At 45.6% G+C, this 143,055-nt stretch overlaps 2 protein-coding genes across 3 annotated transcripts; both read left to right on the top strand.

Moving 5' to 3' along the window:
• Positions 1–477: 477 nt before the first annotated feature.
• Fam83d (family with sequence similarity 83 member D) lies at positions 478–21,952 on the top strand. Its single transcript, XM_005329838.4, has 4 exons — positions 478–1,061; positions 13,393–13,560; positions 18,270–18,394; positions 20,524–21,952. Exons 1-4 carry the CDS (start codon positions 585–587, stop codon positions 21,509–21,511), a joined length of 1,758 nt encoding a protein of 585 aa, XP_005329895.2. The 5' UTR covers positions 478–584; the 3' UTR covers positions 21,512–21,952.
• Positions 21,953–29,189: 7,237 nt separating this feature from the next.
• Positions 29,190–100,014, top strand: Dhx35 (DEAH-box helicase 35). 2 transcript variants are annotated; one of them, XM_005329835.5, is made up of 22 exons: positions 29,190–29,345; positions 35,727–35,860; positions 40,150–40,242; positions 47,479–47,556; positions 54,385–54,489; positions 56,882–56,943; positions 57,878–57,947; positions 58,347–58,406; positions 63,870–63,982; positions 64,817–64,913; positions 65,958–66,116; positions 67,940–68,150; positions 72,258–72,382; positions 75,898–75,952; positions 79,624–79,719; positions 82,100–82,194; positions 83,810–83,887; positions 85,299–85,428; positions 88,905–88,986; positions 90,847–90,918; positions 93,023–93,134; positions 98,883–100,014. In XM_005329835.5, exons 1-22 carry the CDS (start codon positions 29,306–29,308, stop codon positions 98,925–98,927), a joined length of 2,112 nt encoding a protein of 703 aa, XP_005329892.2. In that variant the 5' UTR covers positions 29,190–29,305; the 3' UTR covers positions 98,928–100,014. The 2 variants fall into 2 exon arrangements, with proteins under 2 accessions (XP_005329892.2, XP_021585170.2); XM_021729495.3 differs by lacking the exon at positions 47,479–47,556.
• The last annotated feature ends 43,041 nt before the right edge of the window (positions 100,015–143,055 follow it).

The raw sequence follows: 143,055 nt of genomic DNA on the forward strand, positions 1-143,055 counted from the left end.
CAGCAATAGTGCGGTCACAGTGCCCAGAAGCAAGCACCAACTCGCCCTCCTTGGATAGATCTGGCTGTCCCAGGCCTTATAGGGCCACTTTGTGGGGCGGCCAGCAGGGGGCGCGCGGGGAATGGTCCGGGCCTCTCGGGTCTCCCAGCTTCGCTGATTCGGCCGCCCCCCGGGGCTGCACAGCACTTCAGGCCCGCCGGTTCCCTCTAGCAGATCGCGCAGAGCTCGGTCTCTAGAAGGGCCGGAGCTGGAACGGCTAAGTCGCGGCGGGCACAGAGTAGCTAAATTTAAGTTCCGCTCAGCAATCCTGCAGAGAGAGCCGGAGCCTGCTATCGCAGCCAGCCACCTGGGCAGCACAGTCTGTGGGTCGGGCTGAGCGGACCGCTGGGCAGCCAATAGCAACAGGCAGGCGTGGCCGTGCGGCGTTAGCTCCTCCCCTCCCCGCCGTTAGGAGGGTGGCAGCCAATGGGACACCCGGGGCGGGGCGGGGCGGCCAATGGCGCGGGCCTGTTTGATTCAAAGATGCTTATAAAGTGCGTCCGCATCGCCTCCCAGCCCGAGCGTGGTCGGGTCTCCTCGCCGCCATGGCCCTGCGTCCCGACATCTTGGACGAGCTGCCCACCGCCTGCCTGTCGCCGTGCGGGCCGCCCAACCCCGCCGAGCTCTTCAGCGAGGCGCGGCGCTTGGCGCTCGAGGAGCTGGTGGCGGGCGGCCCGGATGCCTTCGCGGCCTTCCTGCGCCGCGAGCGCCTGGGCCGCTTCCTGAACCCCGACGAGGTGCGCGCAGTCCTGGGCGCTGCGGAGCGGCCCGGCGAGGAGGGCGCGGCAGCGGCGGCCGAGGATTCGTTCGGCTCATCTCACGACTGCTCGTCCGGTACCTACTTCCCCGAGGAGTCGGATTTGGAGCCGCCGCTGCTGGAGCTCGGCTGGCCCGCCTTCTACCAGGGCGCCTACCGCGGCGCCACGCGCGTCGAGGCGCACTTCCAGCCCCGCGGCACGGACGCCCGCGGCCCCTACGGCTGCAAGGACGCGCTGCGCCAGCAACTCCGCTCTGCACGGGAGGTGAGCCGGTCCTCGGGGTCACCTCTGCGCAAGGTCGGACCGAGACCCTCCTCAGGAGTGGGAAATTGAGAGCTGCTGGGAGCGCGGGCCGGGGTCCTTGATTGAACCCACTCTGCAAGTCTCCGTAGGATTCTCTGGTTCCCCCCAGCAGCTCTTTGTGGAAGGGGAAAGTGAGAGGAGCTTTGGTCTCCAAGAACGTGGATTGTGCCACAGTTCCAACTTCCAAAATTCATATCCTTGGTGGAGGGACCAGAAGTACTCTCCGTTCCTAATGTTAGTTAAAAACCAAACCGTATTGCAAATTTTCCTGGCCGTCAGCCAACACTGGATCCCATTTTCTAGAGCTTGTTAGGGCACGTCTTACTGAGGAATTGCTTTACCTAGGAAAAAGTTCCTGAAAGATGGGCCCCAGAGACAACTGTGGAGCTTTGGGAATCAATTTTGCTAATTACTTCCATGTGTCTTATGTTGTAGAAAGTGGATGAACGCGAAGTGGCAAAGTGATACCCCTGCTCCTTTGTCTCCTGCCTGAGAGGAAGGGAAGGTTTTGTCCTTTCTGTGAATGATTGAGGCAAGGGGTGTGCATTTCCATGAGTAGGGACTATTTAAGATATCTTAAAGGGCACATACCTCTGCATTAGATCTGCCTCTAGCCATGGTGGGCTTCTGTCCTAGTGTCTGACTCATTCATTGTGTGGCAAGGTATTGGGGTGCAGTGGGAGGTCTTGCCTGCCAGCTAGAATGAAATGGCAGCAAGGTTCTGGGAATAAGGGAGGGTGTGGCAACAGGCACTTTAGTCCAGAGCCATGGTCTGTTTGCTCACTGGCAGTGCTCAGCTTCCTGACCTTCTGGCTGCATCAGGGAAGTGGCTGGTAAAGCCCCAGACCATGGAAACACTTGGTAGGACTCATGTCTGAGCATGACTTTGGGTGACAATATTTGTGCATCAGTCCAAGTCTACGAAAAAACCTGTGTTTCTGATGTTGGTTCTTCTTTACTTAACTGGGAGGGTGCTTTGCCTTTGGGGGAAAGGATGTGGGCTGCAGCTAGGCTGGTGTCGCACCCCCCCCACCCCATAGTGGTTTGGGGGGGACTGAGAGCACTAGGTGCTGAAGACATTGTAGGTTCAGTAAGAGTAAACAGTTGGAAAAGGCAGAATTTTGGGGTAGCAGTGCATTCCCAGGGCTCCCCTCCAAGAGAATTGAGCACTTGGAATGTGTAACATGTAAAGAATGGGTTTCTTGGGCTGAGGTTGAAGCTCAGTGGTAGAGCACTTGCCTGGTATCTGTGAGGCATTGGGTTCTATTCTTAGCACCGCATATAAATAAGTAAAACAAAGGTTGATTGTCAACCAATAAAATAAAATCGGTCTCCATGAAAGAGAGAGATATGGATTGACTTTGCCTTTGGCTCAGGCCCAAATTTTAGTAGTAGTGGGGGGCACTGGAGCTAAAGGCTAGAGGGAAAACTATAAATGCAGTTTTGCAGTCCCTTAAAAGGATCAAAGCTAGAGCTCAGGCCCTGGCCTACAGGCATTTCATAATACATTCCTGGATAGCTCCTGCCTATTCTGCACCCTAGTATCTGCCATCTGCCAAATTACTTACTCATTGCCTATTGTAAATCACCCTGCCAGGACTAGGGTCACAGGGGAAAGCATGATCCTTGCATGCATTTGAGGATGGACAGTTTGCTGGTGGGAAGGGGTGAGGACATTGCTGCAAGTAGTGGAGGAGCTGAAAGAAAGTCTCAAGAGCCCAGGAGGAGGGGTGGGGTTTGCCTACTGGAGAGGATAGGGGCTGGCCAAAGGTGCGAAAGGACCTGGCATATTTTGAGGCAGCCATATCCCCCCGTAGCTGGAGCAGGAAGTGCATTGGAGCCAGACTGTGGAGGGCTGTGCATCCTAGTGAAGGAGCAATGGGAAGCCATTAGAGGTTTAGAGGGAGGCAGGGTGTGGTCAGATTGGAGTCCTGAGCACTTACTTCTGGTAGGAGCATGAAAGGAGGATGTTAAGAGGGCTGAGAATGGTGTTGGCAGGGCTATAAGGAGGAGGCCAGAGGGATCTATGTAAGAGAAGAGGGTCTGCGCTCAGGTGGTGTGGGCAGGAAAAGAGTTATAGGAAGAATTGATGGATCTTGGTAGTTAGGCTGGGGAGAGAGCAGGCAGGGGAGGAAGCTATAGGAAGAGTAGGGAGGATTAAGTTTTGTTTTTGTTTTTAAGTTGGATTGGATAATTGAAATTTAGGAAGGAAAATAAGGTTGAGGGCAAAGGATATAGATTTGAGGCATGCAAAATTTGAGGTCCCAAAGATCTTTTCTTTTGTTAAAAAGTAAAAACTGCTTCATCTGCCAAATGCTAATCTAAGTAATCCCCAAAGTATGTTCGAATATTTTCTTCATTTTACAGATGGAACCGAGACACAGAGAAGCATAAATTGCTGCAAAGTTATGTGGCTAGGGAATGATGGAAACAGGACAGCTTGAGGCAGGAAGTTGACCACTGTCAGCTACTGTGCCCTGCTCATGTCCTGTATGCAGAGGAGAAAACTGTCCACAAGGAGTTCATCCTCAGGTGGACAGAGGCTTTTGGGTGGAGAGGTCATAGAGGTCCACTGTGGTGACCCTCAGGTGCTGCCACCCTGTAAAGCTGTGCACTGTATACATCAGAGGGGCTGTGTCACTCTGACCACATCCACACCAGGTGCATGGACCACAAAGGTGCATGTCTCAGGCTGTTTTCAGATGTCTGCATCTGTATTTCGAGGGCAAAGGTACTTAATGGTGGTGTGAATGTTTTCAGTGCGTCTATTTCCATGCTAGGAAATATCTCACTAACCTTTCCATCCTTGGGAAAAGACCACAGTTCAAAGACCAGGCACAAAAAGGTTAAGTAGCTCGCCCCAAATCAAACAGTGTGAGACAGCAGGACTCAAGCCCAAGTCTTGCTCCAGGGCCCACACCTTTCTTCCCTGCTGAGAGAAGGGATTAATACTTTGGTAGTTTCAACAGGCTGAAAGTTTTGAACAGCTTCTTAAAGACTTGGACTTTTAATTTCCATGTTGCAAGTTCTGTAAACAAGAAAATGCGATGAGCAGATATTTTGTCTCTCCTGGGGAAGGTATAGCCAGACAGCTATTTATAGTCCAAGGAGCAGAGGAGTATGTGGGAATCTTTTGGGGGCAAATGAAGGAACTTTGAATTCCACACGAAGGGTCCCGTGAAATGACCTCCGAGGTTGGGACTGGGTTGCATCAGAGCAGGTTCAGACCTTAGTGTTTGCCCTGTGCAGAATTATTTATCCTCACTGAGGAGGTCTGCGTACCAACTTCCATCCTCAGGTGTGGCTCTGGAAGGAACTTGGATGTGAAGCTCCATGACAGAGGTAGGGGCAGAGGAAGCCAGAGACATTTGGTAAAGGGTGGGACCTAATGCTGACATCACAGCCTGAATGGATGAGATAGGTTGTATGGAGCAGCTCACTGACCACACAGAATCACCCAGGGTATCTAACACATAATAGGTGCTCAGTAAATACTGTGGAGGTCTGTCGTAAGAGCCCTTACTCTTTGAGCCTCATACTTTTGGAGGGGGGAGAAGGAAAAAGTAGGAAAACTAAGTAGTCATGTGATTCTGTCTGCCTTTCCACTTAACTAGTATTCATCCCTGGATAGGTAGGATGGGACTCTGAATTTGCATTGGCTCAGTTTCTGTGCATCTTTCCAAATACAGGCATTCTGCCAATAGTAGATCTTGAGTTCAAGCTGCCATTTCTGTGTTGCTCACTTGAACTTCATCAAAGTTGGAGGGAATATTGCACCTGCCCTGTTGGGAGCTCATATGTTTGTTTCCTAAGGGATTTTTTTAGGATGGTTTTGAACTAACACAGGATTTTTTTCTTCATATTTGCTATAGAATCTACCCCTATCTTACTGTATCTGTTGATGAATGGCTCAGTCCCTGTTCGCCATGTGAATCGGTGGTTGGCTGCCTGGAAGTCCTAGTCTCCTTTGGAGATGTTTTTCTCATGTGGTTGCCTGGCTATTGCTGGCTTCTGAGTGGGAGTCCACTGGCCATGCTCACAGTACCGGGAGATTCTGCGCTCCTCACAGCCGTGCTTCTTACCATTCCCTAGACACTTTTGTTCCAGAGAGGCTGCTTTTGTTGTGACCTCACCCTTGGGCGTCCTTTCGATGACCTGTGTATTAGTGGTGAGGATCTTTGTGTAGCCAGAGCCCTGCCAGGAGGAATGACAGCTGAGGAATCTGTCAGAGGCCCCTGGTGTGTGTGAGGTTGTACTGGACGAAGGCTCTCCTCTTGCTCAACCCTGCATTGCAGCAGCTCCTGTGCAATGTGGTCAGTTCCTGTCCCAGATGCCTGGATCCATCCAGAGGTTTCTCAACCTTGCCAACTGTTGGCTTTGGGCAAGATGATTGTTTGTCCGGGGGCCTGTCCTGAGGTTTGTACGATGCTGAGCAACATCCCTGGCCCTGCTCACTAGATACCAGTAGCAGGTCTTCCCCCTAGGAAGTCCCGACATTGAGAGTTAGTGCTTAATTGGGCATGGTTTCTGTTTGGGGTGATGGAAAGTTTTGGAAACCGTGGAGATGGTTGTACAACATGAATGTACTTAATGTTGCCACCAAATCATATGCATTGAGATGGCAAATTTAGGTTATATATATTTTACCACTAATTTTTACAGAGTTGCCAAATGCCCTAGGTGAAAAACCACTGCCCTGGGAGTTCTCAGTAAGGCATCATCATAGGATGTCACCCCAGCACCCCGTGTGGCTGCCCTTTATCTCTTCCTTTTGATCATGTGTTAGGGTAAGGATTTTAGAATCTTCAGCCTTTTTGTATTTATTTTTTAAATACATGAAAATAGTGGAATGTATTACACTCATTATTACCCATATACAGCACAAATTATGCCATTATGCATATACTTTTTTTTACATCACAATTCTTAATACACATATATACCACAATTTTCATATCTCTGTATATAAGGTATGTGGACACCAAATTCAAATCTCTGTACATGTATAATGATGACCATCACATTCCACCATCCTTGCCAATCCTCTTCCCCCTCCCTTTCCCTCCCACCCCCAGACTTTTTATTTTTTGAATCATAAAACATACAAAATAAAATGTGCTATTTTAACAGTTCTAAGTGCACAATTCAGTGGTCTTAAGGACCTTCCCAGTGTTGTGGCGTCCATCTCCTCTCTGTTCAGAGCTCTTCACTCCACACAGGGGTTCTGACCACTAAGCAGTACCTCCCCTCCCTCCTCCAGGCTCTGGCAGCTCCGTTCTTTGGTCGGCTGCTTTATCTCCTTATTCTTCAAGTCTTCATCAGGAAGCTGTAGGATTAGTCTCTGGCTCCTGTATAGGTATGGAATCTGCTCTCACAGAAGAAACAAAAACCAAAAAAACAAAATGTAGTGTGTATAGTGACTTTTAAAAACAAAATTTTTGCCAGGCACAGTGACGCACACCTGTAATCCCAGTGGCTCAGGAGGCTGAGACAGGAGGATCTCAAGTTTAAAGCCAGATTCAGCAACAGCAAGGCGCTAAGCAACTCAGTGAGACCTTGTCTCTAAAACAAAAAATACAAAATAGGGCTGGGGACATGGCTCAGTAGTTTGAGTGGCCCGGAGTTCAATCCCCAGTATCCCAAAAGAAGATTTTTTTAGGGGTGCTGGGGTTCAAACCCAAGACCTTGTGCATGTTAAGTAAGCACTTTCCTACTAAACTATACCAATAAGAATTTTTTAAAATCTTGCTGCAAATGATATAACCTCTGGATGGGAGTTTGGCAATATCAGCAAATTTCAGTTGTGTTTGCGTGTTGACCTAATAATTCTATTTATATGTTTCTAACCCAAAGATACACTGGCAAAAACATAGACACATGCAATAGGCTATTTGTCTCAGCATAATTCTAGTAGCAAAATCCTGGAAAGGGCTTCCATGTCCGCCAGTAGAATATTAGTAAACAAATTACTGCATCTTTGCAGTGGAGTCCCCTGCAGCTGGGTGAGAACCAGCTCTCTGTTGTCATTCAAAGTGCCTAGGGCAGGAGCATTAGCCACCTGTGCCCACTGAAGTTTACACCAGTTAAAACTAAATAACAAATTCAGTTCCTCTGGGATCTCAGAAGGTTCTGTTGGACTGCAGTAGTTTAGAATGATGTGATCATATTCTCCTTTTACCTGGGGGGGAGTATGAACATTTATATACACACATATATTCATAATACCTGCATATACTTGTTTACATTAAAAAATGGAAGACTAAGTGAAAAGTGAATAATTGAGATAGTTATTTTAATGGGAAGGGCAGGAAGGAAAAAGAAAAATAGGAGGGAAGGGATAAGGATGGAAACTAGGGGTCCCTGAGTGTACCTTGTTTTGTGCATTGGATTTTGGATTTTTATACCATTATAAAAACTAAAAATGATGAGCCTCCTTTATGCTCATGACCCGCCACTCAGAAAGACCTCTCTGGATGCTTTTCTGGCTTTTGAAAAGTCCAGCCCACCTGGACAGTGAAGAGGAAGTGCCCCCATGTGGTCTGGCCCTTGGAGGGTATGAAAGCTTGCCTCCCACCAGCCGCTGTCCCTTGCCTAGAGAGGCACCCGGCCACTCCACGGGCAGAGGCCTGTCACACTGTAACCTCGTGCTTAAATTGTTAATTTATACTAACAGCCCATGAAATCTAGGGAGAACAACATCCACCCACAAGTTTAGGTTTTGCTGTGGAAATTTCCATTCTTTCTTGTTTTTAAACCTTGAAGATGATGTCAAGGCAATCATTTAAAGATCTTTAAGAAAATCCCCAGGAGATAATTTCAGTTGCATTAAAACATATAACAAATGGTGCTCTTTTAGGCACCAGGGCCTCCAGGACATAGATGGCAAGAAGGGGATTGGTGGTGTCATGGGTCAGTGCCGGGAGCTTAGTGGCCAGGCTGCTGTTGGCTGCTGCCCGTGCTGACACATCTTTGAGTGTGTGCAAACCTTTGTTGAATTCCAAGCACGCTGCACACCTGCCTTTATTCTGTGAGTCTGAATGGGAAGGGAGGGAAACTGGGGAGCACAGGGAAGGGGTGATCCACATGTGCTTCCTGCTTCATGTAGAAGAGCTGGAACGAGAACTGGAATGACTGGCCCCCAGCGGCCACGGGAGCCTCACAGGAGCTGCTGGTCAGAGCCGGACCAGCCTAGCAGGAGGGCGCATGATTCACTAGACAGAGACCTTGTTTTGAAGATACTGAGTCTCAGTGGAATGAGCTTCCAGGGATAGAGCAGAATCAGGACTAAGAACCTGAGCAAGTAGCTTCATTTGAGGGCTTTCTATATGCCAGAAACTGCCCATGCAGTCTCTCATTGACTGAATCACCAAGCGGTAGAGGGTAGTACAGAGGTCAGTGCAGCTTAATGTGCTGTGGCATTATGTACCTGGGTCTCAAGAGCGGGGAGCCAGAGGAAGCCCAGGTCTGACTACAGCCTGTTCACAGAACAGCTGCGCTTCCTCAGGTTTCCTGGTGGGCAGTACTGCCGCAGAGGGAAGGTACCCTGCTGGCCAGGGAGTTCCAAGTTCCTTGATGTCTGTTAAGTATTTCGTGTTATTGTAAATTGTCCTCTTAGTCTATACTCTGCTGATCCTTTCAGGATTCATTCTAAGCTCTTGGTCATTCGAAGATGGGGCCATAGACTTGTCTGGAATAATATTTAGCCTAACACTTTTCTTGTAGATGGCTCTGGAGTTGCACAGACCTGGGTTGAAATTCCAGCTCCTACACTTGCTTACTTGTGTCTCTTAACAAGTTACCTAGCCTCTCCAAGCTTTAGTTTCCTCATTTGTAAACTGAAGATAATAGTGGGGTTTTGAAATCTCTAGACATCTTGTCTGGTTTTTTTGTGCAAGAAAGCAAATGGGAAAGATTCCAGTTCTACATGACAAGTAATGTGACCAGGCTCTGACACTCTCTGTCCCCGCACCCTCCACCAAAGACATGCCAGCGATCTCTGCTTTTCAAACACATGGGTCCTCAAGTCCTTTGGTGCAAACCGGCAAAGGAAAATTAGAGGGACTGAGGGGTCCAGCAAGGATCTGAGAGGGTTTGTTGCCTGAGATGAAGACATAAGGTTTGGCCCAGGTGTGGGTGCTCTGGATGTGGCTGGAGAAGCTCAGGTGTGGTGTGGGGTTCAGGCAGCTTCTAACTAGCTGGGTGTTTTTCTCTGTAGTAACTATCTTGGGACTGATTTGCAGATGGGTGTTGGTCCTGGAATAGACTCTAAAAAATCACTGTTTGCCCAGCTCTGTAGCCTTAGAGAGTGGGCAGGCCCTGTGTGCAGCTCAAGCTGAGAGAAGGTAATGCCCAGGTGACCAGGCACTTACTGGGCATGGGCTGCCATCCTCTGGAGGTGTCTCCTTTGCCTTACTCACCTTATGTCTCTGGAAGCATATGGAATGGCCGATGTCTGTGCCATCCTTCAAGTTCAGGTGCACATCTGGGGCTCAGCAGTCTGCAGCACGAACACCTCCACCTTGCAGATGTGTCCACCCTGGAACATGGGGCTTAGTTGTGTGAATAAGACTAGTTCATTGCCCAACTCAGTGAAGAGTCTGTGTCTTCAGGGAAGTGAAAAGCCCCAGGGCTCCTTCAGCGATGCAGGGCTTGGTTCATGAAGGCAGGAGGTGGGGAGAGGTCGTAAAAGAAAGCCTTCCTGATGAAAGCCACTGGGAGGAGGACTGGCCCTCTCCAGAAGAGGTCTTCTCTCAAGAAGAGTCCTGCTTTAATAAGAAAGGAGGGCACATTGGGCACCGGGGGAGCAGGGAAGGAAAATCTGCTCCAGGCCACTGAAGTCCTGAGGGGATCAGGGACCAGCTTATAAGTCCAACACTGGAAAGGTCCAGCCTTAAAACTGAACAATAATCCCAGCTACTTCGGAAGCCAAGGCAGGAGGATTGCAAGTTCAAGGCCAACCTGGGCAACTTAGCAAGACCCCACCTAAAAATAAAAAGGACGGGAGGTGCAGCTCACTGGTGGAGCGCCCCGAGTTCCATCTCCAGTACCGCAAAACAAAGCAAAAAACCAATGAAGGAATAGCAAATCAGCTACCAAATAACAAAGGTGTTATACAATGGTTTTATTAAGTGATGAATCAAAATTCAGTTTGGCAGGCTGTGGTGCGCTGGGCCCTGCTCCAGGTTTCCGACTCCTGCAGTCCTAAGGCGGCTGCTGGGCTGCTGGCTGGGCTGTGTTCCTCGGGTCCCTGTTTCCGTAGCCCCCTGGGTGTGTCCACTGGCCCATCACACCATGTCACCCCAGCTCATCTGCTGTCTTGTTAGCCTGGGTTCTTGCAGACAGATTGACTTATGTCCCCAGTGCCTGACACTGCCTGGCTCCAGTGGGCTCCCACCAAGTATTGGAAAGAGGAGTGCGAGATGAGGGAGGCAGGCGGGTCTTGTCCTCTGTGCTGTCTCTGCGAGTGTGCTCTCACCCGTGTACCCACAACTCCTTCTGGAAGGTTTTACTGCCACCTCCAGATCCGTCTCAAAGCCCGTCTCAAGCTTGTTTCTTTTTCTGTGGACTTGTGTCCCCTCTCCCTCCTCCAACCCCTCTGCGGCCTCTGCGACCCTCATTGCTTCTTGCCTGGCCTGTCCTCACAATCCGCCACTGGGGTTTCCTCTTTCAGTCTGTCGACCTAAACATTTGCGGGTGTCACGTGGCCGCAGTGCCGTGGGCCTTGGGTGGCATGGCCCTGTGTTGGAGGAGGTGGAGCCAGGTCTCCAACCCACACCAGCCTCTCTTCGGCATCAGTTTCTTTTGTCCTGTTGCTGTCACTCTGAACTCTTTGCTCACGCGGGCAGCGTGTGAGGAGGGAGGATTGTATTGACTCCTTGGTTGGCATTCAGGGCCCGATGCCATCTTGCTCATCCATCCATCTTTCCCAGTCACGTCCGTGGCTCTTCCACACATGCTGTACATTCCAGCCAAACTGGTATGCGCCCTTCGTTTCCACCTCTTCTCCGTCACCATGGCCTCACTTCTCCTTGCCCGCATGTCTGCATCCTATTTGTGATTTAGCCCAGACGCCCTCTCCTCCAGGAAGCCTTCCCTGCTGGAGTGTCTGGTGTGACTGCCACTCACTGCAAGGAAGAAAATTTGTATGTCCTCCCTCAAAAAAAAAAAAAAAAAAAAAGAAAAAGTTTTGCCCAGATTTACTGACTTCTCACAGTACATGTCATTTTACTTCCCTGCCTCTGACATCCAGTCAGATTCTTTACAGCCATCTTTGTGCCTAGTACATGAGATAGACTTAAAAAGGTGCTGGCTGCATGATCCAATGCTTATTTCACTCCAGTGTGTGTCTCCCTTAATCTCCACGCAGCCCTTTAACACGAGGACTGTTAATATCTACATCTTCCAGAGGGGAAGCCAAGACTAAGGCAGACTAAACACCTTGCCCAGGGTCACACAGCTAGCAAGGCGCAGGTCCCAGTTCTGTGCTCAGGCTTTTGGCCTTTTAACTAACTGTTATGTGACCCAAATGAATGGGATGGATACAGCTCTCAAAGAGGATGTATAAAACTGAAGCTGCCACCATTTAAATCCCATGCCCAGTGGGTTTAGCTGTGTCCTTTCCCAAGAATAATAGCTCACAGTTGGGGCACCATAAAGGTCAGGCAGGGAGGGGAGGGAGAGGCAGCAAGGGGACTAACTGGTCTTCCCAGGCTTCCTCATGGCAGTGACATCCCAGGACCTGGCATGTCAAGGTCCCTCGTCCAAGTAGTCCCTGGGGACCCTGGAGTGTTGTAGAAAGACAGCAAAATTGTCCCTTTGTCTCTGCATTTTCATGTAGCCCCTGTGTCCTTAAGCCGTAATGAATGTCCTTAGTCCTCTGGGACCAGAGATGAATCCATCCCCATTCAAGAGCATCTGCTGCAGTGGATGGGGCGAGACTTACAGATAACTGTAACCTTCAGAAAAAAGGGTTAATGTGATTCCAAAAGACACGGTATTTTACTGTTGAAGTGGGAGAAGCCCTGACAGCTCCTGATTGCAAAAGAATCCCGAACCTTGGCTTCTGACTTGGTTTGTAGGAGCTTGTTTCTAAGCTGTTTTGACACCCAACTACCTGGCCAGAAGTTAGCTGAGGGCTGTGGTTTTTCCCCATAAAGGGGTGATTAAAGGCTTTGAGGCCTCAGCAGCCTGTCTTTAAATTAATAAGCAGAGATAGGAACCAGCGGCTCCCTCCCTGCTGGAACTGTCTGGCCAGCTGCAGCTCTGGACTGGAAAGGGAATAGCTAAGCAGGTCCTGAGGGGTCCTTTGTACCTTGCACTTTATGCAGAGTCATTTAATTTTGCTGCAGACCTGTTCTTTGGCGAAGGAATCAACCATTCAAAACAACTATAATTTGCCCAAGGATTGCATGGCTGAGAGTCAGCTCTTAACTGCAGTGTGATACTGGGTGTGGAAAATCAATTAGCAGGCACAAGTGGAGCCAGGCTACTGGGGGACAGAAAAGAACTGGTGTGAGTGTAAGGGCAGAATCATTAGGAAATTTCTGTGTTCTTGTTGTGGCCATCTTTTAGTGAGGAGAGGCTGTTTGGTTAGAAAGGCCTGGCTGGTGGACAGAGCCAAGCTTAAGATGGGTGTTCAGCGATAGGGAAGCAGAAGATGGGAGAATCTGTGGGTCTCCTTTGATCATTTCAAGCCATGTGTCGCTGGTGGATGGGGTGGCCTTTCTAAATCAGAGTAACAAGTAAAAACAGAAAGCATGACTCAAAATCAGACAAAAATCCAAATCACAGAGTTGGAGGATGCTCTACCCAGAGGAGACCTCAGAGAGAATATAAGGTTTGTTTGCTTTACAGACACAGAAAGCTGCAGCCTGGCGGGGAAAGCATCATGTCTGTTGACAGTGTGGTAGCCCAGAACCTGGGCAGCTTGCTCGTCCAGATGGAGCCTGGAAGACGAGGTTTAGTGAAGGAGCAAGAGTTGAACGGAGCAGGCTCACAGGAAGGCGAGGCGGCAGCTTAGTCCACATTACTAGGAAATTTGCCAGTGAGGAGGAGGGTGACTGGAAGGCAGCAGGGCCAGGTCAAGGTTTGCAGGCTACGGGGGCCTGGGTAACCTTAGAGAAGGAAAATAGTCCAGGGTGGGGGAAGCCATGCTGTGGAAGGAGGAGGGCAGGAAGGCATTGTGGGGTGGGCATCCTTTTGCAGCTCTGAGATGGCTCCAGGGTTCAGGCAGCATGCTGTAAGGTGGTGTCCGGGTGAGCTGACGGCTTCTCTTCCTTCTGCCTCCCTGTAGGTGATTGCCGTGGTAATGGATGTTTTCACAGACATTGACATCTTCCGAGACCTTCAGGAAATATGCAGGGAGCGGGGAGTGGCTGTGTACATCCTTCTGGACCAGTCTCTCCTTTCCCACTTTTTGGACATGTGCATGGATCTGAAAGTTCATCCCGAACAGGAAAAGGTTTGTAGTCTGCTATTTCCAGTTTCGCCACAATCAATAAACATGATCGACAAAATGGTTGTTGGTGGTGTCCCCATTTTCAAGTGAGGGAACTGAGGCTGTAGGCAAAGTCATTTGCTCAGAATCTCGCAGAAAATGAACAGTGCCTATGACCTCATGATTCCACTCCTAGGTGTTCACCCAAGAGCAATGAAGACAGGGCCACACAGAGACCGGGGTATAAATGTTTACAGAAGTGTTACTCATAAGGGCCTAGGATGGAAACAGTCCAACGTCCCTCAGCTGATAGATGGATAAACATATATTCATACAGTAGACTATTGTTCAGCCTTCAAAGGAAGCAAGTATTGACATATGCTATGACATGGGTGAACCCGAAAATGTAATGCTGACAAAAGACCACATATTCTATGATTCTATTTATGTGAAAGACTGTAATGGAGAAATCTATTCAGACAGAAGACAGATGATCATCAGGACTGAGGAGGCAGGTGGGGGTGGGTAGGTGGTAGCTTAGACTGGCTGACTGCTGCATATCTCCATGAATGCACAGGAAAACCACAGAAGTGTACAGCAAGTGGGTAAGCTGAATGGTATGAGAATTCTATCTCAAGCTGTTGAAAAGCCAAGAAACAGTGGCAGTCTAGCTTCAAACCTTGGCCTCTCCTAACACAGAGCGCAGATCAGCACCACGGTGAGGGCCTGCAGGCACCTTGGATGCTGCTGTTTGTGACAGTAGCCCCAGGAGTCCCCGCTTTTCATCCTGTCACCCACCATTGTTCACTTGGGCTCTGTCCTGGGCACCGCTCAGTGCTCTTGACAAATGTCGCATGACTTGCTCCTCTCAGCAGCCTTGTCAGGTAAGTGGCAGGGTCCTGATACTCTAGACTGGGAAATGGTGACACAGAGAGCCCGTGTGTCCACAGGTCACAAGTAGTGGCCCTGGGGCCCGACTGTCTGCCTCCTATCCTGTATGCATAATCACTGTCCTGTGCTGCTCATTTCTCATTATTATAAATTAGACCGCATGTCCTTTTCTCAGGTCATGAAAATATTCAAGTATTTAAATGTACGGATGCACGACTTAGCTGGCTTGGTCTCTTTGGTAGAGAAAGGCAAGACAATTAATTATATGTATTTATTTTAGAATTCATTTTCTAAAAATTAAGCAGCCTAGACTTTGACCTTCAGAAATTGATTTATTCACCACTTATTTGAATACCTACAGCTCCATGCCACATGCTTTTGTGAGTACTAGAAATAAAGCATTCAGCAAAGCAAGCAGAATTCGGGCTTTGCTACGCCAGGTTTCCGCATGGGAGACACTAACTGAACACCTTGTTATTATCAAGCAGTTTGGCTTGAAAAATTTTGGCTGTTTAACTTCTCCCATAGAGTTCTTGTTGGCTGTTTCCTCTAATGACAAAGTGGAGGATTGGGCTTAATTAGGTAGTTACTAACCTGTCACTAGTGCCACAGGCAAATAGATGATGGAAGTAGGATTGGGACTTAGAGACCAAATGAAATGGGACAGCCACGTGACTGTCGCCTTAAAAGGGAGATCAGGAGGAAAACACAAGTCAGGCCTGAGAAAAGCAGTCATCTACTGAGCATTTAGTCCTTGACTGGTCATCTAGCACCAGGAGAAGAAATAGAAGGTGTCCGTGTGTAATTTTAAGGCGCTCTTTCTATAATTAAGGCTGTGTGTTAGCAGCAGAAAAATCACAGAATCGCTCTAGCCACAGCTTTAACCCTGCGATCGGCTCCCTTCATCATCTTGGCAGGAGCCCAGGAAAAAGGTGCTGATGTAGTTGCCCACTATTGATTGCTCCCTCCATGGTCATCCAGATTCTCCAGGAGGGTTGAAGGAGGTCTCTATCTCTGGATGCTCCAGTTTTTGTTCTGTCTCAACTCCTTCCTAGGGAGGTACCATCTCCGCGGCTTGCCCTTCCTACCGGGGTATGTCTGCTAGTGATTCTGTGCCCTTATGAAGTCAGGGCTGACTCCCACCTGCCCTGGGCTCTGTGGCTGGCTTAGAACTTTGGATTGCCCTGTCTGCAGGAACGTGTGTAGGTGTTTAGAAGTGCTTTGGCCACAATCACAGAGGCCTGTACAACATTCAGATGTGTGTCCAAGGGAAAGATAGGTAAAACCACACCTAACTCTTTCAATAGTGGTATTTTTATGCTGTTCTTGTATGTTGATCCTTTATAACACCTTCTGAGTCACTGCCTCCTCCAGGAAGTCCTCCTCCAGCCAATTACACATGTACTTCTGTGAACTTTTCTAATTTTCTAAAACCTAAAAAAACTTTACCTTGAACTAAGATTTATAAAGAAGTTACAAAAATAATATATGAAATTCCTGAATACTCTGCCCAAATTTTCCAAATGTTGACATCTTATAAACCTCACCACAAATAACAAAATCGGGAAATATCTGCTGACCTCATGAATTTTGCCAGGCGTTCCACTAACGCCCTTGTCCTGGCCCTGGAGCCAGTCCAGCACTCCACCTTGCATTTAGGCCTCAGGTCTCCTTGGCTCCTGTCCTCTGGAACTGTTCCTCTATTTTTCTTTGTCTTTCAGGGTCTAATGCTTTTGAAGAATATGGACCAGCTGTCTGTAGAATTTGGGTTTGCCTGATGTTTACTTGTGACTCAATTCATAACATTTTGATAAGAATGCCACAGCAGTGTTAGTGTATCTAGCCATAGTTTTTTGTTTGTTTTGGCTTTTGTTTTTAACTTCTTTTAAAACAATGATGGATTCATACAGTTATACTGATAACACTGAGAAGCTCCAAGTTACCTTCAGCTAGTTTCCCCAGTGGTGATTTCTTTTGTGATTTATAGTTCAATTTTGGAACCTGGAAATGGACATTGGAGCAGTGTGTACATATGTAGTTCTTTCCCATTTTATCTCATGTGGACATCAAGACAGAACTATTCCATCACTGCAAAGATCTCCCTGAGACAGTTACATAGCTCCTCTCCCAGGACCCCACCACTACCACTTTCAACCCCTGGCACCCACTAATCTGTTCTCCATCTGATCATTTTGCCCTCTAGAGTCCGTTATATAAATAGAATCATGCAGAATGTGACCTATTTAGATTGGCCATTGACACTTGGCAGTATTCACCCATCAAAGGACATTTAGGTAATTTCCAGGTTTTGACTTTATAAGTAAATTGCTATAAATATTCATGTAGAGGTTTTGGGTAGCCATAGGTTTTCTTTGGTTCATGCAAGTCTTGCCATAGGCTTTTAATCATTCATTTTCTTCCTTATTTTAGTTCTTGAGGGCAAGAAGCATGCCTAGTATCTGTTGTTTCAGGGCTTGGCACATAGTAGGGGTTCTGTCAGTTTGTGGAATGGATGAGAGTCAAACAATAATCTTAAACATTTAACTTGAATGTGTAAGATTTATAACAACATGTAGTTTCTGGTCTGCTCTAAAGAATGCAGACTGCAGGAACTCAGGAGGCTGAGGCGGGAGGATGCAAGTTCAAGGCCAGCCTGTCTCCAAAAAAAAATTTTTTTTTAAAGAAAAGAACTGGGGTTGTAACTTAATGGGATGATGCCCCTGGACTCAATCCCCAGTATCAATCAAAGGGAATGCAGACTGTCTTATTTTTCATACCATTGTATATGCATCTCAAATGTCACTTTACAGGAATAGAAATCTGCGTGCATGTGTATGCAGTGTACTGCCAGTGCACCTTTTTTGTTACACATGCACTGGTAGGAGATGTGACCTTGCCAATTGAACCCCACGTGATTTGAGTGTTTCTGCTGCAGTTTAGTCCTGTGTCAGAGAAGGCTTGTCCTCTGCTCCTGTCTTCAAACTCCTTACTGTGTGGGGGACAGAGAAATAGGCTACAATTCCATAGTGATGTCATTAAACAAAAGATTAGAAGTATCAACTTATCTTAGCCTTGTCAAAATGTATTTATTATTGGCATGTTTTCTTTTGTGATTTTATTTCCCACATTTTGTTTCAAAATCATTTCTTGGGCTGTGTGTGGTGGCACATGCCTGTGATCCCAGCAACTAAGGAGGTGGAGGCAGGAGATTCATAAATTCAAGACCAGCCTTGGGCAATTTAGTCTTATAAGCAATAAAAAGTAAAAAGGGCTAGGGAGCTCAAGGTATAGTTCTCATGGGTTCAATCCCCAGTACTAGGGGAAAAAAAACATTTCTTGGTTCTGTTATTTACTCTCCCAAAAGGTGAATGCTCTTTTACAGCACACACACATGTGAACTAAGGGTCTCAAAAGTAAATACAAGCTGGGCGTGGTGGTGCACACCTGTAATCCCAGCGACTTGGGAAGTTGAGGCAGGAGGATCACGAACTCAAAGCCAGACTCAGCAACTTAGTAAGGCTCTAAGCAACTCAGTGAGACCCCTGCCTCTAAATAAAATACAAAAAAGGGCTGGGGATGTGGCTCAGTGGTTAGGTGCCCCTGAGTTCAATCCCTAGTACCAAAAAAAGAAAAGAAAAGTAAATATAAGAAAAGAACATACGCAAAGACAGACTAAATGTAGAAGTAATGTTACTCAAGAAACATCAGGCTCGTGTGCCACGTGTGGTATTAGAGTGGTGACCCCAAGCCCTCTGGTCCTGCTCATTTGCTTACTGGATGAGTATCATTGAAGTGTTCTTGATTGGTTTTTTTTTTTTTATTCCCTGCTCCCTCCCTGACAGCTGATGACGGTGCGGACTATCACGGGAAACATCTACTACGCAAGGTCAGGAACTAAAATTGTCGGGAAGGTTCACGAAAAGTTCACACTGATTGATGGCATTCGAGTGGTGACAGGCTCCTACAGGTACGTTTCCAACAGGTGCCTCGCTTATTAATCCACATTCTTCACGTAAAGATATGACATTGTTCCTCTCAGCGAGAGCCTTTGCAGCTACGCATTCCCACATGTGCACACCTACGTGTGCAAGTGGTTGATCAAAGTCTCCTCCTGTCGGAGGTAATGAGATGGGGTCACTTCCCCTGTGCCCCACAAAACAAAAATGCAAAAGTTAAACTAGCTTGGAGACCACGCAGTCTCCAGTCCTAGGGTGAAGTCTTGGCCCAGGCCTGGGGTTATCAGTGACACAGCCTCAAGTCCCAGTTCCTTGGGGATTTGGACCATGTTGTCACTGGAAGGTAAGGGCAGTTACAGGGGTTGGCATCAGTGTTGCAGGCAGACCTGAAGCTCTCCCCTTCCTTCCTTTTGCTTCAAGCCGTATCAGTTAGTGCTGTAGTCTAGAAAATACTGATCAAGTTCCCAATTCACCTTTGAAGTCTCACTTTGATGATGGTGTGTGTCTTCGGTGGGTAGCGGGTGTTCAATGGAGGGTGGAGATAACAAGTGGCTAAGATTCATCTCAGGAAGTTGTGCCATTTTTACTCATGTGGCTCCTTGGCTGCACGTTTTGCTCCCTCTACATAGATGGTCCAATGATGTGCAAGATGTGTGTCTGTACAGTTTAGAAAAGAAAAGCCTTCTTGAAAAAATGTGCATCATTGAGTGATAAATATGGATGGGCCCAGGGTCTGGCAGAGAGACAGTAAGATAAAGAAGCTCTTGACACTTTTCCTTTCATATAGCACCATTTTCGATCAGAACAGAATTAGAATTGTTTCTTGACTTCTTTTTGCAAAATCTTATGAATACAGAAGAAAACTAGTTTCCCCCCTGCAAAGAAGAATTTCTCCATGCTAACAAAACTTAGCTTCAAATGGTTTTTGGCTGTTCTAAAAATCTCAAAATATAAAAACTGCCCTCTTCCAATGAAATATAGTACCACCAATGATGATGACAGCTCCATTTGTTAGGTCATACTGTCATCCTGGTGTTGGGTAGACACTTGGTTTACATTATCTCATTGAGGGTTTTCAAAATAATCTTCCTTCTTAGGCTTTGAAGGAAGTTCTCTGCAGTGTGTGCATTAAGCAATGTTCTTGGTTGCAAGAGGCAAGGCTGATAGGATGTTTTATGATCTCATTAAAGCACCCGACTTCTGGTACAAGTCTCTATCAGTGGGGTGACTAAAATGTCAGAAGCTAACTCAAGCTGCTTTATGCAGAATGAAACTTCTCAGCTCACACAGCAGGAGGTATGGAAAGGGGCAGTGGCTCTCAGCTCCTCCTGACCTGGCTGGACACTTATCAGAACATTGTCTCCTGGTTGTGCTTTTCCCTGGTTGATCTCTATTCCCAAGCAGGCTCTCCCGTTGAAGGCAAAGATCCCAGCTTATTTCCATGGTCTTCCGTAGCTGACTTCCTCTCTCAGCACTCTGAAACTCACTGCACTGGTAGGGTCACGTGCCCACCCTGGATGAATCCAAGGGGACCGTACAATCGGCCAGCCTGGAACACCCACCCCCACTGAGAATGTAGTGGACACATGCTCAAAGCCTTTTGAGACAGGGCTGGGCATGGGCTCTTTTTCCAGAGGAATAGGAAGGGGTGCTGGACAGGCAGGGGCACGTGGTCACCAATAGCTCTAAACGTGTTTGGAGTACTAGAATTCCAGTTAAACTAACAAATTATTTCCCTTTGTGAAAGGGAAAGGTAGTACGGAACCGGCATGGGTGACTGATTCCTTAGGGCTGAGCCCAATCTAGAATCTGCCACCACCTCTCCACTATGTCGTCTCTAGCAGGTTTCTTTGCCTCTAAAATGAGGGTACTGGCCCAAATATTTCAGAATCCTTTCTAGTTTTTAAAACTTAGAGGCTAAGGATTGTGTAGGTTAACCGTTGGCTTTCTTAGTTTTTGGTGACACATGTATCTATTATATGGAAATGTGAAGGCTGGTGAATTCACAGTAAATGGTATGTGTGTTACCACCACAGCTGTGACTTACATGGCAGGATTCCTGGGCTTTATCAGGTTGATAGTAAGTGAACTGAAATTCCACATTCTTACCCGCTTCCGTTGTTGGTTTTCATCCCTTCAGCTTCACATGGACAGATGGCAAATTAAACAGCAGCAACTTGGTCATTCTGTCTGGCCAAGTGGTTGAATGCTTTGATCTGGAGTTCCGCATCCTGTACGCGCAATCAAAGCCCATCAGCCCCAAGCTCCTGTCCCACTTCCGGATCAGTGGCAAGTTTGACCACCTTGCTGACCGCAAACCACAGTCCAAAGAGCTCACGCTGGGCAACCTGCTGCGCCTGCGGCTGGCCAGGCTGTCAAGTTCACCCAGGAAGACAGACCTGGGCTTGGGGGCGCCCCTGGAGAGTGAGGTAGAGACCAAGCGACAGGACTCCAAGTCCTCCACTGTCAGCGAGGAGGGTCACTTCCATAGCCACAGGGACATTCTGGGGGACAGAAAGGCTGTTGATGTCGCCACCCAGACAGAGCCAGAAGAGGAGACGCCCTCGGTTAGCATGAGGGAGGTGGGGACACAAACCAGCAGCAGCACCCTGTGTGCCGGGACCCAAACCACTGTGGCCACCAGGGTTGCGACCTCCCAGACGGTGGTGTGGACCAAGTCGACCACCACACAGACTGACGCGGATGAGAGCGGGATCTTTTCTCAGGGAACTCAGTCTGAAGAAGGGTCCCCAGTATCAAAAATGTCTGTGTCGAGGTCTTCCAGTTTGAAGTCTTCCTCCTCCACGTCTTCCCAGGGCTCGGTGGCCAGCTCCATCGGCTCCCATGCTTCCCTCAGAGCCACCGACCCCCTCAGTACTGGACACACCAAGTACCTGGGCACCCCTCACCTGGAGCTGTGCCTGCGGGACTCCTTCAGAAACCTGAATAAAGAGCGGCAGTTGCACTTGGCTGGCGTGAGGTCCCGGCTCAACCACATGCTGGCCATGCTGTCGAGGAGAACGGTCCTCTCTGAGAACTACCTTAGCATCAGTCCTGGGAATTTCACCAGAGCATCAGTTAATTTGGTTGCTGTTAGAGATTTAGCGCTTTATCCCTCTTATCAGTGACTTCAGTATGACTCCAGCTGGGTGTGGCCAGAGCTTCCTGCTTTAAAATCATCACACGCCCCTGACTGTCTCTCTTTCACTTGACTTTAGCACCTTGACCACCTTTGAATTTCTGTTCTGTGCATTATTTTATGTGGTTTTTGTTTTATCTTTGTCATGTAGCAACTGGGTATTGATGGTATGATTTTAAACACTATGGGTACAGGTTTTTTTGCACTGTTTTAATATTGGTAACTCTTAAAGAGAATGCTGAGGTTCATTAGTAAGACATAAAATGTTCCACACTTTTCTTGACTTGTGTGCTATTCTTAAACGTCTGAGTCACTGCTGTTTTTATGATCAAAATCCTATTTAGAAAAACAAGACTGTTTCTTAATTGTTTATCTCTATAAAATATCTATCTATTATCTTAGCATTAAATAAACAATTTGTTTGCTTGAATTTTTTAACTTTCTGGCATTTTTCTGACTCTCTAACTTTTGCATTTAAATACACCTAACAGGTATCTGAATGATTTTTTTTTTAGTATTGGGGTGGGGAAAAAGTAAATGATCTAGATTATAAAATGGAAAACATGTATTTGCTTAATAGTTAGAAGACATAAAGCTATCATTGGGGATCATACCACCCTTACCATGATGGAGACCAATGTTGCTCTGAGTTTGGGGGAACTTGCAGCAGTCCAGCCTCTACATGTGCACTAGCTTTTCTGTTTTCAAAGAAAAAGCCTGAACTGTTTCAGTGAGGGCCTTGGTCCTCTGCTTTTCTGCCAAAGGAGGCCTTTGGGTGCATTTCTGGATTCATGCCCAACGTAAGCCCTAGTGGCCCCATGGGCCCAATTTCATCAGATGGGTGTATTGACAGTGTTTAGCAATCTTATATCCCAGGGAAGGGGCAAGAGAGGACACTGACAATTATACAGATTCTTGGTCCAGTAGCAGCCACTGTGACTGGTTTCTACATCCTGCTAATCAGGATTGGTGTGGCTCTGGAATCCAGTTTTTGTCCAGTCTTATGCACATGGACAGATCAAAGGGAGAGAGTTAAGCAGTGGCTTCCTCCTGGCTTGCTCGAGCAAACAGCTCTGTAATAGGGAGGGTGTTGTCTGCCAAGCAGAATGCTGCTGCACCTGGGTCAAGAGCACTCCTGCAGGTTTTCATGCATGATCCAGGACTCCCTTGCCATGGATGGGTCATATGCTGGTTTAGTGAATTATCTGTGGCTATGAACCAAATTTACGGAACTGGTTCATGTCTGTTGCAAACGACTCTGGGCTAAGCCCCGAATAAACATGGTTATCTGAAACCATTTTACAGATTTGGGTCACTTTGTATGTGCTATTGTTTGTGACAATTTGGTAGAGAGGTACGTAGGTTAGATAGCTGTTTTCAATTTTCTTTAGGTCCAGGTTAAGTAGTATGACACAGCTGGTAAATGGTGACATGAGAGTGTAAACACAGGTTTCCAGATTCTGCGTTCAGGACTTTTATGTTTTTCTACTTATAGGATCAGAGGTACTGGATCATGTACACTGAGCGATGGCAGTTAATGAGATTGTGAATGAAAGCAGAAACAGCCTCATGAACAGATAGATATAGGTGCAAAGCCCTTTTTTTTTTTTTTTTTTGTATCAGGGATCTAGGGGCACTCTAGCACTGAGCCACATCCCTAGACTTTTTTATGTTTTATTTTGAGATAGGGTCTCACTAAGTTGTTTATGGCCTTGGTGAATTTCTGAGGCTGGCTTTGAATTTGTAATCCTCCTGCCTCACTCTCCTGAGCTGCTGGGATTACAGGCATGTGCTGCCATGCCTGTCCAAAGCCCTATTTTTCTTTTTTTTAAGAGTGTGTGTGTGTGTGTGTGTGTGTGTGTGTGAGAGAGAGAGAGAGAGAGAGAGTTTTAATATTTTTTAGTTCTCGGCGGACACAGCATCTGTTTGTATGTGGTGCTGAGGATTGAACCCAGGCTGCACGCATGCCAGGCGAGCGCGCTACTGCTTGAGCCACATCCCCAGCCCAAAAGCCCTAATTTTTGACAATGTTTTAAAATACTATTTAAAATTTTAACTTGGTGTTCTATGGAACTGTTAATAGGATTACATAAAGTTCCATGTGTAGTTGGGAAATGCTAGATCAAATAAATTGAAGCAGGGTTCTTATATGAAGTAAGGGGCAGTAAGTTGCTCTCAGTAGGGCAAGTAGTTGGCCTGTCACAGACTTAGCCTGACCATGTAATCCTCTTTTTTCGAGCAGGACTCAAAAAGTTTATTCTCCAAAAGTACTGTAAATAATTAGAGATTAGAGCAAGAGATATATTGGATCCTAAGAAAATGGCCCAGTTTCTTAAAACAAGAAAAGCTTTTCTGGAACAAAGTCTGGGATATATCACTATAGCTGCAGTTTTCAAAGGGAGGTCTGAGGACCACCTGCATGGAGTCTGCTGGAGTACTTGTTTAAAATGTCAATTACTACCCAGGTGTGGCGGCACACACCTGTAATCCCAGCTGAGGCAGGAGGATCCAAAGTTTGAGGCCAGCCTGGGCAACTTGGCAAGACTCTGTTCCAAAATTAAAAACAAAAACATTAAACAAGAGCTAGGGGTGTATCTTGGTGATAGACGACCCCAAAGTTCAATTAAAGTGGTGCAAATAAAAGAAAAAAGAAGAAAGTGAATTATTAGGAGCTGGGGTGTGGCTCAGTAGTATAGTGTGTGTTTAGCATGTGTAAGGTCCTGGGTTCAGCTCTAGCACTGTTAAAAAAAAAAAAAAAACAGGGCTGGGGATGTGGCTCAAGCGGTAGCGCGCTCGCCTGGCATGCAGTGCGGCCCGGGTTCGATCCTCAGCACCACATACCAACAAAGATGTTGTGTCCGCCGAGAACTAAAAAATAAATATTAAAAAAAAAAAAAACAAAGGTTGATGATTGACTCCACTCCCAGGGGAGGTGTGTGTGTGAGTGTGGCAAACTGTATGGTTCAAAAACATTTGTTATCCCACCTTGGGAAAGAATTATATGACTATATCTATCTACTGACTTGGCCACTACCGATCTGTCTGCAAATATTTCAGTGATAATTCACTTTTTTTTTTTTTTTTAGAATTTTAATATTTATTTCTTAGTTATCGGCGGACACAACATCTTTGTATGTGGTGCTGAGGATCGAACTGGGCCGCTACCGCTTGAGCCACATCCCAGCCCGATAATTCACTTTTTAAAACAACATAACAACAAAGTCTGGGATATATCACTATAGCTGCTGGGATTATAGGCATGTGACGCTATGCCTATCCAAAGCTACAATACCACCATCATACCTGAACAACTTTGACAATATTGTTTGTTTTTTCTTTTTCTTTTCTCTCCCTAAAGGTTTGTTTGAATTCGAGATCCTCCTGCAGGACTGACATTCTCTTGTAAACTTTAGGAATCTGCCGAGCATGATGGTATGCTCTGGGAATTCAAGATACTTGGGAGATTGAGGCCAGCCTGAGCAACTTACTGGGACCCTGTCGCAAAATTAAAAATGAGTGCTGGGGATGTACTCAGGGATGGAGCACTCCTGGGTTCATTCGGTACCCGTCCCCACACACATACACACAAAGAAAAAATTAAAAATCAGAAAAGATGGCTACCACATCTCTGTAGACAGGCTGGGCAGTAACTCCCCCTTATTTAAAGAACTTAAAGTAATTAACAAGGAACCTAAAGGCATGAGGCCATGTAAACTAAGTTACAGAAAGGAAACCCAAGGGGTGAGGGTGCAAATGAGTCAGGCATGAAGCTAAAAATGTGCATGCCCTGACAGTCACACTTACTTCACTAGGGCCACATGTATAACTTTAAAGTTTCCAGTAGCCCAGATAGAAGGAGAAGCCTGGTTGGATACACCCCTCACAATGTCCATAAATTGAAGTAAATCCAGAAATAGGTTGGACAATTATCCCTGGTTCTATAAGAAGATAAAAATGTCTTACAAGGATCTTATCAAAATGGTAGGTGAACCATTCTGGCAATCACATCCTGGTAATAAACGATGATAGAGTGCTGGGGTGTGCCCAGACTCAAACTCCATGAGTGCAACTGTTTGAAGCTGTAAATGAGATGAATGTGTTCAGAAGTATTTTGTGAGCATAGTATTATGGTTTGGATCTAGAATGTCCCCCAAATCTCGTGTGTTTAGAGGTGGTGCTTTTGATAAGTGATTAAATCATGGGGGCTCTGACCTCATGGGTGGATTAATCCATTGATTGCTGAATGAACTACTGGAAGGAGGAACCTAGTTGGAGAAAGGAGGTCACTGGGTATATGCCCTGGAAAGGTTTAGCTTTTCTCAGTCTCCTTCCCTTCTCTCTGCTTCCTGGTTGCCATAAGCTGAGTGGCCTTTTTCTACCAGGTACTTCTCCCATGATGTTTCTGCCTTGGAGCCTGCTGACCACAGAATCCTCTGAGCCCATGGGCTTAAATAAATCATTCCTCCTATAAGTTGTTCTTGTCACATATTTTGGTTATAGTGACAAAAGACCAACACATGTGGGCTATGTACCTTGTATCCCAACACATTCAGATAAGCATTGTTAACACTAGGTTTCACCAGTGCCACACACCTAGATAGGTGCCCCAGTTTGCCTGGCAGAATTCCAGTTTTTCTCTTATCCCCATGTCCCATCGGTGTTACACTCCCTTTTATTCTGAGAAGTGTCCCAGTTTTGAGACTTATCCAGAAAGCATCTCACAGACCTAAGGAGTCTTTCCCCAACCCAACCAGCTCTGGGCAATCGCATGCTCCTCTGGCCAATGTGACAGACTCCTCTGGTTGCTGTCTTTCCAGTGGATCTCTCCGCCTCTCTGCATTCAGGTTCTTGGAGCCAAGTAAATACTTTTACTTATGCTAATACATGTGAATGTGATCACTGGTGTACAAGCCAACAAACCACATGGGGTTTACATATGTTAAAACAGTTGCAGAGGACTGCACCTTAGATCCTTATTGGCTGGTATAGTACAATCCCATAAAGTAATTCTGCAGAAGACCTCTCTTCAGCCTGGGGTCAGCTGTAGTTAACAATTCTAGCACATGGACACATGGGTGTTTGTGGTGGACATATTATTCTTTGCTTTTTTCATTCATCCTTTGATAATATCACCCTCTAAGGAACCATTCTGTTCCCAACTCTCAGTTTGGCTCTATTACAGCTGACCACAATTGACCCTGGGGGTGGAACATGTACTTGGGCCTGAGCCAATCATATTCCCTGGCCCTAGTGATTGATCAGGAATGGATACATGGATCAGCTAGAGATATTTGTGCCTGGGAATTTTGGAAAGAGGTTTGATGCTTAAGGGGATGTGGCAGTTGGAAGCTGGTTTGGCCATCTTGTTGCCAAACACCTGAGTCAGAAGGTACAGAACATCATCAGAAAGAGTCCTGACTATAACATGTCTTGAGGTAGCTGTGTCTCAAGTCAGATTACTCGTGGACTTTCTGGGTTGGGTTTTTTATCATTTGCATCTGTTAGTCTTTAACTGTTTGGAATAGGGATGAAACCCCTTTTAAATTCTACATCTCCTAAACATAGTCAATATTTTTTTTTAAAGAGAGAGAGAATTTTTTTTAATATTTATTTTTTAGTTTTCGGTGGACACAACATCTTTGTTTGTATGTGGTACTGAGGATTGAACCCAGGCCGCATGCATGCCAGGCGAGCGCACTACCGCTTGAGCCACATCCCCAGCCTACGTCAATATTCTTGATCTGGAAATATTTCAAAGCAGAGTGTTAACACAGCCACAGATTATAATGTAGCCAAGAAACATGATTTTGGGGGACATTATCTTTCTGGAAAAATGTATCATCATTTGGAAGTTGCAAAATGTACCTCTGTATAACAAAATGATGAAATTTTTGTGGAAGTGTTGGCAATGAACTACATAAATTCTTGATACAATTTAAGAAACAATGGCTTTAATTTTAGAGTAGTTATTTTTAGACCATTCTTCCTAAGAATAGTTGATTAGGAAGACTGAAGAGTCTATTGAAATCATTCCTTATTTGTGATAATTAAATCGCACCATCAACATGTAGGTTATTACTTAGGTGTTTTCTCTAATTGGGCTGTGTAAGCAAAACAACCCATTGGGGACAGTTGGACTTGGAGAACTTTCTGAGGCAAATGGACTGATTCTCATGTAGAAGAGCTTAGCTCTAGTGGTTTTAAATGGTCTATGTTGTTAAGAAACACCAGCTTGGGAATTAGAAAGCCTAAGTTCTAGTTTCAGTTTAGCTCTGGTACTGAATCAGCTCATTGATTCTGATCAAGTCCTTTTAACCTCTGTGGACCTCAATTTTCTATAAGACAAAGAATTTAGGCTAAAGGTTGACTAAAATCTCTTCCAGCTTTAAGACTGCAATCCAATAATTTGGGCATGGCCAATTCATTGTCTCTTTGTAAACAGGAAGATTTCTTCATATTGTCATGAGTAATATCAAAATATAGAAATAAAGCTGTCTCCAGTGGCCCATATCTGTAGTCTCAGCTTCTTAGGGAAGCTAATGCAGGAGGATTGCTTCAGCCAAGGAGACTAGCCTGAGCAACATAGGGAGACTCAGTCTTTTAAAAAAAAAGTAATTTAAAAAGTGCCATTTATTTCACTTTCCCTGTATTCATATATAATCTTCTCTTCTGCTTTTAGAAGGATCAATGTCATGAAGAACTAAAAACTATAACATATGCAGATAAAAATCAGATTACACCCCACCCACACTTGATCTGAGCTGAAGTAATGAGAGGTACCTTGATTGCCTGAAAAGTCTTGCTTTCTGTTAGGTACATTACATGCTGTCATTTAATACTCCCCCCCGCCCCCCCCCCCCACCAGTAGTAGGGACTGAATCCAGAACCGACATCCCCTGTCCTTTGTTATTTTTAAGTAGGGTCTCACTGAATTAGACAAATTGACCAGGCTAGCCTCAAACTTGAGATCCTCTTGTTTTAGCCTAAGATTTCAGGCACATGCCACCACTCCTAGCTTGTTTAAAAATCTCATTTTACAAATAAGAGTAAAGTCAGATAGGAACCAGGAAAATTCATCAGCTAGGTGAATGCTTTTGATTTTATTTCCCTTCTTCCAAGGCAATTACTCCTCCTTCTCTGTTTTCCTATATTACTCTTGTCACCTCTATAACACTTCATATTGTTTTACTTGCGAATATTAATAAAACCTACTGTTCTCTAGCCTTAAAACTTGCAACACCCCATCCCTATCCCTGGCCTGGGATGCAAACTTCATGAACAGGTAGAAATCGTAACTGGCCACACAACGTTTACTGCATCGTCAAACCTGCGACGTAATCAGGATCATTATCTTTCGACTTGGAAACGAGGAGACTGAAACAGAAACTGGGCAGCAAGGATAGAGCGTAACGTCTTGGTTAATCTGGGACCTCAGCACCACGTCGCGAGCGAGGGCCCTCAAGCCAGCGCCTGTCTCAATGTCCGCGGGCCCATAAGTGTGCAGCTTCCAAGGAGCAAACTGGCCGCCCACGAAGCCGAACACAAACAGAGACACGCGTCCTCCGCTTCAATAAGGCAGGGCGGGAGGGTCACGTGGGCCCAGGGCGGGGCTGGAGCGAAGCCGAGGGTCACGTGGACGAAGGGGGCGGTGCCATAGGGGGCGTGGTCGACCTACCGTTCGATCCGCCTAGGCAGAGGTTCTTCGCGGGCCACGCCCCCTGGACCCTGCGGGACCCGCGCGCGACGGCGGGGTGGAGCCTTCTTCGTGACCTTTCACCCCAGCATGGCTGCGCCCTTGGGACCCGTGAAATTCTGGCGACCCGGTAAGGCCCTTGGAGGAACGCTGGGCAGGTGCGGCGGCCTGACTTCGGCCTCGGTACCGCGGCCGGCGCCCTGGGGCCTGCGGACCTGCTCGTAGGCCTGACCTGGCCGGGCTGGGCACCTTTGTGCGGGAGAACTCTGCGACTCTGGCGCCCACAGTGGACCCGTGGGAGTGGGGAGCCTGCTCCCAAGCTGTGTAGAGCTCTTCCTGTGACCTAGTTTGAGTCTCAGCCTCCTCGAGCCTCGTTTTCCTCGCTACTGCCCTGTCCTGCCCATCCCGCGGGATGGGGAGTCTTAAAGCGCCCACGCGTACCTTCCTACAGCCCTGGGGCTCCTTAGGGGCGGGACCGGCTGCTCTAGGGCTTAGGAGCCCGAGCTACGGAGTCAGACTGCCTGGGTTCAATTCTTTGGCTCTGCCTTATATAGCAGGGTAACTTTGAGCAAGGCGCTTAACCCCTCTGAGCTTTGGTCTCCTCACCCGTAAAATGGGCAGAATAATAACATCTATGTTGTAGGGCTGAATAACGAGCATGGCACATTGTTTGACTTAAAGTACTCGTAAAAAGGGAGAGTGTTATATTCTGTAGACATCACCCTGAATCTTTACCAGAAAGTGAACAACCTCCTCCTCCTTATTGACCACCACTCCCTTCCTCTTCTGTGCACTAACACAAATCACTATCACAAAATGCTTTATTTTGGCACTTACTAATCAGGTGAGTATATTGAATGTGTATGTATACCAGACCATGCTAGATGCATTATATTTATTTTCTTCCATCAGTTTCAGGTAAAAAAAAAAAAAATCCAAGCCTGCCTGTCTTTGTCTCTTTTGGTACTGGGTAGTGAAAACAGGGTCACTCTACGGCTGAAACTACATCCTATCCCTTTTTATTTTTGGAACAGCATCTTGCTAAATTGCCCAGGCTGGCCTCTAATTTAGGATCCTCCTGTTTCAGCCTTCCCCATTGATGAGATTATAGGCATGCCAGTTACCAGTTTATTACCCTTACTGGTCTGGATATGCTAAGTATTATGCAGCAAAAATGAAGTGAGACAGAAAAGATAATATATGGAAGGCTTTTCAAGGGTGTTTTATAATGTATCCCTGAAATTCCGACCATCTTGCTTAGGTTTATTTCCCATATAAGTGATAAACGTAAGCAAGAGATGGACTTAATTCTTTTGTAAAATCTGTAGTTTGCTTGTTATGACAGTTTTATGATTCAGCATTTCAGGGCATCAGCCATGTATTCATCCTGAGTTTTATTTGCAGCCAAAACTAAGATCCCATTAAGTAATGAATTACTTTTTATTTTGTTTATTCAAGACTTTAGTAATAGATCAAAATGTAAGTATAATAAAGACCTGAGTGAGTTGTTGAAAATCAAACCAGGGTACTGTTTTGGTTAAAGAACATGGAGTTAACTCTAAGAGTTCTCTTCTACTTAGTTCTTTGAGAGTGCATTTATTGAACCTCTAATCCCATGTATAAATGATCAGGGCTGTGCTCTCAAGGTGCACCTCTCTCTCAATTGAATGTGAAGTTAGAAGCCTGTTAAGAGATTTTAAATGAGGCAGAATAGGATGGTGTTAAAGAAAATGGGCTCAAGAGTCAAGACTGTAGTGGCCATCTCGACCAACTCTTACTAACTTGGTGGCTTGACAAAGTTAAGTGAGTGCTCCATCTGGTTTTCTCATCCATAATTTGGCATAAAGGAATTGTGAGGATTAAATGAGAATAATATATGAAAAGTTGAAAGGCTGTTAGCACTAAATATGTAGCTATTTATAATTATGTGGAAGTATAGAAGAGGGAGGGAAAGATTGAATGCGTGGATAAGAAATACTTCATAAAGATGGTAGTATTTTTGTAGTGAAATTGAAGGATGAATAAGGTTTTATTTCATGGAGAAATAGAACTAGAGGCAAAGGGTGCAGCGTGAAAAAGGCACAGTGGAATTTGTGTCATAAAAATGCCCCCCAAACCAAAATAACCGAGTGGTGTGATGGTGTTATGTGGCATGATGCTTTGGGGGATGTGGCAGAAGATAAAGCTACAAAGGTAGGGAGGAGTCTCATTGTCAAAGATCTCTCTGACAAGGTAAAAGAATATGGACTTCACTTTTTAAGTAGGGGAATTGTACAGTCTGGTTTACTTCAGAAAAGTAATGCTGGTGGTGGTGTAGCAAATGGATTGAGGAGCAAACTAGAGGCAGGGACACTTTTGTATTTTTTATTTTTTGGCAATACTGGAGATTGAATCTAGGGCTTTGCTTTTAGCACACTTGGAAAGTGCTGTACCACCGAGCTACATCCCCAGTCTTAAGGACAAAATCTTAAGAGAAGTACTACTAGCATCCAGGAGGATGTTGTAGACCTCAGTCTTGGCCTGGGAGTTCAGTTGAGGGATTTACTGGACAGACATTTTAGAGGCACTTAGGGGAGAAGGTGCAGTCATTAACAACTCAGATTTCTAGGCTGGTAAGTGGTTCTCAAATTCTGCCATAGAGTGGAATTTCTTGGGAAGCTTTAAAAAATCCTAGTGTCCTTTTGTACCCCATATCTCAGAAGTCCAGAGAACTAGGAACCAGGCAGCAGTATTTTTCAACCCTTAGGGGAACCCAGCATGCATCTAAACTTGGGAACACTTGTCTTGGTAAACTGTCATTAACTGAGATGGGAGTAGCTTTAATACACATTACTGGGCCCTTGCTTTGACTTCACTTACCGTATTGTATTAAGCAATCACAGTATCTTTGTAATGGAGTTAATACTCTTATTTTACAGATGATTAGACACAAGGGCAAGATATGAAATGGGTTGTGGAAATTGCAGGGAGGTGACTGAAGCTGGAAAAATGGCTAGATATTGGAATGAATCGTGAATATATCCTGTAGGCCAGGAGTCACAGGCTCAGCTACATGTCCTTCAGACTATCGGAATGAGTGAAGCTACTTAGTGGAATAATGAATGATGGGCACTGTGGCAAACTAGAGTGAACACACACTGCATAGATACAGACAGTGTAGATATACATTGGAGCTTGCATATGCTGAAGCAAGGAGCTGTACTATGCTCCACCTAATTGTTACCAGTTGGGCTCAGAGTTGCCAGATAGTTTTCTTTTTTTTTTTTTAAAGTAGCCTAATATCCAGATTCTAATGGGAATTCTAATTGAAAAATTTTGCCTCATCATTTAAATGGACCAAATTAAAACATTTTAACAAGAGCATGTTGGGGGACCTTAAGCTACCAGTTTGTGTTCTCTACCTTAGTAGTGTGACCTACCTAAAATTTTATAGAAAAAAAAATCACTGAATTTTTTAGCACACATGGATAGAAGGGCCTGTCCATTTCCATATGCTCACTCAACAGACATTAATGGTTGCTATTCAGGGGCTTTATAAAAACTTCATAACATCAGCTTTGAAACTTTTTGACCTGACTCACAGTGAGAAATGTATTGTATTGTGATGTAGCACACATACATACCTGAAAATATTGTACAAAAATAATATTGCTTTTTGAAATGTGCTCTGATAATTCCTGTTTGTTTTCTTCCATTTTTTTGTTCTGAGGATCAAACCAATCCTTGTGCTTACTAAACATGAGGTCTACTGAGCTTCACACTCTGCCTTTATTTCTATTTCATTATTTTAAAAAGGCTGATATGATCCCTGTATCAATTTCATAACCCATCAATCAAATTTTGAAAAGTTGGTTAAGTAAAGGGAATGCTGGATTGGGCCTTTTTTTTTTTTTTTTTTAATAGATGGAGAATGAAGGTGTTCATGGTTTGTGAAAATTGCAAAGCTGTTATTCCCTTAAACAAGTTTACATACCCAGTGAAAAAGTAACTTTAAGCAGCCAGAGTGGGTGTGGCATGTGTACAGAGGGAAGGGAGTCCTGATGTGCTGGTTTGACTGAACAAAGACTTTTGTAAGGAAATAAGCTTTTTCTTGATTGACAGCCACTATTCTTGAAAAGAGCTCATAACAGAATATCCTGAGATGGACTGGGCTGTGAATTAGAGTCAAGGAAGGGATGGCATAGTGAAGAAGACCCCTGCTGTATTAAGCCCTATGTGGGAGGAAGTAAGGCCTAAGTAGGAGCAAGGGTTAAAATATTCCAGACATGGGTGGGAAGGTTTAAAATGTTTTGAAAAAGTTTTTTTTTTTTTTTTTTTTTTTTTTTGATACTGGGGATTGAACTCAGGGGCTCTTAACCATTGAATCTTAACCCCAGCCCTTTTTGTATTTTATTTTGAGATAGGGTCTTGCTAAATTGTTTAGGGCCTCGCTAAGTTTCTGAGGCTGGCTTTGAACCTGTGATTCTCCTGCCTTAGCCTCCCAAGCTGCTGAGATTACAGGTGCGCACCACCAGACCCCGCCAAGGATAAGGTATTTTTTGGGATAGTTTTATTGGGTAAAGATTCCAAGGAGTTATTAAGATGTAGCAATAATGAGAGAGAAAAGGACAGGAAACCTGCTTCTCTGAGCACAGGCTTTGTTCCAGGTTCTGTTCTATCTTTTATCTTGTTGGAAAGAAGGTCAACATTTTGGCAAAAGCAATAGAGCAATGCCCCACTTATCTGATTTTTGGCAATCGTGAACCTCTGGAACATAAAAACCGTGTTCCTGGAAGTCCAATGGAAAGGAAATGGAGATCTCCAGCAGTGACTCTAAAGCTTTAGACCTATGGACCCCTGTGTTTTCTAGTCTGATAAATTATATTTGGTGTATTTTTTCAGGATAGGGAATCATAGCCTTTATTAAATTATTAAAGTGATCCAGGATCCCCCCAAAATGTAAAATTAAATCACTGGTTTCAACAGTGTTATCACTGTACTTTCTCATAGCATCACAGATTTTGAGTTCAGAAGACCTGGGAGATAGTAGTTTTTGGTAATTATCCCTTGGGTGCCCCAGTGGGAGACCACACAGCATGGGTCTGAACTTCTAGGGAGGGCTTTTATTGAGTCACAAGGCAACATGCTGCATTGCCGAACAGCTCTACTTTTAGAATTATTTCCTTATGTTGAGTGGAATTCTGAACCCTGTGTCATTTACTGACTATTCCTAGTTTGTCCTAAGGTCCCCAAACAAATCAGCATGAAAGATTATAGAAGATGATCATAAAATTTGAACCCATGTTTCTCCTGAGGCTTTTAACTTTTCAGGGTAATGGTCTATGGTACCTTCAATAGGTTTTTAGAGTGGGATTTGGTTCCCTGTTCTTCACCATGTTGAGCACCACTTTGTTATTGTTTTTAGCAAGGAGCTGTTGCTATCTGTTTAATCTGCTCTGCCCAGTGTTTCTGGGAATAGCACTTTCCCACGTAGCCATGAGTGCATCCTGCTCCGTTGGCTTTGAGTGAGTGGATGGGGTGGGTATTGGATGTAAGCTGGGAAGAGAGTGCCTGATGGTCCAGTATATAGTGCCTCCTTCACCCCATGTAGAGCACACGCCTGAGACTCTCAGGCCCTCTTATGGTGGCTTTCTTTCTTTCCATGGCACCTATTACTACTTCATGCACCAAGTTATTAGTTCTATTGGAAGGAAGCAAAAGAGAAGTAAGTTCCACACAGTGGGGCCTGTGCCTGCCTGAACTGCTGACTGTTGTGCTTCTCACATCAGAGCCTCCACCCTCACCGGGATGTGTGAGAATGATTGGCAGAGGAGCTGAGAGGGAGCTCAGGCACTGTCAGCAGTCTTTCCAGCTCCTGCAGAGAAGCCACCCCCAGGGGCTAAGAGGAACTTGTCAAGAGGTTGGAGATAAGAGAAGGAGAAAACCTTGGCAGCCTTCAAGTCCCTGGTTCCTATGTCCTGTCCGTCTCACAGTAATGGGCTTTGTCTGTGGCCTCGTGAATTCTCGTTGGCTTTTCTCGTTGGCTTTCATTCACTTCTGTTCAGTGTTTGATAGTACACAATTGTATGTGGCTATGGCAGCTCAGTGAGATTGTCATCTCTTATTCTTGACACTGCAGTGAAGCTTTTAAGGAAGATTTTTGTGTTCTGATAGGTACTTTCCTAGTTTTTTTTTTTAAACTTTCTGAACTTGGGCTGGGGTTGTGGCTCAGCAGTAGAGCGCTCGCCTAGCACATGCAGGGCCCTGGTTTTGATCCTCAGCACCACATAACAATAAATAAAATAAAGGTATTGTGTCCAATTACAATAAAAATAAATATTTTGTTAAAAAAACTTTCTGAAACTTAGTGTTTAATATTAGTTTGAGATAAAAAACATTGCATCTTGTCTAGATGGTCCTCTTCTATTCATATGTTATTTCTCCAAATGGATGTATTGGTCTTTGAAACTTGAAAATTACATCCTTTTTTGTTCACTGTATCAGAGAATCTGATAAAACATTTCTGCTACAGGTACAGAGGGGCCAGGTGTCAGCATCTCTGAAGAGAGACAAAGTGTCACCGAAAATTCTGGGACAACCATTGTTTACAATCCTTACGCCGCCCTTTCCATAGAGCAGCAGAGGCAGAAGCTGCCCGTGTTCAAGGTATGGCAAGTCTGGGCTGCTTCGGGGGTGTGCTGAAGCTTTGTAGTTGGCACCAAAAGACACTGTGCCCTAACTCTTAATGTTCTTTGAACACAGTGAGCTAGAGGAGCCCAAATCCTAAGGGAACACTTTAAAAAACTTGTGTGAATTAACTGTATAAATCCTAAATGTTCTTAAGATTGAAAGAATTGGAAAGTTGTTTCTTTTCGCTTTCATTGCTTTCAATCATGGATGATTTCAAACATACAAAAAAATAAACAGAATAACTCAGCAAATGTCTATACACTCAGCTTTAACATATCACAAATTGCTTTCTTTTTAAAGATATATTCCTTTAAATAAGATTAATTGGGGGCTAGGGTTGTAACTCAGTTGGTAGAGTGCTCGCCTCACATGCACAAGGCCCTGGGTTCAATCTCCAGCACAACAACAACAAAATGATTAATTGGGAGTTCAAGGTTGTTTCAGTTTACAAGGTTGGTCAGGACCCTAGCTTCAGCCAGGACAGTGATAGATTTCAGCTTGGTCACTGTGTGTGCATGTCCTAGCACTTGACCGAGTGCAAATAAAATCCACGCATGCTCAGCTCACAGGAGACCAAAGTATAAATAAGTATGAGTTCAGAATGTGTTCTAATGGTGAGCTGTAGTTCTCTAGTACACGGTTGATGGATACTCTTACTCCCTGTTGGCAAGTCCACATGGGAAGCCCAGTTGTAATCAGAAAGTAGGCTGAGTCAAAGGTGGGTTTGATACAATTGGAGAATATTTATTTCCTACAGTCTCTGATGAATGGTGAAGGATTGTCTCCTTGTAGGATGCTTCTGGAATGGCCCCTGAGCTGGCATGGCCAGCAGCACCCATGTCTCTCTCCTGAATAGAGCTGGATGAAAGATGCCAAGTTCTTACACTTAGGGAGTCCCTTTGTCTAGACTGTGCTGGTAATTCCTCTTCTGTTAATATGTTCTTTCTCCAAATGGATATGGAACCACAGCCTTCTAAATTTAGCAAAGTTGCCTGGATTGGAGTTTTCTGTGACCCCAAACATTTTAGTCAATTATGAACTGACAGTCTCTAGGTTTCTTCTCAGGTGACTAACTTGATCTATTACATGTGAACATTAATAATTTTGACCCTCAGGTGATGAGGTAGGTTCACTGTTGCTTCCTCACTGTGGAGGGTCACTTGTTTTTAGCCACAATGAAGTCTCTAGGCTCTTGAGTAGACTTCAGGGTTCCAACCCACATTCACCATTTGTGTGCTGTGTGACGTTGTTTCACCTTGTTGAGCTTTTGTTTTCTTACCTATGATGTGGGACTAATGGCCGCACCTATCTCATAGGGTTGTTTCGGGGACCATGAGATAACCCATGCAGAGTGTCTGGTAAGATGCTGCCTGACAAGTAATAAATGCTCCAGTTCAAGGAAATTACTGTTTATTAGGTACTCAAATTTTGGCTTTTTCTTGGCTGTTCTTCATTCTGTGTTACATGAGATAAAATAAATGTAAAAATGTTAAAACAATGAAAACAGGTTAGCTGTATTGATAGAATTAAAATGAACTTTCAATCCTCCTGCCTCAGCTTCCCAAGTTGCTGTGGTTACAGGGATGTGCCACCACAGCTGGCTTGCCTTAGCTGCCTTCTGTTGGCTGGTGTTCTCTTGGGGTCCCGGACACTGCTATGCAAAGTTGTTCTTGTTCTTTTATTCCTGTCAGCACTTCCTTTTTTTTTTGGTACCAGGGATTGAACCCAGGGACACTTAAGCACATCCCCAGCCCATTTTATATTTTATTCAGAGACAGGTCAGCCCTAAGTTGCTGAGGTTGGCTTTGAACTCAAAATCCTCCTCCCTCAGCCTCTGGAGCCGCTGGGATTATAGGTGTGCACCACTACACCCAGCCCAGCTCTCCCATTCTGAAGTTCAGTCCCGTCCTCCTTTCCAGCGCTCCTTGGTTTCACTAAGCCTGGTGGTGTTACTGATGTTCTATCAGTGTCTAGACCAGAAACCTTTTTGTTATCTCTCAAATGTCAGGGTTCTTTGTCTGCAGTGCTTCTGTGATCCCTTAAGCCTGTAGAATATGAAGCTGGAATTATAGCCTTTGGTTTCTTCACATCCAAATCAGCCTTGTTGCCAATTTTCTCAAAGTTCTTGAGCCCACACTGCCTCTTAGGTGAGCCCACACTGCCTCTTAGGTAGTCCAGACCCTTTAGCCCTAAGTACACCTCTCCCAGCTCATTTCCAAATCAAACCTGAGCTCTTCCTAGCCCCTCTAATAGAGTTTGCCTAGTTTGTTTCCATCTTTCCCTGGCTTTTGTCATTTGTTTTTTTTGTAGAATGCCTTGTCTGTTGCTCTATCTGTATTCAAATTGTCTTTCAAATTTCCTTTACTCTCATGCATCCATCTGTCCATAGGTTCATGTCAATTTGCCATTTACAAAATAACTGTAAAGAACTCAAAGCTTTCCTCTTCCCCACCCAACGTGAAAGGAAGCACAAAGTCTAGGCATTCAAGAAGAAAACATCTACTGAAAGTCATTAGACCACCTGCAGCTGACTCTCCTTTGGGTGTGTGCATAAATACAGATTCCTAGGGCCCACCCAGCCTTAGTGACACCCTGGTGATAGGACTAGGAATCTTCATGTTAAACAAATGTCCTTGAAGATTTTCACATGAAGACTTGAGGACTACATATCTAAATCCCAGATAATGCCAAATTCAAAAGCCCAGAATAGCCACCTCCTTATTTGCTAGTTAGAGACTGGCAGCATCCCAGCTCTTGTCCTTTCCAAACACCTTGTTGGTGTGGCAACAGATGAGCTGAGCAGTGATCAGAAGAAAGAACATGAGGCAGATTTTCCTTCATTCCCTTCATTAGCTTCTAGACCATCACTGTGTATCAGCTGTGTGCAGAAATACCTTCTGAGGTCAAATAGAAGATGTCAGAATGACTTGTGGCCTTTTTTTCCCCCCTGTGGTGCTGGGGATTGAACCCAGGGCCTTATTCAAGCGAGACAAGCACCTTACCAACTGAGCTATATCCCCAACCCGACTTGTGGCTTTTTCAATGGTAAAACGAGTGTTTCTGCTCACACTGACTAGGTAAAAGAAATCTATATGTTGAAAAAATAAATGTAACTTTTGGATGCTTTATTGTGAACTTGGACTTAGAGATAGACTTGAAAACATTTTACGTATTATTTTTTTCTGGAACTTTTTCTTTCTTTTCTTTTTCTTTTTTTTTTTTGGTGGTATAAGCCATACACGTTCTACACAAGCACTCTCCCACTGAGCCATGTCCCTAGTCCTTTTTCTGGGACTTTTTACAAATAAATAAATGAAAAACTTTTTTTTTTTTTTTTTTTTTGCTATCATAAGCAATGCACTTTATTTTTTAATTTTTTTGAAATCATAGATAAGAAATTGATCCCCACCCTCCCATATTTCTAAAACTTTTCAGTTGTGTAGCACATATGTGTTGTATAGAATTCTGAAATCTCCTTCACATCCTGTTCCTTATCTACCCTTTTTTCTCTCCTTAGAGACAGAACAGTTTAGTTTCTTGTTTTATTTTTTTTTCCAGAGAAAAACCTGTGTATAAATAAGTATATTTGAATTTATCCTTTATTTATTTAAAAAAATTTTTTTTGTAGTTATAGATGAACAGAAAGCCTTTATTTTATTTGTTTTTTTATTTTTATATAGTGCTGAGGATTGAACCTAGTGCCTCGTGCGTGCTAGGTAAGCACTCTGCCACTGAGCTACAGCCCCAGCTTCTATCTATTATTTAAAAATACAAGTACTAATATATTATTTACATTTTTCTATACGTTGCTTACTTTCCTTAATGTATTCTGCAGATTGTTCTGTATTTGTATAAATAGAGATTTAATCTTTTTAACAACTGAATTAATCCATCATTAGAGTGTTTCATAACTGATCAAATACCTATTGTTGAACATTAAACTGTTTGGATTTTTGGCTGTTATAAACAATTTTGCAGTGAGTTAGTTTGTACATGTATCTTTGTGTACATGCATTAGTATGTTCATAGGGAAAATCTTGAGTCAAAGAGTTGGTACATTTTCTATTTTGATAAGTATTACCCTTGGAGCTGTGTCAGCTCATATTGACACTAATGGTACCTGAGAATTGGAAATATGTTTTGATAGTTATTTTTAAAATTTACTTTCTTTTAGCAACAGCTTATTTCACAATGTTTAAATATTTTTGTTTAGGTCTTTTGAGATAACATATGGCTACTTACAATGTATAGTTTTTCTTTTCCAGCTTAGGAATCATATTTTATACTTGATAGAAAACTACCAGACAGTGGTGATTGTTGGAGAAACAGGATGTGGGAAAAGCACACAGATTCCTCAGGTGAGTACATACTTGGTACATCTTTCCACAGGTTTGCCTGGAAGCGACTTAAGAACTGTCTTTACTATCATTTGCGTTTTTAAGGTCTCTTGGGAAGTGCTCACCTCTCAATTAAGAAATACTCACTTCAAATATTTTTCATTGAACATTTAGAGCTTATCGTTTCTTTGGTTAATACCAGAGTTATTAGTTGTCTTTAATTTGTTATAATTCCAAAATAATAATGGAATAACCCTTTTCTGAAAAGATAAATGGGATTTATTTAAGCTGGTGTCAGCAAACCATAGCCCAGTGCTTGTTTTTGTAAATAAAGCTTCCTTGACAAGCAGCCACACTTGATGAGGTATTCCCATGGCTTCTCTCATGCTATAGTACAGAGTTGAGCAGTTGCTACAGAGGCCCTAAGACTGTCAAAGCCTAAAAATGTGTTATGTGGCCCTCGACAGAAAATGCTTGCTGATCCTGCAACATGGCAGTCTATCGTAGGTTGTTCTGTGGTTGACTTTTCCTTCCTACTGTTGATTTCAGTCAGGTTGTTTCCAGTTTCTAGTTGTAATGACCAATGTTCTGAGGAGCACTCTGTTTCTTATTTTTGTTAGACATGTGCATGTTTCTGTTGGTTTATACAGAGTAGCCATAATGGATCATATGTTCCACTTTAGTAAACAATGTCTACCAGTGTTTCAAAGTGATGTCCTTATAGGTTTTATGAAAATAACCAGCAGAGCTATAGGAACATTTTTAAAATTCAGACTTAACATGACTGAGAGGCCAGAGGAGGCAAGCCACAAAGGGCTATTGCACTGAGAAAGAGTGGTAATGAGATCCTCTGGGGATAGGAATGAGAGCAGTCTTAGAGTTGGGGGCTCTAGTCATTAGAAACTGGTAGATATGTGTGATGACAAAGGGAGGAATAGAGTTGGAGGTTGACTAGCCAAGCCTTTCTGCTTGGAGAACAGTGGTGGTGTTAAATGAGATAGAAAAACAAAGAGGAAATTGGTTTGGGGAAAACTGATGGTTGATTAAACAGACCCAGGTTTTCTTATGTCATTGATGATCTTTGATGACATTATTAGCAGGAAAGTTAGATTGGGAGTCTGAAGCCTGGCAGAGGTCAGACACAAAAGATGTGGACCTGCAGACCATCCACGTATTGATAAAACTTCCTGATACATGCAGGAACGAAAGAGAACAGAAAGAGTTGAGGAAAGAATCAAAGACAAAGCCTCGGGAGCACTAACATTTAGCGTCAGGAGCAGACAGGGGACAAGTGGCCTGAAGGAGGTGGCAAAGGAATCAGTAGAACCTCTGTAGTCAGAGAAAGCAGAGGAAGAGGAGGGAGTTTCAGGAGGTGAGTGGCCAGGGAACAGGAGCCCTGATTCAGTCCTGGGTTCTTAATATTGGGGGATCCAGTCCTGGGGAGTGGGGTGGGAGGAAGAGGAGGAGAAGGGTAGTTCACAGGGAAGGCAAGGAAGCAGAAGCAGCAGCTATGGTAGAGTTTTACAGGTGGGAGAGTTTTCGGGGAAGCCCATGGACATCCCTTTGCATTTTTGAATGTGCTGATGGTGTGTTACTGATCGCTTGGTTCAGACTTGTGGACTTGTTTGTATCTGAATGGTTCTTAATCTTTGTCTGCTCTCCTACCTACCTCATTCTGGTTAATGGGTTTGGGATGGGGTCCAGAACATAGGAGATATATATATATATATATATATATTTTAGTTGTAGGTGGACACAATGGCTTTATTTTTATTCACTTATTTTTATGTGGTCCTGAGGATTGAACCCAGTGCTAGGCTAACCTCTGCCACTGACCCACAACCCCAGCCCCAGATACAGGCTTTTTAAAAAGTTCCCTAGGAAATCTAATGTGCAGCTGGGGAAAGGTAGGCAAAGGAGAATGACTTAGTGGAGAAAGGACAGTTTGAGAAGCAGACAGCAGAGGGGATGGTAGCCTGGAGGCGGAGGGGTGTGCCTTCATAGAGCCCAGCTAGTTACTTGTAAGGGCCAGGTCAAATTTCTGAGAGGTCTTTTAATTTTTTTTTTTTTTTTGTAATTGTAGATGGACAGCATGCCTTTATTTTATTTTATTTTTTTATTTTTATGTGGTGCTGAGGATCGAATCCAGTGCCTCATGCATGCTAGGCAAGTGCTCTACCACTGAGCTATAGCACCCCCTCCCCCTGCCAGAGGTCTTTAGTTAGTAATAATAATAAGTAATTATAGTAATAGTGCTACATTACAAATGTGTGTGAGCAGTTTACAAATATTTGTCTATTTAATCCTTGATGATGTGGCAACTATTATTATCACCCTTTTATAGAAGAGAACATTGTAGAGAGGTTGGGGAATATAGACTAGAGCTAAAAGGCCACATGAGATCCAGTAATTTTAGTGTGTTTTGGAATTAGTCTGTATTATTATTTGTCAGCGTAAACTATGTTATGGTAACAAAGAACCTGAAAATCTCAGCAACTTAAAACACAAAGGTGTACTTCTTGCTCACACTATGTGATCATCTTGGCTTTGAGCTGTTGCATGTCATCCCGGGGACCCAGACTGATGGCATAGCTCTTAGGTAGGACTTGTTGGTCTTGTGGTACGAGGCACAGTCGTGAAATGGCTTCTAAAACCTCTGCCAGAAGTGGCCCTCCTGCTCACATTTCATGGGTCAAAGCAAGTTGCACAGCTAGGCCTGATAGCAGCAGGGTAGCTATGCACATAACCCTCCAAGGAATGGATAGCAGAGATTAGGATCAATACAGTACACACAGTGTTCTGGTCATTTCCCCCAGCAAGGCTTAGCTGCTAGGGATCAGAGAGGGCTTGCTGAGGGGCTGAGTCCAGGGAAAGAGGGCTGAGGATTCAGACTGGGCAATGTGACAGCAAACTCACAAGGCTTATTTTTTATATTTTCATTGTTTTTTGAATATTTAATAGTTTTATATGGTTTAAAAATCCAAAAAAGCCTGAAAGAATATAAAAAGAAAAGATTTCCCTACTGCCCTACTTTCTGATACTCTTTTCTTTTGTGCAGATGCAACCAATTTTATCAGTTTCTTGCCTTGGGATTTCATATGCATCTACAGAGAAATGAATATGAATATTCATTCATATAAATATATACATATTCCCTTTTAAAAAATATGAATAGTAGCATGTGTACATGTTTTGATGTACCTTGTCTTTTTTCAGTTAATGCATCATTTTTCAGTTTCATAGATTCTATTATGTGTACATAATTTATTTTACCAACACCCAGTTGGATCAATTTAGCACATATATCATTTTGCACGTTTGGGGTGTGTGTGTGTGTGTGTGTGTGTGTGTGTGTGTGTGTGTGTGTGTATGTATACACACATACATATATATATATGATAAATATAGTTGATACAGAGTTACTGGCCCCAAGTGCATGTGCATTAGAATTTAATCATTTTCAGGAATTTTATTTTATTGTAAATACTTTTTTTTGATAGGAAATACATGGTAAAAATTTGAAAAGTATAAAGTAATAAATGATGAAAAGTGAGTCTCCTAAGCTGTGTTGGTGATAGATTATATTATTGGTTCAAATGTCTGCCACTTCTGTGGATGGCTCTTTCCTTTTCTCCTAGCCACTTAGTTTCCCTTCTCTGAGGCAGTCACTGTCTTCAGCTTATCATGAACTAAGTTTGAGTTATGGCCTAGGAAAAATGAAAAGGCCAAGGAACCAGAGGTAAAGTGAGCATTTTTTTGTAAATAAACTGTTTTGCCAGATTTATGCAGTATCTTTCCTTGGGAAAGTGCAACATACTTAAGCACCAAACACCAGTTTTAAAGCCGCACAAACTATATTTGGAAGCTAGATGGTATTTTTTGCTAGAATCTGTCAAAAACAATGGACTATGAAAACATGCTTTTCTTAGCCCATTTTTGTTAATACTTTTTTTCTTTTGTTCCACATTTTTTTTATTGGTGCATTGTACTTGTACATTATGGTGGGATTTGTTATTACATAGTCATACATGTACACGATGTAATAATGTAATTTGGCCAATATCAGTCAGCTGTGTTTTTTTTTTTTCCTAATTTGTTCTTGATGGAGTTCTTCCTAATTCCGTTCTTAACTAGAAGACTAGATTTGGTGATCCTTAAACAGTTTGTAGGAGCAAGATGGAATTCAGCCTTTGGTTTAGAAATCTCCCTCCATGACACCCACTGCCTCTTGATATCAGTATTATATTTTGCAGTCTTCAGCCTCTTCCTCTCAGCCATCTTTTTTTAATTAAAACATTTTTTCAATTGTAGATGGAATAATAACTTTATTTTATTTTTTAATTTTTATTTGGTACTGAGATTCGAACCCAGTGCCTCCCACGTGATAGCCAAGCACTACCATTGAGCTACAACCCCAGGCTTCAGCAGTCCCAAGCATGCAGTAGAAGTCTGGATCACATGGTGTATTGAAGTGGCAGCTTTAAGAACAGAGTATTTATTTTTATGAAAATTTTGTTTCTTTTACTTAACCCCACTAAGAGATTAGCTGCATGCTTGTTTGAATTGATGTGGTAGAATGTGTCCTATTTATGTGTGAGGGCTTTGGTCTGCTGAGTTTCAGATTTGCTTCATGCATGTTTGAATTTGGGTGGTAGAATTGTATACTGGTTATGCGTCAGGGCTTTGGTCTGCTGAACTTGAATGTCAGCTCTTGAATTTTTATTTACTTCCTTGGACAAGTTATGTGACCTCTTTGTTCTCTCTCCTGTATGTTGTTGATGATAATGTCTTTTTTAAGGATTTGTTGTGAGGATTACACAGCAAGCTCCTGATAATTGGTAGGCTGTTCAGTGAATCTTAGCTATTATTATTATAGTTCTGATCTTGTATTTGTGTTGATTGGGGTGATTGGTAGTATTTTGTATATGTAATTAATATAAGAGAAAAACATTATTGGTTTTATGGCAGAACTCCCTCTCCCTACATTGTGTACAACATTTTATTTCTTACAGCCATTTTTTAAACTTTATTGTAACTAACTATAGACTAAGAGAAAAGTTACAAAAATAATATAGAATTCCCAGTGCCTTTCACCTCACTACTTGTACAGTAATCAAAAGCAGGACATAAACCTTGGCACAATACTAGTACTAGACTACAGAACTTACCCGAATCTCATTGGTTTTTCCCATTAGTGTTCTTTTGCAGTTCTGGGACCTCCCTTGCATTTGGTTGTTACTTTTCCCTTGTCTCCTCCAGTGTGTGATAGTTCTTCAGTTCCCTCATTGTCTTTTAAAGAATACTAGGAATTTATTTTTTAGAATGTCTCTTAGATTAGGTGTCTGTCCTGTTTTATCATGATGATTGGAAGAAACTTAGGCATTTTGGGCATGAATATCCCAGAAATGGTACTGTGTCCTTCTAGTGTATCATCAGGTTTTCAAGATGTTGATGAATCTCTTCACTGGTGATGTTAACCATGATCCTTTGTAAAGCTCCCATCTTTTCCTTTATAGTTGATAAATATCTTAGGGGAGATGGAAATATTCTGCTTCTCTTCAGACTTTAGCCTTCAGATTTTAGTGCCCCTCAGTGGATCTTTTTCTTTTTTTCTCTTTCCCTCTCCTTTTATTAAATGGGATCTTCTCTAAGAAAGAGCTGTCTCTTTCCATTCACTTGATATATATTAATGTGGATTCATGGATGTTTATTTTTTATCAGTTAAAATCCAATATGGTGATTATTTATTTTGTATTTTGTGGGTCAAATTGTTCAATGTTTGATCATTAAGAACTCCTTCAGTTTGGCTCCTGTTTTTCTTCTAAAAAAGGCTGCATCTTTTTTTCTTTCTTTCTTTCTTTTTTTTTTTTTTTTGTTACTAGTACCCAGGGGCACTGTACCTCTGAGCTAGTCAGTTTTTTTAAAAAAATATTTTTAGTTGTAGATGGACATAATACTTTTATTTTATTTTATTTATTTATTTATTTATTTTTATGTGGTGCTGAGGATTGAACCCAGTGCCTCCTACATGCTAGGCAAGTGCTCTACCACTGAGCTACAACTCCACCTCCTCCCCAGCCATTTTTATTTTTTATCTTGACACTGGGTCTTGCTAAGGATTTGTTGTGAGGATTACACAGCAAGCTCCTGATACTTAGTAGGCTGCTCATTATAATATACAAATAAAATAGTTTTGGATTGCTAACTCATACCTCTATTTGGTTATTTACCAACATTTAACTAGATTATACCATTTATGTCTAGTTCTTTTTGTCTTTAACATTTAAGTGTCCAGTGAAGATACCATACTTACTTAAGTTAGTTATTTTTTCTACACCTCCTTCAGTGTAGTTTTGTTACTCATTTGTAATGCAGAAAGGGTCATTGTTTGTCTCTTATTTCCCTGCGCATCCTTATTGGTTTTGTTTGTTTCTGGGTATTGGAAAACAATATGAAACGTGACTATGGTTCTATGAATCAGAGCTACACAAAGTGATCCGTCAGAGACTGTTGCTGCTTCTTCATCCCTGTTACCCTATTGCCATTTCCCCTCTTTCTGCCCCTTTGCCACCCAGCCCTATAGACAGCCATTCCCTTTAGTGTCTATATTATCTTTTTGTTATTTCTTTTGAACCAGTGAGCACATAATGCAATAGTAATCATATTGTTTTTTCTATTTTTGAAGGACTATATATTTGTTGTAAAACAGACATTATAAAAATATTAACTGGCAACCACAGTTATCCATATAGAATTTTAAGTGCTTATAATCCAATAAATTCATAAATAAATCATAAGTACATTTAAACAAATTTTATATATGCTAGTGTAATCTAATGGCATATATTTATGTATAATTGTAAATAACTAGTTTTATTTGATTAAAATTTGTTACATTGTTATTTATATTGAGCTGTCTCTGCATAGCTTAAAATTTTTTGTTCTACAGGTTTAGTACTATTTTGGGTGACTCAGGGATAGTTTTTTTTTTTTTCCCCTTGAGGCAGCTATAATATGTGGAAATTTTGCAGGACTGGGGCATCTGAATACTTAATTGGTTCTTTGGTTTATCAGCTTTGATGTGAACTTAAGCTATTGCTTAATATTATCAAGATCCATCATTTGTAAAATAATCCCCAAAGTTTTCCTGGTTATTCCTGTGCAGTGATTTTAACACAAAGCAGGGTCATCATCTTGGGGAGGTCCTGTCTGGAAAAGTGGTGTCAGATGTGTAGTGAGATGTTATTCTGCTTGCAGTACCTGGCGGAAGCTGGCTGGACAGCCGAAGGAAGAGTGGTTGGCATTACCCAGCCTCGGAGAGTGGCTGCTGTTACGGTGAGGTTCTTTCCGGCTGTGCTTTCTATTTCCCTATTAGTATTATTATTATTTACTTATTTCCTAAAAACTACAAATGAATACAAGTTGCTCCTTAAGAATTTAGGACTTAAAAAAGGACCATAACTTGGATATTTTTGTAAAATTGGTACTATACATTATGAGCAATTTAAGTAATAAAGTACTGAAAAAGTAAAAAAGAAAAATAATTTTTTTAGAGAATTTTTTAATATTTATTTTTCAGTTTTTATTTTTATTTTAATCTTTGTTTTATTTTTATGTGGTGCTGAGGATTGAACCCAGTGCCCTGCGCATGCCAGGTGAGCGCGTTACCGCTTGAGCCATCTCCCCAGCTCAGAAAAAGAATTTTTTATAAAAAAATTTTTAAAAAATTTTGGTACTGGTAGTTAGGCATGGTGGCGCATGCCTGTAATCCCAGTGGCTCAGGAGGCCGAGACACAGGAGAATCACAAGTTCAAAGCCAGCTTCAGCAACAGTGAGGTGAGGTGCTAAGCAACTCAGTGAGGCCCTGTCTCTAAGTAAAATACAAAATAGGGATTGAGATGTGGCTTAGTGGTCAAGTACCCCTGAGTTCAATTCCCGGTACCAAAAAAAAAAAAAAAAAAAAGTGTGGCTAGTACAATATAGGAATTTTTTTTAAAAAAAATTGTTACTGGGGATTGGACACAGGGGTGCTTTACCACTGAAGTATATCCCCAACCCTTTTTATTTATTTATTTATTTATTTTTGCTTAGGGCCTTGCTAGATTGTGGAGTTTGGCCTTGAACTTGGGATCCTCCTGCCTTAGCCTCCTGAGTATTAGGATTACAGTTTTGTGCTGTTGTGCCCAGCCATATATATATATTTTTTGAATGGCTACTATTTTATTTTAATGGGGGTTCATTGAGATACAATTTATATACCACAAAAGTGTTCCCTTCTCAGTTGAGCATGGTGGCAGATGCCTGTAATCTCAGTGACATGGGAGGCCAAGGAAGGAGGATCACTAAGTGTGAAGTCTGCCTGGGTAATTTAATAGTGAGACCCTTTCTCAAAATAAAATAAAAAGGGCCAGAGTGTGGCTTAGTGGCAGAAGTCCTTCTGAGTTCAGTCTCCAGTTATACACACACACAACATACAAATCTCTTGTCATATGTACAGTTTGATAAGTTGTGACAAATTCATAGTCCTGTAACCCTGCAGTAGTTGTGACTGAGAACATTTCTAATGTCCCCAAATAATGCCCTTTGAACTACCATAGTTTTAAGAACCCTTCAGAGGAACCATAAAACCTCTAAATATCATGAGTGTGTATTTATGATATTTAATAAGGATATTTATATAAATGATATAACATAGTATTGCATCTTAGACAATTGAATGCATTTCTCCAAAATGAAATTTACTTTCTTTCAGTCATGCCATCATTTCCAACCAAATAATTTTAAAAAACCAAACCAAACCAAAGAAAACAAACAAACCAAAATCTTAGCACCTAGCAAAAGTATTGTGAACGTTTGTCAATTCATTCTAAGATTCTGTTCAAGATAAAGATGAGTGGTAGTCTGTTTGGACAGAAATAATTTTTATAAAAATGGGATTATGAACATAAGACTTCTTGTGTTGAATTTAACAAAAAAGGAAACTAAAGTGAAATAGGAGCAGTTCCTGAACTGTAGGTACATGTTTATTCAGCATAAGAAAGTTTATTAAGACTTCAGTAGTTTAAAAAAGAATGATTAAGAACTTCATATTACTTATTTTTCAAGCTATACATTATAGTTTTTCTTTTATGAAAGAAGAGGAAATTAACACACATTCATCATCTGCCTTCTCTTCCCCCATTTGTAGATATAGCACTGTCATTTTCATTTCTTGATTTATAACTTATATTTTCTTAGTCATAATTCTTTCAGGTGTTTAATTCTAGTTTGAATGGATTGAATACTCATTGATAATTATTTTCCATGGTTTTGCCAACCCCAAATTGCTCATTTTTGCTGTATTTCTTGATTGGCTGAATTTTATCATTCAGTAATTATTTTTATATGCTTGATCTTGATGTAAAAAAAAAGTGTCCCCCCCCCCCCCCCGTGCTGGGGATGCTATGGGGCTCACGCACGCTAGGCAGGCTCTCTACCACGAAGCTACGGCCTCAGTCCCAGTAGAAAATTCTTGATTTGCACTCTACCTGGCAATTATGCAGACTTTGATCCACTGACTATCAGTGGGGAGGAACTCTGAAGAGAAATCTGAGATCTAGAGGGCTTTTTCAACCTACCTTCTTGGCTTGTCTTACCAAATGCTTGCAAGATTCCTTTTCCATGAGGATATGCCTTGATGTTCATCATTTGGGCTCATTGCTTTTTAAAAATTTTTTCCTTCCCAGTACTGGGGATTGAACCTAGGGGTGCTCTACCACTGAGTACATCTCCAGCCCTTTTTATTTTGAGACGGGTCTTACCTTGAACATGCCATCCTCTTGCCTCAGGCTCCCAAGTAGCTGGGATTATAGGTGTGCTGTCTCAAATTTTTTTTTTTAAATATGGAAAAGCTCTTAATTTTTAGATTCAAATCTCCTTGATATCTGGGTATACTTTTCTGTTCCAGTTACTTTATTCTCTTTCTGAAAGCATTAGAAGTGTACTCCATTGTCTGTTTTTAATATTGACTACCGTGTCTGGAATCTGCTGCTCCCCTCTAGTTTTGTGGGGTTCTCCAAGCCTGTCCACAATGTTCATGATTTTTTTTTTAGTCAAAAGTATTCATTTTGATTCCTTTACATTTCTACCTCAGTCTCATAACTATATCTTTAAATTTTTTCTTTTTAGTGAAGAAGTGAATGAAAGGAGATACAAAATGTATTATGAGTTTTAAAATCTATAATGCTGCAAACATTAAAAAATCCAGAAAATAATTTTTTGATTGTTTTTTGGTGGTACTGGGGATTGAACATGGGGTGTTCCAACACTAAGCTGCATCCCCCAGCCCTTTTTATTTTTCATTTTGAGACAGGTTCTTGCTAAGTTGCTGAGGCTGGCCTTGAACTTGTGATCCTCCTGCCTCAGCCTCCTGAGTTGCTGGGATCACAGGTGTACCTGACTCCTCACAGCTTGAAATTTCCTTTAAACTGCTTTTTTTTTTTTTTTTTTTTGCTTATGTTTTCTTCCCTTTATTCCTTCTTTCTTAGCTTTCATGCCCTAGGCTTGTGTTGGTACTTTTGTGATAAGTTCTTATCTTTGACTGTGGCCACTGGCTTCCTCAGCAGTGTGAGATTGTGCTAGGGTGGGTTTGGCCTCTCAGAGAGGCTTTTACCCTTTGCCGGGTGGGGATGAGAGATGAGGATCTGGAGCTGCACTCCTTCGTGACTTAAGAGGTCTTTATGGCTCAGGATGATATTCTAAGGGCTCTCTGATTTGGGATTTGATGCTTGTGTCCTGCCTGCCTGTCTTCTTCTCACCCTCTTCTTCCCTGTAATTCTTTAATGTCCACTTTGTGGACATTTCCTATATCTCCTGGGCCTGAGTGCTGCCACTTCTAGCAGGAGGATGTTCGGCCAGCCTTTTAAAGTGGTAAAAAAAGCTCTGTCATTAAGGAGGCTGGAAGTTCACTTTTGTGGTGAGGCCCAGGCCTTCCTTCTGGATGTGGATCTCACCGTGTTTGGCAGCTGTGTTTACTGTTTGGGCTTTTGGCTGGCTCCTTTCATTAAAGATGGGAGTTTTATCTTGTTTATGTGTTTATTCTTTTGTTGTTTTTTATTAACTTTAGGAGAGGACACTGGGACAAAAATACCTTTATTTTGGCATCCTTACCTGGATAAGAAATTCATTCTATTTCCCCAAGTTATTTTTACTATGTGTAGAATTTTAATTATTATTAATCCTTTCCTCCAAAGTCTGTTTTCTAATGCTCTTCTAGTTAAAAATTATAAAGATTTTGCTAGGAGTATGTGAATAAAATGGGAATAGGTTTGGAAACTCTACTGCAGTGACAGAGTTAAACTTTTATGTAACCAAAAGATGACTCAGTTACCTAAAAATCAGAGCAATTTTTCCTGTTTAGTGGTTTGGAATCCCAGCTCTTAATCACTTTGCATTTTGGCTCCAAATTTGTAGCCATGGATAACTTCCATGCAACCACATGCTTTCTCTTGAAAGAACAAAGAATGTATAAATTAACCATGTAGTATTAATAGAGCTGTCACATTTGTAATGCTGCATCTCAGAAAGTACTTTGTGTGCAGACTGAAATCTGAAAAGAAGCTCAGAGCCTGAGAACAGATTGCATAAGCCGGGCTTGGTCTCAGTGAGAGGCAATTAATGAACATGCTCACTGGCCTTACTTGTGCTAGGTTTGACTTGACTCCCTCATTTGTAGGTCTGAGGGTATCTACTTTACCTCCTGGGCTGTGTGAAAGCTCAGAGCCTGTCACTTGCCATGTAGAAGGTGCTCGGTGATTGGGTTTTCTTTTTCTTTTTTTTTTTTTTTCCCCTCTTTATCTGTTTGGGTTGTCAAGAATATGGTATTTGTCTATTCCAGTTGATGAAGTTATTGGGAGCAGAACATAAACAATGGGGGTAAAAATCTGTTAAAAAGCCAATAGATGGCTAGGCTTAGTGGCACATACCTGTAATCCCAGCGACTTGGGAGGCCGAGGCAGGAGGATCATAAGCTTGAGGCCAGCCTCAGCAATTTAGGCCCTAAGCAACTTAGTGAGACCCTATGAAAAGGGCTGGGGATGTGGTTCAGTGGTAAAGTACCCCTGGGTTAAATCCCCAGTAAATGCGACCACACTCCCCCCCCCCAAAAAAAAAGCCAATAGAATATAACCCTGTATGATTAATAAACGATGAAATTTAAAAGAAGTTTGAAAAGAAAAGCATTTTTTAAAAGGCAAATGTATACAAATAATGAAATAACAAGAATTAACAAGTTTGGCTTTGTTTTATAGGCCCATAAAATGATGTTTTAAAGAAGAAGATTGGTTTACTTCTTATTTTTATGAACCTGTTTCCTCTCAGGCCCCTAGTGACTCTATGCACACATTCTCTGTTCATTTTCTGGTATTTATAATAGGACAGTGTGCAGTGTTAAAGTGAAACATAACAGAAGTGTTTGGTGAAAAGCTGGTTCTGGGGAAACAGAACCTCCAGAGGTAGGGCAGTGCAGGGTGCATTTCTGGTTTCATAAGATGATTGGACAGCTACGTGGGGCAGACCAGCTGCTCGATGATTGATTGTGTATTGGCCTGCCAGAGCTGTAATTTCAAGTCACCAGACCAGGCAGAGCCACTTCTGATCCTCATTTGCTCTTCAGTTTCTTAAACAATGATGGGCAGATAATGCTGGGTGTGTGTGGTGCTGGGAGCGAGTGCAGGGAGCCTCTGCTCCTGAGCCTGGGGCTCCCGGGGGCCTAAAGGCTGAGTCAGTTCTGCCGCAGGACACCTCCTATGGCAGCCACATTCCACTCTAGGCCGCAGGAAGTACGGGGTGCGGGCACTTTACCTGTGGAGGCCAGCTGAATGCCTGCCTCACCTGGGTGGTGGTTGTGCCAGGTGCTGGGGCCTCTGTTCACATGCTTCCCTTTGGCTCTCAGGTAGCTTACGTAATAGGTTTTAATTTCTTTTAAATTAAGAAGCATTATTGATTTTTTAAAAAAATTTTTGTTTATTTTTGAGAAAAATTCTTCCTGAGTTGTCCAGGATGGCCTCAAACTTGTGATTCTCTTCACATTAGCCTCCTCAGTATCTGGTATTACAGGCAGGAGCCACTGGGCATGGCTTATGCTTATTTACTGTTTCAAATATTTTCTATTATTCAGTTAATAACCTTTGAGTAGCCTTCTTGGGGGATAATTCAGAGATTTTGCTTGTTGGATTTTTTATATTTTCCCCTATACTATTTTTTTAAATTATATATCAGTGGGTGAAATTCTTTCTATAGTTTGTGGTTTCATAATCTATTATTCTTTTTGCCTTCTTCTTTTACTTTATTGTGCTGACTTGGATCTTTCTTAACCATCTCATTCACTTGTTTGCCCTTTTTTAAAGACCTGCATTCTTCATTTCCCCTTTCAGAGGTCTTGGTAGTTGTGATACTATTGAGAATTGTTTAGGTGTCTGGCTTTTTTGGCCTCCAAAGAGAAAATGAACCTTACCCAGTATTGAAGCTGATCATTCTGGTTCTCCTGCTTTCACATTCAGGGGAAGGTGCTTTATTTTAAGGAATGGAGACATGAAAAGTTGTCTCTGATTGATGTGCTTTTTCTTAAGGAGCAGGGCAAATCTTATCATTTCTTTTGCTTCAAAATTTAGAAATGAATGTTCTTTAAATTTGGCCATAAAATTTAGAGATGAGTTTGTGGGTTAGCTTGTCTCAAATAACTATAGTGTATCTATGTATTTTTTTTCTCAGTGGCTTAAATCTTTTTAATTTTATTGGTAATTTCTTTGTAATCTATTTACTTATATGCAGTGCTGGGATTGAACCCAGGGTCTTACACGTGTTAGACAAGTGCTCTTCCACTGAACTACACACCCCCAGCCTTATTTCTTTGATTTTGATCTGTAACATCTTTATATGATTTCATTTTCAGTTTGTATGCTTTTATAAGTGGCCCCAAGACCATGGCAGGATGAAATGAGGTATATAAATATGTCAGTAAATTATAGAAGCTTTCATACTTGTTTTCTAACGTCCTGCCCCTTTACTTCTCATTTTCCATGGCATTCACATTCTGTTTAATAAATGACGTTTAGATTTCCAGCATATGTGCTCCGTGCAGTAATTTCTATGTCTCTATTTTCAGCATGATCTTTCTTCCCAAAGGTTGCAGGGCGAGTAGCTGAGGAGAGGGGAGCAGTGCTGGGCCACGAGGTGGGCTACTGCATCCGCTTTGACGACTGCACCGACCCGCTGGCCACAAGAATCAAGGTGAAGTGTGCAAGCTGCTTTTCCAGTATCACTGAGGAGGAAGAGTAACTGGGGGGAGTTAAAAGCCTGCAGCCCTGGCTGCTGTACAGGACGCAGAAGCCGGGCAGAAAGTATAGGAAATCATCCTGGCCCCAGGGACTTTAGTCTGCTGGGAATTACAGAGCTCTGATGAAATGTTCTCGAATCTTACTCAGAAAGGAACTCAGAAGTAAAGTTTAGCCCTTGGCCTCCAGATGAAGAGGTTGAGTGTGGGAGATCAACCTTGCACGTGACGGAGTCACACTCCCCACCTGGGTGCTGAGGCATTCAGTCACAGAAATGTGGCAGAGCTTTCCCCACCCTTTTTGGGTTCAAGGGACAGTGTCTTGTGCATGGGTGTGTCTTGCTACAGCCCCATGGGTGAAGCTATGCTCACCTGTTCCTTTGTAATATAATACCCCTTGCCCTGTTTAGGATAGAATCTTCCATGGAAGTGCCTTGTGTGTGTCCCCTTCTCTTACTGTGCCCTTGGGTGTGGCCTACCCAGATGTCAGTCAACCTGCTGACAGTGGACATCATGAAGCTAGACTCAGCCCCCTGAAACCTGACCCCTTGCCTCATTTGAATAGCTTCTTCTCAATAAAATGGGTCAGCACGTGTTCTCTCTCTTCCTGTGGACCCTTAAGGTCAGAGGAGCCGTCACAGCGGCCCCAATGAAAAAGGTATTTGTGTCTCTTGTGTGGTTATTTTGTGCAGCCCAGTTAGCCCAGTTCAACTGGAGTGAACCATGAGCCTTTTAGTCACAAGAATAGAAACCCAGCAGTTGAGGGCAGGGGAGACTAAATGACTTGCCTGTCGGTGACAGCACTGGGACTCAAAGTTATCTTATGTCTGTTTTATTTTTTTCCACTGACTTGCATTGCTATCTAAGTACAGAAACAGGTCTGTTTAAGAGTTAAAAATGGACAAGGTAGTATAAACTGATAAAGTGCAGAATTCATAGATGATGTTTGCACTAGTTAGATCTTTCCTATTTTGTATGATAATGGATTTTATCTGTGTGTTATTTGGCCTAGTTGTTAACATCAAAATAATTAATATCAGTAGTAAATATTGTATAATCAACTCAGCAGGGGTCTACTGTGTGCCATTATGCTGGAATCAAAGTCTAATCAGATAATGCAATAAAACAGTGAACAAATGCTTTGATGAGATGAAGATTGGTTATTAAAATTTTGGTTACCTCTCAGTTTGCAACAGAGAAAAATTGAAAATAATTAGATGAACTAAATGGACAATGCAGTGATTTATAAAAATATGGCTCTTGTTTTTCAAACTTCTGTATTTTGTCACCACTTACTCGTGTCTTTTGCTAGGTAAAGGGAATATTCTGTAGCATAAAATACATTTAAACTAGCTAATTTTCAGTGGATCACTAACCATATGATTCTTCTTGAATCCTTCATGAGAAGCTTTTCGTATTTCATTTGACCATCACTCCAGGGCACTTGATTCTGGTGCTTTTTCATTGGTGGCAAGTTCTTACTTCCATTCCTGTGAGTGTGTGAGGCATGTGGTTCAGATCATGCAGACCACGGTGGAAATGCGACCTGCTCTTAAACCAAAACAAGAAAAGCAAGCATACACAGCACACAGGGAGATAGATGCTTGGTCTTGTTAACATACCATATGTGTTTGGGATGAGACTAACAACATCCAGTTATTACTGCACATTTCAAAAGTATTTCATAAACACTTATAGGTAGTAGAACTGATGTTTTTAAGCACTGTGCGTTAGTCCTGTGCTAAACACTCTGCTTGTACCATCTCATTAGTTCATTACTTCATTTAAAAACGAGGAATCAGGCTCATAGGGAAAGAACCTGCCCAAGGTTTATACAGCAAGTAAGAGGGAGAAGCCAGTGGCATGACGCCGAAGCCCATGTTCTTTACTCGACCTCATCTGGCTCCTAAAGTAATCTCTGAAGAACCTGAGGTAAATAACCTCAAGGACGGCGATCCACAGTCTGTGAATTGTAAAAGCAGTTATCTCAGACTCCCCGCATTCCCCGGGCGGATGCAGGTTTGTCTTCATTGCCCATCATCAGCACTTCCAGGTGCAGGACCAGAGGAAGTGGGCCTTCACTACTGTGGAGGTTCTGCTGAAGACTCACAAGCCCAGCAGGGACCACGTGTTTGAGATCTATTTTGGTAACAGTTCTGTTGCTTACTGATTAAAAAAAAAAATGTTGGGCTATCTCTTCACAGTCCTTTATGGGAATTGTCCTATACAGGTGCTGACCAACAGGATATTTGAACTTTATGGAGTTCTGCTTGAACTTAAAAAAAATTATTAATATATGATATAAATGACTTATGTTTAAAATTTTGTATTTTTTTTTTTTTTTTTTAGTTTCTTACTGATGGAATGCTGGTCAGGGAAATGATGGTTGATCCATTGTTAACAAAATATAGGTAAATATGTTTTTCCTATGATAACTTCCCCACAGTTTCCAAAGTCCACAAATAGATTGACAAGCATTTCAATAGGTGAGATTCACATCTGTGTTCGGCTGCCTCAAAACTTTTCTCTTAACCCCAGCTATTTTGACCCTTGATGTTTTACTCAGAATTTAGATAGTGCAGCCCCTTATGTGCCCAAAGTGGACACATGAAACAACGAAACAGAAAGTAAATAAAAATGGGCACAGAAAAAGCTCTGTTCTTTCTTGTTTATTTATTTATTTAGTGTTGCTGGGGCTTGAGCCCAGGCCTCATGCATGCTAGGTAAATGCTATACCCCTGAGCTACATCATCAGTCCCCTTGTCACTAAACAGCCTGTAGAGTTGTCCTTTATATATTGCTTTGGTCACACCTAGGGTTGATAGTGACTGTAGAATCATAGCACTCCAGAGAACTAACTGGGTATTGTTTTACTGAACATAAGGCACATAAGAGTCCAAATAATTATTTATCACTTTCTCCTTCATGGTCTTTGTCCGTCACACACACACAAGGCTCTGTGGTGCATGTGTGTCACAACTGTGATCACCTGCCTGCTTGCCTGTTTCTGCCACTTTCCAGACTTATAGTGACTGGGCCTCGTCCTGTTTTTTTTTATGTGTCCTGTGGCACATAGATTGTGTTGTCATGGGAAATCGCATGATAAATCCTGTTGGAATCCATGTGTTGGTGAAGCTCTTTAAAGACAGCAGTACAGCACCACTTTCTGTACTCCAGGATGTGTTGAAGTGACTATGATTATTAGTGTAAGAATTATCGCATTGCCAGTAGGCTTCCTTTTGATCCAAAGTGATTGAAGGAGGGCTGAGTACCCACAGGGTCCCTTTGGTGGCCTGGATGGGGTGGTTGTTTCAATGTTTACTGACAGTGTCCCTTTGTCCTTAGTGTCATTATGCTGGATGAAGCCCACGAGAGGACCTTGTACACTGACATTGCCATTGGCTTGCTAAAAAAGGTATGGCTCTGCTGACAGAGTTTTGTTTTTATACTTTTATGTTTTTTTTTTTTTTTTTAGTACCAGGGATTGAACCCAGGGGCACTTAACCTTTTTTTAAATGTGTTATTTTGAGATAGGGTCTCTGAGTTGCTCAGGGCCTTGCTAAGTTGCTGAGGCTGGCTTTGAACCTGTGATCCTCCTGCCTCAGCCTCCTAAGCCACTGGGATTATAGGCATATGCCACTGCACCTGGCCGTTTTTGTTTTTGCTTTTGCTTTGTTACTGACTTGGAAAAGCATGTAGCAATTTGGAAAATTCAAAGAAAATCCAAAAGAAAAAAAAAAACTGTCATCCATCAGATTATTTCATTCATAAATATTGCACTGTTGTCATGTTTCCTAATGCCTTCTTGTTTTAGATTCAGAAAAAGCGTGGGGATCTTCGGTTGATTGTGGCTTCAGCCACTCTGGATGCAGAGGTAAAGGCATCTTCCTCCCTCCTGCTCTCCCCGTAGCACTGGAATTGTTGAACATGTCCTTGGGAAGGGAGCTGTAGCAAGAGCTCGTCTTTGGCAATGGCCTGCCTTCCTTCTGGGGCCATCTGGTGTCCTAGATTTCACATGATCACAGGATATTCCTTTTCAGCTTGTGGGTGGAAATTAGCCTGTAATTAACTAAGGGAGTTCATGATTACCTACTTGTCTCATTTCTCTGCACACTGTCTTTCTCCCCACACAGGCAACTTCTTTTTATTACTTTTTTTCAGTGTGAGGCTTGAATTTATTTATAATGAGACCTTATATGTTTAGTGTTTGTGGGTGGGTGTGCACGCGTGTGCGTACAATAGAGGTTTCACCTGTATGTTTAATAATTTCCATGTTAAAATTTTTTATGATGGACTGGGGCTACAGTTGTAGACACTTCCCTAGCATGTGTGAGGCCCAGGATTCCATCCTCAGCACCCAAAAAGAAAAAATTATGGCTAGGTTTACATTATTTTTCTCTTTGATGACTAATATTTTAGTTTAGACAGTGGTTTAACTCAACAAATATTTTAGACCAAATGCTGTTTACGTATGTAAGCACTGTGCTAGCTGCAGGTGACCCATACATGTCCCAGCTCCTTAGGGAAGCAGACCTGTAAGTAGGTGTTTACTTTTCGGTGCATTTAAAGTACGGAGAAGTCAAGGAGGGAGCACTGAATTCCAGCCAGCTAGCGAGTATCCAGAAACAGTCAATGAGGAGGTTGTATCTCAGCTCATGAGAAAGCGCATAGCAGTTTCCCAGGTGGGCAAAGCTGGAGAGGGTCTTCCTGACCAGGTATAGAACCACAGCAGCAAGAAACCGTGAGTTCAGTGAGCTGTGAATCTTACCTTGCCTGCCAGGCCCTGCAGGGGTGACCCGTCCCCCATCCACTGACTTTCTTTCCTTCCACCACCTCCTGTGTGCTCCCCTATTCTGGCCATACTGGTCCCCTTGCTGTTCTCAGAGCAGGATACATCTGCTCTTGGGGGCCTCTTTTCCTAGACCACTGTTTCCCCAGGTCTCCCAATATTTCACTCTAGTCTTGATCAGACCATATCTCCTTCCTTCTGAAACAGTGTCTGTCACAGAGTAGATGCCTGTGTTGAATAAATTTTGAACTAATGGGAAGCAGTGGGAGAGTAGATTAGAGAGGTTGGCAGGGGTCAGATGCTGGAAGGCCTTAAGACTAAGTAAAAGGGGATGGGTCACGTTGTGCACTTGCTTGGGAGCATGGGAGCAGGTGAGGCAGAACAATGACTTGATCATATTTGGGTTCTAGAAAAATCTTTTTGGATCCTGTGTAGATGACCCAAGAGTGGATACAGAGATGCCAGTTATGTGATTCAGGTGAGATGTGAGAAAGTTCTGGCTCTGGCTCTGGCTCCTAGTCTCCTGGTCTTCCTGTAGCTTCAGGAATGCAGAACAACTTGGAGAAGGAAAAGCTCAGTATGTCTAAGAGAGGTGTCTGCATTGCACATGAACTCAGGTGGGCTTCTCAGACCTCTCACAGGCTCTAGGCCTCTGTTGTTAGGGCTGCCCATGATCTCTTTTGAGTCAGAGCTTCTTTGTTGCCCTCTTTAGTTAGTTCTCATCTCCCTCACCATCCATGGTATCTCCTGGACTGTGTGCAGTCTCTCGCTTGCTCTCTCTCTCTCTCTCTCTCTCTCTCTCTCTCTCTCTCGCTTTTTTTTTTGTTGTTGTTGTTAGTACTGGGACTTGAACCCAGGGGTATCCCACCTTTGAGCTATACACTTAGCCTTTTTAAATTTTTTATTCTGAAACAGGGTCTCACCAAATTGCTAAGGCTGTTACTAAGAGCTGAGACTGGCCTCAAGCTGCAATCCTCCTGTGCACTGGGATGATAGGCCTGTGCCACACATGCATGGCTGGAATGCTGTTTTGAGGACAGTGCTTACTTCACCTCCAGTTCTGTCCTCCATGGTCGGCTGCAACAGAATGTCTCTGATCTTTGCCTCCTCTTTCTTTTAAAATTTATTTAATTTTAAAATTGTCCGAAACAGGTTTAGTTCTGGTGAAAAGTAGAACATCCAAGTCTTTTCCTAGAGTCATTTCTAATTAATAGTTAATAATTGCTCATAATTGCCTTTTATTGTCTCTTTACATATAGATTTAAAAAAATAGCCACTGTTCTACAAATAGTAGTTGATACAGATGATTTCTTGGAAGTATTCTTTTTTTTTTTTCAAACGGGAAGACAGAGGGTAGGAGATTTGTCATGCCTTGGTGTGCTATGCAGCAGAGCATGCTGGGACCTCAGCAACACTCAGCTGAGCCTGTGGTGAGCCAGAGTCACTTATTCCTTTGTGCCTTCCTCAAATGTGCATCAGTGCCTCCTTTGTGAGAGAGAATCTGTAGGGCTGAGGGGATCAGCAGGTGGGTCCATGCTGTGAGGCTGTGGGGTGAGTAGGTGTGGGTTCATGTGAGTGTGATGTGTAAGAGCTAGGGGATGAGGAAGAGGATGTGAGTGGGCAGAAAAGGGTAAGAGTGAGGAGCACCGCAGGGGTCAGGTAGGGAGTGGCTTAGGTAGCACTGTGATTTAGAGGTCCAGGGGTTCTTGGAACCCTTCTCTGGCCCCTGGCTGTAGGTGTCAGACAAATAACAAATTGCCCAGAAGAATCGGGCTGCTGATATGGTAGCTGCTCTGGCTTCAGTCAGGGACTAGGGTGGCCTAGGCTGCAAATGAGGACACCAGTGGCTGCTATGGGGAGGCAAAGATAAGCGTAGTATAAGGGGCTGATCACATGGTTGCCTTGATGGGTTTATCTGTTTTGTGAATGTGAGCTCAGTTAAGTGAACAGTTATGTACATGACCAAACAAAGACATGTATTACCAAGTATAATTAACAAGTTTTGGATTTTTTCCCCCTAATACTGGGAATTGAACCAAAGGGTACTTTACTACTGAGCTACACCCCCACCTCTTTTTATTTTGAGCCAGGGTCTCACTAAGTTGTTGGTCTCAGACTTGTGACCATCCTGCCTCACCCTCCCTAGTTGCTGAGATTACAGGTATGCACCACAGGGCCTGGCTCACTGCAAAGTATTTTTAACCGTTGTATCATATGGTATTGTTTTTATTTGTTTCTGTCACATGACAAAAAATATGGTTTCTGATAGTTCTCAAAGATTTTTTGCCACAGGTCCAACTACTTGGAGGGAGACTTAATTCCTCTCTTTTCAAATACCTGGAGAAGGAATTTGGGATTATCTGGGCTCAGCCTCCCACCTTGGATGACTGTGCATGGCTAGAGATTGTTGGCCAAGGGGTAGACATGACTGCTGGGAGTACACTTGTGTGGATCAGGTAGGAGCAGCTACCAGGGAAGGAAGCCATGGTGAGCTAGAAGACAGCCCAGCAGATGTCCCATCATTTGCATTTCATTTCATAGATTGTCCTCTTCCTGATGTCTTGTTATATTTCTTATCATGTGTCTATGTCATTGTGGACCTGATTTAGAATCTTTTTCCAGTTGTGTTGAGCTCATTTCCAGTTGATTCTGCCTCAAGACTCATGCACCGTTGATACTGCATTTATTTGCTTTTATATGTATTTTGTATTTCTAAATAAAGATAAAGGTCTTCTCAGTACATGCTGAATTGTTTCTCTTGAGAGAATAACCTTCCATCTTTACTCTTCAGCATCACATATTCCTTAGCAGCTAAGGTTAAGCGATCGTCTCCCATGATCTTCCTCCCTGATCAGCATGACTTTCTGGAAATATTCGGCTCTGTCTACCAAACCTTTCTTATAATCTTCCTCCTGTAGCTTCTGAACCCTGCCATTTCCCCTCTCTCTTGTCTCCTCAGTAGCTTCCTCCTGGGCCTTTTTGATTGCTGTTCTTCCTCCTTAAGGCTGCCAGTTCCCGTGGCCCCTGATTTAGCCAACACTTTGCATTTGTGGCAATCCCGTGCTCCTGTGTGCCAGCCTAAGCTGTCCAGCAGCTAGCTGAGGATCACCTAAACTTATAAACATGAAATTCTTGGATTTTCTGTCCCATTCCCTTGCTTGTGATCATAGTCATTCAGGCCCAAGACCGTCTTTGCTTTAGGAAGTTTTATCCCTGACTGAATAAGAAGAAATCCCATCCTTCTCCAGGACATAAACATGTCTGCACACACTCACAGGTTGTCAGGTCCTGTTTCGACATAATGCTCTGGACGCTTACCCAGCGCTTGTGCTTTCACTCTTCCTCTGAGCTATTTCAATAGCTGCCTTAATTAGTCTACTTGCCTCCCGGCTCTTATCCCTGCTGCCCACCTCTAAATGGCCACCAGAGTTCAGGATCCAGAGCACAGGTCTGATAACATCCTCCCCAACCCTCACCGTCCTAGTCTTGCCTGTCAAGTGCAGTGTCCAGGCAGCAGGACTCAGGCCCCTTCAGAAGGATAACTATGATCCTCTTCCTTGGCTCATCTTAGGATTGGTTCTTTGCACATCTACCTTCCCTGGACTGCTTGTTGTTTTGGGGCAAGGGAAGTCTTTTCACTTACTTCAGTGTTCCTGCTTGGTGTATATCATAGGGTTGCAGGAGGCTAAAGTGACTTGGAGGGAATTCAGCCAACAGGAAACTAAAGGGTAGAAACCTGTGGAATTCTCTGTAGCACACAGAATCCTTTTGTTGGCCTGAGGCACTTTTATGTCTGTGCTTTCTCTTCCCAGACACCCCTAATGTTAATGGGTAGCACCCCAGTATATCGTTAAATCCTGGATTCTTTTAGCAATACTCTTCCAGGCCCATTCACTTTGTATTTGATTTCATTTACTAGTGCTGCTTCTGAGCTCCTTAGTTGTCAGGAGTGGACATGGGCATGTTCTGTACACTAGAAAAGATGGAGAAATAATGAAGACGGGCCTTGCAGTTACATCATCAGGCCTCAGGGAAACTGGACTATAGTTGGCGAATGGGAATGTCATTTAGATTCAAATAATGGCACCCTCAACCAACCTGGATGACTCTGTTTCCTCACCAGCTGGCACCAGCAGCCTGCATCTAGTGTTAACCCACCTCCAGTGTGGTCACTCAGTCATGTAGCTCTTCTTTCTCACTTTCCTTAGTATGTTGGGGGGACACTTACCAAGAGGGGATCTTGGTGGTATCTCCTGAAGTCATTGGCTAGAGCTTTTAATATCATTATCTATGCCACGAGTTTGGCATCCTTTGGTAAAGAGTATCATTGAAACATGATTCCCCACAATTTCAATAAGAAAAGTGTTAATGTAAACATTATTTTGCAATACATTATCTGTATTACACACACACACACACACACACACCCCTAATCCCTACCTCCAGTCTGTGCCCTTTGCCAGTTTTATTTTCTTTCCATAAATACTGTGACCTTTTTGTTTTTTGAGAGAAGATGAAAAACTGATGTTTTTTTTTTTTTCTTTTTAGAAATTTCGGGATTTTTTTAATCAAAATGAAACCAGTGATCCAACCAGGGATACGTGTGTGATCCTTACAGTGGAAGGGCGAACATTTCCGGTGGATATCTTTTATCTACAAAGGTTTGATGATGTTTGACTTTTGATGATAGTGTTTAGAAACCTGGGCCTATAATGTGGAATGGCAGTGAACTGTGTCTGTTCGCAGCTCTAAGGGCAGTGAGGAGGAGCATGTTTTTGTTCAGGTCACTGTTGAATTTTTGACACTGTCATGCAAATTTGCATGAAGAGTAAAATGATGAAAGGCTGAAGGGAGAGGCTTGAGAGTTTTCCGAACTGGGGTTTACTCAGATGCCCATCAGTGAGGGTACTACGGTGATCCGGGTATATTCTCTACATCCTTAGTAAGAAGGCCTGGTTGACAATTTTGGGAGGATCCCCCCTTGAACAGAAAAGGAGCCATTGTAATTCTTGGTCCTAATTGGGCAAACTGACCAAGGGCCTGGCCTAATGACTGTTAAGAGAGTTGTGAACTTGACTTCTGAGTTGTTGTAGCTGGAGAGCACATACATCTTAGCCTACCTGACCCATATGTTCTGCCCGTGGCCAGAAGGGGAAATGAGCCAGGGAGAGGGTGGGCTTCAGCATTGGAGCCACAGCCCCAGGTTTTCCCTGGCCTGGCATCTTTGCATATTAAGACAGCACATCTGTATGCATGTTGTATCATTTTTATTTGTTTGCAAGTATAGCTAAAAATCATAGCTTTTGTGTAATTATGGATTACACAAAAAGTGCATAATTAAAGAGTGAAAGTTTGTTTTTATTTATCCTCATACTAATTACTTGTTGGGCAGGCCCAAACTTACTTTCAGGAGGTTTTGTTGCCAGATTATAAGGTAATTGATCTATAATTAATGAGCATATTCTAGTGATGAGTTTATGTCAATGTCTTTTCAGTCCTGTTCCAGATTATATCAAATCAACTGTGGAAACTGTGGTAAAAATTCACCAGACAGAGGGAGATGGAGACATACTAGCCTTTCTTACTGGCCAGGTAATTCCATCAGGCCTGAGGAATAGACATGTTAAGGCAACACATGAATTAATGTAGAGCCCTGCTACTTTCCTGCTTAGCCATTTTTTTCATGTTTCCCTTTTTTTGGCGGGGGGTGGTATTGGGGCTTGAGCCCAGGGGCACCACCACTGACCTGTAACTCCAGCCCTTTTTATGTTTTACTTTGAGACAGTCTCACTGAGTTGCCCCAAGCTGGACTGGAACTTTCAATCTTTCTGCCTCAGCCTCTCAAATAGCTGGGATTGTAGGCCTGTATAATTGCACCTGACTCATTGTGTTTTGCAGTTACTTACCTGTATAAAAAATTGTTGGGTTATCCATCAACTGGATTGTCAGGGAATTGTTAGCTCTTCCCTGTTCTGTCTGCAGAGGGTTAAGTGTATGTTAAATGTATTAGCTGATTAGTTAGATAATTGAGTCAGTGGCTGTTTCGTTGGCCAGGATTTTATGTTAACATGTGCATCTTGCTGCATGCATGTTGCCACTGTGTGCCTCTTTTCCTGGTGACACCTTTACAACTCATCCTGGAGTTGGTCAGTGGCTGTCTTGCTGGAAAAACAACTGAATAAGTCCAAGTCCTCCCTCAAGGATCTAAAACTATTCAGAGCTACCCTCCAGCTCTGATCTTCTCCACTGCCAAACATTTTCTGCAGTTAGTGGTCTTTTCTGGGAAAAGCTCATGATGATTTTATAGGCCACAACTTGACCTTTGCATGGAAGGCTTTATTTTCTCAGTCCATAAAACTGAGTAAAATTGTCATTGTTTTAATTTATCTGGAACGTTCCTATTAACTACAGGTAGTTTAGTTTTAGTGATTAATATTATAGTTTCAAATTTTTACCCCTCTGGCACTGTTGTTCTAGCATTTGTTCAAAAACCGTCCCAAGTAGAATGTGGTATCACCAAAATTCATGAATCTGACCAAAATTAAAATTCTGACTCCAACTTTCATTGTTTTTCAGTGTGATAAAATGACATGCTTCATGTTGATCTGTTCCTTTGGTGTCTGGTTCAATGTTTAGGAAGAGGTGGAAACTGTCGTGTCAATGCTGATCGAGCAGGCCCGGGCCCTCGCTCGCACTGGGATGAAGAAGCACCTCCGGGTTCTCCCCATGTATGCAGGTCTGCCTTCCTTTGAGCAAATGAAAGTGTTTGAAAGGGTCTCACGCAGCGTCAGAAAGGTGAGACTACCCTGATGCCCAAGGGTGTCTGCGACCATCTATAGTCATACTAGTTCTTTGTCATGTACTTCAAGGATTTTTCTTTTACATTGAAGTGAAACTTACTAAATAGGAAAGTTTCTTTCAGAATTTTAGGCCATGTTATAGTAAATAATGTGTGAAGATTTCTAAACGAGCTCCACAGAGGGTCACTCTGAAAGTAATTATTAGAGCAGGTGACTTCACTTCTCTTCTGCCTGCCTGGTAATTCCCATGGCAGGAATCTGCCTTGGCTTAAAGATCTGTCTTGTTGGCTTGTGGTCAATTAGGAACAATAGATAAGTCACTACCAATAGTTTCTGAACCACTTGTTGTGAATATCAGTTTACCTGTAGAGCCAAGTTTAAATCAATTAATTCAAGGAGTGGCTTAAAAGTATTTAGCCTTGAAATTGGGTTGGGGAGGGTGTGGTGGGAAGCAGCATTGATTAGAGGGAGCCGGCCATCATCAGCCAGTGTGACTCCTGCTCCTCACCCACAGGGCTCTGCAGTCATTTGCCTTCCAGTAGGTGAGGAATGCCCAGCAGGTGGTAGAGAACAAAGCTGGTGGGGGTGGTGTGTGGAGGCCTTGCTGATCAGGCCACTTGGAACCGGGTGCCCAGCCTTTTGGCCTTTGAGAGGGAGCAACTGGAGTCGCCCAGGCAAACGCAGCCAACCAGTCAGGAGGCTTGGATCCCCTGAGTTACTTGTGCACCCCAGGATAAGTTACTTAACATTAAGTCTCAATTTTTGTAGCTGTAAAACAAATAATAAAAACTTTGTGATAGATGGTTTTATAGTATAAAACTCTAATATATAAAAATGTTAGGAAGATTTTTTTTATAAAGTGATTTTAAAAAATGAAAAGTGCTTGAAAAAAGTTCCCAGTGTGATGATCTACATGTCCTCTGCTGCTTAAACCCTCCACTAGTTCCCAGTGTACTTGTAACAAATGAAAAAGTACCTCACACTGGCCCAGAGATTGCACGGGACCTGGGCCCTGCCTCTGTCCCCAAGCTCATCCTGTACTTGCTCTGTGTTCTGGTCATATTGGTGGTTACTCCTTCCTTTGAACTGTAGCTTCTACTTGCATCTCTGTAGGGTTGGCTGCTTCCTGTTACTCAGGCCTCAGTCAAAGTCATCTTTCAGAGGGCTCTCCCTGGCCCTCCATTCCAAAGTAGCATGCCTTGTTCGTATAATATAAACGTTATATACCCCAGCATGTTACACTGCTGGGTTGTGGTTTTTTTGTGTCATTTTTTGAAGTTCTCTTCTTGCTGTATTTCCATCCCGAACACTGTCACTAAACTGCTGGAGCAGTGGGGCCTTGATTATCTTGTCCATCATATATCCCCTGCATCTTGGATAGTGCCTGCTCAAGTGCAGACCCTCAGAAACTAGTTGTAATGTGAGCAAATCAGTGAATATACCTGGGTGAGACGGAGATTTACTTATGCTGTGTGAAAGAGAAAAACTAACGTTGATAGATGCCATGTGCCCAGTATTAGGTTCTATCACTGGATATCTGTATCTTATGTAATCCCTCAGCAGCCCCGGGGGAGGTGGTGACTGTCATTATGTAAGTGAGGAACCAGCGCTCAGGAGGTCAAGGAGCTTCTCCAGGGACCCAGGATTCAGGAGGATTTCAGCCCAGGGCTCCCAACTCTGAAGCTACTGCTCTGTCTAGTATTGCAATTGCTTCACAGATCCTGATTTGAAATATCATTACATGTTTAGGATTTTTAAGTTTGTTTACAGTGAAAAGAATCAACAGCTTTCCGTATTCTTCTTTCTGTGGGGACTTAGGTGATAGTGGCCACCAATGTGGCAGAAACCTCCATTACAATCGGTGGCATTGTGTATGTGATCGACTGTGGCTTTGTGAAACTGCGGGCCTACAATCCCAGGACGGCTATAGAATGCTTGGTGGTGGTTCCTGTGTCCCAGGCGTCCGCCAACCAGCGCGCAGGACGCGGTGGGCGCAACCGCTCTGGAAAGTGTTACCGCCTCTATACAGGTTAGTGCGACTCCCCTTAAGGGTTTTTGACTCTCATGGTTAGCCTGGGCCTTGGATAAGGTAGTAAATGTTTATCCCTGTGGCAGAACGCATGTAAAATCCAGCCCTCCCTGCCAGGTCGCCCTGTGATCTGGCCCCCGCCACCTTCCTCGCCCTAAGCATAGCGCTTCTTTACTCTTCCCCATTGGCTAAAGCTGGCCCAGCAAATCACCACCTGTTTACCATCCTGTTCTAACTTAGGATTGGGGCCCAGGCCCTTCTGTGGCCATGTGACTCTACGGCTTTTATGTCTCAGGTTTGGTCTTTCTCACCTTTCTCTTAGCTTAATGTGCTTTTTTCTTATTCTGAGGTCCCTGAATGCTGTGGGACCTCACCTTGGACCCATTCCATCTTGCAGAGCTAGGATGAAGGCTCTATCCAAGACTCATTCACAGAAAACAAATAGTTGGTAAACTCCTGCTCTATGCCCTGTACTGTGCTAGGCTGTGAGGGAGCAAAATTAAAATTCTGATCAAGAGCTTTCTTCCCAGCTTGGAGACAGCTTTAACCAAAAAAGATGTGTCTAGAGCTGCTCCTTCCCTTTCTACTCTTTGCTTTTGAGGGGAGTGGTACTGAGATTTTTTTTCTTCTTCCTTTGTGCAGACTTGGTCAATCATTACTGAGTCCCTCCTCCTTCCCCTGTCCCCTGCTGTTGCTGAACAGGTCTGAAGGTTGTAGCTTTGCCATTTATTGCTTCCCTTCATTTCTGGTTCCTGTCATCCTTATTCAGTTCTTGATGTCATTCTGTCTTTCCTTATTTTCTTTTTTGATTTTGGGGATGGAACCCAGGGCCTTGAATGTGCTAGGCAAGTGTTCTACCCTGAGCTATACCCCGGCCTTCTTTCTTTTATCAAATGTTTACAGAGCCTCATTTGCATGCTAGACATGGGGTTGAGGCTTGGGAATCTAGGGCTCCGTGGAACTAGGCTTGTGGCTGCATGGTGGACAATCTGGTGGTGGAGACAGACCCACTAACAGATTAGCATGTTAAGGTGTGGTAGGATTACTGTAGAGAATAGGGGCTCTTGGAAACAAAGAAAGGCTCGTGTTTTTTTGTTTTTTTTTTTGCTGGGGAACTGGAAAGTGCTTCACAACCAAGGTTGTGTTTGGACCTGACTTTATTGGAAGCCCAGTATTTATCCAAGTAAATAAGGAGAGGCGTTAGAGAAGAGATTTATTTATCCAAGTAAATAAGGGAGGCGTTAGAGAAAAGATTTCAGCACTCCAGGCAAAGGGAATGGGATATACAAGTACTGGGAGGGGAGGAAGGGGATGTAGAGCATCATAGGCAAAACCGAGGCCAGAGAGGTACAGACAACCCCTGAAGGTGCTAAGAAAGCCTGATTGGAGTGGGCAAAGACCAGGATGAAAAGGCACCCTGAAATGCAGAGGAGGAGGAAGTTTCAAAAATGTATCTATATTTATATATTATCTCATATATTTTAAATTTTATTCAGGTGAAATTTACATAAGTCAGCCATTTTAGAGTGAACAGTATATGCAACCTCTCCCTCTGTCTAGTTTCAAAATATTTCCGTCCCTCCAGTGGAAAACCCTTACTTAAGCAGTTTCTCCCCATTCTTCCTGGCCCCCTATCCCTGGCAATTGCCAATCTGTGTTCTGCTTCCATGGATTTATCTGGGATATTTCATATAAATACAGTCATACCATATGTGACCTTCATACAGCATGTGACCTTCATATAATATGTGACCTTCTGTGTCTGACTTCTTTAGTGTAATGTTTTCAAAGGCCGTTTACATTGTACCATGTATGCCATTTGTCATTCCTTTTTATGATTGCATAATATTCCATTGTATGGAAAACCAACAGTTTGTTTATTCGTTCATCAGTTGGTAAACATTTGGGCTGTTTCCACCTTGGCTGTTTTGGGTAGTGCTGCTGTGAGATGCATGTACATGTACTTGAGAACTTGTTTTTAGTTCTTTTGGTTTTTGCAGGGTGATATAGTAATTTCATGTTTAATTTTTTAAGGAGCTCAGTTACTTTTTCCTCCCTCCCTCTCCCCCCACCTCATTCTTTCTTTCTGTTGGTGGTATTGGATATCAAACCCAGGGATGTTCTTCCCTTTCTAGTTTTTAGAGACAGGGTCTCACTGGGTTGCCTCGCTGGCCTGGAACTTGAGATCCTTCTGCTTCAGCCTCCTGAATTGCTGGGATCATAGATGTGTGTCACCATGCCTGGCTCAAATTACTCTGAAAGAAGTCATGGTCAGCACCCATCTCTTGTGCCAAAGAAATAATGTAATAGAGTATGGACTAAAGGTATTCAGGTGGATTTAGGTGAAAGATCATCGAGTCCCTTTGCAGGGTGTTTCAGTGGAAGTGGTGTTGGGGAGGGGCCACTGCATAGTAACAAGTGCACAGTGTCCAGCGTTCAGGCTTCCAGAGTGTAGCTTTTAGATAGCACACCTCTCACAGACCCTTACAGTTTTGTGAACCTTCCAGAACTCTTCCTCATCTTATCTCCTCTCACTCACCATCTGCATCTGCTCAACATGGCTTCTCAGCTGAACTGCACTCTTGTTGGATGTGCCCTCTGCTTCCTGCATCCACTACTCAGACCTCGGATGCCTTTCCTTGGGCTTTTTCCTTTTTGCCCAGCAAAACCTCTTTAGCCCTGAAGTCCCCTCAGTGGCAACTCCTTATGGGGCTCCTTTAGAGCCTTCTCTGGTGACCATTCTTTCCTCTTTCCCCAAGCCTCCGCTTCTCTTTGGAGGACCCCTTGATGGGACCTAATCTGTTCCTCCTTGCAGAGCAGTCAGGTCTTGGTCCAGGCCCCTTCCTGTCACTGATGCTGTTCTAAGGGTTGGCCTGTGGCTTTTGGCCTAGGCATCTCACCAGAGCTTGAGCACCACTGAACTCTGAGGATGTACCTGCTTCCTGTGAGTGGCCCCCAAGCAAGGCCGGCCTCTCATCTGATGACTGTTTTTCCCTTGCCAAAATGGTGTATTTGGGAAGTTTGTTCCTGCTGCCAAAAAACTGTATCCAAGATGCTTTTGAAACTAGAGAGTATCTGCTTGGAACTTCTGCTGTTGCTCGGAATCCAGAACTTCCTGGGTAGATCCATGCATATGGCAACTTATATCACAGTCCTTAGACTTTTGGTTGTCTGTCTTCTCAAGGAAAACCTTTTGTGCTATTTCTTCATATCACCTTTTGCTTCATTTTGTTTTTTCCCCTAGTTCACTAAAGCTTTATGGTCTAAATGGAGGTTGGGCCACCGTGGTGTTTAAGAAGGGTGTACATCTGTTAAAATGTTGACTGATGTGGGAGGGTTTTGTGGGTGGAGCATTGTCTGTATATACACAAAAATAATTTAATCTCCTCTGCCTCTTTCCCTGTACCCTTTTGTCTAGTTTTTATAAAAGGCTTTCTGAAGTCTCTTCCTTCCCCACTTCTTTTCCTGCCCCTCCTAGTGTAGGATATCTGTGCCACGAAGTACTTTTTCCTGCTTTAGGTCACCTTTTGTTGCTATGGGGCATGTAAGCATTCATTAATCTATTCATTAATCTATTTGGGTCAACACTGGATTCTGGGTGTGACATTGTGCTTTTTGCTTATTGATTTAAAAAATTAGATTTGGACAATTTTTACTTTTTATAAATTCAGTCACTTGTTGTATTCTGGATGCAGTTTTGGTGATTTATTTTAAAATTGCTCTTTGCTTATATGTGCAGTTCTTGACTCCTTGACATTCTCTACCCAAGAGATGACGATAACTGGGTGTCAATAGTGATTCAACAAATACTTGCTGCTTTGATATTTTGCTCAGAAAAAGCATTTGAAAAACAACATTCTAAAGTAAAAGGACAAATTTTTATAAAGGAGTATTGTTAGAATGTAGTATCTAAAGTTTTTTTTTTTTTTTTTTAAATAGAAAGGTCTTTTGTAAATATAAAAACCTTGCATTACCAGGTCATGTGCATTTGGTCTCAGAATCCTGGAGATTCTTGACCAAGGTAGAAAAGGAAGTCTGTCCCTTTGGCATGTGATTGCATTTGGCTGTCACATTGGATCCCTGACTGTTCTGATTTACTATCTTCAGAGGAAGCCTTCGACAAGTTGCCTCAATCTACTGTTCCTGAGATGCAGCGGAGCAATTTGGCCCCTGTCATCCTGCAGCTGAAAGCACTAGGGATTGACAACGTCCTCAGGTTTCATTTCATGTCGGTGAGTCCTGTCTTCTGTGTGGGGGGCTTCCAGGGGGATGCTGGCATGTTGTGGAAAGCATGCCATCTTTCTTTTTCCCACTCAGCTTAAGTGTTGGGGCTAATTTGGCTCAAGGTCCAAAGCAGGGTATGGGGGAGATGGTGAGACAAGCAGCCACACTTAGTTTGTTGGTAATTCCACTTCTTGTCTGCTAGGGGAGAGACCAATAAGTGGGTAAATTACAGAGCAGTGTGCCCTGTGCTCTGAGAGACAAAGGAAGAGCTCCCTGCCCCGTTAGTCCTGAGGTGAAATCTGAGACCTAAGCAGGGTTTTCCACCAGGTAAGGAAGGATGAAGGGTCCAGGTCAGTGGGTTCATGGATAGTCCTGCATGATCAAGAGCATTGTGACCGGGGAAGCCAAGAAGGTTTTGGAAGAATTGTAGGGAAGACTCTATGGCTGATTTTGATTTCCTAAGCCAGGTTGCTGAGAACACTGGGCCAAAGGTCCATAGTCCTTTGTGACTGGATACCTGGCCAGATGGCTATACTGACATGGGCTCCAGCAGGCCTGGTGTGTGGTGCCCCGATCATGCTTGGTCATTGTCTTGTAGAGTTTGTTAATGTGATTGGAGAGAGGTAAAAAGGGAGGGAGGGAGAGGGAAATGGAGATTATTATCTTTACCACTAATTTATTTTTTCTCATAGATTAAAAAAAAAATTACTGGCCAGTTTTATTTCTTTTTTTCTTGGTAGTACTGGAATTGAACTTGGGGCCTTGACCATGCTAGGCAAGTGCTCTACCATTGAACTTTGCCCTAGCCCTTTTAATTTTGAGACAGGTTTTCTCTAAGCTGCCCAGTTGGCTTGGAACTTTTGATCCTCCTGCCTCAGCCTACTTAGTAGCTGGAATTATAGACATGTGCTGTTGAACCCAGCTCATCAGAATTTTTAAGTCATTTGTCTGCTAAGATTATGGAATTATTCAAGAGTTCATTAAAGACATCAACCTTTGTTTGTAATATTTCTTGCTAGTATTTTTTATTTGACCTTTTTTTTTAAATGTGCAGACATTCTAAATATAACCAAAATAAAACCTTCTGTCTTCATCCTCATGATTTCTACTAGGTTAGTTAGTAGACATTCATGAGTATTTTCCTAGAGGACTTCTATGGTTGAGGACTCACATGTTCACTCATTTGTTCCATCCTGGCTATCGTGGTTTATGGTGTGACAAGTCTGGATTTTGGATAACAAACAAACAGCAAAAAACAAACAAACAAACAAAAAAAAAACAACAAATCCCAGCTCCTCAAAGAAGCTATTGTGTGCTCACTGTAAGCCCAGAATAAATGTTCCCTTGACTACTGCTGTATAGGTTAAGATACTATAAAGAAAAGATGAACAGTGTATGCAAATATAACCCTAGGAAAAGTCCCATATCTAAGATTAAAGGAAAACATAATGGCAGAAATGACTTATCAGTGTCTTAAGAAATACCAAGAGTTTTCAAAATGCATTCATTTAGAATAAATCAAATATCCAATAAAGGATAAGTTAAGGGGAGGAAGCAGCACAATTTATAAATTGACATAAAGACATGTTCTCCTCCACGGAAGATGTAGCTACAAAGCCCGATTTTACACTAATTAAATGATCAACTATTAAGAAAAAATGATGAAATCCAGAGCTAACAACATTTTGGCAGAGTCAATGCCCTGTGTATTGCTGGTGGTTTTATGTTCTGTTTTGGTCCTTGGGAGGTACTTTCTGACAATATTTTATGAACCATGGAAATGCCTGCTATTTTTTCCCATGGAAGTTTCTCCTGAGAAAGTAATTTGAAAGAAGAAAAAAATGCTTACATAGATGATATTGTTTTTAGCACTATTTTATATCAAAATTTAAAAGTATAGACAATGAAATCATAATAAAACTTTTGGATGATTTAAAAATAAAAACACACATACAGATTTATTTTTATTCATTCCTTTCTGGCTGCATTCTCCTGAAACTGTGTTTTTACAGTGGCAATCACAGGATACATGTAATTTTGTATGTTTAGGAATGTTAATTAGAAAAGTGAAAAAGGAGAAGCACTCATTTGCCCAGTAATGGGAAAACTGACTTCTTGATGGAGTATGACCAAAATGCCTATTAGGCAGCTATCCCAAGTAGTTAGTGGGGCGTCTTGTGGGTTTAAGAAACAAGGAAAACATGAGAAAAACAAACAAATTATACTTGCACAGTAATTCCAAATATATTAAAACTGTGGTTGCTGAGATCCCAAATCAGATGAAGTCCTAGAGGAGTACCAGTGAATGTTCATTTAGATGAAAATACTTTTGAAATGATTTTTGTGGGGTCTGGGGAATAAGTTTTTTCGATTGATGGTAAGTGATTTGAAATAGGGTCAGAATTGAAAGGAGTCAAGAGAACCTTGTTTCTGTAATTGTTCAGAGCCTAGATCAGAGCCTCGCTATTCCTATTAATATAACCTCAGTATTAACGATCCCTAGAAGGTTTAAGCTCCTGCATTTGTGAATTGTGCATTTTGTCCCTTTGAAGAAAAAGATGTCATAGGATGAGGAGAGGCAGTGGGCCAGTTACATGATTTGCTCCCAGTGGTCTGTGGAGTGCCCTCTTTGCAGTTTGGACCACACCTTTGTGGTTTGTGCACCTGATCTTTTAGAAGTTTGACTTTGGAAAACAAAGTGGATGAGGTAAAATGGAAAACAAGAAACCTAAACTTAGCTTCTGACTTTGCCACAAACTGCCTGTGTGATCTTGTTCAAATGTCTTCCACTTTCCTCATCTGTAACATTGATCTTCAACAATGTGATGCTTAAAATACATTTGTTATCTGAATGCATCTAGAAGAAAAGCCATGCAGTTTGAAAAGCAGTATAATTTTATTACCTGACTTAGTCAAAACCACATAATTTGGAGAGAAAAAATAATGATGCCTGGCACTTTGTAGGTGCTCAGTAAAGATTTGCAGAGGACAGAAGGAGGTTAGGATCTAGAGAATCAGGCTGAGAGTCACACTGTCAGCTCTGCTTAACTGTTGATCATCCAGCATTCCCGTTTGTTATCAAAAATGCAAATTCAACACATGTTTTTAACCCTCCATAGGCTTTGCCTCTGGGTGATGCAAAAATAAATCGTCTATGAGCACTGCTGTATCCTGGGCTCCCAGGAGAATGTCAAGACGTGAAGTAAACAGTAGCAATGTCTGAGGAGTGTTTAGGGAAAACAAAGAGGTGGTTTAAGTTAGGGACCAGCACCTCAGGGGGAAGGGAAGCGGGGGAGGGCTGCCAGGGGAATTGTTTCATCAAGCTGAGCCTTAAAGACCAGGCAGTACCGAGGATGCCAGGAAGGCTGGAAGGACATTCAGGGGGCACCAGCAGGAACAGAAGCACGGAGACTGGGAGGAATGGGACATGCTAGAGGGAAAGTGGATTTGAATAGGAAGTGTTCACATCTTTATGTTCCTTGCCCAGAGAAATTAATTCAGGGGACTTTTATGTGTTTTACAGCCCCCTCCAGCACAGTCGATGGTTCAAGCTTTGGAGTTACTCTATGCTCTGGGAGGTATGCCTCTTTCTCTCTTCCGTGTGTTCCCCCATGATGGAGTCTGTGGCATTCACTCTGGCGCTCCTAGTAGCTTCAGGAACGGGGTGGATCCTCCTCATTTGTGTTATCTTTTTCATGACACTCTACTGAAATAGAAGTTGGGATCATAATTAGATTGTGACAGTTTATAAAGCATTCTAGTACATAGCAGCTAGGTGACTATCACCAGGGCCACACTCCTCAGAGACATCAGAGATCAGTGATTCTCTAGCAGAGGGCAGAGGGTACCTCCTCGGAACTTTTCTTCCTGCCCCTACCTCATCCTGAAAGCTGTGGCTCAGTGTTTCTTTCCTCATATTCCTGTACTTTGTTCCTGGAGTTTCCTTGGGGAACAGGGAGATCACCAGTCAGGGGAATTGTTTGGGAAGGAAATAGTCTACTACAGAGGAGCCTCTGTTTGCTTATCTGAGAACGTTGTTTTGTACCTGAAGATGGAGAAAAATCATAACTTGAACTCATCTTCAGGAAGTACTGACTTGCTCTGAAGGGTGCCCCACATGGCTGCCATCCAGTTTGGTTATTAAATTTTAGTAGGTTTTTTCCCCCCTCAGGTATATTTTCATATTTCTTTTTTTAAAAAATGACTTTATTGAGGTGTGATTTTACATACCATACATTTCAGTCATTTATAGTGTATGATTCAGTAGCTTTTGATATACTCAAAGAGTAGTACATTCTTCACCACAGTCTAATTTTAAGATGCTTTCATAACTAAGAAAAGAAACCTTGTATCCATTAGCACATAGTCTCCATTTCCATACTCCCCTGTCCCAGGCAACTACTAATTTATCTCTCTAGATTTGCATATTCTGGACATTTTACATCAATGGAATCATATATGAGGTCTTTTATGATTGGCTTCTTTCATTCAGTATGTTTCTAAGGCTCATCCATGTTGTAGGATATATCAGTCCTTCATTCATTTTTATTGCTGAATAGTATTCCATTGTATGGATAAGCCATGTAAAATTTTTATCCATTTATTAGCTGATAGACATTTATGTTGTTTCCTCTTTTTGGCTAGTATGAATAATAATGCCGTGCACATTAACATACAGATTTTTTCGGGATGGGATACTGGGGATTGAACTCGGGGGCACTCAGCTACTGAGCCACATCCCCAGCCCTATTTTGTAATTTATTTAGAGACAGGGTCTTGCTGAGTTGCTTAACACCTTGCTTTTGCTGAGGCTGGCTTTGAACTCGCCATCCTCCAGGCTCAGCCTCTGGAGCTGCTGGAATTATAGGCGTGCACTACTGCTCCTGGCAAGCATACAGATTTTTGCTGGGCATTCTCCCAACTATGTGTAAGAGTCCAGTTTTTCCATATTACCAGTGCTTGTTACCCTTTGTCTTTTGTATCATAGCTTTCCTAATGGGTAGGAAATGGTGTCTAGTGGTTTTGTTTTGCATTTCCCTTCTGACTCGTGATATTGAGTATGTTTTTATTTGCTTATTTGCCATTTGTATACAATGTGTCTCATCCCATAGGTATCCCTGGGGCATTGATTCTAGGACCCCCTCTGATGCCAATATCTATGGATACTCGAGTCTTACTGTGAAGTGATGCAGTGTTTGCATATGACCTGTGCGCACTCTCCTGTGTATTTCACATCCTCTCTAGGTTCTCATAATACCTAACACAATGTGAATGCTCTGTTTACTTGTTCTACAGTATTTTTTAGGGATTAATGGTAAGAAAAAAAATCTGTATATGATTTGTATAGATGTAATTTTTTTCTTAAATATTTATGAACCATTGTTGATCGAATCCAAGAATGTGGAACCTGCAGATATAAAGGGCTAACTGTATTTTTTTTTTTTTTTTTTTGAGAAAGGTTCAAGTTCTGTGCTTGTTTTTGCTTGGGTTATTGTCTTTTTATTACTGAGTTGGAGGAGCTCTTTATGTATTCTGGGCACAGATTTCTTATATGGTATGTGAATTGTAACTCCTTTCCCCATTTCTGTGTGTTGGCTGTTCATTTACTTGATGGTCTCGTTTTGTAATACAGAAGTTTTAGGTTTTTGTGTAGGTCGATTTATCTGTTTTTTCTTTTGTCACTTGTTCTTTTGGTGTCTTGTCTAAGAAAATATTGCCTTGGGGCTGGAGATACAACTCAGTGGTAGAGCAGGTGTTTGGCTCGGCTTGTGTGAGGTCCTGACTTTGTTCCTGGGGAAGAACAGAGACAAAAAGAAAACTTTGCCTAACCCCTGGTCATTACTCCTAGGTTTTCTTTAAAGAGTTTTATGGTTTTTGGCTCTTACATTTAGGTCTGTGATCCATTTTGGTTAATTTTTTTGTTTGGGGTGTGATAGGGGTCCATTTTCATTCCGTATTTATAATACCCCCCTGAGGAAATAGCCAATTACTGATTAAAAAGCTCTCCATTGATTTAAAAGTCCACAGAAGATCAGCCTCGAGTGACTGTGTGCTGGAATGGGTTTCCAAAGTAAGGTTATCTTTAATGCAGATGTCAGACCATTAATGATATGGGTATTTTTCATTTGGTTTGATTTTCCTCCAAACAGAACAAATTTTCCTGTTTCTTCACTGCTCCAAATTAGCTGGCAAAGGTTGAGGGAAGGGCTGGGGATGTGGCTCAAGCGGTAGCGCGCTCGCCTGGCATGCGTGCGGCCCGGGTTCGATCCTCAGCACCACATACAAACAAAGTGTCCGCCGATAACTAAAAAAATAAATATTAAAATTCTCTCTCTCTCTTTTTCTCTCTCTTTAAAAAAAAAAAAAGGTTGAGGGAAACCCCCATCTTAATTTAGTTTCACCTTTAAAAAGATGATTCTTTTGAAACAGAAGAGGAATGACCTTTTCTGTTTTACTCTGAGCTCTTGTAAGGTTTATTTTACTCAGTAGTCTACATCTTGGAGGTCTCGGGAATCCATACCTGGATATTGGCCAGTAGAAGAGAGGCATGGAGGAAAGGGGAGGAATTGAAGGAACATGCCCGGGGCAGTTGGGTAAACAGGCCTGAGCTGGTGCCAGAGGGGTTGGGGCTAGCATTCAGATGCAGAGTTGCTGTAACAGTTGCTCTCCTGGTCTGAGAGGAGCAGGGGCACAGCATGCCATCCTGGCACATCCGTGGCCTGGCCTGGCCTGGATGTGGAAGGCAGCCCAGAAGGTGACTGAGGAGAGCATCGAAGGAGCTGGTGGCACCCAGGAGAGCAGGGGTCATGGAAGCTAGCAGGAGGCCAGGCTGAGGTCAGCAGAGGCAAAGGCTGTGGAGAGTGGGAGGAGAGGGCCTCGTGTGTCTGGGTGGCCTGGCTGCGGGACTGCTAAAGAGCCCCTCTGGGAGGCAGCAGGAGTGGAGGGAGGCTGCTGTGGGTTGAGGAGAGGGTGAGAGCAAGAGGCCATTGCAGGGCCATTTTCTTTACATAAAGTCCTTGAATAGAAGTCGTTACAAACAGCAGTTTTTTAAAACTGGGGATTTAGGAACTCCATGGAGATCTTTTCTTCTTTTGATACAACAGCACTCTGGTGTCAGACTGAATAGTGCAAGAGTCATCTATTGGGTACCATTTTTAGCATTCATCATCTTTTATTCTCTCGAAAAGTGTGCGTCTCCCAACACAAGGGTACATGCTTTCTGCTATCTTTTGTTCTCTTCTTTTGGCAGGTCTAGACAAAGACTGTCGCCTAACTGAACCACTTGGCCTGAGAATAGCAGAGTTTCCTTTGAATCCCATGTTCGCCAAAATGCTGCTTGAGTCAGGTGGGTAGACCCCGACAACTTGTGTTGATTTTATTTTGATTGTCAGAGGAGTTGTTTCCCTAAATTCTGTGCACCCTGAGGAAGACCGTCCGGTGTTGGTTAGACAGCATCAACAATAAGGAAGAGATAATTTGCCACTTTAACCATTTTCAGGTATGTAGTTCTGAGACGCTGGGTACGTTCATATTAGTTTGCAGCCGTCAGCACCAGCCATTTGTGGACTTTCTTCTGTCCTCCCCTCTGAATCTTTACCCATTAACACTAACTCCTGTTCTACTTCTTGTTTCTGAGGATTCAGCTCCTCTAGGAATCTCACACAAATAGAACTATATAGTGTCTAGCTTATTTCGTTTAACATTATATCTTTAAAGGATCCTCCATACCATAGCATGTTTCAGAATTTTCTACATACAAGTTTCCATTGTATGTATATACCACATTTTGAGTATTTGTTCATCTGTTGGTGAACATTCAGGATTCTTCTATCTTTTGGATGTAGTGAATGATGCCGCAGTAACCACGGATGTGCAATTGTATCTTTGAATCTATGTATTCACTTCTTTTGGGTGGATACCCAAATGTGAATTATCAGGTCATATGATCATTCTGTTCAGTTTTTTTAAAGAGTATTTGTTTTTAATTAATAGATAATAATTGTATATATTCATGGGATACAATGTGACATTTTGATCTATATATGTATGTGTGTGTGTGTGTGTGTGTGTTTGTGTGTGTGTGTGTACAGTAGAAAGAGTTGGCCAGGCTTATTAGCATATCATATTAGCATTACCTTACCAACTCATCATTTTTCTATGGTGATAATGTTGAAAGTCTATCATTTTAGTAAATTTGGACCATAGATTATGTTATTATTAACTGTGGTCACAATGCAGTGCAACAGATCACTTAAACTGACCCTCTCTTACCCAAAACTCTGTGTCCTTTGATCAACATCTCCCTTTCCCCTACTCCCCCTTTTCTCTCCAGCAACTATTTTTGCTCATTGTTTTTATGAGATTGACTTTTTCAGATTCCACACATAAGTACAATTCTATAGTGTTTGACATTCTGTGCCTGGCTTATTTCACTTAGCATGTTGTACTCCATTTCCATTCATGTTGTCTTAAAATGACAGAATTTCCTTATTTTTAAAGGCTGTATGCTATTTAATTGTGTATATAGCATAGTTTCTTTATCCATTTACCCACTGATGGACATTTAAATTGCTTTCATTTTTTGGCTGATGTGAATGTTGCTGTAATGAACAAGGGAGTGAAGAGTTCTCTTCTACATGCCAGTTTCAGTCTTTGGGGTATATACCTAGACGTAGGATTGCTGGATCATACGGCAATTCTAATTCTAGTTTCTTTAGGAACTTCCTACTATTTCCTAGAATGGCTGTACACAGATTTATTTTTTGAGGAATTGTCGTACTATTTATCACAGTGGCTGTACCATTTGCCTTCCTAACAACAGCAGTACACAGGCTTCCAGTTTCTCTGCTACTTTCAGATTTTTGTGAGGACATAAGTTCTAGTGTAAAGGTCAAACCTCGAGATCTATTTAGGTAGAGACCAGAATCATCTAGAGAGTATAGATTGTCCCTCCCTGCCTGGAAAGGTAATATGGACTTTTTCTTTTTTTTTGTCTAATTTGTTTATGAAGGTGTAATTCATTTCAACCCACATGGTGAGAGCTGGGAAACGAGTTGCCGTGGTTGGCCTTATACAGAAGCAGGTTCTAAGCCTGGCGTTGTGTGCATCAGGCGGGAAGCTGCGGGCAGGTGGGGCTTGGTCTGTCTAGTACCCTAGAGGGTTGGTTGCTGCAGATTCTTTTCCAGGAGCCACAGAGTAGCCCAGAGTGCTGTCCTGGTCTAGTTTTGCCTTGGGCTTCCCAGGTGAGATGAGCCCTTGCGAGCACTTCTGAGAGGCCACCACCTTGCAGAAGGGCCTAGGAGCAGAGAAGCAGCAAGAGGGCTACAGCCCACACCTGCAGCCCCCCTTGCCCCCCTCACCCCACTTGCCCCCAGGCTGAAGCTAGGTTTCCAGGTGTCCCAGTAAGAGAGCAAGGAGCGGGTATGGAGCTGACTGCCCTTCGTGATAGGGCCAGTCTGGACCCACCTTGACAGATGGCAAAGCCCTCACTCACTGTCACAGCTGCAGAGAAACAGAGCAGATTTTTTTCTAAGCATCTCTGGAGGCTGGGCCTCATTCCACTTGGCAGGGTGAAGTATTTATTTAAGTTTGTATGTACATGTTTATACTTAGAAAATTAGACCATATAAAATATTGTCTCATTTTACAGTATGCATGGAAGAATGTATTTTATGCCTTGTGGACACATTAGATGTTGGCAGTCAAACATGCTTTTTGTCTTACAGGAAATTTTGGCTGTTCTCAGGAAATTCTAAGCATTGCAGCCATGATGCAGATCCAGAATGTCTTTGTGATCCCCTCAAACCAGAAGTCTCAGGCAGTAAGTCCAACGTCCCCTGCACTGTTCGCCTTATTCTCGTTCACTAGGGGTGTTTGTTGTTAAAACTCACTCAGAAGCTGCTGAAGACGGAGCTGTGCCGAGGTTGTTGGCTCACATTTTGAGTGTTTACCGTGTGCCTGACATTGTGCTTAAGCATTTTATGTGCACAGTCTCATTTTATTTTCACCATAAACCTCAGTTGTGGATATTATTATCATCTTTCAAAGATACAGGCACAGAAAGGTTAGGTAACTCCTTCATGGTTGCACAGCTGGGATTGGCAGTGTTGGCTTTCAGGGTCTACAGCCCCAGACCTTAGACCTTCACCACTGCACTGCTGACTATTAGTTCCCATCAGGGAAATTGTCATCCAGGCTGCTCTGGCAGAATCCTTAGTAGGCACATTAGTGACATAATCAGTCAGGTGCCTGTGCCAAGCAGGCCGATTCTAGGCGCTGCACTGTCAGGGCGGTGCTGCAGGTGGGCATGTGGAGCTAAAATCCAGCCACCAAGACCTGCCTAGGGCACAGGCAGTAGTGCTGAGTGAGTGAGCCCTGGAAAGCCTGGAGGGAAAGCACTGGACTGCACTCAGCTGGCCAAGGGGAGGTGTCCCCTGGAGGCCACTCAGGTGCACTTGGAGTCCGCTTTCTGGGGAGAGCAGCCACCTTGCACAGGGGGAGAGTCTGGTGTGCAGTGAGGACACCTGTTTCACCCTCCCTGACAGCAGTTTGTCTGTACACTACTGTACCCTTCCTGCCTGTACCCAGATGGTAATGTCCTTTTTCTCAAGTTGTTTGTCCATTTATGAACTTTCGTGACAGTCTTGCCTCAGAGTGGACAAACTCACTTTCAAAAGGAGAAAACTGCATAGCAGGCCAGTGCCACTTGCCATCCAGAGACTGCGTGTTTTGCTCACTTACTTCATTTGTTGTCCTTCTCACCACTGTTTATTCACTGTTGTATTCCAGGTGCTTAGCACAGGGCCTGGCCTCTAGTAGGTACTTGATGGAAATCTCTTAATGAATGGGAGGAAGGAGGGGAGAAAGGGAGGAAGGTGAGTGATTATGTGACATTGGTTCAAGGATGAAGTCCTGGAGCTAAGGTGTGCATTAGTGTACTGCCCCTGGGGAACAAATCGCACTGTCCAGGTCTTACAAAAAGAATTCAGGGATAGGCTCTGAAAGGATGTGCATCAGTGGTGGCCTAGGCTATGGAGTGTCCGCCATGTGCCAGCCAGCCAGCCAGCCAGGCAGCCCGCCCCCTGCCTCCTGGAGCCTGGGAGGAGTGTTTCTGAAAGAAGAGTCCTGCAGGACCAAGGAGGAGAGAGCTGAGAATGCTCACATGCATCCTCCTCCTATTCCAGGTGCTTTATAGAAAATTATCTTAACCCACAGCAACCTTGATGGAAGGGTTTAATTCTTTGATTTTATAGATAAAGAAATTGAGGCTGAGAAAGGTGCATAACCAAGCTGAGGGCTTTCAGGTGTGGCACAGCTAGGATGGTGTGAACCAGGCCTTTCTGAATCTGCAGCCACATGCTGTTCGTTGCACAGGGTCACCCCCAGTAGGGAGGCCTGCAGGTGGCAGCTTCTCAATGGAGCTTTGTTCTTTCCAGATGCGGGTGCACCGAAAATTTGCTGTGGAAGAGGGCGATCACCTCACCATGCTCAATGTGTATGAAGCGTTTATCAAAGTAAGCAGACCACCACCAGGGGGACCCCCATACTGGAGCAAGGATCCCAGACATAAGATCCCAGAGGAGTGGCCAAGAGTCCCCTCTATTTTCCTATTAGATTTCTTGCCAGTGGGTTGGGCGTCCTGCCTGAGGTTCTGGAATGTATTGGTGGAAAGAGCTCGGGATGGCTTGGTGCTTTTCCTCACCCCAGTATGCTGTGCACGACAGCAGTGAAGACCCAGTCTCCTGCTCTGCCTGTGTCTCACGGGAGGCAGCATTTGAATAGGAAGTTCTATTAGATTTTCTGCCAGATGAGTGTGGCTGAGAGCACCTAGAGTCTTGGGTTGAATCTTCTCAGCTGCCGTGAGAAAACCTTTAGGTAAAGATTTATCTGTGTATATCCTCACATCCTACGTACCGTTTAGCAATAGGCATTTTTAAGTTTATTTTCAATGTTCCACACAATGAAGAGTAAATAATATAGCTTAAAGTTTTCTCTAAAAATTGTTCAAAAGAATGACCTAAAGTTGAAGAAAATGATGAAATAAATGACTTCATATAAAGGAAAGGGAATAATATTTCACATTTTTTATTATTTGTTTCTTAAATACTTTCTTAGAAGAGGAGAAGTAATCAAATTTTTATTTTACCAGCGATTTGAGGAAGATCATTCAGTTAGTGAATGATTTTCAGGGAAAAAACTCTATTGAGACTTAAAAATTAAAACTAGTTAAAATTTATTTGTATGAGTACAATGGACCATCTCCAATTTGAAGCTTTTTCTAGCAGTAGAATATGGATATAGGTGGACATTGCATTATTCTTTGGTTGCTTTTTTGGAAAATCTTCTATGAATTAAATTTTTTGTTTTAATTTAAAACTCTATTCTGCCTAGCTTAGAACATAATTTTAGAGAAACATTCCCCACAGCAAAAGTTTAATCTGAGGCATGATCACCTTTAAGAATGTAGAAGATAATTAAACACTACTGATGGAAAATTCATACTTTTTAGGGACAAATAATTCTGGTTTGCAGATTATTTTTGCATTGATAAGTGTCATATCACTTGCCTGTTGTTTAGTAAAATGATAAACTGAAACCTGCCAAAGAAAAGTTGCTGTGCAAAGGACACAGGAAACAGTTCCTTCTGTTAGTTCTGCCTCACACAAGTGCAGGTAGCTCTGCTTGTCCCTCAGCTCTCATTTGCTCTGTAGTGTGGAGACTGAGGTCACAGAGCAGTCACATGTGACATGGTGGTCAGCATCTGTTTGGAGAGATGGGACAAAAGGAAAGGCCAGTTATGATTTGAAGATCTTGTCTCATTGCACGAGCAAATGGTGAAAGAGGAAATAGTCATCTCGCAGTGCTGCCCGGGTGTGGGCATTCCTGTGCTTTCCTAACGTTCCCTCTGTCTGGCTTGTTCTGTAGCACAATAAGAGCTCCCAGTGGTGCCAGGAACATTTCCTGAATTACAAGGGTCTTGTCAGAGCTGCGACTGTGAGAGAACAGTTGAAAAAGCTTCTTGTCAAGTTTCAGGTGCCCAAGAAGTCTAGCGAAGGTGAGAATGAGCTGCCCCGGGCATTAGCTGCCACAGTTGGGGACTTGCCTTTTTTGCTCTGTTAACTGGAGTCTTAGATTTCCCCTGCTGGCATGGTGGGGGGCAGCATTGTGCTGGGACCTGACACTGGTTTCATGTTTTTTAATAAATTACCTGCATCCATGAAAAGCTCAGTGTTAAGTTGATAATCTTCCCCAAGGAGGTCCATTTTTATTTTTGGGGTTGTTTTCACAAAAACAAATGTATAGTTTATGACAACACATTAACAGCAGCTTGTCTGTAGTCCCAGCAACTGGGGAGGCCCAGGCAGGAGGATTGCAGATTTGACGCCAGCCCCAACAATTTAGTGAGACCCTTCTCAAAATAAAAAGTAAAAAGGACTTGGAATGTAACTTGGTAAAGTATCCCTGGGTTCAATCCCTAGTAACCACTCCCCCCCCCCCAACATTCACATTGTTATACATCATATAATTAATATAATCATGTAGTTATTTTAAGAATGAGCACTTTTTGAGGGGGAGGTACTGGGAATTGAACTAGGGGGCACTCGACCACTGAACCACATCCCCAACCCCATTTTGTATTTTATTTAGAGACAGGGTCTCACTAAGTTGTTTGGAGCCTTGCTGTTGCCGAGGTTGGCTTTGAACTCTTGATCCTCTTGCCTCAGCCTCCTGAGCCTCTGGGATTACAGGTGTGCGCCACTGTGCTTGGGAAGAATGAATACTTCTTTTGTGTGTGTGGTACATGGAATTGAACTCCAGGGCACTCTACCACCCAGCTACAACCCCAGCCCTTTTTACTTTATTTTGCTATAAGGTCTTGCTAAGTTGCCTAGGCTGGCTTTAAACTTGTAATCTTCCTGCCTCAGCCACCCTATCCCCAGGAACTGGGATTATAGAAATGTGCCACTGTTCCTGGCTAAGAAAGACTGCTTGTAGTGGATGAAATGTATGGCTGTTCCATACAAATTACATTTTATTTTTATATACAAGCATAATTAAAGCTAGTACTATGTGATTAGCATAGGAAGTCACCGAAGGTAAGGCAGAAAGTAGTTCTGTATAAGACAGCCCCTGACCTCTAGCAGTGACAGTGAGGATCCTCTGTTATTCAAGGAGAGGGGGTTACACTGTGGCAAGGGCTCTACAGATATTCTCTCACCTCGTCTCCCACTGTGTGAGATGTAAGTGATTGTGTCCTTGCTTTATAGGACTCAAAAAGTCCTGGGGAGATGTTAACTGAAGTTCAGGGTTACGCAGGTGGTAATCAGTGGAGCCTGATCTGTTCAGCTCAGAAGCCCACATCCTTGTGGATGTTGCGTGCCAGACGCTCAGCCATGTTCTCACCCCGACTGGTACATGTGAACATTGCTCACTTGCTTCTAGTAGGCTGCTCATTATTCTGAGTGTTCCATATATTAATTCGTTTAATGCTCACAATAACCCTGTGAAATATGTACTGCTATTATCCTCACTTTATAGATGACAGAAATGAGGCTAAGAGCAAAAAGTAACCTGCTGAAGGTCACACAGTGAGCCTGTGGTCATGTTGACGACATTGATAGAAATAGGCATTTTTGCGGGGTAACTGCTTGGAGAGAAGCTGATCAGCTTCCTGTTACCAGGCAGGAAAATGCCACGTTACTTCCACACCTGGGTATCTTAATCTGCTTTCCATTATCAACCCCCTGTTCAGGAAAAAAGTTATATTAAATTTAAGTTCTTCATAACAAGAAGAATTAAATGCTGAGTAATAAATTTTTCGATGAAGAGTTGGCTTTGGAGGGCCACAAACCATTGTAGTTTCTAAGCTATTCTTTCCACCTCCACACCCAAGAGCCAGTTTTCATCTTTTGGAAGTGACATCGCCCCTGAGATGAACACATGTTTTATAAGGTCATTTCTGAAGGGCATTTAGAGAGAAGGGACTGAATCTTTGATCAGATGATGGTGAGAAATGTAGATTTGGGATCAGTCAGTTCTGTACTTAGGAACAGTAAAGAAGATCATAGAGACTGAATAAATTATAGGCACACTTAAAACATGTAGATATTAAAAAGCAAATATTAAAGATATTTTCAGTAGTCATGAGATAAAAGATAAAAACATTTGATAAATGAACAAAGGATTAGCATATAAAATTCACAAGGCTACGTAATGTGGCACACACTTGTGATCCCAGCAACTTGGGATCTGAGGCAGGAGGATTGCAAGTTTGAGCCAATCTCAGAAACTTAATGAGACTGTGTTTCAAAATTTAAAAAAAAGGTTGGGATGAAATTCAGTGGTAGAGTGCCCCTGGCTTCAGTCCCCAGTAAGGGTTGGGGGGGAATTTAAGTAAAAATAAAAGACAAGATGAAATTCATGAATAAATATATAGCTACCAATCAAATAAATATAAAGTAAAAGAAGGTAACTTTGTATGGGGGTGGGTGTTTGCTGGGGATTGAACCCAGGCCTGATGTTTGCTGCACAAGCCGCCTACCACTGAGCTACACCCCCAGAGGTAACCCTTTTTGCCAAAACATTGTTGGTAAGAGTACAGTGAGACTGACATATTTGTATATTTGATGACTTTGTAAGTAGCACCACATTTAGGGAATTTGTTTGCCAACAATTATATTTCATTGGATCTAAAATACCACCATCATTATGTACCAGAAAGAAAGAAAACCATGCTACAGGGGGCTGGGGTTGTGGCTCAGCTGTAGAGCACTTGCCTAGCATGTGTGAGGCCCTGGGTTCGATCCTCAGCACCACATAAAACTTAATAAATACAATAAAGGTGTTATGTCCAACTACAACTAAGAAATAAATATTTTTTAAAAAAAGAAAACCATGCTACCACTGTAATTGTAAATGCTATTCTGATCCAGTGATTTGAAAAAAAAAAGTGAATCTTAAAATTAATGAAAAATGATGTGTCATAAGCCATAAAAATGAGACTATTCTTTCGCATAATCATTTGGAGTTTATCTTGTGGATATCATCTAAAACATGGAGCTTTATTCATGAGGGATGTTTTCTATATCAATAGAAATACCAATGAAAATGGAATATTTGGAAATTTTGAAGACTTGTACACTAATTTATAACCTCGGAAATGATGTAGAATATTTCAGTTTGTGCCTTATGGAAAGAATATCATTCCCACAAGGTGCAGACCTACAGAGGAATTCTGAGGTAACTGGCCAGCCTGTGTACTAACTCTCTTAGGGTCTGGTGTCCAGCCTTCATCCAGTCCTCTGAGGCCTGGAAGTGTGGAATGGCCCCAAGTTCAAGGAGCTGTCCTGCATTATTGTTCTCAGCAGCGACTGTGGGAGTGGGGACCTCTTCAGATGGTGCCAGGGTGTCTTGCAGCAGCCTGGAGTGGGGCCAGGACTGGGTCCTGTGCCTCACGGCACAGGCCTGAAGAAGTGGCATGTAGGGCAGGTGAGGGTCTCATCTGTTGCTCTTCTGGTGTTCTGTGTGCAGGTGATCCTGATCCCGTCCTGAGGTGCATTGTTTCTGGATTCTTTGCAAATGCAGCGAGGTTTCATTCTACCGGAGCTTATAGGTAACATAATACTTTCTGAAGTCATTTGTTAAAAAAGAAACCTTCAAAATGACCCTCCCCCCAAAAATGCACAAAATGCTGATTGCAGAAATTGTAGAGCAGTTAATTATTTTTAATTTAAATCATGTTTCCCTCGAAAACTGAGTTGAGGTTAGTTATATGGTTTTAAGCAAATTGCCTCGACTCTCTGGAAGTGGGAACCTATCCCCCTGTTGTAATTCTTGTTTTGGAAGGACAGCAGTTACATGCTGGAGGCTGGCACTGTCTCAGCTCCCATTAAGGAATGCTGGGTCTGGAGGAAACCATTAAAGATGGTGTTTCCTAGAGAAGTTACTTTGACTGCTGGGGAGTCCATTTTGTCTGTAGAGCTCGGTGGGACACACCGGTACGTGGTGTCTGGAACTTTGAAAGTGTTTCTAGGTATGGCAAACGTGCCTCCTGCTGCAGTCTGCATTCTCTTTCTTCCATCCCATTTTCTAGGCATAGAAAATTGCTGATTATTGATACCTACATCAGCCTCACTGTATTCAGATATAGTAAAAAACTGAAGTGTTAGTTTAGCCTTCTTTTCTCCAAATTAAATCATTCTGGCTCTTGGAGCAGATGCTTTAGTCTGCCTCTTCTATGCCGTGGCTCATTGTAGTCTCCTCCCTTCACTGTAGGCTGTCAAAGTGTGGCTGTCATCATTTCCTCATTTTCTCAGCTCTTTTTCTGGATGTCTTCTCTATATTATTTTGCCATTAGTTTTTTTCCCCCTTGAGAAAATAGTGAAATCCTGTTCTTAAGGCCAATCAAGAGATCCCTTTCCCTGAACACTAGGCTTCTGTTAAAGTGTCTAGAGTTCAGTGAGCATTTAGTTTTTTGGCAGCACTATCTGCTGCATCCAGCATCCTGGTGGCTGGCTGAACTTTAAAGCGCAGCACTGACAGTTATCCATAGTGTATTCTGTTGGCCTGGCCCATCTTTGTGGGGACTCTGAGCCCCTCCCATATTGAGTCCTCTGTGTTTGAGGCAGTCCTTCCAGGAGGCCAGAAGGTGGGATCACCCCCTGGAGAGGCCTGAGCTCTTCTCCAGTGAGAGTCTTTGACTTGTCACCTTGATTGGCTTATTTACCCTCCCTCTCCTGAAGACGCGTCAGCCATTTCTGCAGGCATTCTAAACATTGTAATAGTGCCCTTAAAAACAACAACAACAAAAACCAGGAGCTTCATGAGAGGTTCTAAGGCCAGTTATTCCTTTGAGACCAAGTTCATTGTGGGGTCAGCTCCCACCATTTGGGACAGCCAGAGCCCCCAGGCTACTGGTTTTATTGTGGCGCCAGCCATGAGCTTAGACCTGTGTTGGAAGCACTTCTCCTGATGAAACAGATTCCCTGGTGCCCTGAGAAGTTCTGGACGGTGGCATCCTGTAAATGTTCTCCTGTGATCTGGTAGTTATAATTCTTAATTCAATTGAATAAAACTCATAGTCCAATACCGAGCTTGAACACGTCTTACCCCTCTTATATCCTTTAATTATGTAAAATAGGAAAGCATATAGAAAAAATCATATTATTACTGCCCAAAGGAAATTGTTTGAAAGAGAACACGAAGAACATAAACTCAGGCAAAGTATTATATTCCTAAATGCTTTTTGGAGGGGCCACGTGTTGCTTTTCTTCCTTTTATATGATTTATTTCTGACTCCTGGGGTGGCAGCGGGGGAGGGTCAAGGAAGGGCACAGAGAAGATATAGAGAATTGTTTCATTCAGTGAAGTTGAATCTGTCTGCATTTTTTTGTTAATATTAGAAATATCTGTGGGAAAGTCTTGCTGTCAATTATTAAAATGTGCTTCAGATGAAATTCTTCTGTCTTCCAAGGACTATCCGGGATGATCACGAGCTGCACATCCACCCTGCGTCCGTCCTCTATGCAGAGAAGCCGCCTCGATGGTGAGCCACTCTTGCTGCTTGGAAGCAGGGCCTGATTCTTGTTCAACTCTAGGTCCCCAGGTCCTGGCACAGGCCCTGGAGCCCAGGTGCTCTGTATGTGTTTGTTGAATGCATCTTATGCTGAGTTGTGTGTAAACTTCTGCTCCACCAAAGGTCTCTTTACGCAGACCCATGTGTGTCTGCTCACTCGTCCTCTCAACAGGGGTTCACTGTCACTCACTGCCCAGATGCTTAGCCCTGCACAGCTGTGCAGAGATGACTTGGGGTCCAGCCCTAGTTCTGATGGAGACAGGCCCAGATTGATTCCTGTATTGTAGAAGGACTTTGCTTGAGGGATGTATAAAGTATGGGCACTTCAGGTGCCAGGAAGAGTCACTTCATGGACAAGGTAACATTTACTCTGGACTTGGAGACAAAGTTTTTCAAGCAAAAAAGGACCCACAGGGCATTCAGACTGAGGAAATAGGGTGAGCAACCTGGAGCAACATCAAAGAACTTCCTGTCTTTGGGGAATGGGGAATCACTGTGGCCGGCCACGGCTGCCCCAGGGGTGGCCTGTGAAGGGGTGCCAGCCTGTAACCCCTGCCGGGAAGGAAGAAGTGAGTGCAGAGGTCAGATGAAGGCATTCAGATATTTTTATAGCATTTTGACAAGTTGTGCTTATGTCTGCCCAATTTAAAAACTAATAGATTTGGGCTTATATTTTGTGTCTTTTTAAAATTTCAGTTTTTAAATAATTCATTTATATTGTATTTTACAAAAATATTGATTGACAATGGACCAGAAATTTTAAAGACAACCACCGGTCCTGTAACCAGTTGGAAGACAGAATCCTGGGGAAAGGGGAGGGGTGCATGTATGGAGAGAGGGAAGGAAAGTGGCAGGAGATAAAATTAGAAGGTAGAAAGTTCTGGCAATAAATACTTTGTGCCAGTAGTTTTCAAAGTATGGCCTCTAGACCAGCAGCAGCATCTCCTGGAAACTTGCTGGAAGTGCAGACTCAGGCCGTGCCCAGTCCGCCTGAGTCAGAACTGCAGAGAGGGGCCCAGCACTCTACTTAAGTGGTGCTTCACATCAGTGGTGAAGTTGAGCTCTCACCTAGATCAAGGGGGTAGGCTGTCCTGTAACCAGCACAGGCCTAGAAACTTTCAAGGTGGAGAGCAGCTTGGTCAATTCTGGATTTAGAAATATGGTCATTGGTGTACAGGTCAAATTGGAGATCTCAATTCTGAATCTCCTATAAAGATCTGCTGACTTTTGGTTATTTAAATTTGGGAGTTGCTTAAAAGAAAAATGTTTTTCTTTTTCCTGTTTCATTTCCAAGGAGCTTCACACGGAGGTGGAGCTCCTTGGAAATGAAAGGGAGGTGGATAATAGAGCCCGTCTGGAGCAGACCTGTGCCTCTCAGTGCCTCTCCTCCGAGGCCTCTGCAGAGGGTCCTTCCTTTTCATCAGCTGGGACTCATTTACTCTTTCTAAGGGGTAGCAGAGTGTGGCTGGGCATTTATGGTTCTGAGGAATGCCCTGAATCAACACTTAAAATAGCTCAGAAACTAGTTATGTGCTCCTGAAGTCTGGTGATTTGAAATTACATTCTTGGTTCAGATGATTCAGTCTTTTTGTTCCCCCATTAAGATATCATTTATGAACAGTGAAAGATGAATTTTGACAAATGTGTACCTCCATGAAATTCACACTCTAAATAAGACAAAATATTTTCATCACTCTGGAAAGTTCTTTGTGTCTCTGCAGTCATTTCCCTGCCCTTTTCATGATCAGGCATCTGCCTTCATTTCTTATATTGTCTAATTATGTCCTCAAGTTTCGTTCAGAGCTATATAAACATACAAAGGACCAGAAAGGTCCTTTGCAGGTAACTGAGATGTCCTAGAAATCATGTGGGACTCAGAGTCTTCTCTGTGAAATGTACACACTGTGACCCACGTGCTTAGGGAGTGGTATGCATTGCAGGTGTTCAGTGCTTTTGTACACGGAGTTTGGAGTACACACCTGCGAATGATTAAGGAAAGGGACTCAGCATCTCTAACTATGGTTCCTGACCATCCTGAGACATGGGAGGATGTTCCATGTCTTTCTCGTTTCAGGGTCATCTACAATGAAGTTATACAGACCTCCAAGTACTACATGAGAGATGTGACTGCCATAGAATCTGCATGGCTGTTGGAGCTGGCTCCACACTTTTATCAGCAAGGAACGGTAGGAATGAACAGATCTTGTCCCCCAAACCACCTGTAGGCACTGGTTTATTTTGTTAAATACATATTTCTTCTTCATTTTAGTTCTCTTAATCCCCTCTGCCTCCACCCATGGTGCATAGGATGAAAAGGCCATTTCATCACCCGGTTCCCCCAAACGGGGTGAAAGCATGTCCGTCATTTGCTTCATAAGGAAGTACAATTAAAAATGAGTCCGTCCAGCCTCTTCAGGGGAAAAAACCCAAACCAAAACAAACATATCTCCAGCTCTTCTTTTCTCCATTTGCTCCTAAAGAAGTTATCTCACACTTGAGACCTACATTTGGAGTAGCTCAGATATTCTCTAATAAGAATTGCCTCACAGACACTATGAATAGGTGTGCAGGCTTAAACCCAAGGTAGTTTACCATTTGGTGGGTGAGACCTGGTCCATGTAGAGTCCTCCGTGTTCACTCTTCTGCCATGGCAGGTCCCATACAGGACGAGCAGGGTAGTGAACATTTTGAGCAGATTTATAGTTTTGTTTTCTTCTTCACTTTTGCCAAAAGTGGTCCATTCATTGCCCTAAAAAAAGAAAGGCCATACATTCTTCTAACAAGATTTTCATTGAGGGATGGTTGTTAATATTTGGAAGACTGACAGGTAAATCAGATTTCACAAGCTTTCCGGCTGACTGTGACTCATAGACTCAGTATGTTTGTTCTGCGTTGTGTTTTTAATTGGAGTGTCTAGTAAATTAATGTAGTTATCAATATGGTTAGACTTAAGCTACCACCGTGCTGTTTTTTTTGTATCTGTTCAGCTTATTCTTTGTTCGTTCTTTTTCCTGCCTGCTTTCACAGGCACATGCCCTGTTCTGCAAATTCTAGCTGTTTCAAGGGTTCTTTTAGTATTCTATTTCATCTCTTTAAGTAGTCTTTTATACCTCTTGTTTCTTTACTTATTCATTCATTTATTTTTTTAGAGTTGGTCTTGGAATTGCAATAAGGCATCCACAGCTCATCACAGTTGACTTTGAATTAGGGTTACACTACTTAGCTTCTAATGTAAGAAATCTATAATACATTTCATTTTCTCAATCTCATTCTTGGGGCTGTTGTTGTTTTATATTTTATTTCTGCATATATTTAAACCCCACAATACATTGTTACTGTCATTGTTTTAAACAATTAGTTGTCTTTTAAGAGATTAATAAGAAAAAGCGAATGTTTGCATGTTGCCCAAATATCTGCCATTTCAGTGCTGGACCCCGTGTCTTTCTGGCATCTTTCCCCTTTAGCCTGAAGAGCTTCCTTTACTGTATCTTGGTTCACGACTCCAGTGAACTGTTCTCTGAGCATTCATTTATTTGAAAATGTCTTCACTTCATCATTGTTTTTGAAAGGTATTTTTTGCTCTGTAGAATTCTAGTTTGAAAGACTTGTTGTTTGCTTGTTTCATTTTAGCATCTTAAAGTTTATTCCTTGCCATCTGGTTTGCGGCGTCTGAGAAGCCAGCAGTCGCTTTCATGGTTGTTCTCTGTGTGTAACGAGTCTTCTCCTCCCCTCCCCCTGCCCAGTGCCTGCTTTAAGGTGTTTTTTTTTTTTTCCTTTTTTCTTTCCTAGCTTTATCTTTGATTTTTTTTTTTTTTTTTTTTTTGGTGGTTTTGGGGATTGAACCCAGGGCCTTGTGCATGTGAGGCAAGCACTCTACCAGTTGAGCTCTTGTCTTTGATTTTTGGCAGTTTGACATGGGAGATGTCTTTCTTTGTGTTTGTCTCACCTTGGAGTTCATTGAGTGTGATGGTTCTTTGAGCTGGTTTTCTTAAATCATATTTGGGAAATTTGGGACAATGATTCCTTGAAATACTTTTTTCTGCTTCAGTGCTCTCTCCTTCCTGGAGCACAGCTACTTGTGCAGGAGCTCTTGATATGGTCTCACACCTCACAAGGCTCTGGTCCTTGTCTCTGTGCTTCAGTTTGGACGGCTGCTCTTGACCTGTCTTCAGGGTTACTGATCGGTTTTGCAGTGTCCAGTACCTGCAGAGAATGTTTCATTTCAGCTATGTATTTTCCCATTCTAGCATTTTCATTTGATTCTTTTTTAGTTTTGTTTTTATAATCTCTGCTGAGATCCTTCATGTGTTCATCATATGCATTTTTTCCTTTAAATCTTTGATGAACATATTTATAATAACTATTTTAAAGTCTTGTATACTAATTCAACATCTCTGTCATTTCTGGTATATTTTGTCTTTGTGTTCTTCCTCATAATTGACCACATTTTCCTCCTTCTTGTACCTAGTACATTTTTGTTGTAGGCTGGATATTATAGATGTTATGTTGTAAAATCTGTGTTTTGTTTCCTTTTCTTATAGAATGTTGACTGTTATTCTGGCACTCAGTTAGTTACAGGCACATCATTTGATTCTGCTGAGCCTTGATCTTGGTCTTCATAGGGTAGGTCTTAGTCATCTGCTTGAGACTTGGCCTTTTGGTGTCTCAGTTAAATGGCTAGGATATTCAGTGAGGGCTCTGCCAGGTCAGAGAGCCATCGTACCCAGCACATTCAGGCCTTCAGAATCTCCATTTCTGCTTTTAACTCCCCAGGAACTGTCCTCTGCCATTCTTATTGAATCTTATATTTATTGAATCGTATCGCTTAATGTTCAGCCAATGTCTACAGGGTAGCCTTGTGTGGACTTCCGGAGCTCCCCCTTTATGATGCCCTATTCAGCAAATTCAGTTCTGAGCTCTTGTCTCCATTTCCTCTGTTTTATGATTAGAATTTACTTCTCTGGCCAAGGTTTAGAGACCTAGAAAGAGATTCAGGATGAGTATGAAGCTCACCTGTTTCTTTTTCAAAGATCACAGCCTCCGATGGGCCTGTAGCTCAGTAGTAGAGTAGGTGCTTAACATGCACCAGGCCCTATTTCATTCAGTCTCTAGCACCAGCACCGTGTGTGCATCCTCTCTCTCTCTGTCTCTCTCTCTCACTCACACACACACACACACACACACACACATACACACAAAGGCATGATAGCACGGTGCTGTTTGTTTTCCAGTGCTGAGAAGCATTGCCTTCAGATGTTTTGTCTGGGTTTATGGTTTTCCAGCATAAGGGAAAGTCCAAAACCTCTTATTCCATCAGGGCTAGAGCTGGACTGCACAGTATTTTCCAATCAAAATTTGAGTTGATTGTTGTCTTTAAAAAGTGGGAGATTTAAGCTAGTCTCAGTGACACATGCCTGTAGTCCCAGCTACTTAGGAGACTGAGGCAGCAAGATCACTTGAGCTCAGGAGTTCAAGGCCAGCCTGGGCAACACTTTTTTTTTTTTTTTTTTTTAAGGGAGATTTCATATTAAATATGTTTCTGTTTTCTCTTGAAAAAAGTATAACATTGTGCCTGTGATTCTGCACGCCAGCTGTCGGGCTGAGGAGTGACTTCCTGCTGTAGATGCCACAGTCCTACGTCCCTGTTTAATTCATTTGCTCAACTCTTGGAGACATTTGAGTTTATGACCCTGGGAATGGACGGGTCTTCTCATCCCTCCTCCCCTGTAAGGTCAAGGGAAATTGCCCTTTGCAAATCTACATAAGATCTAATCTTATCCAAACAAAAAACAATTCAAACCTCTACAGTTCTTCACACATCCTAAACAGGTGTGTCCGCCAGAAACCAGATCAACTGCAGGGGCTGATGAAATGCAGAGAGTGCCGTCCCTGCCCTGTTGGGTTGGTAAGAATAAACCTGTAGTGAAAGAAAATCTTTTCCTTCCAATCTCTCCTGTGGAAAACAACAGACTTCAGAGGCAGAGAGGTGATTAGCAATGCAAACTAGAATGGCGAGAAGCCGCTGTAAAATGCCTGCTGAAGCAGTGCCTAAGGAGACCAGGCCTGCTGTTGTCCCACACTGTCCTGGGTTCCCAGGGCTCTTGGAGAGCAGAATTAACCTCATCACTTTCCCTTCTCAGCTCAAAATTACAATATCTTTAGGTCAACCCCGCAAAGTTTAAAGAGCAAACAGCTCTAGAAGTTTGAAGAAGACAAGCCCAAATTTTCACACTTATTTTTTTCTCTCCAAATGCCTGGTTTTCAGCCCATCACTTTCACCGTGATCAGCATTTTTAAAAAGGCTGGGACCTTTAGAAACCACCAGTGCAGCGGCCTCCTTGTACAGTGAGGGTCCCCAGGTCCCCAGGTCCCCCTGGTTAACAGTAGTGCAGAGGAGCTTCTGCTGTTAAGTTTTCCAAAGCAGATGGCCTTGCCTGGGACTCTCCGGATCTCCAGGGACTGCCCATGGACTGTCGATGTTCTTTGGTGAACATAGACCATATACAGCCCACGGACCGTCTATGCTCTGTTCCTGGTATCCTAGGTGACGTTACATCACTTGCTTTTCAGAATGTCACTCTTCCCTATAAAGAGGCCTGAAATGGTTCAGAGTCAGCTTTGTTTATGCTCAACATTCCTTCCAGAAATGAGCACCAAAAATGGCCTTGTAAGCACAATGGCGTCATCTTCCATTCTCAACTAAGGCTGTGGGTGTCTAACCTTAGTTGGAGTGAAGTATCAGGTGAAGTACAGAGAGGAGAGAATTCAGAGGATAAATACAGCAAGAATAGGGTGACCTCTTCAGAGATTTGCCTTCCCATCTGCAAATTGTTTTTGTGTTTCTCAAAGTTATCTTCGTTGTCTGGGAAAACCCTTCCAACCTGGCCTTTGGAAGACCCTTCCCTGGTCCTCCTCAGGCAGGAATAGATAGAAAGTCTGTCGTCCTGCTGCTCACCCGGTCCCGCAGTCCTTTCTCACCTTGTACTTGGCAGTGTGCGAGTCTTCTTTCCACCCTGTATTTGCTCAGGGACTGCAGTTCTCTGTGGGGTGGTGGGACTTGCTCTCGTGAGGCCCTGTGTGTGCTGAGAAATGGGGTTTGGGCCCTGAGAAGTTGGGGTGGGAATTCCCCCTGTGAAGAACTCACTGTGTGCGTGGGTCTTGGTATTCATTTATGATTATTGATGGAGCATCAGATGTCCCTCAGTTGGTGAGTGGCTGTCCCTTATTAGAAGCTTATGTTTGCCTCAAATGCATATTTCAGGATTTCTATCACTTTTGGTTTTACTTTAGAATATTTTTATCCTTTAATTCTATTATCTAATACCCATGATTATGTTAGTGAGATTCGTATGTTATGTATACTGACAGTGACATTTCTGGGGGGAAAATACTGTCACTAGGAGGTGTCTGTTTCCTGCTTGGCTTCTTAGCTGGTGTAACCCCCACTGTGGGCGGGGCCATGGCTTTAGCTCTGGTGAGCACAACAGGTACCTGGCATGTGGAGATGCTGGCTGCATTGGCCCATTCCTTTGTTTCTAAAGGGAGGTACTTTTCCGTAACCATTCTCAAAAACCTCTTGGAAAGCTGAGGCCATCCTCTGCTGAGGCCAGCCCTCGAGCACAGGCCTTGGGCTTCAGTGCTGCCTGGGCGCTGGGCAGAGGGAGAGGCGGTTCACTGGCAGCCTCTGGAGTGCTGTGGGGCCAGCTTCTGTCTTGGTGGGCCGGCTCCAGCTGCTTGTGGCCTCCTGAAGTCCTGTTTCCTTCATGGGTCACTTGGGCTTTCCCGCTCCAAGCTTTTTTCTGAGGGACACAGCATTTCCTGAGAAGGCGTGGACTGGGTGGAAGACTTGATTTGGTCACTGACTTGGGAATTATGTTGGAGTCTGGTGTCCTTGTCCAGTTAACCCAACTATGATGTTTTCTCTTCTCTTGCAGCACCTGTCCCTGAAAGCCAAAAGGGCCAAGGTCCAGGACTTGTGAGCTGAGCTCAGTTGCAGTAGCAGTGACTGCTTGGTGGCCTCTTTTCCTTGCTGTCACTGGCCCCTTTCTTCCCACCCCTGCCAGCATTTGCCTCTTTGCTGAGATCCAGAGAAGTCCGTGCATGGGCAGACGCACCACGCACCGCACTAGGCGGAATGGGAGTGGGCCAGGCGGCTCTTGGGCTGGTCAGCACGCTCACTGGCCCAGCAGGCTACTGGCAGCAGGCGCACAGTCCTGGCCCAGCTCTTGGAGAAGGAGGAAGAAAGCCAACTGCTGAAGGCTGCAGTGCCACGTGGGGTGGACAGAGGCTCTGCTGGGCCACCTTTGCTTCCCTGCTGTGGCCATGGCTGAGTTGACCAGTGAGGACCTCTGCTGGATGTGCACAAGCGTGTGTGGTGAAGGCAGGGGACCTTGGAAATGCTGGGGATTTCTGCCAGGATGGCCAAGGGTCAGGTCTGCCAGGGGTCCAAACTGAGCAGCTTGTGTCTGTCTTCTGCCTGTGTCCCTGCTTAACTGTGGCCAGGAGACTGATAAGGGATTGGTGTCTACAGGAGGACTCCCGTGCACCATCCCCGGTAGCCGTGGATTTCTGTCTTTCACAGTGGGCCGAGCTTTCTCTCAGAGCTCAGTGCCATGGCCTGGTGCCAGAGCTGAGCACTGGCGAAAGCCCACCAGCTCTGACCCTCAGGGCTCCTCTGTAGCAGGAATTCACTAAGTTTAGCTGCTCTAAACTTCTGTAGCTCAGGAATGTAACTCTCGTCTCTGTCTCTGTTTGTCCACGTGTGTTCTCGGGAGAACACGGTGGCTCTTCCAGCAGGCACTGGTTTCCTTGTTGCCCCTGTGGCTGCTGAGATGATGACTGCTCCTCAACATGACGATGCCGTGTCCCCTTACTGTTTCAGTGACAATTATTTTAAAAACACGTAGCTTGAAAATTTATTTTTATACTGGTTTTAGTTTGGATGTGCCACTTTTGGCATCAAACCTGTGTGGCATTTTTATTTCCATTTTATAAACATGTAAATAGTAGTGATAACTTGTTAATAATGGTAAACCTTTATACCTAAAATACACAGATTCCCTCCCATCTTAGATGTCATGGTCTTTATTTTAAGATGGTCCCATGAATTATTCCGTGCGAGGGCCTGATATTGTCTAAAAACCCTGATGCAGTGGCATCCATCAGCTTTGGGGTTACGTGGACACAGGAAGTTCCCCTCCCCATAACGTGCACTGACGGGCCTGAGTGCCCTTGAGAGTTGGAGCCATGGGATGCTGCTTAAAGGAAGACCCAGAGAGGTACCATTTCTTGCTCCCTGGGATCTTTCTGTGTAGAGCTCGGAGACATCTTATTTTCAAAGGTTCTGTTGCAGTAGCAGGGGAAACATTTCAGGATCCACACCCTAAGGTTTGAGACCAGAGATCCAAAATGGGGGGCACTTGGAGGGTGGCAGACAGAAGCCACCCGCCTTTCCTTGCCGCCTTTGTCTTTGGGTGCCTGATCATGAGTACACACTTCCCATCTGTGCCTCTGGTTCTTAGAGGGCAACCGTCACCAGAGCAGGGCTTCCAGTTTTGTATCCTGTGTTATGTTACAGCCTTGGGGATGAAGACGGATCTTCATTGTCAGAATCTGAAACTTCAAAATCCCGAGCCCTTGTCTGGGAGCCCTTTACATAATTCTGCATTTGTGGTCTGTACAGGCCTCGCCAGCTCCCTCCCACAGGTGATTTCCCTATATGTGGGATGTTGCCATCACAAGGAGCCCCTACTTCTATCCACTCCTGTGGGTCACAGTTCAGCCAGCAAGTGGAGGTTGAGCCAAGCGCTGTGTGTACAGGGGAGTGGGGAGATGCTGGTCAGTAAAATGTGGGAAGAGTGGATCAGAACAGATGCGGTGATGGTGATACTGGGTGGTAGTCTTTTAAAAAATATGTTCCTTGGAAAAATAAAATGCCAACAATCCTACATCATCCACCTGATCAAAAACCAATTCAAAATGAAAACAAAAACTGATGAAATCTCTGTCTGGGAACTCCTGGGGTGTGGGCAGCCTGGACTGTGGGCCAGCTGGCGACACCCCACCAGGCGCGATCACTCTGGGAATAGGGATCCAGATGCCAAGCAGCTGAATTTCCAGTGAATTCTTGGTGCAACAGGGGTACCTGCCTTTATGTCTCACTGGAAGGATTCAGGTTAGCTGGTCTCCAGCCCATATCCCTTCTTCATCTCAAGATCAGCTGTTCCACTCCAGTGACTCACCTGGATTTTTCCTTAGCCTTCTGGCTTGTGATGAAATGATGGTGGAACTTTGGATTACTTGACAGTTGAATTTTTTTTTTCCTTTGAGTCATTGGAACTGTAACTAACCAATTAAATTGTTTGACAGACACCTGGCCACTTGGGGTGAATGGCTAGTTTGCCTGGCAGGTGGGCAGGAGGGCAGTGGTCCCTGGTCCTCACCGTCATTGCTTCCACCAGCAAGCAGGGCTGCCGTGCTGGCACCTGGTGAATCACGGAGAAGTTACCTCATGCCCTCTTGGGTGGTACTCACTTGTTCAGACAGGCTGTCTCCTTGCTTGCTTAAGTGGGACCAAAGCGATTCCCAGGGCAACACCGCCCCTGGGCCCTCTGGCATGTGTGGCCTCTCTCCCACTTGTACTTCTACCGAAGACTATGGGCGAGCTGACAGGCTGGGAAGTAGGAGACTCACAAAGGAGTGGGGAGGTGGGGACAAGGTTCAGTGGTTAATGCCCCAGAGTCTCCAAAGCCAGGGGAAGGCCCAGCACTGGCTACTCCTAAGGCTTCTGAGGCCCTGTCCATTGACCACGGCCCAGTCAGCAGCTCTGAATACAAAGGTCCTGGCCAGGCCCTTTGCTGGCCTCAGCCTGATGCGTGAACCAGTACTTGATCCAGTGGCAGCCTCGACGCCTTCCTGCCTCCTGACTACTGCTGTCAGGACCCCAGGGACCTAAGGGCAGATGGTGGCTGATGGGGACTAGCCAGCCCTCTGCTGTCTATGCCTTTTCTGTCCCTCTTTTTGTTTCCACTTGGGACTGTGTTTTTTCCCCTTAACCTGCCTGACTTCTGCATCATTCCCTTTTTCCATGAAGCTTTAAGAAAAATACAGATGTGATTTTATTTTTATATTCAATATTATTTTTCCCTTAAGATTTCTTTTAACTTCTTAGTGTCTTTTTACACTCTGCTTGTTTACTTCTAACTTTTATTTTGAACACTTAGGTACAAAAAAAGTCTCAGGTAGTTTTGTTCTTCTGTAAATATTTTCTTCATTTAATATATTAGTTTGGACTCAGTGATTTCCCTCCTGTTTTCCTTTACTCCTTTCTTCTTAGTGTGTTTGCTTTAGTGGTTGGCAGAAGGCCTGCTGGTAGGTGTGGGAGATGAGAGAAGACATTTGCAATAGATAACACCAATCAATGATCACATGTCAGGAATGCACAAGAAGCTCCTATAGGTCAACAAAAAGAACCCATATAAGAAAAAAATGGGCGAAAGGGGGTGAACAGGCAGACCCCAAATCCATCAAGCCAACACCGGTGCTCAAACTGAGAAGCACCAACTGAAGTAATAATTAGGTGTCGCTTTGCATTCAATAGATTAGCAGAAGTTGGAAAGGTGAGTCGTGGGAATGTGGGCTGAGATTCAGAGACTGCTGCCCGTGGCCAGTGTGGCTGTCCTGGAGAGCGGCCCGGCACTACTCACCAGTGAAGTACATGCCTGCTCATGGCCCAGAAATTCCACTTCTGTTGTGCGTTCCCAACAAAAGTCTCCCCTGGTGCATAAAAGAAATGTGTAAGAATGGTCCCTCAGTGTGATGGGTGGTTGTGGGACTGTGTCCGTTGCTGGGAGAGTGCAGAGAAATGTAGTGGATGATGTTGTGGAGTGCAGCAGAGCAGTTCCAAGTCACACACAGCAGATGATACAGCCCTCAAAAATAGCTCAGTGGAAAAAGTGGGAAACGTGATAGTACTGTTTTCAGAAACTGAAAATACATGCACACCAAAGGCAACACGGAGATGGCAGAACTGCAGACCAACAAGGCGCTGCACACTAGGGTGTTGCCTGTGGGGGTGGGAGTAGGGAGACGGGGGGAGGGGGGGAGAGGGGATAAAATGGTGAGACCCTGCCTCAAATTTTCAAAAAAGGAGCTGGATATGTAGCTCAGTGATAGAGCACCCCTGAGCACAAACCCTGGTCCCAAACCAAACGAAGGGAATAAGTCTAGACAAAACCACATGGGGTGAAAGAAGGAGCCCCGAGTGCTCATCCACAAGAGATCTGGATGACTCCCTTCTTACCCTGGGTTTCGGGTGTATTTACCAATGGCTCCTGTGAGTTGCGAGGTCCTGGGGTGGGCCTCAGGGGGCCTGCTGCTGACCTCCCAGTTCAGAGCCTGGCAGGATCCACTCCACCTGGGTGGAATGACCTGGCCAACATCGTGAGACCTCTTGAGGTTTACGTGCCCTGTCACAGCACGCCGTTATTCAGGTATGTGCCCTGTGGTCCCCTCTTAGCTCGTGTTTATTCTGCGGGTCCCACGGTGGACTTGGTTTTCACTGTAGTCTGAAGGCCAGCCACGGGGCTGCCACAACCACTGGGGAGCGGAAGGCCCTGTGGTTCCTTCTAGTAGAGGTGAGTGAGCTCACTGAAAGTCCTCGCATGTGTAGATAAACAGATACCAGAACAGTGGTAGTTTGTGGGACTAATCTGGACACAGATCTTCCATATTTCTAGGAGAGGAACTGGCAGGACACATTTCATCCCTGAGTCCTGCCTGCTGCTCAGCAGCTTCAAGATGGAACATACATTCATGCCTACGGGGCTCTCATTCCCGCTCAGCCCTGGGCCCTGAGCTGCTGAAGCCTTTGGCCCTCTGAGATAGAGAACTGCAAATTTTAAGGTTTGGAAATCCCTTCAGCTTTTATCATCCAAAGAGCCGCCCCAATGTGGCTCCCTCTGTCCCCATCACTGGCTCCCTGGTCATTGAGAACCAGTTTAAACGGCCCTTGTGTCTGGTTTTCCAAGGACTGCCCTGTAGGGGGCTGGAATCTGGGCCAGGTTAGTGACGTAACACTAACACTAGAATTGGAAGAGGCCACCGGGGAACTCATTAAAGTCTTGCTCTAAAGTTTTTGTTGCTCCGTATTCTAGATCACCCTGGGTGTTCCCGACTTCAGCTGCAGACTTGGAAGGCGGGCAAATTCTGGGATAGCCCTGCCTTGGTGGCGAAGTCCAGGAATCTCAGCTTTCAGGGAGTCAGGGCAGATTTTTTGTTTCAGATTAATAAACCAAGGCCATATCCTGTGCTGCGATGAGGTCGGCCAATGCTGAGGGGTCCAGATGCTCAGGTTTTATGTTTGATTTTTGCCAATTGATTAGTTGGTTTGACCAGGCAGTTAGGATACAAGGGCCCCGCACTCCCACAGCCTCTCCTGGTTCCTACTCAGATGGGATTCTGACCCCCTCTGGGTGTGAGAATAACACAGGACACTGGGCCCAGATCAGTGACACCACAACCGGATGTCACCTGAAGGGTGGGAACAAGAGCACTGAAATCAGAGAGGTGATTAAAAACCCTTTAATTAGGTAAAATTTACACATAACAAATGCACTCATTATAACTGACTACAGTGCGTTTCAGTCCATCAGTACACCACAATGATCACAAAAATCAAATAGAGAACATTTTCATCCATGATCTTTTGTAGTTACTCGGCCCCCAGCACACCCGGACCTGCAGTGGCACTGTTGTCAGTATGGATTGGTTTCACCTTTCCCATAATTCCATATAAATAGCGTATACTCTTGTGTCTCTCTGAGACCTGGGTGTAAGTCCCACTCAGAATTTTTGACCTTTGGCAGGACAAGTTCTGTCTTTGGGTCAGTTTCCTTCGCTGTCAAGTGGGGATGATAATAACTCAGCTCACCTATCTGCTCTCCTCCCTCCTTTCAGGTGCACTGCTGCTACAGTCAGCTCCAGAAAGGCCCTGCACTTGGGGTTGATGGGTAAACAGGAGCCCCCACTCCTCCAGCCTGACTTTTCAGGAGGCTGCTGCTTCGCTTGCCCTCCCAAACCTGACCTAGGCTCCCTGGTGCCATGATCTCTTTCAAGATCCACATCTCTTTCAAGGAGAGCCACTTTAATGGAGATATGAATACATCCCAGGAAAGACAAGCCCCTTCCAGAAGATGGGCAAAGGTGAGAGGTGATCAGGCTGAGCAGAAGGGAAGAAAATGTCGGGTGGAGTCCCAACAAGCCCAGAGCAGAGCCTCTCTGGCTCTGGGGCTCAGGGTATCAGGACTTCCAGGGGGAGCACTTGTGTATGGTATATGGAGCTTCTGGGCACTCCAGGCCAGCAGTGGCTTCCAGACAGACCCAGGCTTGGACACGGCTTCTGATGCTGTGTCAGGGCATGTGATGGAGGGCAACTGACCACGGGAGATCCTGGACTCAGCTTCAGAGGCTGCAGAGCGGCACTGTGCTGCCCTCTTCTGGCCAATGGAGGAAGTGACTCCCCAAATTGCAGTCCTCTGGCATTGGGCTGAGGGGCTGCTTTGGGTCCCTTTCTTCTGGCAACCTGGCAGAGCCAATATGGAGGGGCGGAGCAGTGTGGAGAACTGATGTGCTGATGTCTCTGTTATTCCCTGCACGCCCCTTCTCTCTCTTCCCTTGTTTGTAATACATAAGAAGGGCGAGCTGAGCAAGTCATGTTGCTGTTCCAGCCTCCTCCTGCGCAGCTCCCTTCCGCTGTACCACCCCCATGGCCCATGTGGCAACTGGTTCAGGGAAACCTTATTCAGCTACCTTTCCATCAGTAGAGCTGGGGGGACCAATCCTGGGGTGCAGGAAGAAGCACCTGAGTTTGGAGGTAGAATATGGGCCATACTTATCCGGGTGTCACCTTGCCCAGGCCACAAAGCCATGGTGGAGAGATGGGCTGTGTGTTGAAGAAAAGCTGCAGATTCCTGGACACTCCTCCCATGCAGAGGTGGAGTCTATGGCCCCGCCTCTAATTTAGCAGGTTGGTGATTGTTTTGACCAATAAGGTAGTGTTGAAAGTGATGCTGAGTGATTTCCAAGGCCACGTGGCTTCTGCCTGGCTTTCTGGGACACTGAGCTGTCCAAGCAGGCCAGCGACCAGAGATCAGAATGCTAGAGAGGCCATTGGTGGGTCCCACCTCAGCTATCCAGCTACCCCCTCCTGGAGACTAGAATGCTATCCCAGAAGTGTGTCCTCCATTCCAGCCCTTCCAGGCCTCTAATTTTCCCTCAGTAGGGTCCAGAGACAACCATGCTGCTGTCCAGATTCTGTCTGTGAATGTGGTAAAGTTGTAGTCATTTCCTGCCATCAAGTTTTGGGTTGGATTGCTAGGTAGCAACAGTCCTGGGAGCATCACTCCAGTGTGGGACATCAAACCCCGGCCACAGAAGGCTCCTTGGGCCCCCTGGCCTGGTCTGGAAAGGGAGGCACTGTGAGAAAGTTGGGGGATGAGCCCTGGTGGGCCCCCTCTGGGGGATTCCCCCGGGCCTGGTGGCGCTGAGCTCCACTCCCTCAACTGAGGTATGGCTGATCCATGCTCATTTTAATATGAAAATAAGATTTTGTGTCACAACTGTGACCCCTGAGAGGTCTTGGGGTCAGTGACACGCTGGGATTTGGAGTTGCAGAAAGAGTCGGCTGTGGGCTGGGGGAAGGTCGAAGGTGGGACAGGAGCAGAATCAAGCCAGAGGATGCGGTTTCAGAAACACGTGGGTGGGCAGAGCCAGTCCCCATCCCGTTTGTCCCCTGAGAGGAAGAACTGGAGGCTCAAACGGTTCAGGGCGGAGCAGCTAGCGCAGGTGCCCTGGAGGTGGGCGGACCTGCGCTGCCACGCTGTGCCAGGCAGGGACAGACCCCCTTCCAGAGTCCTGGCCACTGTGGCCAGAGCCCCAATCCCTCCCAGCCCAGGCCACAGCAGACGGGACGCTCTGGGCAGGTGCTGCACATGTCGGCCGGCAGGGGGAGCTGTCGCCCCACGTTTGCGCGGTTGGGAGCTCCTGTCCCATTCCAGGTCTATTGGTGAAGGCTGAAGAGAGCAACCAGACCTGTGCCCAGTGCATGCTCTTGACTTGCCCGCCCAGAGACGCTCTCAGCTGCCCTGGAGCGGAAGGAGACACCCCCACCCCACCACACACACCTCTCTCGACTAGGTCCCCTTCTCTGTTCACTTTGGCTCAAATCAGGACCTTACCCACCAGGTCCCTAAATCTTGACCACCTCTAGGAAGAATGCATGAATGTCCCCATTTTACAGGTCCAGTTTGTGAGCAAGCCACACCAAAATCAAAGAACACCAGCGAAAGTTTATGGGGTTCTAATTATTGACTTAGCTGCTAGGGCCCTTCTGAGTGGAGCGTGGGCAGCTGCTGGGGAGACCCAAGGATCTACAAACAGGAGCAGATGGGACACGTCAATCTAGGGGACTAATGAGTGGTCCGGAGCATCCCAGGTCGTCCCCTTGCTCTGTTTCTGTACATTGCAGGCATCTCTCCTGCAGCCTTCAGAGGCCCAAGTGCTTGGAGAGTGGCCTCCTGGGGGTGGGGAGCTGGCACCTATCAGGAGCATTGTCCAGGGACTTGGTGATGGGAGATGCAGCATGATTCCAGAGCTGTGCTCCTCTGTGCCAGCATCACAAGACCACAGTCACAGCCAAGAGCACTCAAGGCCTGGCCTCAGCCCACTCCAGGCTCTGGCCTCCTGGAGACCAGCCAGTGAGTCGCTCCAGCCTCGGAGGCAGCCCTGGCAGGAGGCAGTGTGGCATGGTGGTTAAGGGCTGGGCCCTGTGTGCCACAGTGCCTTGGCTCAAGTCCTGCTGCCACCACCTACCAACAGTGTGACCTCAGGCATGACTCTTAGCCCTGCCTGTCTTCATTTGTAAAATGAGGAAATAATCCATACACCTCTGCATCAACGATGCTATTTTTTTCTGTTTTATGATGCTTTGTCATCTTATCGTGGACCTTGCTGCCCAGGGGGAACTGCCCCTTCTGAGACTAATTCCTTGAGTCAGTGAACAACTTCCCTGTAAGTGCACCTGTCCTCTGAGAACTGGCCAGTCCAAAGCCCACATTCCCAACCACCCCCTTTATAAAACTCTCTCCCCAATCACTGCAGGGCGCATATCAGGCCACCACGGACAAACAGTGCAGCCTAGAGCCTACTAAGATGCTAAATCAGCCAGTTCTAAGGTGCTTATCCTGCCTCACCTTTGAATGACACCGTAAAGGCTTTTGACTGTGTTTCCCCTTCTCTTGCCTCCTGACCAATCATGGTGCTACCCCATGTGCCCTGCATGGTGTGGTCCTTCCCGTCAGAATGGCAGCCATCATTTCTGCTTTGGAGTCAGTTGTTTGTGTGTCTGTCCTCTTAACTGCACTAGGCACAACAGAATCATCCTGGGTACATTTTGAATAACCTCACAAGATTGCTGCAGGGATCAATCTTAACTTTTCAAAAGGGTTTCTAACAGCTGGGTGTGATGGTGCACACCTTTGATCCTAGCAACTCAGGAGGCTGAGTGAGGCAGGAGGATCACAATTTTGAAGCCAACAGGAGCAACTTTATTTTGAGAACCTGCCTCAAAATAAAAAAAATAAAAAATCCCCAGGATGTAGCTCAGTGGCAAAGTGTCCTTGGGTTCAGCCCTCAGTTCCGAAAATAAATAAAACATAAATAAATAGTGCTTACAACAGTACCTGACGTGGGGAGTGCTAAATGAGGAGTAGTTATGATTCCATCTCCTTCGCCCAGCCTCATTCCTTCTTTGTACCAACGGCCTCTCTCTGGGAACTCAGAGGCAATGTGCCTCAGGAGCCAGAGCCAGGTGCGGTTATCACCTGACGGTGACAGCAGGTGGGGAGGGTGGCCAGGAGCAGAGAAGGGACAATCCTCAGAGCCCAGCAGAGGGGCTCCTATCCATGTGCCATTTGGCTGCAGGGACTAGGTTTCTAATCAGGGACAACCTCCCCAAACCTACACCCTGATACTCCAGGGTCAAATGGGTCGGTCCCTTTCCCATTGATAATTATGCTTAATCATCATCATCACCTGAGAGTTTCTCACGACTAAAACACTCAGGGTCACTCCAGGTGAACTGGGCTACACGAAATAAATCACACAAGAGACACAGATACCTTTTTCTTTGGGTCCTATGATGGCTCCTCTGATTTTAGGGGTCTGTGGAAAGAGAGGGAGAGGGAGAGGGAGAGGGAGAGGGAGAGGGAGAGGGAGAGGGAGAGGGAGAGAGAGAGAGAGAGAGATTGATTGAGAGCAGAGAGAAGCCATTATTGTGGAGAAGCCATTCAAAGGAGGCAGGGGGTCAGGTTTCAGGGGGTCGAGTCTAGCTTCCTGATGTCTGCTGTCAGCAGGCTGACTGACACCTAGGAAGGCCATGCCCAAAGGCAGAGCAAGAGAAGGGGACACACAAAGGGAATTTCCATGGAACATTCTATCTCAAACAGGGCAAAGGGGTAGGGTTTCAAAAGAATCAGTGGGTGTAGCTCAACCCCAGGGTAGGCCTACTCAGAAGACTGGCCTTGCTATCCGAGCAGGGGAAAGGCCGAGTCCCGAGTCATGACACTGCCGCGCCAGACTAAGTCATCTTTCAGATCCCCGTGGTGCCTCAGGACTGGAAGGCGTGGTAACTCATGTGGCTCCTCACAATCATCATCATCTACTCAGTGTGTACAGTGATCAGGCAACGTGCTAACTTCCTGCACTAGCAGTTCTCAAACTTTTTGGTCTCCAGAATTCTTTTTATGCTCTTAAAAATTATTGAGGGTCTCGAAGGGCTCCCAATGTGAGTTGTATTTCTCACTGTTTACTATTTTAGGAGTCAAAACTGAGAGAATTTTCATGTATTTGTTTATAATTTATTTAAAAGAGCAATAATAAATACATGTTAGCATAATTTTTTTATGATAAATAACTGCATTTTTCAATCCACAGAACTGAGAGAGAAGGAAGCGTGGCACGATTTTACACTTTTATGTGTCTTTATAGTGTCAGGCTTAGTGAGAAGCCAGCTGGATTTCCATAGCTGCCTCTGAATTCAAGTTTTTGAGATATCCCATGTCAAGTAGTCCCTGGAATACTCCACTGAGGGCAAAAAAGACAAATAACATCTCCATGTTGTTATAAACAGTTTTGACTTTTATGAACCCTCTGGAAGGGCCTCAGGGACTCCCACAGGTACTCAGGACACACTTTAAAAACTGCTCTCTGGGGCTGGGATTGTGGCTCAGCGGTGGAGCGCTGGCCTAGCATGGGACCTGGGTTCAATGCTCAGCACCGCATAGAAATAAAGGCATTGTGTTGTGTCCATCTACACCTGCCGGGGTCAGCTGCAGCAGAATGGGGGGGGTGGGGGGTGGGGGGTGGGGGGTGGGGGGGGTGGGGGGTGGGGGGTGGGGGGGTGGTGACGAATAACTTCTGTAGATTGATACAGCAGGAATGGAAGCTGTTTATTTTAGGACAACAGAGCTATTTATACATTTTGCACAGCTTATCTTAATTAGCATAAACTAGATACATCAGTCAACCAATAAGGAATCTCCACACTTAATGGCTGGCTTTTGTTACTTCTCAAACCATTCCCTCTGGCATTTTGCCAGGCACCATCCAGACTTGTTTACGAACTCTAACATTCCCCTGGCAAAATACCACGTGTTATTTTGACTTGTCTACAGACCTTAACATACACCTAAAATAAATAAATAAATATTTCTAAAAAACAAAACAAAACAAAATACTGCTTTCCCAGGGAGAAGTGGTACAGGCCTGTAATCCCATCGAGTCTGGAGGCTGAGGCAGGAGGACAAGAAGTTCAAGGCCAACTTCAGCAATTTAGCAAGGTCGGAGGCAACTTAGTGAGACCCTGTCTCAAAATAAAAAATAAAAAGGGTTGGGGCTGTAAAATACCCTCTGGATTCAATCCACAGCATCAAAAAAAAAAAAAAAAAAGACCAAACAAACAGAGAAGACTGCTGTCTCACACCATGAATAGAGTCTTGTGTTCCCCAGTTTCCCACGTGAGGAAAGGGAAGCCTGAGAAGATGAAGACTTGCCCAGGTCATGAAAGGGCTTCAAAGCCAGGCCGCCTGGGGAAGTGCTGGTGTCACAGGGAAAGGACCAGGTTTGGTGTGGGAGGCCCCAGCACATGGCCCTGCGAGGAGGGCAGGGATTGGGCACAGACAAAGCCAGAAGCGAGGAATGGGCAGTGCTAATGGGGACCAGGGCCTGCCGTCAGGGGCGGGGGTTGGGAGGGGCCCAGAGGATCAGTTAGTCACCAAGTGGTCCCGGTGACAGGGCTGGAGATGGCCGCAGGCTCGGGCTGGAAAATCAATAGGTGATCAGCGGTCCAGGGGCATGCTGTTCATCAGGTGCGGCGGAGAGGCAGGGGCGGGGGGCGGGGGCGAGGAAATATCTCTGACCCCCGCAGGATTGATCAAACAGCCAGACACCCAAGGCCAAACTCACTAATAAAGTGAGACGTTCAGCTCAGCTGGCGGCTGCTGGCTGAAGGTCTTAAAAAAACCGCTTAGCTGGGGACTTCTTGCTAAACTGTCTTTGTTTCTCTGAGGCCAGTGGGAGGGAGGACCAACCGAGGGGGGCCCCAGCTCAGCCACTGTTTTCCCGGGGTCTCTCCATTTGACCCAGGCTGGGAACAGGGCACGATGGAGCACACAAGGCATGCGCACTAACTTGGCCTTAGACTTGGCCTCGGTGGCCCTTAGACTTGGCCTCGGTGGCCCTTAGACTTGGCCTCGGTGCCCATGCATGCACACACGATGTCACATACGTGTACCAATGTGCCTGTTGCTGGCACATGCAATGCTGTAGCACATAGCCTTTGCACAAGGCAAGTGTGCACACATACACATGTGCTACCGTCCACGTATGCGCCTTGCATGTGTGCAAATCTGTGCACGCGTTCCACTGTAGATCATTTGCATTTGAGGGATGAGCTTGTGGGTTAAGATCTTCACCTTTTTGCAGATAATCACAGTCCCTCTGCCTGGAGTGCTGAAGGTTCAGCATTTGTAACGACAGTCATGATTATTATGGGATGGGAGGATGGACAGAAAAGTGGGGAATTGTATCTAAAAGTTCTAAGCTGTGCAAGCGACTTGGAAAGGAAGAAGGAGGTGGGAGGAAAAGTGCAGGGCTGGTAGGGCAGGGGTTAAAGAGCTTTTAGGCAAGAGTTGAGAGAGAGGATGGGGTGGAGGGAGGGGAGAGTGTATGGATAGCTGTGGGGTGAGGCGATTCTAGGCTAAAAGGAAGTGCAAATGACATATTAAGAAGTGGTGTGACGGGTGATGGATTCAACAACCTCAGCCCTCTTTGAGGGATCCATATAAAGAAGAGAGTCTCTTCGAGGAATTTTTTGATTGTTGGAGCTTATTTTGTTAAATGTGCCACCATATTGAAACCAGGCATGTGCGGAGTTCAAGCCTAGTATGGGCTCATCACACCGAATTTATTTGGATTAAATAATAGCATCACTCATACCTGCAGTCAAATTTTATGGAGTCAAATTTTTGAGGATGAGAGATTGTACCTAGTTTTCCAGATGTCATCTTCTACTAACCTTAAGGGCAGGTATGGCTTTTATTTCCATTTTTTTTTTTAACGAGTTCATTAGAATTCAGAGGTTGAAACACTGACTTGAATCAGGGGACTGAGGGTCCAGGATCTGAGCCTAGCCTTTTGAACTCAGGGGTCCAGCACTGCCATGGTCATTATTTCACAGCAGTGTGGGTGCTGGGGAGCAGGTAGGTGGAGCCAGTCTGCATTTGGGGGAGCATTAGCTGTCATTGCACCTGGCTCCAAGTTAGGGGTGCAGCCCCTGGTGTGAAAGGTGCAGACTTTGCCCATCGGCACTTAGAGCCTGCCTGGCCCTGCCCCTTGTCCCACACTCCCTGGCTGGGTACCATCTTCTCTATTCATTGCTGAAGGGAAGTGGGTGCATGGGAATAGGCTGGGAGATCTGCTAGCTTTTCAGATCTGTAGATCTTAAACCTTAAAGCTTTGGGGTTTTATGAAAGCATAAAGTGGACTCACTAAGAATGTTTGGGGACCTAAACCATGGGAGAAACATAAAACCCGTATTTCCTTAAGATGTGGTCCTTGGATCACCCACTTCCAGAATTACTGAGGTGCATGAAAATGGAGACCCCTGCATCTGTCCCACATTTACTGAACCAGAATCTGTGTCGGGGGCCAAGGAATCTGTATTTTTAAAATGTCTTGAGTAACTTTTCTGCGTACTCTAATTTGATCCTGTGTGCTTGCTGCTCCCAGGTCAGGCACGGCCTCCCTGTAGATTTTCTGTGGCTCACACTTCCACTCCGTTAGATTTCTTCTCAGATGTCAGTTCCTCAGGGAGGTCTTTCCTGCCACCTGACCTAAGTTAACACCCCTTCCATTAGCTTTTTTTTTTTGGTCACCAGGTGTTGAACCCAGTGGTGCTGGGTTACATGGAGCCACATTTTTATATTTTACTTAGAGACAAGCTCTCCCTGAGTTGCTTAGGGCCTCAATAGTTGCTGAGGCTGGCTTTGAACACACGATCCTCTTGCCTGAGCCTCCCAAGACACTGGGATTACAGGTGTGCGCCACTGTGCCTGGCCCACTTTTTATTCTTAATCCTCCATCTCTACTTTATTATTTTATTTGTACTACATGGGCACTAACTGTGTGTGTGTGTGTGTGTGTGTGTGTGTGTTTTAGTACAGTAACATCTGTTATAAACGGTGCAGTATGTTATGCAGCATGACTAACACCATGCACGGGACAGGCCACATTAGCTGCGTCAGTGTGCTTATGTCAGGCTGCTGCATGGTAGAGACGCCCTCTGGGGTGGGTTTGCCTGTGTTGTTGGCTGCTGCACTCAAGCAGCCAGTGCAGGGCCTGGGAGAGGTAGAGTGGGGGAGTGCCAGTGCCCAGTTGGTCCTCGACGTAGTGACCATAGCCTAAGCATAGGACATGATACAAAAACAAAAATCCATACCAGGCTCTGGGAGTCAGTCCCCACCCCTCCACCCTCGGGACCAGTGGAGCTGTCAGGGGAGGCTGAGAACACGTTTCCTAGTCCTCTCCTGTTTTAATTCTGCACCAAGAAGACCATCTTCTGTGTACCCCCCCATTCAGACCCCTCCCCTTCCTCCTAGGGAGCATCAGCAACACTAATCTCAGCAGCGTTGGCAGTGTAGATGTGTTTTGGGCCTGTGCTGAGGATTGCAGGGTTCACATCTGAAGCCAACTCCTCCTTAGGTCTTTCTCTTGCTCTTGACCATTTGGGGAAAATCTGTCTGGAAGGGGGGCAATCCAGTCCAAGGTCAGAGCCAACCCATTGGCTGGCCAATGACCAATCCAATGTCCCTCTGGAGGACCAAGGACATGAACACAGAAGTCAGTGGGTGGACAGTACTTACTCTGAAGGTGGACAAGTGGGTTCTCAAGGTGCTGTGGCTATGGATCCTTCTGCCCTTGAAGAGGCTGGGGAGGCTGAGCACAGTGGAGTCCCAGGCTGGGGCCTTTGGGATGGAACAGCATTTGTTTTCTCACTGAGCCTTAGGGGTATTCTTGCACATATTGTGTGTGCAATATGTGAAAAAGACTGGGAAGCAATGGTGTAAGTGCTGGAGCAAAGGCAGCTATATTGGGCTTTGTTGGCTGATCTTGGACCAGTCCCTGTCTGTAAGTATAAGCTTGCCTGGAATTCTATTTCCTCAACCAGCAGCAGCCTAGCCAGAACCTATAGCTCAGCAAGCAGCTGAGGGCTTGAAAAGGGCAGAGGCATTTGGTGGGGGGAGATGGGGAGTCTGTGAACTGGGACAGACGCTGCTAAGAAGACTTTGAAGCCCAAGTCGAGAGAAGAGATTACTAGAGAGCTCAGGCATTCATATGCAGGTTGAAGATTATTAACCTCATTTAAAAAAATATTTAATTTTTAGGTTTTTTTTAGATGGACATAATATCTTTATTTTATATTTATCTGGTGCTGAGGATTGAACCCAGTGCCTCATGCATGCTAGGCAAGCACTCTACCACCCCAGCCCATTAACCCCATTTTTTAGACAAGGAAACTGAGGCTCAGAGTGGTTGAAAACCTCACACCATTCAAAGGCAAAGCTAAGTGAGTCTAACCTGAATGGAATAATGATTTCCTTTCACAATGCTGTTCCTTGTAGCTCAAGGAAATTATTCAATAAAGAGTGTTTTGAAGTGTCAGCTGGCATTTGGCAAGTGTCCATATGACATTTTTGTAGAAAAAATGGAGTAATGTGTACTGGTATTTGGGGTCATTAGTGAGACCATGAGAAGGGATTGGACTTGGGAATGGGATGACTCTATGTATGGCCGAAGGACTGGGGCCATTCTGTTGCCCAAATAAAAAAACCTTTGGGGTTGTGCTGAATGGGATGATGAAGTCCCCAAAGATATTTCTACTTAGAACTTGTGAAAGGAAAAGGGTCTTTAAAAAAAGAAAAAAGTATATTTTTAGATGTTGATGGATCTTTGTTTCATTTATTTATTTTTGGGTGGTGCTGAGGATGGAACCCAGTGCCTCACACGCGCTAGGCAAGTGCTCTGCCCCTGAGCCACAACCCAGGCCTGGAAAGGGGTCTTTGCAGATATCACTAAGCTAAGGGGCTCAAGATGGGGTCTTCCTGGATTACCTGAGTGGCCCCTAAATCTGGTGCAAAGAGCCTTTATAAGGAGACAGTGGAGAGGGAGCGGAGAAGGTGACGTGAGCACAGAGGCAGGGACCCCGTGACAGCTACCAGCCAAGGCAGGCTGAGGGCTGGGGCTGGCCGGCAGATGCTCAGAGGGGACAGAACAGCCCCTTCTCACAGCGTCTGAGACCGGCACTGCCGACACCTTGATCTTGGGCTGGTCTCCAGAACCGTGTGAGAGGGACTTCCATTGTGTCACCTTGTGGTGATTTGTGTTGTAGCCCTAGGAGCTGACCCTGGGGGATGGGAGTCTGTCCCTGAGGCAGGAAGAGTTGTCCTGTCCCTCACGCTGGGCTCCCCGGCGGAACGTGGGACTTAGAGACATTCAGCTTCCAGCAACTCATGAAGAGAACTTTCTAGAGTCAGGGGCTGTGGCTGGCACGGGCTGTAGGGGGGAATGAGCACCCCGTGGCGGGTACGGCTACAGGGGAGGTTGAGCATGTTATGTACCAGTGGTCCCCGCTGATGGTGGCTTCACTCAGGATGGCACAAAAGCAAGACTCATTCAGTCAAAACTGTGCCTTGGGCTTTGAATCTGGATCTGTTCCCAGGCTAGTGACAAGTGGCAGGTTTCCAGTGAGCCCCGTGATGGTGAGGGGAGCACCTGAGACTCCACAGTGTGCTGTTTTGCGGAGGCAGGATGAGCTGCAGGTTAGGTGCAGGACATCTTCCACTTACAGTGGGGCTTTGTCCTTAAAGAAAAGGGGACAGTCAAACACTGTGTCCCCAAATGCCCCCTTTCTGTTCCCCAAAACCTAGCCAAGTTAACGGAACCGGAGCAAGCCTGCGCTGCCATGTGCAGACACAGATTACCTTGGAGGACACCGGCTTTTTCTCACACACACTGGGAATGAGGGCAAGTGAGTGTCATCTGTGGTAAGGGTCAGGCGGGCTGTGACATTCCTTCTCGGGATGCTGGTCCTACAAGCAGGCTCAGCAGGCTGGTGATGTCACAACATCTAAAACCCCTCTCTCTGGGGGGACTGGGGCAGAACTGAGAACGCCGTGGACAGGATAGGGGTCTGTCGTCCAGCCAGCTGTCACCGGACACAGTGCCACGAGGAAGAAGGGGCATCTCGGGGGAGGGAGGTGCGTCTGTTCAGCCTGTCGCCACTGGATTTTCCCCGTGAGCATTTCTCAACCTCATGTCCTGCCTCGGATGCCGTCCCTGGGTATTTTCTCTGCAAACCATCCCATAGCCTGGTACCCGTGGGTTGTGGGACCTGACAGGTGGGCTTTTCTGGACCTCAGGCCATTGTAAGTTGAGGAGCACCTGTAGCTGAGTTTGACAGCCCGCGAGGCCTCCGTCCTGATAATCTATGCTTTAGTGCAAAAGAGGCAAAGGTTTAGAGATGACCGAGGACCCAGAGTTGATGCTCAGGGTGGTGACGTGCAGGGTCCCACAGTCAGTGGCAGAGGTTGCTAGAGAAGGAGCCTGAGGGAGGGGAAGATGGTGGGGGCTGGGCTGCCGGACCACAGGGCATCTCCTGGGCTCTGGGGACCCCAGCAAGGGAGCCTTGAAGACCACCCCCCACGCCCCCTCCCCCTTTCCTCCTGATGAAGTCGCTTTCCGTGGAAGTTGGCTTCCACACGATGTTCACAACCTCCGGAGGAAAACATCCCTCAAGAAGGCACACCATTTTCCCAGCCAAGAACTTGGGGTTCCAAATTCATCAAAATCGGTTTGATATCCTCTTCCCGTTTCTGTGCCAAGAGCCCGTGTGGACAGAATTCCGAACCCCATGGGGGTCATGAATGTAACCGATTGTTCCGCTGGAAAGAACTGAACTTAGTTTTTGGAGGTGCACCTTTCAGACTGGCCGTGACGCTGGGTGTGGGTGTGGGGAAATGGCGCGTAGGTGTTTGTTAGGGAGCACAGATAGGCAAGGTGGAGGGTTCTGGGGTTCTTAGGACTCAGAATTCAGGTGGGCAAGGCGTGTGTGTTTTTGTTATTCTGTAATTAAACTTGGTACCTGTCTGGACCCCTCCTCCTCCCTCCCAAATACACAGAAACCCTCTGCCAGAAGGCAGGAAGATAATTCAAGATGTACTCCACACTTGGGGGGACCCTCCCTCAGTCACAGTTTCTTTTCTTACTTGCCTTCTTCCTGTGGAGAGGCCCTGGGTTTGGTGCCAAGGTCGTCGGTCCTGGCTGGGTCCTGGGTCCTCACGTCCAGGATGGGGTTGATGGAGGTGTCTGAGGACAGTGCTAAGCTCACTGGGGGTGGGGATTATTACTTAGGACAGAGTTTGGACTGGTGTGGTGGAAAGCTTTGGAGGTGGATAGAGGTGAAGTCTCCCAACATGGTGACGGCACTTAGCCCAATGAACTGCCCACTTGAAAGTGGCCAAAATGGCCAATGTTAGAGGTATTTTATCCTAATAAAAAAGTGACAATAAATAAGTACCCAGCAACGGGGCGACACGATCCCACATCAATGACTCCTTGACAGTAGCTTTCTGATCCTGCCCAGATGTTTCGTGGGGGGCAACGGAGTGTATGGAAACCCTCACTGAGGTGGGCCAGGAGGCTTGCTGCAGCCAGGGAGTGATCCCGAGCCACTGGACACAACCTGATTATCCATCAGAGGGGGATTGCTTCATAGATAACGGGCAGCCACGTAATGGGAAGGTGGCAGCAGGATGAGGATGAGCCCTGCTCTGTTTGTGGGCTGACGTGGAAGACCCCTGCCTCAGCAGGGTAGAGGTGTGGCTGCCGTCTGTATATATGGAATGGGCACGAATTGGCAGGACCGTTTGAGGGGACAGACATGCCACCCCTCTCCCTCCATGTTTTCCTTGTCTTTACTGGACCAGGCGTGTTATGGTTGGGATGTGGGGTGTCCCCCAAAAGCTCACATGTGAGAAAATGCAAGAAGTTTGGAGGAGAAATGACTGGGCTATAGTTTTAGCCTCAGTGAATTAATTGCTGGTGGGATTAAGCGGTAACTGGAGGCAGGTGGGTGTGGCTGGAGGAGGCGGGGCATGGGGGCGTGGCTGAGGAGGCGGGGCATGGGGGCGTGGCTAAGGAGGCGGGGCATGGGGCGGGGCCTTGGGGCGTGGCTTTGGGGCATATATTTGTACCTGGAGAGGGAGTCTCCCCTGCGTCCTGATCACCATGTGAGCTGCTTCTCTTTGCCACACCCCTCCACCATGATGTCCTGCCTCACCTCCAGCCCCAAGGAATGGAGCCAGCTGCCCATGGTCTGAGACCTCTGAAACCGTGAGCCCTTAAATAAACCTTTCCTCCTCTAGTTGTTCTGGGTGGGTCTTTTAGTCACAGCAGTGAAAAAGCTGACCAAAACTGGAGCTTGCCTTCCTCCCTCCTCAGTCCTCTCTCACTATGGTAAGTTTCTCTTCCACACGTCTACTGCGGCCAATAATTTTATTTTATTTTATTTTCTTAGCATTTAAAAATTGTGAGAACAAACAAACATACAGAAAAGCGCACACAAGGGAAGTGTTCAGTGTCAAGTGAACTTAGCAAGCAAAGCCTCCTGTACCCACCCCCTGGCTGAGACAGCACCCTGGGCCCCTCACCCCAGTTAACTCCCTCAAGGTCAGTGGTGATACTTTTACAATCATCATTATTTATTAAAAAAAAAAGTCATCCTATTTTGAAATCATTTTAGATTGACAGAGAATTGCAAAAATAACACAGGCAGTTCCTGGATGCCCGGGAATGCTGTTTAACCCTTCACTCCACTTCCTCAGTGGAAATGTCTTCCACAACCACATCTCGTTTATCAAAACCGAGAAATCCTCATGGGTCCAGTGCTGTTAACTGAAGTACAGACTTTGGACTTCTCTGGGTTTCCTACTCGTGTATTTTTTTAGATTTCAGAATCAAATCCAGGACCATCTCCCAGCCCCATTGCATTTAGTTATCATGTCTTCTTCTTTGACTCCTCCAATCTATGACAGTTTTTTATTTTTATTTTTATTGTATTTTAGGGCCTTGGCACTTTTACAGAGTATTGGCTAGAAATTATTATTTTTATTATAGAATTTATAATTCAAGATGGGTTTTTTATTTATTTTTTGCTTAGTTATATATATGACAGTAGCGTGTGTTTTGATATATCATACATACATGGAGTATAACTTCCCATTCTTGTGTTTGTACATGATGTGGAGTTTCATGGGTTGTGTATTCATATGTGAACACAGGAAAGTTATGTAAAATTCACTCTACTGTCTTTCCAGTTGCCATCCCCTCCCTTTTCTTTATTCCCCTTTATCTAATCCAATGAACTTCTATTCTTGTGTGTTAGCACCCGCAAATTCAGTGAGAACATTCTTCCTTTGTTTTGGAGTGGATTGTCTTATTTCACTTAGCATAATAATCTCCATTTTCATCCATTTACTGGCAAATGCCATAAATTAATTCTTTTCCATGGCTATGTAATATTCCACTGTTTGTGTGTGTATATATTACATTTTCTTTCTTTATTCATCTGTTGAAGGGCACCTGGGTTGATTCCAAAGCTTGGTTTTTGTGAATTGAGCTGCTATGAACATTGATGTGGCCACATCACTATAGTATGCTGATTTTAAGTTCTTTGGATATAAACAAAGGAGTGGGGTAACTGGGTCAAATGGTGGTTCCATTCCAAGTTTTCTGAGGGAATCTCCATACTGCTTTCTAGAGTGGTTGCACCAATTTGCACCCCCACCAGCAATGTATGAGTGTACCTTTTCGCCACATCCTCGCCAACATTTATTATTACTTGTATTCGTGATAATTGCCATTCTGACTGGAGTGAGATGGGATCTCAGTGCAGTTTTAATTTGCATTTCTCTAATTGCTAGAGAGGTTGAACATTTTTTCATATTTGTTGACCATTTGTATTTCTTCTTCTGTGAAGTGTCTGTTCAGTTCCTTTGCCCATTTATTGACTGGGATATTTGAGTTTTGGTGTTAGTTTTCTGAGTTGGCTGGAGATTATTTAGAGTGCTTGCCTTTCTTTATAATTCTTCTGTCCTAAGAATGTTTTCCCCAACAACGTCATCTACAGTGGACACTCATCCAATAATTGTTTTTTTTTTTTCTTTTCTGTTTTTTTTTGTGCTGGGAATTGAACCCAGGGCCTTGCACATGCCAGGCAATTGCTCTACCACTGAGCTGCAACCAAACCCTTTTTAAAGCTTTTATTCTGAGAAGAGTTCTCTCTAAGTGGCCCAGGCTGGCCTTGAACTTGCGATCCTCCTGCCTCTGGGGTCACTGGGATGGCAGCCGTGTGCCACGGTGCCTTGTGACTGGTGTTGCAAGAGCAGAGAAGTGACGTCACAGAGCCACAGGGAGGCTGAGGCTGGAGGATTCTGCCTCAAGCCACAGCAGGCTGAGGGGCCACAGAGGCCAGAACGGTTCTCGCCTAAAGTCTTCAGAGGGAGCGTGGCCCTGCAGACTCCATCTGGACTTCCAGCCTCGGCGCCTGTGAGGGAGCAGTGTGTGGTTTCAAGAGACCCAGGGTGTGGGCTTGCTCCAGGCTCCTGGGCAGCCTGTGGGGCCCACCCCCAGAGACCTTCTAGCAGGTTTCCCCTCGTTGGCCCGCTCACCCCTAGGAAATCTCTGTGCGGTGGCCTGTGGAGGGCCACACCATGGACACCATGGTAACATGTAAGGGTGTGACTCCTCCAGACCCAGGGCCACCCGCTTCAGGCCCAAATCGCTCCCACTGAAGTTTGCAGGGCATAGGAATGGCCAGGCCCCGGGCGGCAGGCCGAGAGCAAGAACAGAGCCCCTCCCTGCCTCTCTGCTGAGCCTTAGAGGTTTCCCAGTGTGGATGGTGGGGAGGCTCTGGGGCAGAGCGGGCCCGGGTCAGGGAATGGGGGGTGCTCACAGGGGCAGCCGCCTGTGGCTCCCTGCCAGTCCGTCAGGGGCCGTCCAAAGGCTAGTCTGGCCCAACACAATGCTTGGAAAGTCTGCATTTCCAGCCCAGGTGGCCTCTTCTGGTGTCCCTGAACCACACAACCCATCATCCAGTGACAGGAAGCTCTGCTTCCCTGTGCCAAGCCAAGGTGTGGGGCTTCTTATGGGGCTTGGACATGGTGGCAGTCAGTGGCAGCATCCTAGGGCACCCCACTGTTGAGAGCCACAGCCAAAGGGGGCCCAGCAAACTTCCAGCTGCCAGCAAGCTTCAGACTGCCCCAGCAACATCTAGCTGATTGGCTCCTCTGCGGTGATGTTCATTGGGCTGTTTCCCTGCCCTTCAGACTGCCAGCTGATGATTGGCTCACAGCGGCCCCAGCAACATCTAGCTGATTGGCTCCTCCACGGAGCTGCTCATTGGGTGACTTCTTTGGCTCTGCCCACGCAACCCAGCCAATCGGCCTCAAGAGCAGGAGGATTGTGGGAGGTTGAGAGGCTGGTGTGGGAGAGAGAGGCTTGTGGAAGCCGGTGGTGGCAGTTGGGCTCTGAGGGTTTTTCCCTGGAGCTGTTTTGTTTGGCGTTTGTAGTTCTAAAAATAAAGTTAGTTTCTTTTTGACAAGTGGCTCCTGATTTGTGCCAAGCCAGACTTCGGCACCCCACAGCCCTCCTAGTGCTACAGAGCCATGTGGCCCAGCTCTCTAACAAGCCGTGTAGCCCTTCCCTCCTAGTCACCCAGGGAATCAAGAGTTCTAAAAGGAAAAACAGAAGACAAGGTGGAAATGAATGTCTTGGGGACGGCAACAGGCAGGAAAGGGCAGTAGAGAAGAGTTTTGATTCTAGATCAGAAGAGTTTTGATTCTGGGTCAGGCTGCCTGAATTTGAATCCTAGTTTTGCTGCTCAGTGGCTATGGAACCCTAACTTTCCATGCCTCGGCTTTCTTATCCAAAAAAATGGGTATGTGTTAGAGTATTAGTCAGCTTCAAGTTACTATAACAAAATACCTGAGGCAATTAACTTGTAAAGACGGAAAGCTTTTTTGGTTTAGGGTTCTGGAAGGTGTACTCTAAGATTGATTGATTCCATTGACTTGGTCTCCTGGTGAGGACAGCACATCACAGCTGTCGTGTGTGACAGAGCAGACCACTCACCTCCGTGAACCAGAAGGCAAAGAGAGCCAGGAAGATGAAGAGACGGTGGTCCCACAATCCCCCTTAAGGGCACATACCTAATGACTTAACTTCCTCCTACAAGGCCCTGACTTCTAAAGGTTTTAGCACCACCCTGGGGCTACTTAACACATGCCTTTAGCATGGGCCTGTGGTAGGACACTCATCCAAACCATACCAAATAGTTATGCTGATACAGTTATGATGAATACTACCAAATGAGTAATGGACATAGAGTCTTAAAATAGTGCACACAGTAAGTTCTGTGTAAGAGTTAAATCTACTATTATCTAACTGGCAGCGTCAGTATTTGCATGTGTCATAGAAAGTTCTGGAAATGACTAGTGGTGCCACCCCAGGGAGTAGAGCTGGGTGGACAGGAGAGGGACGTCCACTTTTAATTTCATATACTTTTGTGCTACTGAAAAACTTAAAAACAAGCACTTGCCATGGTGTCTAGAAATAAAATATTTGTCTTAGAAACCTGAACTCTTTAGAAGCAAAAGATAAGCTTTTGGGGAAAAAAAAAAACCAAAACCAAACCAAACAACGATAAGCTCTGCACCATTTAGTGTGGAGCGTGAGACGTGACGGGCGGCCATCAATCTTGCTCTCGCTGCTCGGGTGCTTCTGAAGCACAATTGGTGAGTGCCTCCGGGACCAGGGTTGGATCGACCTGGCTCCCCAGATCTGGGGACCCGTACGCTTCTGCTGCTGGACGCAGACCAGGGGCTGAGCCCTGGACCTCGCTCTCCATGCCCATCCCCGATGTGGGCCCTCGAGGGCCACCCTCTCCCAGCACCTGCCCTGGTTGCCAGGGAAACGGCCCTTTATTGAGTGGAGCCAAGCCCGTGATTTGTCCTTGTCTAATTATTATTACTCTTTGCATTTCCCCTTTGGATGAGTAATGGGGGAGGGCCGAGGGTGGGAGGGGGCAGGAGCTGAGGAGCAGTGATTTGTGGGGTCGGCAGCTCATCTTTGAGAGGAGGACATTTATCTTTCGGGAAGCAGCAAACAGCCCCGTGGAGAGGGCTCCGGTGGTTCCTGTGGCCTGTCTGTGTGCTCTCACGCTGGGCAGGAGGCGCTGACCTGGCCTGGGCTTGCGCGTGGACTTGAGCGTGGGCAGACCTCTTGGGGTGTCTGCGTCCACAGCCCTGGGTCGGTGGCTTCTCTGTGGCTCTCGTGTGCTCATGGTGTACATCCCAGTGTGTGCACCCATCTGCTTGTGTGTGCAAATGCATGGCCCCCTTTGAAGGAGCTGCCTAACCTTGCTGTGTCTGCTTGCACGCGCAGTGTGGTAATATGTAAGTGTGCACATTGTAGGCAAGCCATGGCAGACCCGGCTCAGGTCCATGCTGAGTGTACAGCCAGCGCTACAGTCTGTGTCCCCAGGTTCTCTGTGTCCATGCGCTATATTCTGTATTTTGACGGTGGCCCTGTCTTTGGGAGACTGAGAGCCCGGGCATATGTGTGTTGACTTCTGAGCGTGTTGGCACGTGATGCATTGCGTGTGTTGTTATGAAAACTGAAAATAGACCCTAAGATCAGGGTGCTTCCCGAAGCCAGGAACTCCTGGGACGGGGGCCTAGGGGACGGAGAGTGTCTGAGAAGGTTTGCACGCCATGCCTCCGAGGTTGGAAGGGATTGCAAACATGTCCTCGTTCCTTCACTCCTGCCTGAATCCAGGTTCCTTAGATGTGACTTTGCATTTGTTCCTAATAGAAGGAGAAGTCTGTCGCCACCCCTGCCCCGAGCTGGGTCATGAAACTTGCTTTGGACAGTGGACTGAGGAGGAAGGGACAGTGAGCCAGACCAGGCGCGGGCTTCCAGGTGCCTGCGGCTCCCACGGGCTGTCCTAGAACTCTCCCCGGCTGCTCTGACCACGCCTGAGCAGGACACTGGAGGACGAGGGGCCATTAGAGACCAGGTGGAGGGCAGCCCACGTGTGGCAGCCGAAGCCACCCTGACCATCTTACTGGCAAGTGACCTGTACAAACAAGAGTCCAGCAGAGACCAGCAGAGTGGCCCTGCCTGACCCGAAGTTGACCACAGACAAATGAACAAGCCTCTTAGTGCCCAGCCCTGGAAGCGGCAGCAGTTCTTGGAAATCTCTGAGTGTCGAGGTGATTTTTATGCGGCAGTATGGTGGCCGGGCTTCCCTGGTAATAACTGAACACTCAGCGTGGGCACAGGTGAAAGCACCTTCCACAGGCACAGGGTGGATGGCTCTGTGCGCCAGGACCATCAGCTAGCTAGTGCCGTGTAACAAATCACCCCCAAACTTAGAAGCTTGAGACAACAAACATTTATTATCTCATACTTTCTGTGGGTCAGGAAAGATGCCTCTGGCTTAAGGTTCCTCATGAGGTCCCTGTCACATGGTTGGGCTGCAGCTTTAGCTGAGGACTTAACTGAGTGAACCTCCCTGGTCACTCACAGCTTTTTGGCAGGATTCTGTTCCTCGCGGATGGTTGCCAGGGCTGGGGGCTTCCTGGGTTCCTTGTCTTGAAGCTTTTTCACAGGGTGGCTGGCAACATGGCAGAGTCACATGTATGTGACACCCAGGCACTGAGGCATTGGTTGTCTCCTAACCTCACTAAACGAGTGACATCCCATCACTTATGCTACGTTTGTTAGATGAGGAACAAGGCACTAGGTCCAGCTCACGCTCCAGGGAAGGGGAGGGGGCAGGGTGTGGCTCAAGGAGGCGGGGCCTGTTGGGGCACTAGGAGGGGTTTCCTGCCCACGCGGGGAGCGCACGAAGGCGCATGCTCAGCTGGCTGGCGGGCCGCATTGTGCTTTTTGTGTGAGTTTGGCTCACAGACGCTGGATGTCCGAGAAAGGGGGTTCTGGGGGCTCCAAAGACCCAGGTGTTGTGTCCTCCCTCCTGAAACTGGAGCAAGTGACCTGTACACACTTCCCTAGGCAGGAAGGGAACTCTCTGCTGTGAGGTGTGAGGGGCCTTCACCCCGGGCCTCCTCCCCAGGGCTCCAGGTGGTGCATCCTGGAGCTTGACCGCCTTTCTCTAGCACGTGGCTGGAAGCGGGACCCTGCGAGGCCGAGGGGAAGGCAGAGGCTGAGAGCCGTCTTCTCTTGTGTGCATCAGACCTGAAAAAAATCTGGCCTCAGACCTGTGGGGTCTGAGCGTCCTCTTTAGGGGGAGGCCCTTTGTCCCTGTGGTCCCTGGTGGGGGGGCTGTCACGGGCATCTCAGACTGTCCTCCCCAACCTGCAATTTCAGGTCCATTTGTCCCTTGCTCAGGGACCTGGGGCCCTGCACACGCAGAAGCAATGAGAAATTAGCAAGTGTGTGTGTGTGTGTGTGTGTGTGTGTGTGTGTGTGTGTGTGTGTTGGGTGGTGGGGGCTGGAGCTGGGTTTCTTGGAGTCCTGTGTGAAGTCTCCCACGGACCAACACAGCCAGATGCTCTCCAGGGGTCTCCGGGGAGAGGCGGACCCTGGGAGCCCTTCTCTGTTGGGTGCCGCTCCGTGTCCTGCCAGGGAACAGGGCAACCCCGGGCCAAGGCTGAGGTGAGGTTCCCCGCACAGTGATTTTGAACAGGAGGATCCTTGGGGCCCTGTGTCAGGGGGTCCCCGTGTCCCTGCTTTGGGTGGACGTGTGGGGGAGCCTCCTGACATGGCCTGGGGGAAATGATGGAACCTGGGCTAGGGGGACCCAAGGGGATGGAGACATCCAGGAGTTGAACTTGGAGGATTTGGATGGGGTTCTGGGTGAGGGGGTGTCGCAGGAGGAGGAGAGAGGGTGGGGAGCCGGGAAGGATGGTGCGCGGCATCTCTTCTGCAAAGTTCACCGAGGATAATGAGCGCCCCTGGCATTTGGCTAACGACGCAGCGGCTCCCATCCTGGCTGGGGTTGGCTGCGAGCCCCTAATGACACCTGTTCACTGAGCTTGTCCAAGGGCAGGCAGAAACTTAGCTCCGGAGAGGTGGCTTTCAGGGAAGAGGGGCCAAGTGGATCCCCTGCACAGTCTGTCTTTAGAAAGTTGGGCAGCCCAAGTCTCTGGGAGGACAGCCCATGTTCCCTCCCTTCCCTCCAAGCCCCGCCCCATTCAAAATCCCCTCTTGGGATTGACATCCCCCTCCTGTCTTCCACCGTTACTCCTACCCTTTGCTTCAGCAGTTCCTGTTTTTATTTTTTTTTCTTTCCTCTGAGCCCTAGACTTTGTATTTGGCAGAACTTTATTGGCTTGTTTGATTGAGACATTTAGAGATGCACTGCCTTCAGGAAGAGCTGGATCCAGGAGATCATCCACTGGCATCAGGAATCTGCTCTATTTTATCTTTCAGTGCTTCTTTTCTTTCCTGGCTCTCCATTCTCAGTCAAAACAGCTGCCGCAGCCTTGGACTCATGTCTTAACTGATGAGCAACTATAGAGCTAAGAGGACCTTTTTATTTTGAGGGTAGCTCCAGTAAAAGCCCCAGCACTGATGCGCTGGTGTGAACCGGTCATTTGTCCCATGAACATGACATTTTACCTGGCCAGGGATGTATTGGTACTTTCCCTGAGTGTTGGCCCAGCTCCACACGATGTACATGGTCTGAGAATGAGAGGGGTGGTGTCCAGAATAAAACTAGGGTGCTGAAATCAGAGGACCGAGGATGGAAACTGGATGGGCAGGGCTGGGTGTGGGCCACAGATCCACCTGTCCCCACCACCTTGCTGGTTCCATGGCTCCAGGACTGGGACCCTGCTGAGGGCCATTGCCAAGTAGGAATGACGCATCGAAACTTCCTTGCCAGCGTACCCCATGTTGCTTAGAGGACATTCGATGGGACATTGCATGTATGCTTTAGTAAGGTGACCTTGCTCAAGGACCAGGGCGGATCCGGGTTTAGAGCTGATCAGGTTTTAGGGAGTATCCCGTCTTTGGGTTTAGGGAAGTTCCAGGTTTAAGGTGTACCCTGCGGGGGTGGGGGGGGTGGGGGTGGGGGTGGGGTGGGGGTGGGGTGGGGGTGGGGGGGTGGGGGAATAGGGCGTATCCTGCTGCCTCAGGCACGGCCGGATCCTTGAGTTCCCGCTGAGGCCCGATCCTTGAGTTCTCGTGGGAGAAAGTTTTGGGACATGAATTGTGCGGCAGAACTTGGATTTCCCCAGAACGTGTTTGCAGAGGCCGGTGTGAGTTCGAGAATAAAGGATTGCTGTTTGAATCTACAAGGTGTGTGGTGGCTCGTGATTCTGTGCCAAGTCCAGACACTGGCATTTGCTGTGCCAAGCTCAGACATTGGCAGGACCCCACTTACCACCCCAGCCACAGGGCTGGCCCGGTGCCTTGCTTTGGTTCCCAGGAGCAGGACATTTCGCCCTAGCCTCTTGGGGCCTTGCCCACCCTGATGGCTGAGGAGTGGGCTCTGTTTTTACTCAAAGTTCTCCAGGGAACAGAAACCAGTAGGCAGCGTGCAGGCACGAACACACACACACACACACACACACACACACACACACACACACAGAGATTTATTTATTTATTTATTTTCCCACATTTTTAAATTGGTGCATTATAGTTGTACATACTGATGGGGTCTGCTGTTGCATATTCGTCCATGCACCCAAGACAACAATATTGGTCTCTTTCCTCTACTGATCTCCCTTTGGTTTTTAGGAGATCCACCCCACCTTCGTTTTCCGTTTTCCTCTCTAGCTTCTGCCTGTGAGAGAAGACGTATGTCCCTCAGTCCCTCCGCGTTTGACTTATTTCACTTAACATGACGGTATCTCGTTGCATCCATTTTCCTGCAAATGGCATACTTTCTTTTTTCTTTATGGCTGAATGAAACTCCACTGTGTATGTAGACCACATTTTCTTTATCCATTCATCCATTCATGGGTATCTAAGCCGGTTCCAAGGGTTGGCTGTTGTGAACTGTGCTGCTCTAAACAGGGGGGTGCATGGATCACTGTATAAGATGACTTTAATTCTTCAGGGGAAATACCCAGAAGTGGTACAGCTGGGTCATATGGAGTTTCCATGCCTAATCTTTTGAGGAAGCTCCATGCTCATTTCCATAGCAGTTATACTAATTCACAGTCCCACCGACTGTGTAAAAGTGTGTTCCTTTTTCTCCACATACTCTCCAGGACTTACTGTTATTATTTCTATTTGTGATGACTGCCATTCTGACTGGTGTGAGATAAACTATTAGGGTAGTGTTGATTTGCATAATTGCTAATGATGCTGAACACTATTTTTTTCATATATTTGTTGGCCATTTATATTTCTTCTTTTGAAAAGTGTCTGTTCAGTTCATTTGCCCATTTGTTAGACAGGTTATTTTTTTGTTTATTTTTTTGGTGTGAATTTTTTTTGAACTCTTTATATAATCTAGATCTGAATCCTCTGTCATAAGAGTAGCTAGCAAAGATTTTCTTCCCTTCTGTGGTTCTCTCTTCACATACCTGTGCGAAGGCTTTTTAATTTGATGCTGTCCCATTGATTAGCCCTGGGCATTATGTCCTAGGTGTTAGGGATCCTATGGAGAAAGTCATTGCCTGCTGCCCAGAAGCTGAAGTGTTGACCCTACATTTTCTTCTAGGAGTTGCAGGGTTTCTGGCCTGGTTTCCAGGTCTTTGGTCCATCCCGAGTTGGTTTTGTGCAGGGTGAGAGATAAGGGCCTGGTTTCGTTCTTCTACATATGGGTGACCAGTTGTCCCTGCACTATTTGTTAAAAGGCTGTCTTTTTCTAGATTTTGCTTCTGCCACCTTTCCCCTGGATCAGATGGCTGGATGTGAAGGTCTTTCTCTGTGTCTTCTATTCTGTTCCCTTGGTCTGTGTCTGTTTTTAGGCCGGTGCCATGCAGTTTTGTCACCGTAGCTCTGTAGTAGAACCTGAGGTCAGGTGTCGTGACACCCCCAGCATTTGCTCTTCTTGGCTTAACATTTTGGCTCTTCTGGGTCTTTTCTTCTTCCGAATGAATGAATGTGACAACTGATTTTTTTCTGGTTCTGTGAAGAATGGCCTTGGTGTTTTGGTGGGTGCTGCATTGAAGCTGTATATCGAAGATTTATTCTAAGGCATTGGCTTATGCCTTATGGTGACAGGTGAGTCCCCAGATCACTGGAGCCCCAGGAGGGCCGATGGTCAGACCCTGGTGGTGGCCCAGGAGGACCAACTTCCCATTTTGAAAACAGGCAGGTTCATCTTCTGGGGACACTGAACCCCAGAAGATGAGCTAACCCCACCCCCATCATGGGCATGATGAATCTGGGCCACGAGCTGAGCAGTCGCTGACTAGGTGCCTCTCTTTCCCGCCCTCCCCTCTCCTCCCTCTCCTCCTCCTCCCTTCCTTGGGGTGACTCCAGCAGTGCTGACCACCAGCTCTTTTCAGTTTCTTTGGTTTGAGATGGGTTCTTGCTCAGTGGCCCAGGCCGGCCTTGAGCTTTCCAACCTCCTGACTCGGCCTCCCAAGTGGCTGGGATTACATACTATCCTGACATTAGGTGACCTAGGGCCCAACTCACCCTAACCCTAATCCTAACCCCGTGAAGTGGGTTCAGTGGACCCCAGAGGCCTCTGTGTGGCTCTGCTTGCTTCCTCTGGAGGAGAAACGAGCCTGGGCGCTCGCTCACTCGTTCAGGAAGTGCCCGCTCATCTTCACAGTGTTGCAGACTGTGCGTGTCTGACCATCGTCCACCAGGCCAGAGGCAACTTCCTGCCCTTTCCTTCTTTCTTCCCGCCTAAGGACTTGGAGATAAAAACTTTATTGAGGTATAGTTGACGTAACGTAAACCCATGCACCTTAGCTTCATAGGCCAAGGACATTGGGCAGAGGCAGGCCGCTGTGCAGCCCCAGCCCGTCTGGACACAGGACGTGTCCAGGATTCCAGAAGTTCCTGGGGGCTTCCTTGCAGTCATCTCCCTCCCAGCCCCTCACTGGCAAGTGTCTCAATTTAATTTTCACATATTTTTATGTTTCCCGGTGTGTCCTTTACCTGGGTAAAATGTGAACCATTTTTATGCCACCTGCTTCTTCACTATTGCTGACCGTGAGCAGATGCCACACACATGCACACACACCCTCGTCTCACCCATATTCACACTCACACACCACCCAGACTTAGGCAGCACACGTCCCTGATAGGCAAAGGAAGCTTTTCCAAGGCTCACCAAGGGGTTGGCAGGACACGGTTTTGCTTTTATCCAAACCCTTCGCTGTTGGTGCGCACGTGCACGCGCACACACGAGTCCCTGGAGCCCGGCCGTTTGCCACCACCTACGGCTCCCCTGTCAGAGTGAAAGCGAGGAGAGAAAAATCGGAATTCTTGCCCTGTCTCAAAAGTAAAAGGGACAAATTAGTTTCTTGTCAGTGCACTGCAATAAATACATTGTCATTTTTATCCCCCAGTGAATCATAGTCTCCATTTCTCCCGTAACTATTATACAGTCTGCTGGCACTATATCATTTTTTGGTAATTTTATTTTCACCAATTGTTTTATGAAATTTTTGAGTTTTATGGACACTAAAACAAATCTAGCCTGCGAGTGTTATAGCCCTTTAAATCATCGGCAGGAAATCTCAAGGTTCCTCCAGACTCGGGGGAAGGAAGCTCCGGGGAAGAAAGATGGCCCCGGCTTATAAACTGAGCAGAAGCCCGAGATAAGTTTGTAAAAGGGACATAGATCACGGTGGCCAAGACCGGGGTGTAAAACATCTCCCTGCTCAGCTCCGGTGAGGATAAAAATGGACTTTTATTTAGCAGAAACACCAAAGAAGTTGGGGGGAGGAACACACAGTTCTTCCCCGGGGTCTAGACTGGCCGCCTGCACATGAGGTGCCTTCCCTCTGCATCAGGCCAACCCCAGCGGCTCAGGGCAGCGGGGGTGACCACACCAGGGGCAGCTCAGGACAGCCCAGCACCCCCACCATGTGGTACCAGACTCAGCCCCCGGGGATGTCAGTCACAACGTGTCATGTCAAGTGAGAGGGGAGAAAACTGATTCTCGGGGCACCTGGGAAAAAATAAAGACGAGACCAGACCAGCTGAGAATAACTGCCCGGCTTAAGCTCCCCTGGCCAGGTACGCAAATGTGTGCCAAAGCCACATGATGAAACCTGCGAGTCACAGGCGAAGGGTGAGGCAGACGGATCAATGGAGTGGTCCTGAGTAAGAGCTCAGCACCAGGAAGAGAAGGATCACATATCAACAGGGGAGCCGTGGGTTATTCCGTAAATGCTCCCTGTAAATCTGGTTATTTGGAAAACAGTCAAGGGAGATCTTCATTTTATCCTAGATGACCCCCCCCGCCCGAAAACTAGATGAAAGTAAAAAAAAAAAAGAAAAATGAAAGATTAAAAGAAAGTATATAAAGAGGCAGTTCATGTCTGGGTGTGTAGGGTTTTGTCTATGACCTTGGGTGAAACTGCCAAGTAAGAGTCGAACTCTAACTTGATACATTTGTTCATTTTGACCTCCAAAATGTTTATACCCCTGTATCTTAAGACATTGCCTCAACTAAAACTCCAAAGTTAAACTGAAAAAAACCTTTAAAAAATATTTCTTTCTTTATTTAATTTATTGATTATTTTATTGATGACCAGACTTTTTTTTGACAAAATCTTTTTCACTTGTATGAAGAAAACAAAAAGTTAATGTCTATAAATTGATAAAGAAAATTATTAGTACTAAGTCACCTGGATTAAAGGATTAAAACTTACAATTCATCCCTAAATAAGATGTTTCCTAACCCTAGAAACACATTTCCAACCATACTTGCTATGATGTTTCATTGTATGTGTCAACTTGACTGGGGTACAGGGTGCCCAGATATGTGGTCAGGGATGATTCTTTGGATGAGATTGACATTTGACTCCATAGACCGAAGAAAGCAGATGGCTCTTCCAGTGAGGGTGGGCCTCATCCAATCACGACAGACCAGCCCTCCTATGACAAGGCAGAACTCCTTCTGCCTGACTTCAATTTTTTTTTTTTTTTTTTTGGTCCTGCCTTTGGATCTGAGTGGGAACCTTGGCTCCCTGGGTCTTGAGCCTCTGGTCCTGGGACTGGATCAGACTATTGGCTCTCTCAGGCCTCCAGCTCACACTGACCTCAATCACACACACACACACACACACAAAGTTTGCTACCTTCCCTCATGCCCCCTGATTTATGGAGAATTCCCTTGGATCTGCCCATCAGCATCTAGACAGGCTCAAGGCTGTCCCAGCTGTAAAATGCGTCCCTCTCTATTCCCACAGCCTCTGAGGCCACCAGCCTCTAGAGTGCCTCTCACAGTCCTGTTTTCTTCCTCCCTGGCCATCCACGTGGCACCCCTGCCAGCCCTCGCCCACTGGCACCCTGGTCCTGCTCAGGGGGTGTCCTGGGCCTGCTCCAGGCGGCTCCATTTACAGGCTGTGTCACCATTTGTGCCCTGATATGCAGGACTGTCACCCTGCAGAAGTGTGGGCCTCGAAGCCCTCCCACCAGAGCTCTCGGGCACATTTGACCCCAGGGGGTAGAGGTGAGGTGCTCCAGGCAGTGCAGGGAAGAGGCCTGAGACAGAGACCCTTCAACAGGGCTTTAGCTAGCACTTCTGCCCCACTGTGGCAGGTGGACTGGTGCAGCCCCAGTGATTTTCTGGCTGTCTGTCTCAGACAGGGAAAGCAGGCTTGGAGAGCCTGGTTCTTCACTTAAATTTAAGTTTGTGTTCTCAAAAATGTATCAGAGCAGAGCACGGTGGTGCAGGCTTATAACCCCAGGGGCTCAGGAGGTCGAGGCAGGAGGATCGCAAGTTCAAAGCCAGTCTCCGCAACTTAGTGAGGCCCTGAGCAACTTTGTGAAGCCCTGTCTCAAAGTAAAATATAAAGAAGGGCTTGGGATATGGCTCAGTGGTTAGGCACCTCTGGGTTCAATTGCTGATACCCCTCCCCTGCCAAATGCAGCAGATATTCGGTTAACCCTTTGAAAACCTCAACAATTCTTCCAGTCCTTTAATTCTCGATAGCTGGCCTTGTTAATGTGCTCATCAGAGTCTCTGGCACTTAGGCAAGGGGACAGGACCTTCCACTTGAACCAGGTCACCTGGCTTCAAAATCTATTGTTTTTGCTCTGGACTTTGGTCGCTTCCAGCCTTTTGTCTACCCAGTAGACACCAAGCAGCTTTCTAAAAGGGAAATCTCACCATTCCCTCCAGCCCCGAAGCCTTCAAATGAGTCTATTTGTATGTATGATAACATTCTGACTTCTTGTTGCGCCTTGCCTGGCCCCTCCCTGTCTTTCCAAATTTTCTTTCCTACCTGCTTCCTGGATCACTATGGTTCAGCCACACGGCCTCATTTTTACCTCTAGAACACCTAGCACTTGTCCATGTTGGAAATTTCGCCTAAACTATGTGTCCTAGTCTGTTTTCTGTTGCTATAACAAAATAGTCAAGGCTGGAAAAATTTAAAAAGAAATGAGGGAGATGGGGCTGGCGCAGGGAGAAGAGGGAGGAATAGGAATGAGCTTTTGGGTCACAGGGATAGAGGAAGACAGGCCTCTGCTCCTTCATTTTGTATCTGTAGAAAAGTTAAGTGTGTCAAGTACTTGGAAATGAATAGAATTTATTACCAGGTGTGGTGTGCATGTCTGTCATCCCAGCTTCTCGGGAGGTTGAGGGAGGAAGATTACAAGTTTGAGGCTAGGCTGGGAAATTTAGTGAGATCTTATCTCAAAATAAAAAAATTAAAAGGGATTGGGGCTGTAGCTCAGGGGCAGAGCAACACTGGGTTGAATCCTCAGTACCACACACATGAAAAATGGAGTTTATTTTAAAGAACACCAGTGAATGCAGTGGTTCTCAGGTTTACCACATTTTAATCACCCGGAGACCTTTAAAAATTTCCAAATTAAATTACAATCCTGGGACGGGACACAGGCATCAGAACTTTTGGAAGCTTCCCAGGGCATTGCTGAGTGCAGACATGTTTGGGAAACACCTGGTGCAGGCCATGAGCCTCCTGCGCATCCCAGGTGGACGATGCAGAGAGAGGCCACGGCAGGGCAGCTCCCGGAGTGCCCCGGATGAAAGCTCTGAACTCTGAGTTGTGAAATCAGGGTTTTGATCCAAGTGGAACTCCAGGGCCAGCAGAGCCCCGACCAGCAGCCATTAGGGAGACACTGGTTTGGGAGGAGAACTGCTTCCCTAAGCCTCAGTTTCCTTCTCTGTAAAATGGAAATAATACCTGTGCCTAAGAACTGTTTGGAGGAACAAAGGAGAGATATGTGTGGAGATGCTGTAGAAAGGGGAGACTTCTAACAGCTCTTTGAACAAGGTTGGTGTTCCTGCAGGGCATGGCTTTTAATGGAAAAGCCGAATGGAGACTAATCTCAAGCAACTTGCGAGGCATTAGCTCAAGCGCCACCCTGTGGTCGAAACTTGAGTTGCAGGAGTAGGAGCAGACCTGTTTTGGAAGTCTTCAGGGTGCCTGGGGATGTGGCTGGGAGGAGAGACACTGGGCAGTTCCAGATAGGTGGACAGATGAGCTTTAATAGTGCAGAGCCCAAGCCAGCAGTTTCTCAGCCTCTGCACTGCTGATATTTTGGACTGAGCAGGACTTGCTGAGGGGAGGGGTCTTTCTGTGCTTGGTAGGATGGACAGCAGTGTGCATGGCCTCTACCCAAAAGTAGCACCAGGTCCCACAGCTGGGACACTGAAGAGTGCCTCCAGACTTTGCCAGGATTGCCCCTGGGTGCAAGCAACAACCCCAACAGTAATGTCCCCAAACTGTCTTTGAGTGCTTAGCTTTCTAGCGCTTGACCTGGATGTACTTGATATTCCCCGAGGTGGGTGTGGACGTCCCCTTTTAAACACGAGGAAACTGAAGCTCAGAGAGGTAGGTCAAGGCTTACTTTGGAGGAGACGATGTCTATGGACCAAAATTTGTATTAGTTTCCTGATGCTGCTGTAACAAAATAAACTTAGTGGCTCCAAACAACACCAATGTATTGTCTTAGTTTCAGAAGTCACAAGTTCAAAACAGGTCTTGTGGGATCAGATCCAGGTGTTGACAGGGCTTTGCTCCTTCTCAAGGATCTAGAAGGAGAATCTGTCCCTTCTCTTTCCTGGCCATTCCTTAGTCCTTGGCCCCTTTAGCCATCTTTTTTTTTAATATTTATTTTTTAGTTTTTGGCGGATACAACATCTTTGTTTGTATGTGGTGCTGAGGATCAAAGCCAGTGCCTCATGCATGCCAGGCGAGCGCGCTACCACTTGAGCCACATGCCCCCCCCCCCCCGCCCTTTATCCATCTTGAAAGACCCGTCTCACCAACTGTGCCTCTGTGGTAGTGTGTCCCCTTCAGCCCACGTGGGCACACATCAGCATATTCTGTGGAGCCCCGGAGAGCTTGTTGAGATTAATTTGAGGAATTTACAGTGTGCAGATATGAGCTGATCTAAAAAAACCAAAAATTTCTAAAAGCGCCCCTGCCGCAGCTGGGCCTGGCCGTGTAGTGGTTTGACCATGGGAGGGGGGCTGAGATGGAGTGAAGGTGGGGGTCACTGGGGGTGAGAGGCAGGGATGCTTGGCAGCGGGGTGACGGGGGTGGCCTAGGTTAGAGGGGACTCCCTTGGGATCATGGCAGCACTTGGGGGAACAGGAGCCTGAGCCGGGGAGCAAAGTCTTGGGTGTGCGAGGGGAGGGCTGGTGTGAGAGGTTCGGAGAGGCAGGGAGAGAAGGCTGGTGGACAGGACGGCTTCACGATGATACGCCCATATGGTCCCACAGGAGCCTCCTCCCAGAGTCCTTGAGCTCCCTGGTCACCGTCCTGACATCCCTAATAACTTCATTTCTGAATCTGTGTTAATGGACGTCTGAAGGGCAGTGGAGTATGTCCACGGGGTTTCAGGCCTCTGTCCACACCAGTTCTGGCTCTCACTGTCTCCCCAGGACAGGGTCCTGGACACCCACCCTGCACCCCTGGGACCCGGTCATCGAGAGCCGTTTAACGAAGGGGAACTGCACACAGGGAAGCAGGGCCAGAGGGCTAAGACGGGCAGGAGCCTGGGGAGAAACCCAGGGGTGGGGAGAAGCTGGGGCAAGCTGCAGGGAGGGGCGCTGGGTGGAGGCCAAAGGCTGACCCTCATTAACCACAGGGCCCAGGGACAGACACCTTAGGCCCCTCCTCCCTCCTTCAGGTCTCTGCTGGTGCCTCCCACTGGCCAATCCAGTCCCTAGCAGAAGGCAAGCAGTCCCCGCAGGGCCACCTCCCTGGTCACCTAGTAGCAGGGAGGAGGGTGGCAAGTGGGCCTGGAGGGGCCAGGGACTGTGTCCAGACCAGGGGGCTCCTGGTGTTGGTGAGACACGTGGGAGAGAGTCCCGTTGGGGGAGGTCTAGTGGTGAGGCAGACGGAGGGCGGCCGTCCACAATTGCTTCCCTCCCCTGACCGCCAAGCCTTGCATGCTCAGTTGGGCTAGGCCCAGATGAGAGGGGTCTGGGGAGCCTTTGCAAGCCTGCGCTGTGGACGCACTTTCCATTTTGCCTGGGGGATCCCCTCTGGGATGGGGCCAGCCCTGGTCCCCTGCACCCCCCCCCTCATCCAGCAGGGGCTCTGGCCTCAGCTCCAGCCCCCAGGTGGGGCAGCTGCCTCCTTCCCTTGGCCCCAGGCTGGCCTGGCCAGCAACAGCTCTGTCTCCTGCTGTCAGGGCCGCCAGGATGTGACAAGCGGCAGATGGGTCTCTGATCAATGGACCCCATCCCCAAGCAAGGACGACGGGGCTGGGGGCAGGATGGGGGAGCAGCCGCTAATGGATGGGCCTGGGAGCAGTGATGGATGGGCAGGAAGGAGCTGCCATTTGTCTTGGGGAAGTGAGTGGCTGCGGGGAGGAGGGGAAGGGCGGGTGTCTCCTGGGCTGGGAGAAGGGAGAGAGAGCAGCAGGGCGGAGAGGTGGGGTGTCCCCGCCGGGTGGATGTGGGAGGAAGCCCTTTCCCACCTTAAATCAGAGCTCCCTATCCCTGAACAAGCGTGTCCTAGCTTGTTAGGTTGAATTTCTGGAGGCATCTGGTGGAAACGGAGACCAGATCACACCACTCCCTGGCTCTCACTCAGGGCAAAGCCAAGGCCTGCGTGAGTTTCCTCCCAGACCTCCGCCATCTTCCTCACCTCTCCTTGGCCTCTCTGACCTCGCCTCCACTGGCTCCCACTGAAGCCCACTCACTCGCTCTTCCTCACCAAAGGCTTCCAGGATTTGCTCTAGGGTCCCCCTGCCTGGAACGCCCTTTCCCCGGATATCTGTGCAGTGTCCCTGGCTTCCTGTCAAGTGTCAGAGGACTCATCTCTGAGCACCCCTTAGAAAACAGCCCCTGCCCCATGCCCCCACGACCCAGGGTACCCACCATCACCCTGCACCTGCCTTGCTACTTCTTATTTTATTTTATTTTTTGGTTCCATCACCATCTGACATGCCATATATTTGTTTCCTTGCCAAATAAGACCGTAGACTTCATGGGGACAGGATGGGTCTCTTTGCTGTCTTGTTCCCAGTGCTTACAAGGGCACTCAGGTTGGGCTCGACAGGTGTTTCTGACGGGTATGGATGGAAAGTTGGAACTGCAGCTTTGACACTTATGGCTTTATGATCTGGGACCACGCCCTGACCCCAGTGTCCACACCTGCAAGAGGAAGGGGGCTGTCCTTCTTCCAGAAGATTCTACACAGCAGCGTGCATCCATACAGTCTGACCATGGCCAGTGCCTGTATTTTGGAGAGAGATGGAAGGCCTGGGACTTGTGGCTGATTTCTTATCTCAATCACCTATTTAGTAAGAAATGCTCCAAGAGAGATGAAACCTGGGACTAAAGATCAGATCAAAGGTATTGCTCTCAGCCTCCTTCTTAAAATCCCAAGAGGTTTAATTTGTGCTAGCAGACCTCTCAGCTAAACAAAGGGGCTTCTAAGAATCATAGGGTTCTACAGGAGAGGGAGGGGAGGCTATTTCAATTGGAATGTGCCTCACTCAGATGCATAGGAAACCCGAAGCATTTTCAAGAGAGTTGTATTGGTGGAAACATCAAAACCTTACACTGAAAGTGACTTTTACTGTTCAAAAGGAAGACAGACTCCTGAGTCTCCAGTTTCTTATGAGCAGGAAGTAGGCTGAGAAAATGGTCCAGCTATGGCTCAGGGGAAAAGAAGGAAGATGAGGGGAAAATCAAGAGTCCATATGGGAGAGATAAGATCTGTGAAGAACAATGGACTAGGGAATCACTTCTCAGGAGCAGAGCTGGGCTCTGATCAGGGCTGTTCCCTGCTTCTGGAAGCACAAGGTATTGCCACATGTGCTGGGCTGTATTTCAGTATTGCTAAGAGCCAGGGGTGGCTAAGCGCCTCCCGATCCTTCTCTTTTTGGCTGGGAATGTTCCTTGTGTGTATCTTGTCCCTTTCCCACCTTTATACGTTGGGTGTGGGGAGCAGTAGGAATAGTTGACTCCATTGCTCTGGGCCCTAGGGCCCTCGGTGAGGCAGAGTACCAAGGTGGAAGGACCCAGTGGGGGAAAGATCTCAGCTCATGGCTTCCAGGAAGGGCATGGGGAGAGAGACAGGCAGACAGACAGACAGACAGACACAGGGAGGGCGGGGAGTGCAGAGGAGTCAGGAACAAGATATAAAGCCCCCAGGCACGCCCTCCAGTGACCTACATCCTCCCCCACACCCCCCCTGCCTATGGTGACCACTCCGTAATCCATTCAGATTATTAACTCATCAAATGATCAATCTACTGATTAGGTCACAGCTTCCAGAATCCAATCAATTCACCTCTGAACACTCCTGTATGAACACAGGAGCTTTGGGGGACACCTCATCTCCAAGCCATAATGCTGTTGTTCGAGCCCCAGTTTGTGGCACCTTGTGACTGCAGCCTGAGCTGGCTGAGGCTGGAGCCAAGCTCAGTACTTCAAGCCAAAAGCATGAAGCCAAAGGGGATGAGGCGTTTTGGGGAGAGCGTGAGTGTGGAAGGAACGGCAGCAGGGGGTGAGTGTGGTAAATGGGATCCACGGCCCATCAAGAAACAGCCCAGGACTGGGGTTGTGGCTCAGTGGTAGAGCGCTCGCCTGGCATGTTCCAGGCCCTGGGTTCCATCCTCAGCACCACATAAAAATAAATAAATAAAGGTATTGTGTCCACCTACAACTAAAAAAAAAAGAAAGAAATAGAGCCACGTGAGCTGGCCTCGTGAGTTGGGAGGTGGGCTAGTTCAAGAGGGGAGTGAAATAGAAACTACCCCGATGGCCAGCCGAATTGGCTAAATAAACTAGGGCACATCTGGTGGAATTGCCTCCTTGCAATTCAAAGCAAGGAAGTCGATCCGGTTCTATCAAGATGGAAACGTTGCAAGACACATCGCTGAGTTATGAAAACAAGTTGCTGCCCAGTCACTTCAAGGAAGGTACCATTATTTCAAAATTCAAGCACACAAAACAATACCGGATATGTAGCTGGGTGTGCATGTGTGTGTGAGTTTGTGCTCATGCGCATACACTCATGGGTGTGTTAAGACCTTTAGAGTGACAGAGAAAGGACCAGGTGTGGTGGCTCACTCCTGAAACCCCAGCCAATTGGAAGGCTGAGGCAGGAGGATTGTAAATTTGCAATCAGCCCTTCTGCAGGTAACTGAGACCCTGACTCAAGTAAAACATGAAAAGGGCTGGGATGTGGCTCAGGGGTAGAGCACTCCAGTATGGGTTCAATCCCCAGTATGGGGGGGTAAAAAGAAAAAAATGATAACAGAGAAACAGGATCCAATCAGGGAAAGGACTTACCTCCTAGGGTAGAGGAAAAGAAGCAGAGTAAGATGGAACTTCTTACTTTTAACTGGTGATAATGTATTCACATATTAATTTAAAGGGTTTAAAAGTTAAGAAAAAAAAAAAAACACCCAAGAATCCATTCCTGAATCTGAGCCAGGGTTGACCTTCTCCGGTTGGGCCCACTGTTCATGGAAACCCCAGCTTCTCCCTCCCGGGTGCCTCTCCTGGGCTGCACTGGTCCCCCGTCCCTGGGTGCTGATGTCCGCCCTCCTGCCATGCAGACCAACGGTACCTCCCTCAGTGTCCCCTGTCTCTCTCATTCTCGTTGACTCTGAAGGCTTGGGGGCTCCCTGAGTGGCAGCGTCTTCCTGGCTCCTGCCCAATGTCACTGGGACAGCTGTGGCCACAGTCCAGGTGTCCTCTTGCAGCACTGTTGTCTTGTCCCAGGTGGGTTTCATGGGGAGCAGGATGTGACACAGGAAGCAGCATGGTGGGACAGCAGGTTGGGCCGTCTTGGGCTGGCCACTTCCACCCGCTGCAAACCATGCCTTTTGTGGAATGGGGACAGGAGTGTCTGGGTCCCAGAGCTGCTGAGAAGAGCAAATTGGGGATCGCAGTCGGCACCCCTGCCATGGCCGGCCCAGAGAGGGGCCGTGAAAGGTTTCCCGTTCTGTCCCTAACTCCAGTTCTTCCTAACCTGTGTGGCCTGGGGCGAATCCCTTTTCCTGTCTGAGCCCCGCCTGTCAAATGGTGATGACCACACACCTCCTTGGGGTCCTTCATGCATTGATTCAGCAAATATCAAGGACCTAGTTGAGGCACCGTGCTGCGTATTTGGGATCTGGGGGAACGAGACACTGTCCCTGGTCTTAGGTGATGTCTGCTGAGGAGAAAGGCAGAATCAAATAAAACGACCCCATGGAGGGTGCCGTGGGCTTGGACATGAAGCAGTAAAACTCCCAGCACCTTGTAGGTGTTTCACCCCATGCCTGGTGGCAGCTCTAGCGGTGCCCTGGTGCCCTGGTGCCCAGGAAGGCTAATGAAGGAGCCACCCTCCCCCCACCCCGTCCTGCCCTTTGACCCCCATGCCCTGGGGCTCAGGCGTCTTCTGTGTTGTCCTGAGTGATTCTCAGGAGACCTGGCCTCCCCTGACCGCCAGGCCAGGTGCTGCTGCTCCAAGTAGCTGAGATCGCCAGACTTCACCCCAAACTCTCATCCCCCAGGCTGTCCTGCTTTCTCGGTGAGACCGTCTCTCTCTATTCTCTGTTACTTTTAAAAAATCTTCCTCGTTAGACCAGAGCACAGGGCCCTTCCAGGGACCCCTCGTGGTGGCAGAGCGTGGACATGGCCTCTAGGGAGCTTCGCAGGGTCCCAGAGCACTTTGCACTCATTGTTCCCTTTAATCCCAGGGCATCCTGGAGGACATCGTGATCCCTGTTCTATAGAGGAGGAAAAAGGGTCATAAAGGGCCACGGCCACTTAGTTGGTTAGTGGCTGGTGGGAATTCAGACCCAGACCCTCGGGGCCCTATGAGGGTGATGGCAACAGTAAACCTAATCAGAGCTGGAGACCAGGGAGGGCGAGTCCAGAGCTGGGCAGAGAGGACACGAGTCTGGAGCAGGACCCTGATATCCCTGTCTTCGCGGGGAAGATGCTCCTCCACCCAGGGGACAGGGAGGCATGGAGAGGAGAACATGGGGGAAACTCTGAGTATTTCTGTCCCCAGACATTAACTGAACAATCCCAGAACAGGCTGTGGGCTGCACACCTTTAGAGGCATATTAGTCCATGAGAATGGAACCCTGGACGTACCATGTGTTTCCCGTTCTGTGTGATAGGTGGCTTCTTGGCAGACTTGGCTATAATGCCCCTGGGAAGGGAGGGCCTTTTCCACCTTAGACTAACCATCCTGCCTTCTGCAGGGGAGAGAGGGACAGCCCCCAGTGGGCCCTCCAGTCTCCCAGGAAGATGAAGGTGGAGGTTTGAGCTTTGTCTGGCTCCCTCCTTCCCCCCAGGAGCTGTGCGTGAGAACTGGGGGTCTTACTCTGCCCTTCCCCGTGCACCATGTGGGGTGTCTACAGGCCACAGCCCAGGCTTCTGGGGTAGAGAGGCTGGTTTTCAGGGCCTTGCCTCCAGCTGCACTGTGGGTAGCCTCTCAGCCAGGTCCTCTGGCTGGCCTCTGAGCCTCCCTGCACTTTTTCTGGGGACACTTTGGAGACCTAATTTCCCCGTTTCTCCAGGAATCCTTCCTATAGCCAATTTGGGAGTCAGGGGGGCCCAGGGAGGGTTGAGGGAGGCCCTGCTCTGTCAGCCCAACCATTCATCTGCTTTAAATCCATTCTTAAAGAGGCCACCTCTTTCAAAAGCAGGAGGGTCCGTGGCCCACTGGGCATGAGAAGACCAGTGGCCTCGCTTGCCTCTCCCCACCCCACCCTGCCCTCGTGGGTCCCTAGCCTTCCTCCCCTTCCTCCCTGGGGACTGATTTCAGCCCCCAGTTGTGATGGTTTATTACAGCTGACTTCCTGCTGTGAGTAAATAAGTTTGTC

Source organism: Ictidomys tridecemlineatus, chromosome 5 (assembly GCF_052094955.1).
Source record: "Ictidomys tridecemlineatus isolate mIctTri1 chromosome 5, mIctTri1.hap1, whole genome shotgun sequence".
Classification (NCBI taxonomy): Eukaryota; Metazoa; Chordata; class Mammalia; order Rodentia; family Sciuridae; genus Ictidomys; species Ictidomys tridecemlineatus.

Bases quoted from the DNA above. Each gene is read 5' to 3' on its own strand.
- Fam83d (XM_005329838.4), top strand. From the start codon at position 585: ATGGCCCTGCGTCCCGACATCTTGGACGAGCTGCCCACCGCCTGCCTG. The intron at 13,561-18,269 runs GTTTGTAGTCTG...CCTCCCTGACAG, and splicing joins TTCATCCCGAACAGGAAAAG to CTGATGACGGTGCGGACTAT. The intron at 18,395-20,523 runs GTACGTTTCCAA...TCATCCCTTCAG, and splicing joins GTGGTGACAGGCTCCTACAG to CTTCACATGGACAGATGGCA.
- Dhx35 (XM_005329835.5), top strand. From the start codon at position 29,306: ATGGCTGCGCCCTTGGGACCCGTGAAATTCTGGCGACCCG. The intron at 35,861-40,149 runs GTATGGCAAGTC...TTTCTTTTCCAG, and splicing joins AGAAGCTGCCCGTGTTCAAG to CTTAGGAATCATATTTTATA. The intron at 82,195-83,809 runs GTAAGTCCAACG...TGTTCTTTCCAG, and splicing joins CAAACCAGAAGTCTCAGGCA to ATGCGGGTGCACCGAAAATT.